Below are 144,179 nucleotides of genomic sequence, written 5' to 3'. Positions count from 1 at the left end.
TTCAAATCATAGAATGTTAGAGTGTCAGTCCTCTTGTACTTAAGGCGGCTTTGTGCCTTTTGAATTTAATTACGATGCAATTTCTGTGTTTCATCGTCAATAAGAAGGTCCAAGGTATACAGTGAACCTGAAGTGAAGCATCGGAATCTAAAACTGGACTCACAGGAGAGGTTCAAATCATGGAATGCTAGAGTGTCAGTTCTTTTGTACTTAAGTCGGCATTGTGCTTTTTGTATTAAATTCGGATGAAATCTCTGTGTTTCATCGTCAATAAGAAGGTCCAACGGATACAGTAAACCTAAAGCGAAGCATCTGAATCAAACACTGGACTCACAGGAGTGGTTCAAATCATAGAAAGTTAGAGTGTCAGTCCTCCTGTACTTAAGTCGGCATTGTGCCTTTTGTATTAAATTCCGATGCAATTTCTATGTTTCATCGCCAATAAGAAGGTCCAAGGTATACAGTAAACCTGAAGTGAAGCATCGGAATCCAAAACTGGACTCACAGGATAGTTTCAAATCATAGAAAGTGCGAGTGTCAGTCCTCTTGTACTTAAGTCGGCATTCTGCCTTTTGTATTAAATTTGGATGCAATTTCTGTGTTTCATCGTCAATAAGAAGGTCCAAGGTATACAGGAAACCTGAAGTGAAGCAACGATATCTAAAACTGGACTCACAGGAGAGGTGCAAATCATAGAAAGTTAGTGTGTCAGTCCTTTTGTACTAATTCTGCATTGGGCCTTTTATATTAAATTCGGATGCAATTTCTGTGTTTCATCGTCAATAAGCAGGTACAACTGATACAGTAAACCTGAAGTGAAGCATCGGAATCTAAAACTGGACTCACAGGATAGGTTCAAATCATAGAAAGTGAGGGTGTCATTCCTCTTGTACTTAAGTCGGCATTGTGCCTTTTGTATTAAATTCGGATGCAATTTCTGTGTTTCATCGTCAATAAGAAAGTCAAAGGGATATAGTAAACCGGAAGTGAAGCATCGGAATCTAAAACTGGACTCACAGGAGAGGTTCAAATCATAGAAAGTTAGAGTGTCAGTCCTCTTGTACTTAAGTCGGCATTGTGCCTTTTGTATTAAATTCTGATGCAATTTCTGTGTTTCATCGACAAAAAAAGGCCCAAGGTATACAGGAAACCTGAAGTGAAGCATCGGAATCAAAAACTGGACTCACAGGAGAGGTTCAAATCACAGAAAGTGAGAGTGTCAGTCCTCTTGTACTTAAGTCGGTATTGTGCCTTTTGTATTAAATTCGGATGCAATTTCTGTGTTTCATTGTCAATTAGAAGGTCCAAGGTATAAAGGAAACCTGAAGTGAAGCATCGGAATATAAAACTGGGCTCACTGGAGAGGTTTAAATCATAAAAAGTTAGAGTGTCAGACCTCTTGTACTTAAGTCATCGTTATGCCTTTTGTATTAAATTCGGTTGCAATTTCTTTGTTTCATCGTCAATAAGAAAGTACCAGTCATACAGAAAACCTGAAGTGAAGCATCGGAATCTAAAACTGGACTCACAGGAGAGGTTCAAATCATAGAAAGTGAGAGTGTCAGTCCTCTTGTACATAAGTCGGCATTGTGCCTTTTGTATCAAATTCGGATGCAATTTCTGTTTTTGGTCGTCAATAAGGTCCAAGGGATTCAGTAAACCTGAAGTGAAGTTCTGGAATCTAAAACTGGAGTCACAGAAGAGGTTCAAAACAAAGAATGTTAGAGTGTCAGTCCTCTTGTACATAAGTCGGCATTGTGCCTTTTGTATTAAAATCGGATGCAATTTCTGTGTATCATCGTCAATAAGAAGGTCCAAGGGATACTGTAAACCTGAAGTGAAGCATTGGAATCTAAAACTGGACTCACAGGAGAGGTTCAAATCATAGAAAGTGAGAGTGTCAGTCCTCTTGTACTTATTTAGGCATTGTGCCTTTTGTATTACATTTTGAGGCAATTTCTGTGTTTCATCGACAATAAGAAGGTCCAAGGGATACAGTAAAACTGAAGTGAAGCATCGGAATCTAAAACTGGACTCACAGGAGAAGTTCAAATCATAGAAAGTGAGAGTGTTAGTCCTCTTGTACTTAAGTCGGCATTGTGTCTTTTGTATTAAATTCGGATGCAATTTCTGTGTTTCATCGCCAATAAGATGGTCCAAGGTATACAGTAAACCTGAAGTGAAGCATCGTAGTCTAAAACTGGACTCACAGGATAGTTTCAAATCATAGTAAGTGAGAGTGTCAGTCCTCTTGTACTTAAGTCGGCATTCTGCCTTTTGTATTAAATTCGGATGCAATTTCTGTGTTTCATCGTCAATAAGAAGGTCCAAGGTATAAAGGAAACCTGAAGTGAAGCATCAGAATCTAAAACTAGACTCACTGGAGAGGTATAAATCATGGAAAGTTAGAGTGTCAGTCCTCTTGTACTTAAGTCGGCATTGTGCCATTTGTAATAAATTCGGATGCAATTTCTTTGTTTCATCGTCAATAAGAAGGTACAAGGGATACAGTAAACCTGAAGTGAAGCATCGGAATCTAAAACTGGACTCACAGGATAGGTTCAAATCATAGAAAGTGAGGGTGTCATTCCTCTTGTACTTAAGTCATCATTATGCCTTTTGTATTAAATTCGGTTGCAATTTCTTTGTTTCATCGTCAATAAGAAAGTACCAGGGATACAGAAAACCTGAAGTGAAGCATCGGAATCTAAAACTGGACTCACAGGAGTGGTTCAAATCATAGAAAGTGAGAGTGTCAGTCCTCTTGTACATAAGTCGGCATTGTGCCTCTTGTATTAAATTCTAATGCAATTTCTGTGTATCATCGTCAATAAGAAGGTCCAAGGGATACTGTAAACCTGAAGTGAAGCAGCGGAATCTAAAACTGGACTCAAAGGAGAGGTTCAAATCATAGAAAATTAGAGTGTCAGTCCTCTGGTCATTAAGTCGGCATTGTGCCTTTTGTATTAAATTCGGATGCAATTTCTGTTTTTGGTCATCAATAAGAAGGTCCAGGGGATTCAGTAAACCTGAAGTGAAGTTCCGGAATCTAAACCTGGAGTCACAGAAGAGGTTCAAAACAAAGAATGTTAGAGTGTCAGTCCTCTTGTACTTAAGTCGGAATTGTGCCTTTTGTATAAAACTCCAATGCAAATTCTGTGTTTCATCGTCAATAAGATGGTTCAAGGGATACAGTAAACCTGAAGTGAGGCATCGGAATCTAAAACTGGACTCACAGGAGAGGTTCAAATCATAGAAAGTGAGGGTGTCAGTCCTCTTGTACTTAAGTCGGCATTTAGCATTTTGTATTAAATTCGGATGCAATTTCTGTGTTTCATCGTCAATAAGAAGGTGCAAGGGATACAGTAAACCTGAAGTGAAGCATCGGAATCTAAAACTGGACTCACAGGAGAGGTTCAAATCATAGAAAGTGAGAGTGTCAGTCCTCTTGTACTTATTTAGGCATTGTGCCTTTTGTATTACATTTTGAGGCAATTTCTGTGTTTCATCGACAATAAGAAGGTCCAAGGGATACAGAAAAACTGAAGTGAAGCATCGGAATCTAAAACTGGACTCACAGGATAGTTTCAAATAATAGAAAGTGAGAGTGTCAGTCCTCTTGTACTTAAGTCGGCATTCTGCCTTTTGTATTAAATTCGGATGCAATTTCTGTGTTTGATCGCCAGTAAGAAGGTCCAAGGTATAAAGGAAACCTGAAGTGAAGCATCGGAATCTAAAACTGGACTCACTGGAAAGGTATAAATCATGGAAAGTTAGAGTGTCAGTCCTCTTGTACTTAAGTCGGCATTGTGCCATTTGTAATATATTCGGATACAATTTCTTTGTTTCATCGTCAATAAGAAGGTACCAGGGATACAGTAAACCTGAAGTGAAGCATCGGAATCTAATACTGGACTCACAGGAGAGTTTCAAATCATAGAAAGTCAGAATGTCAGTCCTCTTGTACTTATGTCGGCATTGTGCCTTTTATATTACATTCCGATGCAATTTCTGTGTTTCATCGTCAATACGAAACTCCAAGGTATGCAGTAAACCTGACGTGAAGCATCGGAATCTAAAACTGGACTCACAGGAGAGGTTCAAATCATAGAAAGTGAGAGTGTCAGTCCTCTTGTACTTAAGTCGGCATTGTGCCTTTTGTATTAAATTCGGATGCAATTTCTGTTTTCCATCGTCAATATGAAGGTCCAAGGTTTACAGTAAAAATGAAGTGAAGCATCGGAATTTAAAACTGGACTCACAGGAGAGGTTCAAATCATAGAAGGTTAGTGTGTCAGTCCTCTTGAACTAATTCTGCACTGGGCATTTTATATTAAATTCGGATGCAATTTCTGTGTTTCATCGTCAATAAGCAGGTACAAGGGATACAGTAAACCTGAAGTGAAGCATCGGAATCTAAAACTGGACTCACAGGATAGGTTCAAATCGTAGAAAGTGAGGGTGTCAGTCCCCTTGTACTTATGTCGGCATTGTGCCTTTTGTATTAAATTCGGATGCAATTTCTGTTTTTCGTCGTCAAGCAGGAGATCCAAGGGATACAGTAAACCTGAAGTGAAGCATCGGAATCTCAAACTGGACTCACAGGAGAGGTTCAAATCATAGAAAGTTAGAGTGTTAGTCCTCTTGTACTTAGGTCGGAATTGTTAATTTTGTATAAAATTCGGATGCAATTTCTGTGTTTCATCGCCAATAAGAAGGTCCATGGGATATAGTAAACCGGAAGTGAAGCATCGGAATCTAAAACTGAACTCACAGGACAGGTTCAAATCACAGAAAGTTAGAGTGTCAGTCCTCTTGTACTTAAGTCGGCATTGTGCCTTTTGTATTAAATTCGGTTGCAATTTCTGTCTTTCATCGTCAATAAGAAGGTCCAAGGTATTCAGGAAACCTGAAGTGAAGCATCTAAATCTAAAACTGGGCTCACAGGAGATGTTCAAATCATAGAAAGTGAGAGTGTCAGTCCTCTTGTTTTTAAGTCGGAATTGTGCCTCTTGTATTAAATTCGGATGCAATTTCTGTGTTTCATCGTCAATAAGATGGTTCAAGGTATAAAGGAAACCTGAAATGAAGCATCGGAATCTAAAACTGGACTCACAGGAGAGGTTTAAATCATAGAAAGTTAGAGTGTCAGTCCTCTTGTACTTAAGTCGGCATTCTGCCTTTTGTATTAAATTCGGATGCAATTTCTGTGTTTCATCGTCAATAAGAAGGTCCAAGGTATAAAGGAAACCTGAAGTGAAGCATCGGAATCTAAAACTGTACTCACTGGAGAGGTTTAAATCATAGAAAGTTAGTGAGTCAGTCCTCTTGTACTTATGTCGGCATTGTGCCTTTAGTATTAAATTCGGATACAATTTCTTTGTTTCATCGTCAATAAGAAGGTACCAGGGATACAGTAAACCTGAAGTGACGCATCGGAATCTAAAACTGGACTCACAGGAGAGGTTCAAATCATAGAGAGTCAGAGTGTCAGTCCTCTTGTACTTAAGTCGGCATTGTGCCTTTTATATTACATTCGGATGCAATTTCTTTGTTTCATCGTCAATAAGAAGGTCCAAGGCATACAGTAAACCTGAAGTGAAGCATCGGAATCTAAAACTGGACTCACAGGGGAGGTTCAAATCATAGAAAGTTAGAGTGTCAGTCCTCTTGTACCTAAGTCGGCATTGTACCTTTTGAATTTAATTCCGATGCAATTTCTGTGTTTCATCGTCAATACGAAGGTCCAAGGTATACAGTAAACCTGAAGTGAAGCATCGGAATCTAAAATTGGACTCACAGGAGAGGTTCAAATCATAGAAAGTGAGAGTGTCAGTCCTCTTGTACTTAAGTCGGCATTGTGCCTTTTGTATTAAATTCGGTCGCAATTTCTGTTGTTCACCGTCAATATGAGGGTCCAAGGGATACAGTAAACCTGAAGTGAGGCATCGGAATCTAAAACTGGACTCACATTAGAGGTTCAAATCATAGAAGGTTAGTGTGTCAGTCCTTTTGTACTAATTCTGCATTGGGCCTTTTATATCAAATTCGGATGCAATTTCTGTGTTTAATCGTCAATAAGCAGGTCCAAGGGATATAGAAAACCGGAAGTGAAGCATCGGAATCTAAAACTGGACTCACAGGAGAGGTTCAAATCATAGAAAGTGAGAGAGTCAGTCCTCTTGTACTTAAGTCGGCATTGTGCCTTTTGTATTAAACTCGGATGCAATTTCTGTGTTTCATCGTCAATTAGAAGGACCAAGGTATTCAGGAAACCTGAAGTGAAGCATCGGAATCTAAAACTGGACTCACAGGGGAGGTTCAAATCATAGAAAGTTAGAATGTCAGTCCTCTTGTACTTAAGTCGTAATTGTGTCTTTTGTATAAAATTCGGATGCAATTTCTGTGTTTCATCGTCAATATGAAGGTCCAAGGGATACAGTAAACCTGAAGTGAAGCATCGGAATCTAAAACTGGACTCACAGGAGAGGTTCAAATCATAGAAAGTTAGAGTGTCAGTCCTCTTGTACTTAGGTCGGCATTCTGCCTTTTGTATTAAATTCGGATGCAATTTCTGTGTTTGATCGCCAGTAAGAAGGTCCAAGGTATAAAGGAAACCTGAAGTGAAGCATCGGAATCTAAAACTGGACTCACTGGAGAGGTATAAATCATGGAAAGTTAGAGTGTCAGTCCTCTTGTACTTAAGTCGGCATTGTGCCATTTGTAATATATTCGGATACAATTTCTTTGTTTCATCGTCAATAAGAAGGTACCAGGGATACAGTAAACCTGAAGTGAAGCATCGGAATCTAATACTGGACTCACAGGAGAGGTTCAAATCATAGAAAGTCAGAATGTCAGTCCTCTTGTACTTATGTCGGCATTGTGCCTTTTATATTACATTCCGATGCAATTTCTGTGTTTCATCGTCAATACGAAACTCCAAGGTATGCAGTAAACCTGACGTGAAGCATCGGAATCTAAAACTGGACTCACAGGAGAGGTTCAAATCATAGAAAGTGAGAGTGTCAGTCCTCTTGTACTTAAGTCGGCATTGTGCCTTTTGTATTAAATTCGGATGCAATTTCTGTTTTCCATCGTCAATATGAAGGTCCAAGGTTTACAGTAAAAATGAAGTGAAGCATCGGAATTTAAAACTGGACTCACAGGAGAGGTTCAAATCATAGAAGGTTGGTGTGTCAGTCCTCTTGAACTAATTCTGCACTGGGCATTTTATATTAAATTCGGATGCAATTTCTGTGTTTCATCGTCAATAAGCAGGTACAAGGGATACAGTAAACCTGAAGTGAAGCATCGGAATCTAAAACTGGACTCACAGGATAGGTTCAAATCGTAGAAAGTGAGGGTGTCAGTCCCCTTGTACTTATGTCGGCATTGTGCCTTTTGTATTAAATTCGGATGCAATTTCTGTTTTTCGTCGTCAAGCAGGAGATCCAAGGGATACAGTAAACCTGAAGTGAAGCATCGGAATCTCAAACTGGACTCACAGGAGAGGTTCAAATCATAGAAAGTTAGAGTGTCAGTCCTCTTGTACTTAGGTCGGAATTGTTAATTTTGTATAAAATTCGGATGCAATTTCTGTGTTTCATCGCCAATAAGAAGGTCCAAGGGATATAGTAAACCGGAAGTGAAGCATCGGAATCTAAAACTGAACTCACAGGACAGGTTCAAATCACAGAAAGTTAGAGTGTCAGTCCTCTTGTACTTAAGTCGGCATTGTGCCTTTTGTATTAAATTCGGTTGCAATTTCTGTCTTTCATCGTCAATAAGAAGGTCCAAGGTATTCAGGAAACCTGAAGTGAAGCATCTAAATCTAAAACTGGGCTCACAGGAGAGGTTCAAATCATAGAAAGTGAGAGTGTCAGTCCTCTTGTTTTTAAGTCGGAATTGTGCCTCTTGTATTAAATTCGGATGCAATTTCTGTGTTTCATCGTCAATAAGATGGTTCAAGGTATAAAGGAAACCTGAAATGAAGCATCGGAATCTAAAACTGGACTCACAGGAGAGGTTTAAATCATAGAAAGTCAGAATGTCAGTCCTCTTGTACTTATGTCGGCATTGTGCCTTTTATATTACATTCCGATGCAATTTCTGTGTTTCATCGTCAATACGAAACTCCAAGGTATGCAGTAAACCTGACGTGAAGCATCGGAATCTAAAACTGGACTCACAGGAGAGGTTCAAATCATAGAAAGTGAGAGTGTCAGTCCTCTTGTACTTAAGTCGGCATTGTGCCTTTTGTATTAAATTCGGATGCAATTTCTGTTTTCCATCGTCAATATGAAGGTCCAAGGTTTACAGTAAAAATGAAGTGAAGCATCGGAATTTAAAACTGGACTCACAGGAGAGGTTCAAATCATAGAAGGTTAGTGTGTCAGTCCTCTTGAACTAATTCTGCACTGGGCATTTTATATTAAATTCGGATGCAATTTCTGTGTTTCATCGTCAATAAGCAGGTACAAGGGATACAGTAAACCTGAAGTGAAGCATCGGAATCTAAAACTGGACTCACAGGATAGGTTCAAATCGTAGAAAGTGAGGGTGTCAGTCCCCTTGTACTTATGTCGGCATTGTGCCTTTTGTATTAAATTCGGATGCAATTTCTGTTTTTCGTCGTCAAGCAGGAGATCCAAGGGATACAGTAAACCTGAAGTGAAGCATCGGAATCTCAAACTGGACTCACAGGAGAGGTTCAAATCATAGAAAGTTAGAGTGTCAGTCCTCTTGTACTTAGGTCGGAATTGTTAATTTTGTATAAAATTCGGATGCAATTTCTGTGTTTCATCGCCAATAAGAAGGTCCAAGGGATATAGTAAACCGGAAGTGAAGCATCGGAATCTAAAACTGAACTCACAGGACAGGTTCAAATCACAGAAAGTTAGAGTGTCAGTCCTCTTGTACTTAAGTCGGCATTGTGCCTTTTGTATTAAATTCGGTTGCAATTTCTGTCTTTCATCGTCAATAAGAAGGTCCAAGGTATTCAGGAAACCTGAAGTGAAGCATCTAAATCTAAAACTGGGCTCACAGGAGAGGTTCAAATCATAGAAAGTGAGAGTGTCAGTCCTCTTGTTTTTAAGTCGGAATTGTGCCTCTTGTATTAAATTCGGATGCAATTTCTGTGTTTCATCGTCAATAAGATGGTTCAAGGTATAAAGGAAACCTGAAATGAAGCATCGGAATCTAAAACTGGACTCACAGGAGAGGTTTAAATCATAGAAAGTTAGAGTGTCAGTCCTCTTGTACTTAAGTCGGCATTCTGCCTTTTGTATTAAATTCGGATGCAATTTCTGTGTTTCATCGTCAATAAGAAGGTCCAAGGTATAAAGGAAACCTGAAGTGAAGCATCGGAATCTAAAACTGTACTCACTGGAGAGGTTTAAATCATAGAAAGTTAGTGAGTCAGTCCTCTTGTACTTATGTCGGCATTGTGCCTTTAGTATTAAATTCGGATACAATTTCTTTGTTTCATCGTCAATAAGAAGGTACCAGGGATACAGTAAACCTGAAGTGACGCATCGGAATCTAAAACTGGACTCACAGGAGAGGTTCAAATCATAGAGAGTCAGAGTGTCAGTCCTCTTGTACTTAAGTCGGCATTGTGCCTTTTATATTACATTCGGATGCAATTTCTTTGTTTCATCGTCAATAAGAAGGTCCAAGGCATACAGTAAACCTGAAGTGAAGCATCGGAATCTAAAACTGGACTCACAGGGGAGGTTCAAATCATAGAAAGTTAGAGTGTCAGTCCTCTTGTACCTAAGTCGGCATTGTACCTTTTGAATTTAATTCCGATGCAATTTCTGTGTTTCATCGTCAATACGAAGGTCCAAGGTATACAGTAAACCTGAAGTGAAGCATCGGAATCTAAAATTGGACTCACAGGAGAGGTTCAAATCATAGAAAGTGAGAGTGTCAGTCCTCTTGTACTTAAGTCGGCATTGTGCCTTTTGTATTAAATTCGGTTGCAATTTCTGTTGTTCACCGTCAATATGAGGGTCCAAGGGATACAGTAAACCTGAAGTGAGGCATCGGAATCTAAAACTGGACTCACATTAGAGGTTCAAATCATAGAAGGTTAGTGTGTCAGTCCTTTTGTACTAATTCTGCATTGGGCCTTTTATATCAAATTCGGATGCAATTTCTGTGTTTAATCGTCAATAAGCAGGTACAAGGGATACAGTAAACCTGAAGTGAAGCATCGGAATCTAAAACTGGACTCACAGGATAGGTTCATATCATAGAAAGTGAGGGTGTCAGTCCTCTTGTACATAAGTCGGCATTGTGCCTTTTGTATTAAATTCGGATGCAATTTCTCTTTTTCATCGACAATAAGGAGGCCCAAGGGATACAGTAAACCTGAAGTGAAGCATCGGAATCTCAAACTGGACTCATAGGAGAGGTTCAAATCATAGAAAGTAAGAGTGTCAGTCCTCTTGTACTTAGGTCGGAATTGTGAATTTTGTATAAAATTCAGATGCAATTTCTGTGTCTCATCGTCGATAAGAAGGTCCACGGTATAAAGGAAACCTGATGTGAAGCATCGGAATCTAAAACCGGACTCACAGGAGAGGTTTAAACCATAGAAAGTTAGAGTGTAAGTCCTCTTGTACTTAAGTCGGTATTGTGCCTTTTGTATTAATTTAGAATGCAATTTCTTTGTTTCATCGTCAATAACAAGGTACCAGGGATACAGTAAACCTGAGGTGAAGCATCGAAATCTAAAACTGGACTCACAGGAGGGGTTCAAATCATAGATTGTGAGAGTGTCAGTCCTCTTGTACATAAGTCGGCATTGCGCCTTTTGTATTAAATTCGGATGCAATTTCTGTGTTTCATTGTCAATAAGAAGGTCCAAGGTATACAGTAAACCTGAAGTGATGCATCGGAATCTAAAACTGGACTCATGGGAGAGCTTCAAATCATAGAAAGTGAGAGTGTCAGTCCTCTTGTACTTTAGTCGGCATTGTGCCTTTTGTATTAAATTCGGATGCAATTTCTGTGTTTCATCGTCAATTAAAAGGTCCAAGGAATACAGTAACCCAGAAGTGAAGCATCGGAATCTGAAACTGGACTCACAGATGAGGTTCAAATCATAGAAAGTGAGAGTGTCGGTCATCTTGTACTTAAGTCGGCATTGTGCCTTTTGTATTAAATTCGGATGCAATATCTGTGTTTCATCGTCAATAAGAAGGTCCAAGGGATACAGTAAACCTGAAGTGAAGCATCGGAATCTAAAACTGGACTCACAGGAGAGGTTCAAATCATAGAAAGTGAAAGTGTCAGTCCTATTGTACTGAAGTCGGCATTGTGCCTTTTGTATTAACTTCGGATGCAATTTCTGTGTTTCATCGTCGATAAGAAGGTACAAGGGATACAGTTAACCAGAAGTGAAGCATCGGATTCTGAAACTGGACTCACAGGAGAGGTTCAAATCATAGAAAGTGAGAGTGTCAGTCCTCTTGTACTTAAGTCGGCATTGTGCCTTTTGTATTAAATTCGGATGCAATTTCTATTTTTCATCGTCAAAATGAAGGTCCATGGGATACAGTAAACCTCAAGTGAGGCATCGGAATCTAAAACTGGACTCACAGGAGAGGTTCAAATCATAGAAAGTGAGAGTGTCAGTCCACTTGTACTTAAGTCGGCATTGTGCCTTTGTATTACATTCGGATGCAATTTCTGTGTTTCATCGTCAATAAGAAGGTCCAAGGTATACAGCAAACCTGAAGTTAAGCATCGGAATCTAAAACTGGACTCTCAGTAGTGGTTCAAATCATAAAAAGTGAGAATGTCAGTCCTCTTTGTACTTAAGTTGGCATTGTGCCTTTTGTATTAAATTCAGATGCAATTTCTGTGTTTCATCGTCAATAAGAACGTCCAAGGTATACAGGAAACCTGAAGTGAAGCATCGGAAACGAAAACTGGACTCACAGGAGAGGTTCAAATCATAGATAGTTTGTGTGTCAGTCCTCTTGTACTTAAGTCGGCATTGGGCCTTTTATATTAACTTCGGATGCAATTTCTGTGTTTCATCGTCAATAAGAAGGTACAAGGGATTCAGTAAACCTGAAGTGAAGCATTGGAAACTAAAACAGGACACACAGGAGTGGTTCAAATCATAGAAAGTGAGAGTGTCATTCCCCTTGTACTTAAGTCGGCATTGTGCTTTTTGTATTAAAGTCGGATGTAATTTCTGTGTTTCATCGCCAATGAGAAAGTCCAAGGTATACAGTAAACCCGAAGTGAAGCATCGGAATCTAAAACTGGACTCACAGGATAGTTTCAAATCATAGAAAGTGAGAGTGTCAGTCCTCTTGTACTTACGTCGGCATTCTGCCTTTTGTATTAAATTCGGATGCAATTTCTGTGTTTCATCGTCAATAAGAAGGTCCAAGGTATACAGGAAACCTGTATTGAAGCATCGATATCTAAAACTGGACTCACAGGAGAGGTTCAAATCATAGAAAGTGAGAGTGTCAGTCCTCTTGTACTTAAGTCGGAATTGTGCCTTTTGTATAAAATTCGGATGTAATTTCTGTGTTTCATCGTCAATAAGAAGGTCCAAGGGATATAGTAAACCGGAAGTGAAGCATCGGAATCTAAAACTGGACTCACAGGAGAGGTTCAGATCATAGAAAGTTAGAGTGTCAGTCTTATTGTACTTAAGTCGGCATTGTGCCTCTTGTATTAAATTCGGATGCAATTTCTGTGTTTCATCGTCAGTACGAAGGTCCAAGGTATACAGGAAACCTGAAGGGAAGCATCGGAATCTAAAACTGGACTCACAGGAGAGGTTCAAATCATAGAAAGTGAGAGGGTCATTCCTCTTGTACTTAAGTCGGCATCGTGCCTTTTGTATTAAATTCGGATGCAATTTCTGTGTTTCATCGTCAATAAGAAGGTCCCAGGTATAAAACAAACTTGAAGTAAGGCATCGGAATCTAAAACTGGACTCACAGGAGAGGTTCAAAACATAGAAAGTTAGAGTGTCAGTCCTCTTGTACTTAAGTCGGCATTGTGCCTTTTGTATTAAATTCGGATGCAATTTCTGTGTTTCATCGTCAATAAGAAGGTCCAAAGGTATAAGGAAACCTGAAGTGAAGCATCGGAATCTAAAACTGGACTCACTGGAGAGGTTCAAATCATAGAAAGTTAGAGTGTCAGTCCTCTTGTACTTAAGTCGGCATTGTGCCTCTTGTATTAAATTCAGATGCAATATCGTTGTATCATCGTCAATAAGAAGGTACAAGGGATACAGTAAACCTCAAGTGAAGCATCGGAATCTAAAACTGGACCCACAGGAGAGGTTCAGATCATAGAAAGTGAGAGTGTCAGTCCACTTGTACTTAAGTCGGCATTGTGCCTTTGTATTAATTTCTAATGCAATTTCAGTGTTTCATCGTCAATAAGAAGGTCCAAGGTATACAGCAAATCTGAAGTTAAGCATCGGAATCTAAAACTGGACTCTCAGTAGTGGTTCAAATCATAGAAAGTGAGAGAGTCAGTCCTCTTTGTACTTAAGTTTGCATTGTGCCTTTTGTATTAAATTCGGATGCAATTTCTGTGTTTCATCGACAACAAGAAGGTCCAAGGGATACAGTAAAACTGAAGTGAAGCATCGGAATCTAAAACTATACTCATAGGAGAGCTTCAAATCATAGAAAGTGAGAGTGTCAGTCCTCTTGTACTTTAGTCGGCATTGTGCCTTTTGTATTAAATTCGGATGCAATTTCTGTGTTTCATCGTCAATTAAAAGGTCCAAGGGATACAGTAACCCTGAAGTGAAGCATCGGAATCTAAAACTGGACTCACAGCAGAGGTTCAAATCATAGAAAGTTAGAGTGTCAGTCCTCTTGTACTTATGTCGGCATTGTGCCTTTTGTATTAAATTCGGATGCAATTTCTGTTTTTCATCGTCAAATTGAAGGTCCATGGATACAGTAAACCTCAAGTGAGGCATCGGAATCTAAAACTGGACTCACAGGAGAGGTTCAAATCATAGACAGTTAGAGTGTCAGTCCTCTTGTACTTAAGTCGGCATTGTGCCTTTTGTATTAAATTCGGATGCAATTTCTGTAATTCATTGTCAATAAGAAGGTCCAAGGTATACTGTAAACCTTATGTTAAGCATCGGAATCCAAAACTCGACTCACAGGAGAGGTTCAAATGAAAGATAGTTAGGGTGTCAGTCCTCTTGTACTTAAGTCGGCATTGTGCCTCTTGTATTAAATTCAGATGCAATTTCGTTGTTTCATCGTCAATAAGAAGGTACAAGGGATACAGTAAACCTAGAGTGAAGCATCGGAATCTAAAACTGGACTTACAGGAGAGGTTCAGATCATAGAAAGTGAGAGTGTCAGTCCACTTGTACTTAAGTCGGCATTGTGCCTTTGTATTAAATTCGGATGCAATTTCTGTGTTTCATCGTCAATAAGAAGGTCCAAGGTATACAACAAACCTGAAGTTAAGCATCGGAATCTAAAACATGACTCTCAGTAGTGGTTCAAATCATAGAAAGTGAGAGTCTCAGTCCCCTTTGTACTTAAGTTGGCATTGCGCCTTTTGTATTAAATTCAGATGCAACTTCTGTGTTTCATCGTCAATAAGAACGCCCAAGGTATACAGGAAACCTGAAGTGAAGCATCGGAAACGAAAACTGGACTCACAGGAGAGGTTCAAATCATAGATAGTTTGTGTGTCAGTCCTCTTGTACTTAAGTCGGCATTGGGCCTTTTATATTAACTTCGGATGCAATTTCTGTGTTTCATCGTCAATAAGAAGGTACAAGGGATACAGTAAACCTGAAGTGAAGCATTGGAAACTAAAACAAGACTCACAGGAGAGGTTCAAATCATAGAAAGTGAGAGTGTCATTCCCCTTGTGCTTAAGTCGGCATTGTGCTTTTTGTATTAAAGTCGGATGTAATTTCTGTGTTTCATCGCTAATGAGAAAGTCCAAGGTATACAGTAAACCTGAAGTGAAGCATCGGAATCTAAAACTGGACTCACAGGAGAGGTTAAGATCATAGAAAGTTAGAGTGTCAGTCTTATTGTACTTAAGTCGGCATTGTGCCTCTTGTATTAAATTCGGATGCAATTTCTGTGTTTCATCGTCAGTACGAAGGTCCAAGTTATACAGGAAACCTGAAGTGAAGCATCGGAATCTAAAACTGGACTCACAGGAGAGGTTCAAATCATAGAAAGTGAGAGTGTCATTCCTCTTGTACTTAAGTCGGCATCGTGCCTTTTGTATTAAATTCGGATGCAATTTCTGTGTTTCATCGTCAATAAGAAGGTCCAAGGTATAAAACAAACCTGAAGTAAGGCATCGGAATCTAAAACTGGACTCACAGGAGAGGTTCAAATCATAGAAAGTTAGAGTATCAGTCGTCTTGTACATAAGTCGGCATTGTGCCTTTTGTCTTCAATTCGGATGCAATTTCTCTGTTTCATCGTCAATACGAAGGTCCAAGGTATACAGTAAACCTGAAGTGAAGCATCGGAATCTAAAACTAGACTCACAGGAGAGGTTCAAATCATAGAAAGTTAGAGTGTCAGTCCTCTTGTACTTAAGTCGGCATTGTGACTTTTGTATTCTATTCGGATGTTATTTCTGTGTTTCATCGTCAATAAGAAGGTCGAAGGGATACAGTAAACCTGAAGTGAGGCATCGGAATCTATACTGGACTCACAGGAGAGGTTCAAATCATAGAAATTTAGAGTGTCAGTCCTCTTGTACTTAAGTCGGCATTGTGCCTTTTGTATTAAATTCGGATGCAATTTCTGTGTTTCATCGTCAATAAGAAGGTCCAAGGTATTCAGTAAACCAGAAGTGAAGCATCGGAATCTAAAACTGGACTCACAGGAGAGGTTCAAATCATAGAAAGTTAGAGTGTCAGTCCTCTTGTACTTAAGTCGGCATTGTGACTTTTGTATTATATTCGGATGTAATTTCTGTGTTTCATCGTCAATAAGAAGATCCAAGGGATACAGTAAACCTGAAATGAGGCATCGGAATCCAAAACTGGACTCACAGGAGATGTTTAAATCATAGAAATTTAGAGTGTCAGTCCTCTTGTACTTAAGTCCTCATTGTGCCTTTTGTATTAAATTCGGATGCAATTTCTGTGTTTCATCGTCAATAAGAAGGTCCAAGGTATACAGTAAACTAGAAGTGAAGCATCGGAATCTAAAACTGGACTCACAGGAGAGGTTCAAATAATAGAAAGAGAGTGTGTCATTCCTCTTGTACTTAAGTCGGCATTGTGCCTCTTGTATTAAATTCGGATGCAATTTCTGTGTTTCATCGTCAATAAGAAGGTCCAAGGTATACAGCAAACCTGAAGTTAAGCATCTGAATCTAAAACTGGACTCTCAGTAGTGGTTCAAATCATAGAAAGTGAGAGAGTCAGTCCTCTTTGTACTTAAGATTGCATTGTGCCTTTTGTATTAAATTGGGATGCAATTTCTGTGTTACATCGTCAATAAGAACGTCCAAGGTATACAGGAAACCTGAAGTGAAGCATCGGAATCGAAAACTGGACTCACAGGAGAGGTTCAAATCATAGATAGTTTGTGTGTCAGTCCTCTTGTACTTAAGTCGGCATTGGGCCTTTTATATTAACTTCGGATGCAATTTCTGTGTTTCATCGTCAGTAAGAAAGTACAAGGGATACAGTAAATCTGAAGTGAAGCATTGGAAACTAAAACAGGACTCACAGGATAGGTTCAAATCATAGAGAGTGAGAGTGTCAGTCCTCTTGTACATAAGTCAGCATTGTGCGTTTTGTATTAAAGTCGGATGCAATTTCTGTGTTTCATCGTCAATAAGAACGTCCCAGGGATACAGTAAACCTGAAGTGAAGCATCGGAATCTAAAACCGGACTCACAGGAGAGGCTCAAATCATAGAAAGTTAGAGTGTCATTCTTCCTGTACTTAAGTCGGCATTGTGCCTTTTGTATTAAATTCCGATGCAATTTCTATGTTTCATCGCCAATAAGAAGGTCCAAGGTATACAGTATACCTAAAGTGAAGCATCGGAATCCCAAACTGGACTCACAGGTTAGGTTCAATTCATAGAAAGTGAGGGTGTCATTCCTCTTGTACTTAAGTCGGCATTGTGCATTTTTTATTAAATTCGGATGCAATTTCTGTGTTTCATCGTCAATAAGAAAGTCCAAGGGATATAGTAAACCGGAAGTGAAGCATCGGAATCTAAAACTGGACTCACAGGAGAGGTTCAAATCATAGAAAGGTGGAGTGTCAGTCCTCTTGTACTTAAGTCGGCATTGTGCCTTTTGTATTAAATTCGGATGCAATTTCTGTGTTTCATCGTCAATAAAAAGGCCCAAGGTATACAGGAAACCTGAAGTGAAGCATCGGAATCTAAAACTGGACTCACAGGAGAGGTTCAAATCATAAAAAGTGAGAGTGTCAGTCCTCTTGTACTTAAGTCGGTATTGTGCCTTTTGTATTAAATTCGGATGCAATTTCTGTGTTTCATTGTCAATTAGAAGGTCCAAGGTATGAAGGAAACCTGAAGTGAAGCATCGGAATATAAAACTGGGCTCACTGGAGAGGTTTAAATCATAGAAAGTTAGAGTGTCAGACCTCTTGTACTTAAGTCATCATTGTGCCTTTTTTATTAAATTCGGATGCAATTTCTTTGTTTCATCGTCAATAAGAAAGTACCAGAGATACAGAAAACCTGAATTGAAGCATCGGAATCTAAAACTGGACTCACAGGAGAGGTTCAAATCATAGGAAGTGAGAGTGTCAGTCCTCTTGTACATAAGTCGGCATTGTGCCATTTGTATTAAATTCGGATGCAATTTCTGTGTTTCATCGTCAATAAGAAGGTCCAAGGGATACTGTAAACCTGAAGTGAAGCAGCGGAATCTAAAACTGGACTCAAAGGAGAGGTTCAAATCATAGAAAATTACAGTGTCAATCCTCTGGTCATTAAGTCGGCATTGTGCCTTTTGTATTAAATTCGGATGCAATTTCTGTTTTTGGTCGTCAATAAGAAGGTCCAAGGGATTCAGTAAACCTGAAGTGAAGCTCCGGAATCTAAAACTGGAGTCACAGAAGAGGTTCAAATCAAAGAATGTTAGAGTGTCAGTCCTCTTGTACTTAAGTCGGAATTGTGCCTTTTGTATAAAACTCGGATGCAAATTATGTGTTTCAACGTCAATAAGAAGGTCCAAGGGATACAGTAAACCTGAAGTGAGGCATCGGAATCTAAAACTGGACTCACAGGAGAGGTTCAAATCATAGAAAGTGAGGGTGTCAGTCCTCTTGTACTTAAGTCGGCATTGTGCCTTTTGTATTAATATCGGATGCAATTTCTGTGTTTCATCGTCAATAAGAAGGTACAAGGGATACAGTAAACCTGAAGTGAAGCGTTGGAAACTAAAACAGGAATCACAGGATAGGTTCAAATCATAGAGAGTGAGAGTGTCAGTCCTCTTGTACATAAGTCAGCATTGTGCCTTTTGTATTAAATTCGGATGCAATTTCTGTGTTTCATCGTCAATAAGAAGGTCCCAGGGATACAGTAAACCTGAAGTGAAGCATCGGAATCTAAAACTGGACTCACAGGAGAGGTTCAAATCATAGAATGTGAGAGTGTCAGTCCTCTTGTACTTATTTAGGCATTGTGCCTTTTGTATTACATTTTGAGGCAATTTCTGTGTTTCATCGACAATAAGAAGGTCCAAGGGATACAGTAAAACTGAAGTGAAGCATCGGAATCTAAAACTGGACTCACAGGAGAGGTTCAAACCATAGAAAGTGAGAGTGTTAGTCCTCTTGTACTTAAGTCGGCATTGTGCATTTTGTATTAAATTCGGATGCAATTTCTGTGTTTCATCGCCAATAAGAAGGTCCAAGGTATACAGTAAACCTGAAGTGAAGCATCGGAATCTAAATCTGGACTGACAGGATAGTTTCAAATCATAGAAAGTGAGAGTGTCAGTCCTCTTGTACTTAAGTCGGCATTCTGCCTTTTGTATTAAATTCGGATGCAATTTCTGTGTTTCATCGTCAATAAGAAGGTCCAAGGTATAAAGGAAACCTGAAGTGAAGCATCGGAATGTAAAACTGGACTCACTGGAGAGGTATAAATCATAGAAAGTTAGAGTGTCAGTCCTCTTGTACTTAAGTCGGCATTGTACCATTTGTAATAAATTCGGATACAATTTCTTTGTTTCATCGTCAATAAGAAGGTACCAGGGATACAGTAAACCTGAAGTGAAGCATCGGAATCTAATACTGGACTCACAGGAGAGGTTCAAATCATAGAAAGTCAGAGTGTCAGTCCTTTTGTACTTAAGTCGGCATTGTGCCTTTTATATTACATTCCGATGCAATTTCTGTGTTTCATCGTCAATACGAAGCTCCAAGGTATGCAGTAAACCTGAAGTGAGGCATCGGAATCTAAAACTGGACTAACAGGAGAGGTTCAAATCATAGAAGTTTAGTGTGTCAGTCCGCTTGAACTAATTCTGCATTGGGCCTTTTATATTAAATTCGGATGCAATTTCTGTGTTTCATCGTCAATAAGCAGGTACAAGGGATACAGTAAACCTGAAGTGAAGCATCGGAATCTAAAACTGGTCTCACAGGTTAGGTTCAAATCATAGAAAGTGAGGGTGTCAGTCCTCTTGTACTTATGTCGGCATTGTGCCTTTTGTATTATATTCGGATGCAATTTCTGTTTTTCGCCGTCAATAAGGAGGTCCAAGGGATACAGTAAACCTGAAGTGAAGCATCGGAATCTCAAACTGGACTCACAGGAGAGGTTCAAATCATAGAAAGTTAGAGTGTCAGTCCTCTTGTACTTAGGCCGGAATTGTGAATTTTGTATAATATTCGGATGCAATTTCTGTGTTTCATCGCCAATAAGAAGGTCCAAGGGATATAGTAAACCGGAAGTCAAGCATCGGAATCTAAAACTTAACTCACAGGACAGGTTCAAATCATAGAAAGTTAGAGTGTCAGTCCTCTTGTACTTAAGTCGACATTGTGCCTTTTGTATTAAATTCGAATGCAATTTCTTTATTTCATCGACAATAAGAAGGTACCAGGGATACAGTAAACCTGAAGTGAAGCATCGGAATCTAAAACTGGACTCACAGGAGAGGTTCAAATCATAGAATGCGACAGTGTCAGTCCTCTTGTACTGAAGTCGGCATTGTGCCTTTTTTATTAAATTCGGTTGCAATTTCTGTCTTTCATCGTCAATAAGAAGGTCCAAGGGATACAGGAAACCTGAAGTGAAGCATCGGAATCTAAAACTGGGCTCACAGGAGAGGTTCAAATCATAGAAAGTGAGAGTGTCAGTCCTCTTGTACTTAAGTCGGAATTGTGCCTCTTGTATTAAATTCGGATGCAATTTCTGTGTTTCATCGTCAATAAGATGGTTCAAGGTATAAAGAAAACCTGAAGTGAAGCATCGGAATCTAAAACTGGACTCACAGGAGAGGTTCAAATCATAAAAAGTGAGAGTGTCAGTCCTCTTGTACTTAAGTCGGTATTGTGCCTTTTGTATTAAATTCGGATGCAATTTCTGTGTTTCATTGTCAATTAGAAGGTCCAAGGTATGAAGGAAACCTGAAGTGAAGCATCGGAATATAAAACTGGGCTCACTGGAGAGGTTTAAATCATAGAAAGTTAGAGTGTCAGACCTCTTGTACTTAAGTCATCATTGTGCCTTTTTTATTAAATTCGGATGCAATTTCTTTGTTTCATCGTCAATAAGAAAGTACCAGAGATACAGAAAACCTGAATTGAAGCATCGGAATCTAAAACTGGACTCACAGGAGAGGTTCAAATCATAGGAAGTGAGAGTGTCAGTCCTCTTGTACATAAGTCGGCATTGTGCCATTTGTATTAAATTCGGATGCAATTTCTGTGTTTCATCGTCAATAAGAAGGTCCAAGGGATACTGTAAACCTGAAGTGAAGCAGCGGAATCTAAAACTGGACTCAAAGGAGAGGTTCAAATCATAGAAAATTACAGTGTCAATCCTCTGGTCATTAAGTCGGCATTGTGCCTTTTGTATTAAATTCGGATGCAATTTCTGTTTTTGGTCGTCAATAAGAAGGTCCAAGGGATTCAGTAAACCTGAAGTGAAGCTCCGGAATCCAAAACTGGAGTCACAGAAGAGGTTCAAATCAAAGAATGTTAGAGTGTCAGTCCTCTTGTACTTAAGTCGGAATTGTGCCTTTTGTATAAAACTCGGATGCAAATTATGTGTTTCAACGTCAATAAGAAGGTCCAAGGGATACAGTAAACCTGAAGTGAGGCATCGGAATCTAAAACTGGACTCACAGGAGAGGTTCAAATCATAGAAAGTGAGGGTGTCAGTCCTCTTGTACTTAAGTCGGCATTGTGCCTTTTGTATTAATATCGGATGCAATTTCTGTGTTTCATCGTCAATAAGAAGGTACAAGGGATACAGTAAACCTGAAGTGAAGCGTTGGAAACTAAAACAGGAATCACAGGATAGGTTCAAATCATAGAGAGTGAGAGTGTCAGTCCTCTTGTACATAAGTCAGCATTGTGCCTTTTGTATTAAATTCGGATGCAATTTCTGTGTTTCATCGTCAATAAGAAGGTCCCAGGGATACAGTAAACCTGAAGTGAAGCATCGGAATCTAAAACTGGACTCACAGGAGAGGTTCAAATCATAGAATGTGAGAGTGTCAGTCCTCTTGTACTTATTTAGGCATTGTGCCTTTTGTATTACATTTTGAGGCAATTTCTGTGTTTCATCGACAATAAGAAGGTCCAAGGGATACAGTAAAACTGAAGTGAAGCATCGGAATCTAAAACTGGACTCACAGGAGAGGTTCAAACCATAGAAAGTGAGAGTGTTAGTCCTCTTGTACTTAAGTCGGCATTGTGCATTTTGTATTAAATTCGGATGCAATTTCTGTGTTTCATCGCCAATAAGAAGGTCCAAGGTATACAGTAAACCTGAAGTGAAGCATCGGAATCTAAATCTGGACTGACAGGATAGTTTCAAATCATAGAAAGTGAGAGTGTCAGTCCTCTTGTACTTAAGTCGGCATTCTGCCTTTTGTATTAAATTCGGATGCAATTTCTGTGTTTCATCGTCAATAAGAAGGTCCAAGGTATAAAGGAAACCTGAAGTGAAGCATCGGAATGTAAAACTGGACTCACTGGAGAGGTATAAATCATAGAAAGTTAGAGTGTCAGTCCTCTTGTACTTAAGTCGGCATTGTACCATTTGTAATAAATTCGGATACAATTTCTTTGTTTCATCGTCAATAAGAAGGTACCAGGGATACAGTAAACCTGAAGTGAAGCATCGGAATCTAATACTGGACTCACAGGAGAGGTTCAAATCATAGAAAGTCAGAGTGTCAGTCCTTTTGTACTTAAGTCGGCATTGTGCCTTTTATATTACATTCCGATGCAATTTCTGTGTTTCATCGTCAATACGAAGCTCCAAGGTATGCAGTAAACCTGAAGTGAGGCATCGGAATCTAAAACTGGACTCACAGGAGAGGTTCAAATCATAGAAGTTTAGTGTGTCAGTCCGCTTGAACTAATTCTGCATTGGGCCTTTTATATTAAATTCGGATGCAATTTCTGTGTTTCATCGTCAATAAGCAGGTACAAGGGATACAGTAAACCTGAAGTGAAGCATCGGAATCTAAAACTGGTCTCACAGGTTAGGTTCAAATCATAGAAAGTGAGGGTGTCAGTCCTCTTGTACTTATGTCGGCATTGTGCCTTTTGTATTATATTCGGATGCAATTTCTGTTTTTCGCCGTCAATAAGGAGGTCCAAGGGATACAGTAAACCTGAAGTGAAGCATCGGAATCTCAAACTGGACTCACAGGAGAGGTTCAAATCATAGAAAGTTAGAGTGTCAGTCCTCTTGTACTTAGGCCGGAATTGTGAATTTTGTATAATATTCGGATGCAATTTCTGTGTTTCATCGCCAATAAGAAGGTCCAAGGGATATAGTAAACCGGAAGTCAAGCATCGGAATCTAAAACTTAACTCACAGGACAGGTTCAAATCATAGAAAGTTAGAGTGTCAGTCCTCTTGTACTTAAGTCGACATTGTGCCTTTTGTATTAAATTCGAATGCAATTTCTTTATTTCATCGACAATAAGAAGGTACCAGGGATACAGTAAACCTGAAGTGAAGCATCGGAATCTAAAACTGGACTCACAGGAGAGGTTCAAATCATAGAATGCGACAGTGTCAGTCCTCTTGTACTGAAGTCGGCATTGTGCCTTTTTTATTAAATTCGGTTGCAATTTCTGTCTTTCATCGTCAATAAGAAGGTCCAAGGGATACAGGAAACCTGAAGTGAAGCATCGGAATCTAAAACTGGGCTCACAGGAGAGGTTCAAATCATAGAAAGTGAGAGTGTCAGTCCTCTTGTACTTAAGTCGGAATTGTGCCTCTTGTATTAAATTCGGATGCAATTTCTGTGTTTCATCGTCAATAAGATGGTTCAAGGTATAAAGAAAACCTGAAGTGAAGCATCGGAATCTAAAACTGGACTCACAGGAGAGGTTTAAATCATAGAAAGTTAGAGCGTCAGTCCTTTTGTACTTAAGTCGGCATTCTGCCTGCTGTATTAAATTCTAATGCAATTTCTGTGTTTCATCGTCAATAAGAACGTCCAAGGTATAAAGGAAACCTGAAGTGAAGCATCGGAATCTAAAACTGTACTCACTGGAGAGGTTTAAATCATAGAAAGTTAGAGTGTCAGTCCTCTTGTACTTAAGTCGGCATTGTCCCTTTAGTATTAAATTCGGATACAATTTCTTTGTTTCATCGTCAATAAGAAGGTACCAGGGATACAGTAAACCTGAAGTGACGCATCGGAATCTAAAACTGGACTCACAGGAGGGGTTCAAATCATAGATTGTGAGAGTGTCAGTCCTCTTGTACATAAATCGGCATTGCGCCTTTTGAATTAAATTCGGATGCAATTTCTGTGTTTCATTGTCAATAAGAAGGTCCAAGGTATACAGTAAACCTGAAGTGATGCATCGGAATCTAAAACTGGACTCATAGGAGAGCTTCGAATCATAGAAAGTGAGAGTGTCAGTCCTCTTGTACTTTAGTCGGCATTGTGCCTTTTGTATTAAATTCGGATGCAATTTCTGTGTTTCATCGTCAATTAAAAGGTCCAAGGGATACAGTAACCCTGAAGTGAAGCATCGGAATCTAAAACTGTACTCACAGGAGAGGTTCAAATCATATAAAGTGAGAGTGTCAGTCATCTTGTACTTAAGTCGGCATTGTGCCTTTTGTATTAAATTCGGATGCAATTTCTGTGTTTCATCGTCAATAAGAAGGTCCAAGGGATACAGGAAACCTGAAGTGAAGCATCGGAATCTAAAACTGGGCTCACAGGAGAGGTTCAAATCATAGAAAGTGAGAGTGTCAGTCCTCTTGTACTTAAGTCGGAATTGTGCCTCTTGAATTAAATTCGGATGCAATTTCTGTGTTTCATCGTCAATAAGATGGTTCAAGGTATAAAGGAAACCTGAAGTGAAGCATCGGAATCTAAAACTGGACTCACAGGAGAGGTTTAAATCATAGAAAGTTAGAGTGTCAGTCCTATTGTACTTAAGTCGGCATTATGCCTTCTGTATTAAATTCGGATGCAATTTCTGTGTTTCATCGTCAATAAGAAGGTCCAAGGTATAAAGGAAACCTAAAGTGAAGCATCGGAATCTAAACCTGTACTCAGTGGAGAGGTTTAAATCATAGAAAGTTAGAGTGTCAGTCCTCTTGTACTTAAGTCGGCATTGTGCCTTTAGTATTAAATTCGGATACAATTTCTTTGTTTCATCGTCAATAAGAAGGTACCAGGGATACAGTAAACCTGAAGTGACCCATCGGAATCTAAAACTGGACTCACAGGAGAGGTTCACATCATGGAGAGTCAGTGTGTCAGTCCTCTTGTACTTAAGTCGGCATTGTGCCCTTTATATTACATTCGGATGCAATTTCTTTGTTTCATCGTCAATAAGAAGGTCCAAGGCATACAGTAAACCTGAAGTGAAGCATCGGAATCTAAAACTGGACTCACAGGGGAGGTTCAAATCATAGAAAGTTAGAGTGTCAGTCCTCTTGTACTTAAGTCGGTATTGTGCCTTTTGTATTAAATTAGAATGCAATTTCTTTGTTTCATCGTCAATAAGAAGGTACCAGGGATACAGTAAACCTGAGGTGAAGCATCGGAATCTAAAACTGGACTCACAGGAGGGGTTCAAATCATAGATTGTGAGAGTGTCAGTCCTCTTGTACATAAGTCGGCATTGCGCCTTTTGTATTAAATTCGGATGCAATTACTGTGTTTCATTGTCAATAAGAAGGTCCAAGGTATACAGTAAACCTGAAGTGATGCATCGGAATCTAAAACTGGACTCATAGGAGAGCTTCAAATCATAGAAAGTGAGAGTGTCAGTCCTCTTGTACTTTAGTCGGCATTGTGCCTTTTGTATTAAATTCGGATGCAATTTCTGTGTTTCATCGTCAATTAAAAGGTCCAAGGGATACAGTAACCCTGAAGTGAAGCATCGGAATCTAAAACTGGACTCACAGAAGAGGTTCAAATCATAGAAAGTGAGAGTGTCAGTCATCTTGTACTTAAGTCGGCATTGTGCCTTTTGTATTAAATTCGGATGCAATTTCTGTGTTTCATCGTCAATAAGAATGTCCAAGGGATACAGTAAACCTGAAGTGAAGCATCGGAATCCAAAACTGGACTCATAGGAGAGGTTCACATCATAGAAAGTGAAAGTGTCAGTCCTCTTGTACTTAAGTCGGCATTGTGCCTTTTGTATTAACTTCGGATGCAATTTCTGTGTTTCATCGTCGATAAGAAGGTACAAGGGATACTGTTAACCAGAAGTGAAGCATCGGATTCTGAAACTGGACTCACAGGAGAGGTTCAAATCATAGAAAGTGAGAGTTTCACTCCTCTTGTACTTAAGTCGGCATTGTGCCTTTTGTATTAAATTCGGATGCAATATCTGTTTTTCATCGTCAAAACGAAAGTCCATGGAATACAGTAAACCTCAAGTGAGGCATCGGAATCTAAAACTGGACTCACAGGAGAGGTTCAAATCATAGACAGTTAGAGTGTCGGTCCTCTTGTACTTAAGTCGGCATTGTGCCTTTTGTATTAAATTCGGATGCAATTTCTGTGTTTCATCGTCGATAAGAAGGTACAAGGGATACAGTAAACCTGAGGTGAAGCATCGGAAACAAAAACTGTATTCACAGCAGAGGTTCAAATCATAGAAAGTTATAGTGTCAGTCCTCTTGTACTTAAGTCGGCATTGTGCCTTTTGTATTAAATTCGGATGGAATTTCTGTTTTTCATCGTCAAAATGAAGGTCGATGGGATACAGTAAACCTCAAGTGAGGCATCGGAATCTAAAACTGGACTCACAGGAGAGGTTCAAATCATAGACAGTTAGAGTGTCAGTCCTCTTGTACTTAAGTCGGCATTGTGCCTTTTGTATTAAATTCGGATGCAATTTCTGTGATTCATTGTCAATAAGAAGGTCCAAGGTATACTGTAAACCTGACGTTAAGCATCGGAATCCAAAACTCGACTCACAGGAGAGGTTCAAATGAAAGAAAGTTAGAGTGTCAGTCCTCTTGTACTTAAGTCGGCATTGTGAATTTTGTATTAAATTCGGATGCAATTTCTGTGTTTCATCGTCAATTAAAAGGTCGTAGGGATACAGTAACCCTGAAGTGAAGCATCGGAATCTAAAACTGGACTCACAGAAGAGGTTCATATCATAGAAAGTGAGAGGGTCAGTCATCTTGTACTTAAGTCGGCATTGTGCCTTTTGTACTAAATTCGGATGCAATTTCTGTGTTTCATTGTCAATAAGAATGTCCAAGGTATACTGTATACCTGAAGTAAAGCATCGGAATCCAAAACTGGACAAACATGAGAGGTTCAAATCAAAGAAAGTTAGAGTGTCAGTCGTCTTGTACTTAAGTCGGCATTGTGCCTTTTGTATTAACTTCGGATGCAATTTATGTGTTCCATCGACAATAAGAAGGCCCGAGGGGTACAGTTAACCTGACGTGAAGCATCGGATTCTGAATCTGGACTCACAGGAGAGGTTCCAATCATAGAAAGTGAGAGTGTCAGTCCTCTTGTACTAAAGTCGGCATTGTGCCTTTTGTAATAAATTGGGATGCAATTGCTTTGTTTCATCGTCAATAAGAAGGTACCAGGGATACAGTAAACCTAAAGTGATGCATCGGAATCTAAAACTGGACCCACAGGAGAGGTTCAATTCATTGAAAGTTAGAGTGTCAGTCCTCTTGTCCTTAAGTCGGCATTGTGCCATTTATATTAAATTCGGATGCAATTTCTGTGCCTCATCGTCAATAAGAAGGTCCAAGGTACACAGTAAATCTGAAGTGAAGCATCGGAAACTAAAACTGGGCTCACAGGAGAGGTTCAAGTCATAGAAAGTGAGAGTGTCAGTCCTCTTGTACATAAGTCGGCATTGTGCCTTTTGAATTTAATTCCGATGCAATTTCTGTGTTTCAACGTCATTAAGAAGGTCCAAGGTATACAGTAAACCTGAAGTAAAGCATCGTAATTTAAAACTGGACTCACAGGGGAGGTTCAAATCATCGAAAGTTAGAGTGTCAGTCCTCTTCTACCTAAGTCGGCATTGTGCCTTTTGAATTTAATTCCGATGCAATTTCTGTGTTTCACCGTCAACACGAAGGTCCAAGGTATACAGTAAACCTGAAAAGAAGCATCGGAATCAAAAACTGTATTCACAGCAGAGGTTCAAATCATAGAAAGTTAGAGTATCAGTCCTCTTGTACTTAAGTCGGCATTGTGCCTTTTGTATTAAATTCGGATGCAATTTTTGTTTTCCATCGTCAAAATGAAGGTCCATGGGCTACAGTAAACCTGAATTGAGGCATCGGAATCTAAAACTGGACTCACAGGAGAGGTTCAAATCACAGACAGTTAGAGTGTCGGTCCCCTTGTACTTAAGTCGGCATTGTGCCTTTTGTATTAAATTTGGATGCAATTTCTGTGTTACATCGTCAATTAAAAGGTCCAAGGGATACAGTAACCCTGAAGTGAAGCATCGGAATCTAAAAGTGGACTCACAGTAGAGGTTCATATCATAGAAAGTGAGAGTGTCAGTCATCTTGTACTTAAGTCGGCATTGTGCTTTTTGTACTAAATTCGGATGCAATTTCTGTATTTCATCGTCAATAAGAAGGTCCAAGGGATACAGTAAACCTGAAGTGAAGCATCGGAATCAAAAACTGGACTCTCAGGAGAGGTTTAAATTTTAGAAAGTTAGAGTGTCAGTCCTCTTGTACTTAAGTCGGCATTGTGCCTTTTGAATTTAATTACGATGCAATATCTGTGTTTCATCGTCAATAAGAAGTTCCAAGGTATACAGCGAACCTGAAGTGAAGCATCGGAATCTAAAACTGGTCTCACAGGAGAGGTTCAAATCATAGAAAGTTAGAGTGTCTGTCCTCTTGTACTTAAGACGGCATTGTGCCTTTTGTATTAAATTTGGATGCAATTTCTGTGCGTCATCGTCAATAAGAAGGTCCAAGGGATACAGTAAACCTGAAGTTAAGCATCGGAATCTAAAACTGGACTCACAGGAGAGGTTTAAATCATAGAAAGGGAATGTGTCAGTCCTCTTGTACTTAAGTCGGCATTGTGGCTTTTCTATTAAATTCGGATGCAATATCTGTATTTCGTCGTCAATAAGAAGGTCCAAGGGATACAGTAAACCTGAAGTGAAGCATCGGATTCTAAAACTGGACTCACAGGAGAGGTTCAAATCATAGAAAATTAGAGTGTCAGTCCTCATGTACTTAAGTCGGCATTGTACCTTTTGTATTAAATTCGGATGCAATTTCTGTTTTTCGTCGTCAGTAAGAAGGTCCAAGGGATACAGTAAACCTGAAGTGAAGCTTCGGAATCTAAAACTGTACTCCCAGGAGATGTTCGAATCATGGAAAATTCGAGTGTCAGTCCTCTTGTACTTATGTCGGCGTTGTGCCTTTTGAATTTAATTACGATGCAATATCTGTGTTTCATCGTCAATAAGAAGTTCCAAGGTATACAGCGAACCTGAAGTGAAGCATCGGAATCTAAAACTGGACTCACAGGAGAGGTTCAAATCATAGAAAGTTAGAGTGTCTGTCCTCTTGTGCTTAAGACGGCATTGTGCCTTTTGTATTAAATTTGGATGCAATTTCTGTGTTTCATCGTCAATAAGAAGGACCAAGGGATACAGTAAACCTGAAGTGAAGCAGCGGAATCTAAAACTGGACCCACAGGAGTGGTTCAAATCATAGAAAGTTAGAGTGCCAGTCCTCTTGTACTTAACTCGGCACTGTGCCTTTTGAATTTAATTCCGATGCAATTTCTGTGTTTCATCGTCAATAAGAAGGTCCAAGGTATACGGTAAACCTGAAGTGAAGCATCGGAATCTAAAACTGGACTCACAGGGGAGGTTCAAATCATAGAAAGTTAGAGTGTCAGTCCTCTTGTACTTATGTCGTAATTGTGTCTTTTGTATAATATTCGGATGCAATTTCTATGTTTCATCGTCAATATGAAGGTCCAAGGTATACAGTAAACCTGACGTGAAGCATCGGAATCTAAAACTGGACTCACAGGAGAGGTTCAAATCATAGAAAGTGAGAGTGTCAGTCCACTTGTACTTAAGTCGGCATTGTGCCTTTTGTATTAAATTCGGATGCAATTTCTGTGTTTCATCGTCAATAAGAAGGTCCAAGGTATAAAGGAAACCTGAAGTGAAGCATCGGAACCTAAAACTGGACTCACAGGAGAGGTTTATATCATAGAAAGTTAGAGTGACAGTCCTCTTGTACTTAACTCGGTATTGTGCCTTTTGTATTAAATTCGGATGCAATTACTTTGTTTCATCGTCAATAAGAAGGTACCAGGGATACAGTAAACCTGAAGTGAAGCATCGGAATCTAAAACTGGACTCACAGGAGGGGTTCAAATCATAGAATGTGAGAGTGTCAGTCCTCTTGTACTTAAGTCAGCATTGTGCCTTATGTATTAAATTAGGATGCAATTTCTGTGTTTCATCGTCAATAAGAAGGTACAAGGGATTCAGTGAACCTAAAGTGAAGCATCTGAATCTAAAACTGGACCCACAGGAGAGGTTCAAACCATAGAAAGTTAGAGTGTCAGTCCTCTTGTTCTTAAGTCGGCATTGTGCCTTTTATACTAATTTCGGATGCAATTTCTGTGTTTCATCGTCAATAAGAAGATCCAAGGGATACAGTAATCCTGAAGTGAAGCATCGGAATCCAAAACTAAACTCACATAAGAGGTTCAAATCATTGAAAGTTAGAGTGTCAGTCCTCTTGTACTTAACTCGGCATTGTGCATTTTGAATTTAATTCCGATGCAATTTCTGTGCCTCATCGTCAATAAGAAGGTCCAAGGTACACAGTAAATCTGAAGTGAAGCATCGGAAACTAAACTGGGCTCACAGGAGAGGTTCAAATCATAGAAATTGAGAGTGTCAGTCCTCTTGTACCTAAGTCGGCATTGTGACTTTTGAATTTAATTCCGATGCAATTTCTGTGTTTCAACGTCAATAAGAAGGTCCAAGGTATACAGTAAACCTGAAGTGATGCATCGTAATCTAAAACTGGACTCACAAGGGAGGTTCAAATCATCGACAGTTAGAGTGTCAGTCCTCTTGTACCTAAGTCGGCATTGTGCCTTTTGAATTTAATTCCGATGCAATTTCTGTGTTTCACCGTCAACACGAAGTTCCAAGGTATACAGTAAACCGGAAAAGAAGCATCGGAATCAAAAACTGTATTCACAGCAGAGGTTCTAGTCATAGAAAGTTAGAGTATCAGTCCTCTTGTACTTAAGTCGGCATTGTGAATTTGTATTAAATTCGGATGCAATTTTTGTTTTTCATCGTCAAAATGAAGGTCCATGGGATACTGTAAACCTGAATTTAGGCTTCGGAATCTAAAACTGGACTCACAGGAGAGGTTCAATTCATTGAAAGTTAGAGTGTCAGTTCTCTTGTCCTTAAGTCGGCATTGTGCCATTTATATTAAATTCGGATGCAATTTCTGTGCCTCATCGTCAATAAGAAGGTCCAAGGTACACAGTAAATCTGAAGTGAAGCATCGGAAACTAAAACTGGGCTCACAGGAGAGGTTCAAGTCATAGAAAGTGAGAGTGTCAGTCCTCTTGTACATAAGTCGGCATTGTGCCTTTTGAATTTAATTCCGATGCAATTTCTGTGTTTCAACGTCATTAAGAAGGTCCAAGGTATACAGTAAACCTGAAGTAAAGCATCGTAATTTAAAACTGGACTCACAGGGGAGGTTCAAATCATCGAAAGTTAGAGTGTCAGTCCTCTTCTACCTAAGTCGGCATTGTGCCTTTTGAATTTAATGCCGATGCAATTTCTGTGTTTCTCCGTCAACACGAAGGTCCAAGGTATACAGTAAACCTGAAAAGAAGCATCGGAATCAAATACTGTATTCACAGCAGAGGTTCAAATCATAGAAAGTTAGAGTATCAGTCCTCTTGTACTTAAGTCGGCATTGTGCCTTTTGTGTTAAATTCGGATGCAATTTTTGTTTTCCATCGTCAAAATGAAGGTCCATGGGATACAGTAAACCTGAATTGAGGCATCGGAATCTAAAACTGGACTCACAGGAGAGGTTCAAATCACAGACAGTTAGAGTGTCGGTCCTCTTGTACTTAAGTCGGCATTGTGCCTTTTGTATTTAATTCGGATGCAATTTCTGTGTTACATCGTCAATTAAAAGGTCCAAGGGATACAGTAACCCTGAAGTGAAGCATCGGAATCTAAAACTGGACTCACAGTAGAGGTTCATATCATAGAAAGTGAGAGTGTCAGTCATCTTGTACTTAAGTCGGCATTGTGCCTTTTGAATTTAATTACGATGCAATATCTGTGTTTCATCGTCAATAAGAAGTTCCAAGGTATACAGCGAACCTGAAGTGAAGCATCGGAATCTAAAACTGGACTCACAGGAGAGGTTCAAATCATAGAAAGTTAGAGTGTCTGTCCTCTTGTACTTAAGTCGGCATTGTGCCTTTTGTATTAAATTTGGATGCAATTTCTGTGCTTCATCGTCAATAAGAAGGTCCAAGGGATACAGTAAACCTGAAGTTAAGCATCGGAATCTAAAACTGGACTCACAGGAGAGGTTTAAATCATAGAAAGGGAATGTGTCAGTCCTCTTGTACTTAAGTCGGCATTGTGGCTTTTCTATTAAATTCGGATGCAATATCTGTGTTTCATCGTCAATAAGAAGGTCCAAGGGATACAGTAAACCTGAAGTGAAGCATCGGATTCTAAAACTGGACTCACAGGAGAGGTTCAAATCATAGAAAACTAGAGTGTCAGTCCTCTTGTACTTAATTCGGCATTGTGCCTTTTGTATTAAATTCGGATGCAATTTCTGTTTTTCGTCGTCAGTAAGAAGGTCCAAGGGATACAGTAAACCTGAAGTGAAGCTTCCGAATCTAAAACTGTACTCCCAGGAGATGTTCGAATCATGGAAAATTAGAGTGTCAGTCCTCTTGTACTTAAGTCGGCGTTGTGCCTTTTGAATTTAATTACGATGCAATATCTGTGTTTCATCGTCAATAAGAAGTTCCAAGGTATACAGCGAACCTGAAGTGAAGCATCGGAATCTAAAACTGGACTCATAGGAGAGGTTCAAATCATAGAAAGTTAGAGTGTCTGTCTTCTTGTACTTAAGACGGCATTGTGCCTTTTGTATTAAATTTGGATGCAATTTCTGTGTTTCATCGTCAATAAGAAGGACCAAGGGATACAGTAAACCTGAAGTGAAGCAGCGGAATCTAAAACGGGACCCACAGGAGTGGTTCAAATCATAGAAAGTTAGAGTGCCAGTCCTCTTGTACTTAACTCGGCATTATGCCTTTTGAATTTAATTCCGATGCAATTTCTGTGTTTCATCGTCAATAAGAAGGTCCAAGGTATACGGTAAACCTGAAGTGAAGCATCGGAATCTAAAACTGGACTCACAGGGGAGGTTTCAAATCATAGAAAGTTAGAGTGTCAGTCCTCTTGTACTTATGTCGTAATTGTGTCTTTTGTATAATATTCGGATGCAATTTCTATGTTTCATCGTCAATATGAAGGTCCAAGGTATACAGTAAACCTGACGTGAAGCATCGGAATCTAAAACTGGACTCACAGGAGAGGTTCAAATCATAGAAAGTGAGAGTGTCAGTCCACTTGTACTTAAGTCGGCATTGTGCCTTTTGTATTAAATTCGGATGCAATTTCTGTGTTTCATCGTCAATAAGAAGGTCCAAGGTATAAAGGAAACCTGAAGTGAAGCATCGGAACCTAAAACTGGACTCACAGGAGAGGTTTATATCATAGAAAGTTAGAGTGACAGTCCTCTTGTACTTAACTCGGTATTGTGCCTTTTGTATTAAATTCGGATGCAATTACTTTGTTTCATCGTCAATAAGAAGGTACCAGGGATACAGTAAACCTGAAGTGAAGCATCGGAATCTAAAACTGGACCCACAGGAGAAGTTCAAACCATAGAAAGTTAGAGTGTCAGTCCTCTTGTTCTTAAGTCGGCATTGTGCCTTTTATATTAATTTCGGATGCCATTTCTGTGTTTCATCGTCAATAAGAAGCTCCAAGGGATACAGTAATCCTGAAGTGAAGCATCGGAATCCAAAACTAAACTCACATAAGAGGTTCAAATCATTGAAAGTTAGAGTGTCAGTCCTCTTGTACTTAACTCGGCATTGTGCATTTTGAATTTAATTCCGATGCAATTTCTGTGCCTCATCGTCAATAAGAAGGTCCAAGGTACACAGTAAATCTGAAGTGAAGCATCGGAAACTAAACTGGGCTCACAGGAGAGGTTCAAATCATAGAAATTGAGAGTGTCAGTCCTCTTGTACCTAAGTCGGCATTGTGACTTTTGAATTTAATTCCGATGCAATTTCTGTGTTTCAACGTCAATATGAAGGTCCAAGGTATACAGTAAACCTGAAGTGATGCATCGTAATCTAAAACTGGACTCACAGGGGAGGTTCAAATCATCGACAGTTAGGGTGTCAGTCCTCTTGTACCTAAGTCGGCATTGTGCCTTTTGAATTTAATTCCGATGCAATTTCTGTGTTTCACCGTCAACACGAAGTTCCAAGGTATACAGTAAACCGGAAAAGAAGCATCGGAATCAAAAACTGTATTCACAGCAGAGGTTCTAATCATAGAAAGTTAGAGTATCAGTCCTCTTGTACTTAAGTCGGCATTGTGCCTTTTGTATTAAATTCGGATGCAATTTTTGTTTTTCATCGTCAAAATGAAGGTCCATGGGATACAGTAAACCTGAATTTAGGCTTCGGAATCTAAAACTGGACTCACAGGAGAGGTTCAAATCATAGACAGCCAGAGTGTCAGTCCTTTTGTACTTAAGTCGGCATTGTGCCTTTTGTATTAAATTCGGATGCAATTTCTGTGATTCATTGTCAATAAGAAGGTCCAAGGTATACTGTAAACCTGAAGTGAAGCATCGGAATCCAAAACTGAACTCATAGGAGAGTTTCAAATCAAAGAAAGTTAGAAAGGCATTCCTCTTGTACTTAAGTCGGCATTGTGCCTTTTGTATTATATTCGGATGCAATTTCTATGTTTCATCGTCAATTGAAAGGTCCAAGGTATACAGTAACCCTGAAGTGGAGCATCGGAATCTAAAACTGGACTCACAGATAAGGTTCATATCATAGAAAGTGAGAGTGTCAGTCATCTTGTACGTAAGTCGGCATTGTGCCTTTTGTACTAAATTCGGATGCAATTTCTGTTTTTCATCGTCAATTAAATGTTCCAAGGGATACAGTAACCCTGAAGTGAAGCATCGAAATCTAAAACTGGACTCACAGAAGAGGTTCATATCATAGAAAGTGAGAGTGTCAGTCATCTTGTACTTAAGTCGGCATTGTGCCTTTGGTACTAAATTCGGATGCAATTTCTGTGTTTCATCGTCAATAAGAAGGTCCATGGGATACAGTAAACCTGAATTGAGGCTTCGCAATCTAAAACTGGACTCTCAGGAGAGGTTCAAATCATAGAAAGTTAGAGTGTCAGTCCTCTTGTATTAAGACGGCATTGTGCCTTTTGTATTAAATTTGGATGCAATTTCTGTGCTTCATCGTCAATAAGAAGGTCCAAGGGATACAGTAAACCTGAAGTGAAGCATCGGAATCTAAAACTGGACTCACAGGAGAGGTTCAAATCATAGAAAGGGAATGTGTCAGTCCTCTTGTACTTAAGTCGGCATTGTGGCTATTCTATTAAGTTCGGATGCAATATCTGTGTTTCATCGTCAATAAGAAGGTCCAAGGGATACAGTTAACCTGAAGTGAAGCATCGGATTCTAAAACTGGACTCACAGGAGAGGTGCAAATCATAGAAAGTGAGAGTGTCAGTCCTCTTGTACTAAAGTCGGCATTGTGCCTTTTGTATTTAATTCGGATGCAATTTCTTTATTTCATCGTCAATAAGAAAGTACCAGGGATACAGTAAACCTGAAGTGAAGCATCGGAATCTAAAACTGGACCCACAGGAGAGGTTCAAGTCATAGAAATTTAGAGTGTCAGTCCTCTTGTTCTTAAGTCGGCATTGTGCCGTTTATATTAATTTCGGATGCAATTTCTGTGTTTCATCGTCAATAAGAAGCTCCAAGGGATACAGTAAACCTGAAGTGAAGCATCGGAATCAAAACTAAACTCATATAAGAGGTTCAAATCATCGACAGTTAGAGTGTCAGTCCTCTTGTACCTAAGTCGGCATTGTGCCTTTTGAATTTAATTCCGATGCAATTTCTGTGTTTCACCGTCAACACGAAGTTCCAAGGTATACAGTAAACCGGAAAAGAAGCATCGGAATCAAAGACTGTATTCACAGCAGAGGTTCAAATCATAGAAAGTTAGAGTATCAGTCCTCTTGTACTTAAGTCGGCATTGTGCCTTTTGTATTAAATTCGGATGCAATTTTTGTTTTTCATCTTCAAAATGAAGGTCCATGGGATACAGTAAACCTGAATTGAGGCTTCGGAATCTAAAACTGGACTCACAGGAGAGGTTCTAATCATAGACAGTTAGAGTGTCAGTCCTCTTGTACTTAAGTCGGCATTGTGACTTTTGTATTAAATTCGGATGCAATTTCTGTGTTTCATCCTCAATAAGAAGGTACAAGGGATACAGTGAACCTAAAGTGAAGCATCGGAATCTAAAACTGTAGTTCTTAAGTCGGCATTGTGCCTTTTATATTAATTTCGGATGCAATTTCTGTGCTTCATCGTCAATTAAAAGGTCCAAGGGATACAGTAACCCTGAAGTGAAGCATCGGAATCTAAAACTGGACTCACAGATAAGGTTCATATCATAGAAAGTGAGAATGTAAGTCATCTTGTACTTAAGTCGGCATTGTGCCTTTTGTACCAAATTCGGATGCAATTTCTGTGTTTCATCGTCAATTAAATGTTCCAAGGGATACAGTAAACCTGAAGTGAAGCATCGGAATCTAAAACTGGACTCACAGAAGAGGTTCATATCATAGAAAGTGAGAGTGTCAGTCATCTTGTACTTAAGTCGGCATTGTGCCTTTTGTACTAAATTCGGATGCAATTTCTGTGTTTCATCGTCAATAAGAAGGTCCAAGGGATACAGTAAACCTGAAGTGAAGCATCGGAATCAAAAACTGGACTCTTAGGAGAGGTTTAAATTTTAGAAAGTTAGAGTGTCAGTCCTCTTGTACTTAAGTCGGCATTGTGCCTTTTGAATTTAATTCCGATGCAATTTCTGTGTTTCACCGTCAACACGAAGTTCCAAGGTATACAGTAAACCGGAAAAGAAGCATCGGAATCAAAGACTGTATTCACAGCAGAGGTTCAAATCATAGAAAGTTAGAGTATCAGTCCTCTTGTACTTAAGTCGGCATTGTGCCTTTTGTATTAAATTCGGATGCAATTTTTGTTTTTCATCTTCAAAATGAAGGTCCATGGGATACAGTACACCTGAATTGAGGCTTCGGAATCTAAAACTGGACTCACAGGCGAGGTTCTAATCATAGACAGTTAGAGTGTCAGTCCTCTTGTACTTAAGTCGGCATTGTGACTTTTGTATTAAATTCGGATGCAATTTCTGTGTTTCATCCTCAATAAGAAGGTACAAGGGATACAGTGAAACTAAAGTGAAGCATCGGAATCTAAAACTGTTGTTCTTAAGTCGGCATTGTGCCTTTTATATTAATTTCGGATGCAATTTCTGTGCTTCATCGTCAATTAAAAGGTCCAAGGGATACAGTAACCCTGAAGTGAAGCATCGGAATCTAAAACTGGACTCACAGATAAGGTTCATATCATAGAAAGTGAGAATGTAAGTCATCTTGTACTTAAGTCGGCATTGTGCCTTTTGTACTAAATTCGGATGCGATTTCTGTGTTTCATCGTCAATTAAATGTTCCAAGGGATACAGTAAACCTGAAGTGAAGCATCGGAATCTAAAACTGGACTCACAGAAGAGGTTCATATCATAGAAAGTGAGAGTGTCAGTCATCTTGTACTTAAGTCGGCATTGTGCCTTTTGTACTAAATTCGGATGCAATTTCTGTGTTTCATCGTCAATAAGAAGGTCCAAGGGATACAGTAAACCTGAAGTGAAGCATCGGAATCAAAAACTGGACTCTTAGGAGAGGTTTAAATTTTAGAAAGTTAGAGTGTCAGTCCTCTTGTACTTACGTCGGCATTGTGCCTTTTGAATTTAATTCCGATGCTATTTCTGTGTTTCATCGTCAATAAGAAGTTCCAAGGTATACAGCAAACCTGAAGTGAAGCATCGGAATCTAAAACTGGACTCACAGGAGAGGTTCAAATCATAGAAAGTTAGAGTGTCTGTCCTCTTGTACTTAAGGCGGCATTGTGCCTTTTGTATTAAATTTGGATGCAATTGCTGTGTTTCATCGTCAATAAGAGGGTACAAGGGATACAGTAAACCTAAAGTGAAGCATCGGAATCTAAAACTGGACCCACAGGAGAGGTTCAAATCAAAGAAAGTTAGAGTGTCAGTCCTCTTGTTCTTACGTCGGCATTGTGCCTTTTATATTAAATTCGGATGCAATTTCTGTGTTTCATCGTCAATAAGAAGCTCCAAGGGATAAGGAAACCTGAAGTGAAGCATCGGAATCTAAAACTGGACTCTCAGGAGAGGTTCGAATCATAGAAAAATAGAGTGTCAGTCCTCTTGTACTTAAGTCGGAATTGTGCCTTTTGTATAAAATTCGGATGCAATATCTGTGTTTCATCGTCAATAAGAAGGTCCAAGGGATACAGTAAACCTGAAGTGAAGCAGCGGAATCTAAAACTGGACCCACAGGAGTGGTTCAAATCATAGAAAGTTAGAGTGTCAGTCCTCTTGTACTTAACTCGGCATTGTGCCTTTTGAATTTAATTCCGATGCAATTTCTGTGTTTCATCGTCAATTAGGAGGTCCAAGGTATACGGTAAACCTGAAGTGAAGCATCGGAATCTAAAACTGGACCCACAGGAGAGGTTCAAATCATAGAAAGTTAGAGTGTCAGTCCTCTTATTCTTAAGTCGGCATTGTGCCTTTTATATTAACTTCGGATGCAATTTCTGTGTTTCATCGGCAATAAGAAGCTCCAAGGGATACAGTAAACCTGAAGTGAAGCATCGGAATCCAAAACTAAACTCACAGGAGAGGTTCAAATCATTGAAAGTTAGAGTGTCAGTCCTCTTGTACTTAACTCGGCATTGTGCATTTTGAATTTAGTTCCGATGCAATTTCTGTGCCTCATAGTCAATAAGAAGGTCCAAGGTACACAGTAAATCTGAAGTGAAGCATCGGAAACTAAAACTGGGCTCACAGGAGAGGTTCAAATCATAGAAATTGAGAGTGTCAGTAATCTTGTACCTAAGTCGGCATTTTGACTTTTGAATTACATTCGGATGCAATTTCTGTGTTTCATCGTCAATAAGAAGGTCCAAGGTATAAAGGAAACCTGAAGTGAAGCATCGGAATCAAAAACTGTATTCACAGCAGAGGTTCAAATCATATAAAGTTAGAGGATCAGTCCTCTTGTACTTAAGTCGGTATTGTGCCTTTTGTATTAAATTCGGATGCAATTTTGTTTTTCATCGCCAAAATGAAGGTCCATGGGATACAGTGAACCTGAATTGAGGCTTCGGAATCTAAAACTGGACTCACAGGAGAGGTTCAAATCATAGACAGTTAGAGTGTCATTCCTTTTGTACTTAAGTCGGCATTGTGCCTTTTGTATTAAATTCGGATGCAATTTCTGTGATTCATTGTCAATAAGAAGGGCCAAGGTTTACTGTAAACCTGAAGTGAAGCGTCGGAATCCAAAACTGGACTCACAGGAGAGTTTCAAATCAAAGAAAGTTAGAAAGTCAGTCCTCTTGTACTTAAGTCGGCATTGTGCCTTTTGTATTAAATTCGGATGCAATTTCTGTGTTTCATCGTCAATTAAAAGGTCCAAGGGATACAGTAACCCTGAAGTGAAGCATCGGAATCTAAAACTGGACTCACAGAAGAGGTTCATATCATAGAAAGTGAGAGTGTCAGTCATCTTGTACTTAAGTCGGCATTGTGCCTTTTGTACTAAATTCGGATGCAATTTCTGTGTTTCATCGTCAATAAGAAGGTCCAAGGGATACAGTAAACCTGAAGTGAAGCATCGGAATCAAAATCTGGACTCTCAGGAGAGGTTTGAATTTTAGAAAGTTACAGGGTCAGTTTTCTTGTACTTAAGTCTGCATTGTGCCTTTTGAATTTAATTCCGATGCAATATCTGTGTTTCATCGTCAATAAGAAGTTCCAAGGTGTACAGCAAACCTGAAGTGAAGCATCGGAATCTATAACTGGACTCACAGGAGAGGTTCAAATCATAGAAAGTTAGAGTGTCTGTCCTCTTGTACTTAAGACGGCATTGTGCCTTTTGTATTAAATTTGGATGCAATTTCTGTAATTCATCGTCAATAAGAAGGTCCAAGGCATACAGTAAACCTGAAGTTAAGCATCGGAATCTAAAACTACACTCACAGGAGAGTTTCAAATCATAGAATGGGATTGTGTCAGTCCTCTTGTACTTAAGTCGGCATTGTGCCTTTTGTATAAAATTCGGATGCAATTTCTGTGTTTCATCGTCAATAAGAAGGTCCAAGGGATACAGTAAACCTGAAGTGAAGCAGCGGAATATAAAACTGGACTCAAAGGAGAGATTCAAATCATAGACAGTGAGAGTGTCAGTCCTCTTGTACCTAAGTCGCCATTGTGCCTTTTGAATGTAATTCCGAAGCAATTTCTGTGTTTCATTGTCAATAAGAAGGTCCAAGGTATACAGTAAACCTGAAGTGAAGCATCGGAATCTAAAACTGGACGCACAGGAGAGGTTCAAATCATAGAAAGTGAGAGTGTCAGTCCTCTTGTACTTAAGTCGGCATTGTGCCTTTTGTATTGAATTCGGATGAAATTTCTGTGTTTCATCGTCAATAAGAAGGTACAAGGGATACAGTAAACCTAAAGTGAAGCATCGAAATCTGAAACTGGACCCACAGGAGAGGTTCAAAGCATAGAAAGTTAGAGTGTCAGTCCTCTTGTTCATAAGTCGGCATTGTGCCTTTTATATTAAATTCGGATGCACTTTCTGTGTTTCGTCGTCAATAAGAAGCTCCAATGCATACAGTAAACCTGAAGTGAAGCATCGGAATCTAAAACTGGACTCCCAGGAGTGGTTCTAATCATAGAAAAATAGAGTGTCAGTCCTCTTCTACTTAAGTCGGAATTGTGCCATTTGTATAAAATTCGGATGCAATTTCTGTGTTTAATCGTCAATAAGAAAGTCCAAGGGATACAGTAAACCTGAAGTGAAGCAGCGGAATCTAAAACTGGACCCACAGGAGTGGTTCAAATCATAGAAAGTTAGAGTGTCAGTCCTCTTGTACTTAACTCGGCATTGTGCCTTTTGAATTTAATTCCGATGCAATTTCTGTGTTTCATCGTCAATAAGAAGTTCCAAGGTATACGGTAAACCTGAAGTGAAGCATCGGAATGTAAAACTGTACTCACAGGGGAGCTTCAAATCAAAGGAAGTTAGAGTGTCAGTCTCTTGTACTTAAGTCGTAATTGTGTCTTTTGTATAATATTGGGATGCAATTTCTATGTTTCATCGTCAATATGAAGGTCCAAGGGATACAGTAAACCTGAAGTGAAGCATCGGAATCTAAAACTGGACTCACAGGAGAGGTTTAAATCATAGAAAGTTAGAGTGTCAGTCCTCTTGTACTTAAGTCGGTATTGTGCCTTTTGTATTAAATTCGGATGCAATTTCTGTTTTTCGTCGTCAGTAAGAAGGTCCAAGGGATACAGTAAACCTGAAGTGAAGCTTCGGAATCTAAAACTGGACTCCCAGGAGAGGTTCGAATCATAGAAAAGTAGAGTGTCGGTCCTCTTGTACTTAAGTCGGAATTGTGCCTTTTGTATAAAATTCGGATGCAATTTCTGTGTTTCATCGTCAATAAGAAGGTCCAAGGGATACAGTAAACCTGAAGTGAAGCAGCGGAATCTAAAACTGGACTCAAAGGAGAGATTCAAATCATAGACAGTGAGAGTGTCAGTCCTCTTGTACCTAAGTCGCCATTGTGCCTTTTGAATGTAATTCCGAAGCAATTTCTGTGTTTCATTGTCAATAAGAAGGTCCAAGGTATACAGTAAACCTGAAGTGAAGCATCGGAATCTAAAACTGGACGCACAGGAGAGGTTCAAATCATAGAAAGTGAGAGTGTCAGTCCTCTTGTACTTAAGTCGGCATTGTGCCTTTTGTATTAAATTCGGATGAAATTTCTGTGTTTCATCGTCAATAAGAAGCTCCAATGCATACAGTAAACCTGAAGTGAAGCATCGGAATCTAAAACTGGACTCCCAGGAGAGGTTCGAATCATAGAAAAATAGAGTGTCAGTCCTCTTCTACTTAAGTCGGAATTGTGCCATTTGAATAAAATTCGGATGCAATTTCTGTGTTTAATCGTCAATAAGAAAGTCCAAGGGATACAGTAAACCTGAAGTGAAGCAGCGGAATCTAAAACTGGACCCACAGGAGTGGTTCAAATCATAGAAAGTTAGAGTGTCAGTCCTCTTGTACTTAACTCGGCATTGTGCCTTTTGAATTTAATTCCGATGCAATTTCTGTGTTTCATCGTCAATAAGAAGTTCCAAGGTATACGGTAAACCTGAAGTGAAGCATCGGAATCTACAACTGGACTCACAGGGGAGCTTCAAATCATAGGAAGTTAGAGTGTCAGTCTCTTGTACTTAAGTCGTAATTGTGTCTTTTGTATAATATTCGGATGCAATTTCTATGTTTCATCGTCAATATGAAGGTCCAAGGGATACAGTAAACCTGATGTGAAGCATCGGAATCTAAAACTGGACTCACAGGAGAGGTTCAAATCATAGAAAATGAGAGTGTCAGTCCTCTTGTACTTAAGTCGGCATTGTGCCTTTTGTTTTAAATTCGGATGCAATTTCTGTGTTTCATCGTCAATAAGAAGGTCCAAGGTATAAAGGAAACCTGAAGTGAAGCATCGGAATCTAAAACTGGACTCACAGGAGTGGTTTAAATCATAGAAAGTTAGAGTGTCAGTCCTCTTGGACTTAAGTCGGTATTGTGCCTTTTGTATTAAATTCGGATGCAATTTCTTTGTTTCATCGTCAATAAGAAGGTACCAAGGATACAGTAAACCTGAAGTGAAGCATCGGAATCTAAAACTGGACTCACAGGAGAGGTACAAATCATAGAAAATTAGAGTGTCAGTCCTCTTGTTCTTAAGTCGGCATTGTGCCTTTTATATTAAATTCAGATGCAATTTCTGTGTTTCATCGTCAATAAGAAGCTCCAAGGGATACAGTAAACCTGAAGTGAAGCATCGGAATCCAAAACTAAACTCACAGGAGAGGTTCAAATCATAGAAAGTTAGAGTGTCAGTCCTCTTGTACTTAACTGGGCATTGTGCATTTTGAATTTAATTCCGATGCAATTTCTGTGCCTCATCGTCAATAAGAAGGTCCAAGGTACACAATAAATCTGAAGTGAAGCATCGGAAACTAAAACTAGGCTCACAGGAGAGGTTCAAATCATAGAAAGTGAGAGTGTCAGTCCTCTTGTACCTAAGTCGGCATTGTGCCTTTTGCATTTAATTCCGATGCAATTTCTGTGTTTCAACGTCAATAAGAAGGTCTAAGGTATACAGTAAACCTGAAGTGATGCATCGTAATCTAAAACTGGACTCACAGGGGAGGTTCAAATCATCGAAAGTTAGAGTGTCAGTCCTCTTGTACCTAAGTCGGCATTGTGCCTTTTGAATGTAATTCCGATGCAATTTCTGTGTTTCACCGTCAACACGAGGGTCCAAGGTATACAGTAAACCTGAAAAGAAGCATCGGAATCAAAAACTGTATTCACAGCAGAGGTTCAAATCATATAAAGTTAGAGTATCAGTCCTCTTGTACCTAAGTCGGCATTGTGCCTTTTGAATTTAATTCCGATGCAATTTCTGTGTTTCAACGTCAATAAGAAAGTCCAAGGTATACAGTAAACCTGAAGTAAGGCATCGTAATCTAAAACTGGACTCACAGGGGAGGTTCAAATCATCGAAAGTTAGAGTGTCAGTCCACTTGTACCTATGTCGGCATTGTGCCTTTTGAATTTAATTCCGATGCAATTTCTGTGTTTCACCGTCAACACGAAGGTCCAAGGTATACAGTAACCCTGAAAAGAAGCATCAGAATCAAAAACTGTATTCACAGCAGAGGTTCAAATCATAGAAAGTTAGAGTATTAGTCCTTTTGTACCTAAGTCGGCATTGTGCCTTTTGAATTTAATTACGATGCAATTTCTGTGTTTCAGCGTCAATAAGAAAGTACAAGGTATACAGTAAACCTGAAGTAAGGCATCGTAATCTAAAACTGGACTCACAGGGGAGGTTCAAATCATCGAAAGTTAGAGTGTCAGTCCTCTTGTACCTAAGTCAGCATTGTGCCTTTTGTATTAAATTCGGATGCAATTTTTGTTTTTCATCGTCAAAATGAAGGTCCATGGGATACAGAAAACCTGAATTGAGGCATCGGAATCTAAAACTGGACTCACAGGAGAGGTTCAAATAATAGACAGTTAGAGTGTCAGTCCTCTTGTACTTAAGTCGGCATTGTGCCTTTTGTATTAAATTCGGATCCAATTTCTGTGTTTCATCGTCAATTAAAAGGTCCAAGGGATACAGTAACCCTGAAGTGAAGCATCGGAATCTAAAACTGGACTCACAGAAGAGGTTCATATCATAGAAAGTGAGAGTGTCAGTCATCTTGTACTTAAGTCGGCATTGTGCCTTTTGTACTAAATTCGGATGCAATTTCTGTGTTTCATCGTCAATAAGAAGGTCCAAGGGATACAGTAAACCTGGAGTGAAGCATCGGAATCAAAAACTGGACTCTTAGGAGAGGTTTAAATTTTAGAAAGATAGAGTGTCAGTCCTCTTGTACTTAAGTCGACATTGTGCCTTTTGAATTTAATTCCGATGCAATATCTGTGTTTCATCGTCAATAAGTAGTTCCAAGGTATACAGCAAACCTGATGTGAAGCATCGGAATCTAAAACTGGACTCACAGGAGAGGTTCAAATCGTAGTAAGTTAGAGTGTCTGTCCTCTTGTACTTAAGACGGCATTGTGCCTTTTGTATTAAATTTGGATGCAATTTCTGTGCTTCATCGTCAATAAGAAGGTCCAAGGGATACAGTAAACCTGAAGTTAAGCATCGGAATCTAATACTGGGCTCACAGGAGAGGTTCAAATCATAGAAAGGGAATGTGTCAGTCCTCTTGTACTTAAGTCGGCATTGTGGCTTTTCTATTAAATTCGGATGCAATTTCTGTGTTTCATCGTCAATAAGATGGTCCAACGGATACAGTTAACCTGAAGTGAAGCATCGGATTCCAAACCTGGACTCACAGGAGAGGTACAAATCATAGAAAGTGAGAGTGTCAGTCCTCTTGTACTAAAGTCGGCATTGTGCCATATGTATTAAATTCGGATGCAATTTCTGGGTTTCATCGTCAATAAGAAGGTCTAAGGGATACAGTAAACCTGAAGTGAAGTAGCGGAATCTAAAACTGGACTCACAGGAGAGGTTCAAATCATAGAAAATTAGAGTGTCAGTCCTCTTGTACTTAAGTCGGCATTGTGCCTTTTGTATTAAATTCGGATGCAATTTCTGTTTTTCATCGACAGAAAGAAGGTCCAAGGAATACAGTAAACCTGAAGTGAAGCTTCGGAATCTAAAACTGGACTCCCAGGAGAGATTCGAATCATAGAAAAATAGAGTGTCAGTCCTCTTGTACTGAAGTCGGAATTGTGCCTTTTGTATAAAATTCGGATGCAATTTCTGTGTTTCATCGTCAATAAGAAGGTCCAAGGGATACAGTAAACCTGAAGTGAAGCAGCGGAATCTAAAACTGGACTCACAGGAGAGGTTCAAATCATAGACAGTGAGAGAGTCAGTCCTCTTGTACCTAAGTCACCATTGTGCCTTTTGAATGTAATTCCGAAGCAATTTCTGTCTTTCATTGTCAATAAGAAGGTCCAAGGTATACAGTAAACCTGAAGTGAAGCATCGGAATCTAAAACTGGACTCACAGGAGAGTTTCAAATCATAGAAAGTGAGAGTGTCAGTCCTCATGTACTTATGTCGGCATTGTCCCTTTTGTATTAAATTCGGATGAAATTTCTGTGTTTCATCGTCAAGAAGAAGGTACAAGGATTACAGTAAACCTAAAGTGAAGCATCGAAATCTAAAACTGGACCCACAGGAGAGGTTCAAATCATAGAAAGTTAGAGTGTCAGTCCTCTTGTACTTAAGTCGGAATTGTGCCTTTTGTATAAAATTCGGTTGCAATTTCTGTGTTTCATCGTCAATAAGAAGGTCCAAGGGATACAGTAAACCTGAAGTGAAGCAGCGGAATCTAAAACTGGACTCAAAGGAGTGGTTCGAATCATAGACAGTGAGAGAGTCAGTCCTCTTGTACCTAAGTCACCATTGTGCCTTTTGAATGTAATTCCGAAGCAATTTCTGTGTTTCATTGTCAATAAGAAGGTCCAAGGTATACAGTAAACCTGAAGTGTAGCATCGGAATCTAAAACTGGTCTCACAGGAGAGGTTCAAATCATAGAATGTGAGAGTGTCAGTCCTCTTGTACTTAAGTCGGCATTGTGACTTTTGTATTAAATTCGGATGCTATTTCTGTGTTTCATCGTCAATAAGAAGGTACAAGGGATACAATAAACCTAAAGTGAAGCATCGGAATTTAAAACTGGACCCACAGCAGAGGTTCAAATCATAGAAAGTTAGAGTGTCAGTCCTCTTGTTCTTAAGTCGGCATTGTGCTTTTATATTAAATTCGAATGCAATTTCTGTGATTCATCGTCAAAAAGAAGCTCCAAGGGATACAGTAAACCTGAAGTGAAGCATGGGAATCCAAAACTAAACTCAAAGGATAGGTTTAAATCATAGACAGTTAGAGTGTCATTCCTCTTGTACTTAAGTCGGCATTGTGCCTTTTGTATTAATTTCGGATGCAATTTCTGTGATTCATTGTCAATAAGAAGGTCCAAGGTATACTGTAAACCTGAAGCGAAGCATCAGAATCCAAAACTGGACTCACAGGAGAGTTTCAAATCAAAGAAAGTTAGAAAGTCAGTCCTCTTGTACTTAAGTCGGCATTGTGCCTTTTGTATTAAATTCGGATGCAATTTCTGTGTTTCATCGTCAATTAAAAGGTCCAAGGGATACAGTAACCCTGAAGTGAAGCATCGGAATCCAAAACTGGACTCACAGAAGAGGTTCATATCATAGAAAGTGAGAGTGTCAGTCATCTTGTACTTAAGTCGGCATTGTGCCTTTTGTACTAAATTCGGATGCAATTTCTGTGTTTCATCGTCAATAAGAAGGTCCAAGGCATACAGTAAACCTGAAGTTAAGCATCGGAATCTAAAACTGGACTCACAGGAGAGGTTCAAATCATAGAAACTGAGAGTGTCAGTCCTCTTGTACTTAAGTCTGCATTGTGCCATTTGTATTAAATTTGGATGAAATTTCTGTGTTTCATCGTCAAAAAGAAGGTACAAGGGATACAGTAAACCTAAAGTGAAGCATCGAAATCTAAAACTGGACCCACAGGAGAGGTTCAAATCATAGAAAGTTAGAGTGTCAGTCCTCTTGTACTTAAGTCGGAATTGTGCCTTTTGTATAAAATTCGGATGCAATTTCTGTGTTTCATCGTCAATAAGAAGGTCCAAGGGATACAGTAAACCTGAAGTGAAGCAGCGGAATCTAAAACTGGACTCAAAGGAGAGATTCAAATCATAGACAGTGAGAGTGTCAGTCCTATTGTACCTAAGTCGCCATTGTGCCTTTTGAATGTAATTCCGAAGCAATTTCTGTGTTTCATTGTCAATAAGAAGGTCCAAGGTATACAGTAAACCTGAAGTGAAGCATCGGAATCTAAAACTGGACGCACAGGAGAGGTTCAAAACATAGAAAGTGAGAGTGTCAGTCCTCTTGTACTTAAGTCGGCATTGTGCCTTTTGTATTAAATTCGGATGAAATTTCTGTGTTTCATCGTCAATAAGAAGGTACAAGGGATACAGTAAACCTAAAGTAAAGCATCGAAATCTAAAACTGGACCCACAGGAGAGGTTCACATCATAGAAAGTTAGAGTGTCAGTCCTCTTGTTCATAAGTCGGCATTGTGCCTTTTACATTAAATTCGGATGCAATTTCTGTGTTTCATCGTCAATAAGAAGCTCCAATGCATAGAGTAAACCTGAAGTGAAGCATCGGAATCTAAAACTGGACTCCCAGGAGAGGTTCGAATCATAGAAATATAGAGTGTCAGTCCTCTTCTACTTAAGTCGGAATTGTGCCATTTGTATAAAATTCGGATGCAATTTCTGTGTTTAATCGTCAATAAGAAAGTCCAAGGGATACAGTAAACCTGAAGTGAAGCAGCGGAATCTAAAACTGGACCCACAGGAGTGGTTCAAATCATAGAAAGTTAGAGTGTCAGTCCTCTTGTACTTAACTCGGCATTGTGCCTTTTGAATTTAATTCCGATGCAATTTCTGTGTTTCATCGTCAATAAGAAGTTCCAAGGTATACGGTAAACCTGAAGTGAAGCATCGGAATGTAAAACTGGACTCACAGGGGAGCATCAAATCAAAGGAAGTTAGAGTGTCAGTCTCTTGTACCTAAACCGTAATTGTGTCTTTCGTATAATATTCGGATGCAATTTCTATGTTTCATCGTCAATATGAAGGTCCAAGGGATACAGTAAACCTGAAGTGAAGCATCGGAATCTAAAACTGGACTCACAGGAGAGGTTTAAATCATAGAAAGTTAGAGTGTCAGTCCTCTTGTACTTAAGTCGGTATTGTGCCTTTTGTATTAAATTCGGATGCAATTTCTGTTTTTCGTCGTCAGTAAGAAGGTCCAAGGGATACAGTAAACCTGGAGTGAAGCTTCGGAATCTAAAACTGGACTCCCAGGAGAGGTTCGAATCATAGAAAAATAGAGTGTCGGTCCTCTTGTACTTAAGTCGGAATTGTGCCTTTTGTATAAAATTCGGATGCAATTTCTGTGTTTCATCGTCAATAAGAAGGTCCAAGGGATACAGTAAACCTGAAGTGAAGCAGCGGAATCTAAAACTGGACTCAAAGGAGAGATTCAAATCATAGACAGTGAGAGTGTCAGTCCTCTTGTACCTAAGTCGCCATTGTGCCTTTTGAATGTAATTCCGAAGCAATTTCTGTGTTTCATTGTCAATAAGAAGGTCCAAGGTATACAGTAAACCTGAAGTGAAGCATCGGAATCTAAAACTGGACTCACAGGAGAGGTTCAAATCATAGAAAATGAGAGTGTCAGTCCTCTTGTACTTAAGTCGGCATTGTGCCTTTTGTTTTAAATTCGGATGCAATTTCTGTGTTTCATCGTCAATAAGAAGGTCCAAGGTATAAAGGAAACCTGAAGTGAAGCATCGGAATCTAAAACTGGACTCACAGGAGAGGTTTAAATCATAGAAAGTTAGAGTGTCAGTCCTCTTGGACTTAAGTCGGTATTGTGCCTTTTGTATTAAATTCGGATGCAATTTCTTTGTTTCATCGTCAATAAGAAGGTACCAAGGATACAGTAAACCTGAAGTGAAGCATCGGAATCTAAAACTGGACTCACAGGAGAGGTTCAAATCATAGAAAATTAGAGTGTCAGTCCTCTTGTTCTTAAGTCGGCATTGTGCCTTTTATATTAAATTCAGATGCAATTTCTGTGTTTCATCGTCAATAAGAAGCTCCAAGGGATACAGTAAACCTGAAGTGAAGCATCGGAATCCAAAACTAAACTCACAGGAGAGGTTCAAATCATAGAAAGTTAGAGTGTCAGTCCTCTTGTACTTAACTGGGCATTGTGCATTTTGAATTTAATTCCGATGCAATTTCTGTGCCTCATCGTCAATAAGAAGGTCCAAGGTACACAATTAATCTGAAGTGAAGCATCGGAAACTAAAACTGGGCTCACAGGAGAGGTTCAAATCATAGAAAGTGAGAGTGTCAGTCCTCTTGTACCTAAGTCGGCATTGTGCCTTTTGCATTTAATTCCGATGCAATTTCTGTGTTTCAACGTCAATAAGAAGGTCTAAGGTATACAGTAAACCTCTAGTGATGCATCGTAATCTAAAACTGGTCTCACAGGGGAGGTTCAAATCATCGAAAGTTAGAGTGTCAGTCCTCTTGTACCTAAGTCGGCATTGTGCCTTTTTAATGTAATTCCGATGCAATTTCTGTGTTTCACCGTCAACACGAGGGTCCAAGGTATACAGTAAACCTGAAAAGAAGCATCGGAATCAAAAACTGTATTCACAGCAGAGGTTCAAATCATAGAAAGTTAGAGTATCAGTCCTCTTGTACCTAAGTCGGCATTGTGCCTTTTGAATTTAATTCCGATGCAATTTCTGTGTTTCAACGTCAATAAGAAAGTCCAAGGTATACAGTAAACCTGAAGTAAGGCATCGTAATCTAAAACTGGACTCACAGGGGAGGTTCAAATCATCGAAAGTTAGAGTGTCAGTCCTCTTGTACCTATGTCGGCATTGTGCCTTTTGAATTTAATTCCGATGCAATTTCTGTGTTTCACCGTCAACACGAAGGTCCAAGGTATACAGTAACCCTGAAAAGAAGCATCAGAATCAAAAACTGTATTCACAGCAGAGGTTCAAATCATAGAAAGTTAGAGTATTAGTCCTTTTGTACCTAAGTCGGCATTGTGCCTTTTGAATTTAATTCCGATGCAATTTCTGTGTTTCAACGTCAATAAGAAAGTACAAGGTATACAGTAAACCTGAAGTAAGGCATCGTAATCTAAAACTGGACTCACAGGGGAGGTTCAAATCATCGAAAGTTAGAGTGTCAGTCCTCTTGTACCTAAGTCAGCATTGTGCCTTTTGTATTAAATTCGGATGCAATTTTTGTTTTTCATCGTCAAAATGAAGGTCCATGGGATACAGAAAACCTGAATTGAGGCATCGCAATCTAAAACTGGACTCACAGGAGAGGTTCAAATAATAGACAGTTAGAGTGTCAGTCCTCTTGTACTTAAGTCGGCATTGTGCCTTTTGTATTAAATTCGGATCCAATTTCTGTGTTTCATCGTCAATTAAAAGGTCCAAGGGATACAGTAACCCTGAAGTGAAGCATCGGAATCTAAAACTGGACTCACAGAAGAGGTTCATATCATAGAAAGTGAGAGTGTCAGTCATCTTGTACTTAAGTCGGCATTGTGCCTTTTGTACTAAATTCGGATGCAATTTCTGTGTTTCATCGTCAATAAGAAGGTCCAAGGGTTACAGTAAACCTGGAGTGAAGCATCGGAATCAAAAACTGGACTCTTAGGAGAGGTTTAAATTTTAGAAAGATAGAGTGTCAGTCCTCTTGTACTTAAGTCGACATTGTGCCTTTTGAATTTAATTCCGATGCAATATCTGTGTTTCATCGTCAATAAGTAGTTCCAAGGTATACAGCAAACCTGATGTGAAGCATCGGAATTTAAAACTGGACTCACAGGAGAGGTTCAAATCGTAGTAAGTTAGAGTGTCTGTCCTCTTGTACTTAAGACGGCATTGTGCCTTTTGTATTAAATTTGGATGCAATTTCTGTGCTTCATCGTCAATAAGAAGGTCCAAGGGATACAGTAAACCTTAAGTTAAGCATCGGAATCTAATACTGGGCTCACAGGAGAGGTTCAAATCATAGAAAGGGAATGTGTCAGTCCTCTTGTACTTAAGTCGGCATTGTGGCTTTTCTATTAAATTCGGATGCAATTTCTGTGTTTCATCGTCAATAAGATGGTCCAACGGATACAGTTAACCTGAAGTGAAGCATCGGATTCCAAACCTGGACTCACAGGAGAGGTACAAATCATAGAAAGTGAGAGTGTCAGTCCTCTTGTACTAAAGTCGGCATTGTGCCATATGTATTAAATTCGGATGCAATTTCTGGGTTTCATCGTCAATAAGAAGGTCTAAGGGATACAGTAAACCTGAAGTGAAGTAGCGGAATCTAAAACTGGACTCACAGGAGAGGTTCAAATCATAGAAAATTAGAGTGTCAGTCCTCTTGTACTTAAGTCGGCATTGTGCCTTTTGTATTAAATTCGGATGCAATTTCTGTTTTTCATCGACAGAAAGAAGGTCCAAGGAATACAGTAAACCTGAAGTGAAGCTTCGGAATCTAAAACTGGACTCCCAGGAGAGATTCGAATCATAGAAAAATAGAGTGTCAGTCCTCTTGTACTGAAGTCGGAATTGTGCCTTTTGTATAAAATTCGGATGCAATTTCTGTGTTTCATCGTCAATAAGAAGGTCCAAGGGATACAGTAAACCTGAAGTGAAGCAGCGGAATCTAAAACTGGACTCACAGGAGAGGTTCAAATCATAGACAGTGAGAGAGTCAGTCCTCTTGTACCTAAGTCACCATTGTGCCTTTTGAATGTAATTCCGAAGCAATTTCTGTCTTTCATTGTCAATAAGAAGGTCCAAGGTATACAGTAAACCTGAAGTGAAGCATCGGAATCTAAAACTGGACTCACAGGAGAGGTTCAAATCATAGAAAGTGAGAGTGTCAGTCCTCATGTACTTAAGTCGGCATTGTCCCTTTTGTATTAAATTCGGATGAAATTTCTGTGTTTCATCGTCAAGAAGAAGGTACAAGGATTACAGTAAACCTAAAGTGAAGCATCGAAATCTAAAACTGGACCCACAGGAGAGGTTCAAATCATAGAAAGTTAGAGTGTCAGTCCTCTTGTACTTAAGTCGGAATTGTGCCTTTTGTGTAAAATTCGGATGCAATTTCTGTGTTTCATCGTCAATAAGAAGGTCCAAGGGATACAGTAAACCTGAAGTGAAGCAGCGGAATCTAAAACTGGACTCAAAGGAGTGGTTCGAATCATAGGCAGTGAGAGAGTCAGTCCTCTTGTACCTAAGTCACCATTGTGCCTTTTGAATGTAATTCCGAAGCAATTTCTGTGTTTCATTGTCAATAAGAAGGTCCAAGGTATACAGTAAACCTGAAGTGTAGCATCGGAATCTAAAACTGGTCTCACAGGAGAGGTTCAAATCATAGAATGTGAGAGTGTCAGTCCTCTTGTACTTAAGTCGGCATTGTGACCTTTGTATTAAATTCGGATGCTATTTCTGTGTTTCATCGTCAATAAGAAGGTACAAGGGATACAATAAACCTAAAGTGAAGCATCGGAATCTAAAACTGGACCCACAGCAGAGGTTCAAATCATAGAAAGTTAGAGTGTCAGTCCTCTTGTTCTTAAGTCGGCATTGTGCTTTTATATTAAATTCGAATGCAATTTCTGTGATTCATCGTCAAAAAGAAGCTCCAAGGGATACAGTAAACCTGAAGTGAAGCATGGGAATCCAAAACTAAACTCAAAGGATAGGTTTAAATCATAGACAGTTAGAGTGTCATTCCTCTTGTACTTAAGTCGGCATTGTGCCTTTTGTATTAATTTCGGATGCAATTTCTGTGATTCATTGTCAATAAGAAGGTCCAAGGTATACTGTAAACCTGAAGCGAAGCATCAGAATCCAAAACTGGACTCACAGGAGAGTTTCAAATCAAAGAAAGTTAGAAAGTCAGTCCTCTTGTACTTAAGTCGGCATTGTGCCTTTTGTATTAAATTCGGATGCAATTTCTGTGTTTCATCGTCAATTAAAAGGTCCAAGGGATACAGTAACCCTGAAGTGAAGCATCGGAATCTAAAACTGGACTCACAGAAGAGGTTCATATCACAGAAAGTGAGAGTGTCAGTCATCTTGTACTTAAGTCGGCATTGTGCCTTTTGTACTAAATTCGGATGCAATTTCTGTGTTTCATCGTCAATAAGAAGGTCCAAGGCATACAGTAAACCTGAAGTTAAGCATCGGAATCTAAAACTGGACTCACAGGAGAGGTTCAAATCATAGAAACTGAGAGTGTCAGTCCTCTTGTACTTAAGTCTGCATTGTGCCATTTGTATTAAATTCGGATGAAATTTCTGTGTTTCATCGTCAAAAAGAAGGTACAAGGGATACAGTAAACCTAAAGTGAAGCATCGAAATCTAAAACTGGACCCACAGGAGAGGTTCAAATCATAGAAAGTTAGAGTGTCAGTCCTCTTGTACTTAAGTCGGAATTGTGCCTTTTGTATAAAATTCGGATGCAATTTCTGTGTTTCATCGTCAATAAGAAGGTCCAAGGGATACAGTAAACCTGAAGTGAAGCAGCGGAATCTAAAACTGGACTCAAAGGAGAGGTTCAAATCATAGACAGTGAGAGAGTCAGTCCTCTTTTACCTAAGTCACCATTGTGGCTTTTGAATGTAATTCCGAAGCAATTTCTGTGTTTCATTGTCAATAAGAAGGTCCAAGGTATACAGTAAACCTGAAGTGAAGCATCGGAATCTAAAACTGGACTCACTGGAGAGGTTCAAATCATAGAATGTGAGAGTGTCAGTCCTCTTGTACTTAAGTCGGCATTGTGCCTTTTGTATTAAATTCGGATGCTATTTCTGTGTTTCATCGTCAATAAGAAGGTACAAGGGATACAGTAAACCTAAAGTGAAGCATCGGAATCTAAAACTGGACCCACAGCAGAGGTTCAAATCATAGAAAGTTTGAGTGTCAGTCCTCTTGTTCTTAAGTCGGCATTGTGCTTTTATATTAAATTCGAATGCAATTTCTGTGTTTCATCGTCAATAAGAAGCTCCAAGGGATACAGTAAACCTGAAGTGAAGCATGGGAATATAAAACTAAACTCAAAGGATAGGTTCAAATCATAGACAGTTAGAGTGTCATTCCTCTTGTACTTAAGTCGGCATTGTGCCTTTTGTATTAAATTCGGATGCAATTTCTGTGATTCATTGTCAATATGAAGGGCCAAGGTATACTGTAAACCTGAAGCGAAGCATCGGAATTCAAAACTGGACTCACAGGAGAGTTTCAAATCAAAGAAACTTAGAAAGTCAGTCCTCTTGTACTTAAGTCGGCATTGTGCCTTTTGTATTAAATTCGGATGCAATTTCTGTGTTTCACCGTCAATTAAAAGGTCCAAGGCATACAGTAAACCTGAAGTTAAGCATCGGAATCTAAAACTGGACTCACAGGAGAGGTTCAAATCATAGAATGGGAATGTGTCAGTCCTCTTGCACTTCAGTCGGCATTGTGGTTTTTCTATTAAATTCGGATGCAATTTCTGTGTTTCATCGTCAATAAGAAGGTCCATGGGATACAGTAAACCTGAAGTGAAGCATCGGAATCAAAATCTGGACTCTCAGGAGAGGTTTAAATTTTAGAAAGTTAGAGTGTCAGTCCTCTTGTACTTAAGTCTGCATTGTGCCTTTTGAATTTAATTCCGATGCAATATCTGTGTTTCATCGTCAACAAGAAGTTCCAAGGTATACAGCAAACCTGAAGTGAAGCATCGGAATCTAAAACTGGACTCACAGGAGAGGTTCAAATCATAGAATGGGAATGTGTCAGTCCTCTTGTACTTAAGTCGGCATTGTGGCTTTTCTATTAAATTCGGATGCAATTTCTGTGTTTCATCGTCAATAAGAAGGTCCAAGGGCTACAGTTAACCTGAAGTGAAGCATCGGAATCAAAATCTGGACTCTCAGGAGAGGTTTAAATTTTAGAAAGTTAGAGTGTCAGTCCTCTTGTACTTAAGTCGGCATTGTGCCTTTTGTATTTAATTCGGATGCAATTTCTGTTTTTCGTCGTCAGTAAGAAGGTCCAAGGGATACAGTAAACCTGAAGTGAAGCTTCGGAATCTAAAACTGGACTCCCAGGAGAGGTTCGAATCATAGAAAAATAGAGTGTCAGTCCTATTGTACTTAAGTCGGAATTGTGCCTTTTGTATAAAATTCGGATGCAATTTCTGTGTTTCATCGTCAATAAGAAGGTCCAAGGGATACAGTAAACCTGAAGTGAAGCAGCAAAAACTAAAACTGGACTCAAAGGAGAGGTTCAAATCATAGACAGTGAGAGTGTCAGTCCTCTTGTACCTAAGTCGCCATTGTGCCTTTTGAATGTTATTCCGAAGCAATTTCTGTGTTTCATTGTCAATAAGAAGGTCCAAGGTATACAGTAAGCCTGAAGTGAAGAATCGGAATCTAAACTGGACTCATAGGAGAGGTTCAAATCATAGAAAGTGAGAGTGTCAGTCCTCTTGTACTTAAGTCGGCATTGTGCGTTTTGTATTAAATTCGGATGAAATTTCTGTGTTTCATCGTCAATAAGAAGGTACAAGGGATACAGTAAACCTAAAGTGAAGCATCGAAATCTAAAACTGGACCCACAGGAGCGGTTCAAATCATAGAAAGTTAGAATGTCAGTCCTCTTGTCATAAGTCGGCATTGTGCCTTTTATATTAAATTCGGATGCAATTTCTGTGTTTCATCGTCAATAAGAAGCTCCAAGGGATACAGTAAACCTGAAGTGAAGCATCGGAATCTAAAACTGGACTCCCAGGAGAGGTTCGAATTATAGAAAAATAGAGTGTCAGTCCTCTTCTACTTAAGTCGGAATTGTGCCATTTGTATAAAATTCAGATGCAATTTCCGTGTTAATCGTCAATAAGAACGTCCAAGGGATACAGTAAACCTGAGGTGAAGCAGCGGAATCTAAATCTGGACCCACAGGAGTGGTTCAAATCATAGAAAGTTAGAGTGTCAGTCCTCTTGTACTTAACTCGGCATTGTGCCTTTCGAATTTAATTCCGATGCAATTTCTGTGTTTCATCGTCAATAAGAAGGTCCAAGGTATACGGTAAACCTGAAATGAAGCATTGGAATCTAAAACTGGACTCACAGGGGAGCTTCAAATCATAGAAAGTTAGAGTGTCAGTCCTCTTGTTCTTAAGTCGGCATTGTGCTTTTATATTAAATTCGAATGCAATTTCTGTGTTTCATCGTCAATAAGAAGCTCCAAGGGATACAGTAAACCTGAAGGGAAGCATGGGAATCCAAAACTAAACTCAAAGGATAGGTTCAAATCATAGACAGTTAGAGTGTCATTCCTCTTGTACTTAAGTCGGCATTGTGCCTTTTGTATTAAATTCGGATGCAATTTCTGTGATTCATTGTCAATAAGAAGGGCCAAGGTATACTGTAAACCTGAAGCGAAGCATCGGAATTCAAAACTGGACTCACAGGAGAGTTTCAAATCAAAGAAACTTAGAAAGTCAGTCCTCTTGTACTTAAGTCGGCATTGTGCCTTTTGTATTAAATTCGGATGCAATTTCTGTGTTTCACCGTCAATTAAAAGGTCCAAGGCATACAGTAAACCTGAAGTTAAGCATCGGAATCTAAAACTGGACTCACAGGAGAGGTTCAAATCATAGAATGGGAATGTGTCAGTCCTCTTGCACTTCAGTCGGCATTGTGGTTTTTCTATTAAATTCGGATGCAATTTCTGTGTTTCATCGTCAATAAGAAGGTCCATGGGATACAGTAAACCTGAAGTGAAGCATCGGAATCAAAATCTGGACTCTCAGGAGAGGTTTAAATTTTAGAAAGTTAGAGTGTCAGTCCTCTTGTACTTAAGTCTGCATTGTGCCTTTTGAATTTAATTCCGATGCAATATCTGTGTTTCATCGTCAACAAGAAGTTCCAAGGTATACAGCAAACCTGAAGTGAAGCATCGGAATCTAAAACTGGACTCACAGGAGAGGTTCAAATCATAGAATGGGAATGTGTCAGTCCTCTTGTACTTAAGTCGGCATTGTGGCTTTTCTATTAAATTCGGATGCAATTTCTGTGTTTCATCGTCAATAAGAAGGTCCAAGGGCTACAGTTAACCTGAAGTGAGGCATCGGATTCTAAAACTGGACTCACAGGAGAGGTACAAATCATAGAAAGTAGAGTGTCAGTCCTCTTGCACTAAAATCGGCATTGTGCCTTATGTATTAAATTCGGATGCAATTTCTGGGTTTCATCGTCAATAAGAAGGTCTAAGGGATACAGTAAACCTGAAGTGAAGTAGCGGAATCTAAAACTGGACTCACAGGAGAGGTTCAAATCATAGAAAATTAGAGTGTCAGTCCTCTTGTACTTAAGTCGGCATTGTGCCTTTTGTATTTAATTCGGATGCAATTTCTGTTTTTCGTCGTCAGTAAGATGGTCCAAGGGATACAGTAAACCTGAAGTGAAGCTTCGGAATCTAAAACTGGACTCCCAGGAGAGGTTCGAATCATAGAAAAATAGAGTGTCAGTCCTATTGTACTTAAGTCGGAATTGTGCCTTTTGTATAAAATTCGGATGCAATTTCTGTGTTTCATCGTCAATAAGAAGGTCCAAGGGATACAGTAAACCTGAAGTGAAGCAGCGGAAACTAAAACTGGACTCAAAGGAGAGGTTCAAATCATAGACAGTGAGAGTGTCAGTCCTCTTGTACCTAAGTCGCCATTGTGCCTTTTGAATGTTATTCCGAAACAATTTCTGTGTTTCATTGTCAATAAGAAGGTCCAAGGTATACAGTAAGCCTGAAGTGAAGAATCGGAATCTAAACTGGACTCATAGGAGAGGTTCAAATCATAGAAAGTGAGAGTGTCAGTCCTCTTGTACTTAAGTCGGCATTGTGCGTTTTGTATTAAATTCGGATGAAATTTCTGTGTTTCATCGTCAATAAGAAGGTACAAGGGATACAGTAAACCTAAAGTGAAGCATCGAAATCTAAAACTGGACCCACAGGAGAGGTTCAAATCATAGAAAGTTAGAATGTCAGTCCTCTTGTCATAAGTCGGCATTGTGCCTTTTATATTAAATTCGGATGCAATTTCTGTGTTTCATCGTCAATAAGAAGCTCCAAGGGATACAGTAAACCTGAAGTGAAGCATCGGAATCTAAAACTGGACTCCCAGGAGAGGTTCGAATTATAGAAAAATAGAGTGTCAGTCCTCTTCTACTTAAGTCGGAATTGTGCCATTTGTATAAAATTCAGATGCAATTTCCGTGTTTAATCGTCAATAAGAACGTCCAAGGGATACAGTAAACCTGAGGTGAAGCAGCGGAATCTAAATCTGGACCCACAGGAGTGGTTCAAATCATAGAAAGTTAGAGTGTCAGTCCTCTTGTACTTAACTCGGCATTGTGCCTTTCGAATTTAATTCCGATGCAATTTCTGTGTTTCATCGTCAATAAGAAGGTCCAAGGTATACGGTAAACCTGAAGTGAAGCATTGGAATCTAAAACTGGACTCACAGGGGAGCTTCAAATCATAGAAAGTTAGAGTGTCAGTCCTCTTGTACTTAAGTCATAATTGTGTCTTTTGTATAATATTCGGATGCAATTTCTATGTTTCATCGTCAATATGAAGGTCCAAGGGATACAGTAAACCTGAAGTGAAGCATCGGAATCTAGAACTGGACTCACAGGAGAGGTTCAAATAATAGAAAGTGAGAGTGTCAGTCCTCTTGTACTTAAGTCAGCCTTGTGCCTTTTGTATTAAATTCGGATGCAATTTCTGTGTTTCAATGTCAATAAGAAGGTCCAAGGTATAAAGGAAACCTGAAGTGAAGCATCGGAATCTAAAACTGGACTCACAGGAGAGGTTTAAATCATAGAAAGTTAGAGTGTCAGTCCTCTTTTACTAAAGTCGGTATTGTGCCTTTTCTATTAAATTCGGATGCAATTTCTTTGTTTCATCGTCAATAAGAAGGTACCAGGGATACAGTAAACCTGATGTGAAGCATCGGAATCTAAAACTGGACTCACAGGAGAGGTTCAAATCATAGAAAGTTAGAGTGTCAGTCCTCTTGTTTTTAAGTCGGCATTGTGACTTTTATATTAAATTCAGATGCAATTTCTGTGTTTCATCGTCAATAAGAAGCTCCAAGGGATACAGTAAACCTGAAGTGAAGCATCGGAATCCAAAACTAAACTCACAGGAGAGGTTCAAATCATAGAAAGTTAGAGTGTCAGTCCTCTTGTACTTAACTCGGCATTGTGCATTTTGAATTTAATTCCGATGCAATTTCTGTGCCTCATCGTCAATAAGAAGGTCCAAGGTACACAGTAAATCTGAAGTGAAGCATCGGAAACTAAAACTGGGCTCACAGGAGAGGTTCAAATCATAGGAAGTGAGAGTGTCAGTCCTCTTGTACCTAAGTCGGCATTGTGCCTTTTGAATTTAATTCCAATGCAATTTCTGTGTTTCAACGTCAATAAGAAGGTCCAAGGTATACAGTAAACCTGAAGTGATGCATCGTAATCTAAAACTGGACTCACAGGGGAGGTTCAAATCATCGAAAGTTAGAGTGTCAGTCCTCTTGTACCTTAGTCGGCATTGTGCCATTTGAATTTCATTCCGATGCAATTTCTGTGTTACACCGTCAACACGAAGGTCCAAGGTATACAGTAATCCTGAACAGAAGCATCAGAATCAAAAACTGTATTCACAGCAGAGGTTCAAATCATAGAAAGTTAGAGTATTAGTCCTCTTGTACTTAAGTCGGCATTGTGCCTTTTGTATTAAATTCAGATGCAATTTCTGTTTTTCGTCGTCAGAAAGAAGGTCCAAGGGATACAGTAAACCTGAATTGAGGCATCGGAATCTAAAACTGGACTCACAGGAGAGGTTCAAATCATAGACAGTTAGAGTGTCAGTCCTCTTGTACTTAAGTCGACATTGTGCCTTTTGAATTTAGTTCCGATGCAATATCTGTGTTTCATCGTCAATAAGTAGTTCCAAGGTATACAGCAAACCTGAAGTGAAGCATCGGAATCTAAAACTGGACTCACAGGAGAGGTTCAAATCGTAGAAAGTTAGAGTGTCTGTCCTCTTGTACTTATGACGGCATTGTGCCTTTTGTATTAAATTTGGATGCAATTTCTGTGCTTCATCGTCAATAAGGAGGTCCAAGGGATACAGCAAACCTGAAGTTAAGCATCGGAATCTAAAACTGGGCTCACAGGAGAGGTTCAAATCATAGAAAGGGAATGTGTCAGTCCTCTTGTACTTAAGTCGGCATTGTGGCTTTTCTATTAAATTCGGATGCAATTTCTGTGTTTCATCGTCAATAAGAAGGTCCAAGGGATACAGTTTACCTGAAGTGAAGCATCGGATTCTAAACCTGGACTCACAGGAGAGGTACAAATCATAGAAAGTGAGAGTGTCAGTCCTCTTGTACTAAAGTCGGCACTGTGTCTTATGTATTAAATTCGGATGCAATTTCTGGGTTTCATCGTCAATAAGAAGGTCTAAGGGATACAGTAAACCTGAAGTGAAGTAGCGGAATCTAAAACTGGACTCACAGGAGAGGTTCAAATCATAGAAAATTAGAGTGTCAGTCCTCTTGTACTTAAGTCGGCATTGTGCCTTTTGTATTAAATTCAGATGCAATTTCTGGTTTTCATCGTCAATTAAAAGGTCCAAGGGATACAGTAACCCTGAAGTGAAGCTTCGGAATCTAAAACTGGACTCCCAGGAGAGGTTCGAATCATAGAAAAATAGAGTGTCGGTCCTCTAGTACTTAAGTCGGAATTGTGCCTTTTGTATTAAATTCGGATGCAATTTCTGTGTTTCATCGTCAATTAAAAGGTCCAAGGGATACAGTGACCCTGAAGTGAAGCATCGGAATGTAAAACTGGACTCACAGAAGAGGTTCATATCATAGAATGTGAGAGCGTCAGTCATCTTGTACTTAAGTCGGCATTGTGCCTTTTGTACTAAATTCGGATGCAATTTCTGTGTTTCATCGTCAATAAGAAGGTCCAAGGCATACAGTAAACCTGAAGTTAAGCATCGGAATCTAAATCTGGAGTCACAGGAGAGGTTGAAATCATAGAATGGGAATGTGTCAGTCCTCTTGTACTTAAGTCGGCATTGTGGGTTTTCTATTAAATTCGGATGCAATTTCTGTGTTTCATCGTCAATAAGAAGGTCCAAGGGATACAGTAAACCTGAAGTGAAGCATCGGAATCAAAATCTGGACCCTCAGGAGAGGTTTAAAAATTAGAAAGTTAGAGTGTCGGTCCTCTTGTACTTAAGTCGGCATTGTGCCTTTTGAATATAATTCCGATGCAATATCTGTGTTTCATCGTCAATATGAAGTTCCAAGGTATACAGCAACCTGAAGTGAAGCATCGGAATCTAAAACTGGACTCACAGGAGAGGTTCAAATCATAGAAAGTTAGAGTGTCTGTCCTCTTGTACTTAAGACGGCATTGTGCCTTTTGTATTAAATTTGGATGCAATTTCTGTGCTTCATCGTCAATAAGAAAGTCCAAGGCATACAGTAAACCTGAAGTTAAGCACCGGAATCTAAAACTGGACTCACAGGAGAGGTTCAAATCATAGAATGGGAATGTGTCAGTCCTCTTGTACTTAAGTCGGCATTGTGGCTTTTCTTCTAAATTCGGATGCAATTTCTGTGTTTCATCGTCAATAAGAAGGTCCAAGGGATACAGTTAACCTGAAGTGAGGCATCGGATTCTAAAACTGGACTCACAGGAGAGGTACAAATCATAGAAAGTAGAGTGTCAGTCCTCTTGCACTAAAGTCGGCATTGTGCCTTTTGTATTAAATTCGGATGCAATTTCTGGGTTTCATCGTCAATAAGAATGTCTAAGGGATACTGTAAACCTGAAGTGAAGTAGCTGAATCTAAAACTGGACTCACAGGAGAGGTTCAAATCATAGAAAATTAGAGTGTCAGTCCTCTTGTACTTAAGTCGGCATTGTGCCTTTTGTATTACATTCGGATGCAATTTCTGTTTTTCGTCGTCAGTAAGAAGGTCCAAGGGATACAGTAAACCTGAAGTGAAGCTTCGGAATCTAAAACTGGACTCCCAGGAGAGGTTCGAATCATAGAAAAATAGAGTGTCAGTCCTCTTGTACTTAAGTCGGAATTGTGCCTTTTGTATAAAATTCGGATGCAATTTCTGTGTTTCTTCGTCAACAAGAAGGTCCAAGGGATACAGTAAACCTGAAGTGAATCAGCGGAATCTAAAACTGGACTCAAAGGAGAGGTTCAAATCATAGACAGTGAGAGTGTCAGTCCTCTTGTACCTAAGTCGCCATTGTGCCTTTTGAATGTAATTCCGAAGCAATTTCTGTGTTTCATTGTCAATAAGAAGGTCCAAGGTATACAGTAAACCTGAAGTGAAGCATCGGAATTTAAAACTGGACTCACAGGAGAGGTTCAAATCATAGAAAGTGAGAGTGTCAGTCCTCTTGTACTTAAGTCGGCATTGTGACTTTTGTATTAAATTCGGATGAAATTTCTGTGTTTCATCGTCAATAAGAAGGTACAAGGGATACAGTAAACCTAAAGTGAAGCATCGAAATCTAAAACTGGACCCACAGGAGAGGTTCAAATCATAGAAAGTTAGAATGTCAGTCCTCTTGTCATAAGTCGGCATTGTGCCTTTTATATTAAATTCGGATGCAATTTCTGTGTTTCATCGTCAATAAGAAGCTCCAAGGGATACAGTAAACCTGAAGTGAAGCATCGGAATCTAAAACTGGACTCCCAGGAGAGGTTCGAATCATAGAAAAATTAGAGTGTCAGTCCTCATCTACTTAAGTCGGAATTGTGCCATTTGTGTAAAATTCGGATGCAATTTCTGTGTTTAATCGTCCATAAGAAAGTCCAAGGGAAACAGTAAACCTGAAGTGAAGCAGCGGAATCTAAAACTGGACCCCAGGAGTGGTTCAAATCACAGAAAGTTAGAGTGTCAGTCCTCTTGTACTTAACTCGGCATTGTGCCTTTTGAATTTAATTCCGATGCAATTTCTGTGTTTCATCGTCAATAAGAAGGTCCAAGGTATACGGTAAACCTGAAGTGAAGCATCGGAATCTAAAACTGGACTCACAGGGGAGCTTCAAATCTTAGAAAGTTAGAATGTCAGTCCTCTTGTATTTAAGTCGTAATTGTGTCTTTTGTATAATATTCGGATGCAATTTCTATGTTTCATCGTCAATATGAAGGTCCAAGGGATACAGTAAACCTGAAGTGAAGCATCGGAATCTAAAACTGGACTCAAAGGAGAGGTTCATATCATAGAGAGTGAGAGTGTCAGTCCTCTTGTACTTAAGTCGGCCATGTGCCTTTTGTATTAAATACGGATGCAATTTCTGTGTTTCATCGTCAATAAGAAGGTCCAAGGTATAAAGGAAACCTGAAGTGAAGCATCGGAATCTAAAACTGGACTCGCAGGAGAGGTTTAAATCATAGAAAGTTAGAGTGTCAGTCCTCTTGTACTTAAGTCGGTATTGTGCCTTTTGTATTAAATTCGGATGCAATTTCTTTGTTTCATCGTCAATAAGAAGGTACCAGGGATACAGTAAACCTGAAGTGAAGCATCGGAATCTAAAACTGGACTCACAGGAGAGGTTCAAATCATAGAAAGTTAGAGTGTCAGTCCTCTTCTTCTTAAGTCGGCATTGTGCCTTTTATATTAAATTCGGATGCAATTTCTGTGTTTCATCGTCAATAAGAAGCTCCATGGGATACAGTAAACCTGAAGTGAAGCATCGGAATCCAAAACTAAACTCACAGGAGAGGTTCAAATCATAGAATGTTAGAGTGTCAGTCCTCTTGTACTTAACTCGGCATTGTGCATTTTGAATTTAATTCCGATGCAATTTCTGTGCCTCATCGTCAATAAGAAGGTTCAAGGTACACAGTAAATCTGAAGTGAAGCATCGGAAACTAAAACTGGGCTCACAGGAGAGGTTCAAATCATAGAAAGTGAGAGTGTCAGTCCTCTTGTACCTAAGTCGGCATTGTGCCCTTTGATTTTAATTCCGATGCAATTTCTGTGTTTCAACGTCAATAAGAGGGTCCAAGGTATACAGTAAACCTGAAGTGATGCATCGTAATCTAAAACCGGACTCACAGGGGAGGTTCAAATCATCGAAAGTTAGAGTGTCAGTCCTCTTGTACCTAAGTCGGCATTGTGCCTTTTGAATGTAATTCCGATGCAATTTCTGTGTTTCACCGTCAACACGAAGGTCCAAGGTATACAGTAACCCTGAAAAGAAGCATCAGAATCAAAAACTGTATTCACAGCAGAGGTTCAAATCATAGACAGTTAGATTGTGAGTCCTCTTGTTCTTAAGTCGGCATTGTGCCTTTCGTATTAAATTGGGATGCAATTTCTGTGTTTCATCGTCAATTAGAAGCTCCAAGGGATACAGTCAACCTGAAGTGAAGCATCGGAATCTAAAACTGGACTCACAGGAGAGGTTCAAATCATAGAAAGTGAGAGTGTCAGTCCTCTTGTACCTAAGTCGGCATTGTGCCTTTTGATTTTAATTCCGATGCAATTTCTGTGTTTCAACGTCAATAAGAGGGTCCAAGGTATACAGTAAACCTGAAGTGATGCATCGTAATCTAAAACCGGACTCACAGGGGAGGTTCATATCATAGAGAGTGAGAGTGTCAGTCCTCTTGTACCTAAGTCGGCATTGTGCCTTTTGTATTAAATTCGGATGCAATTTCTGTTTTTCGTCGTCAGAAAGAAGGTCCAAGGGATACAGTAAACCTGAAGTGAAGCTTCGGAATCTAAAACTGGACTCCCAGGAGAGGTTCGAATCATAGAAAATTAGGGTGTCAGTCTTCTTGTACTTAAGTCGGCATTGTGCCTTTTGTATTAAATTCGGATGCAATTTCTGTGTTTCATCGTCAATAAGAAGGTCCAAGGGATACAGTAAACCTGAAGTGAAGCAGCGGAATCTAAAACTGGACTCAAAGGAGAGGTTCAAATCATAGACAGTGAGAGAGACAGTCCTCTTGTACCTAAGTCACCATTGTGCCTTTTGAATGTAATTCCGAAGCAATTTCTGTGTTTCATTGTCAATAAGAAGGTCCAAGGTATACAGTAAACCTGAAGTGAAGCATCGGAATCTAAAACTGGACTCACAGGAGAGGTTCAAATCATAGAAAGTGAGAGTGTCAGTCCTCTTGTACTTAAGTCGGCATTGTGCCTTTTGTATTAAATTCGGATGCAATTTTTGTTTTTCATCGTCAAAATGAAAGTCCATGGGATACAGTAACCCTGAATTGAGGCATCGGAATCTAAAACTGGACTCACAGGAGAGGTTCAAATCATAGACAGTTAGAGTGTCAGTCCTCTTGTACTTAAGTCGGCATTGTGCCTTTTGTATTAAATTCGGATGCAATTTCTGTGATTCATTGTCAATAAGAAGGTCCAAGGTATACTGTAAACCTGAAGTGAAGCATCGGAATCCAAAACTGGACTCACAGGAGAGGTTCAAATCAAAGAAAGTTAGAAAGTCAGTCCTCTTGTACTTAAGTCGGCATTGTGCCTTTTGTATTAAATTCGGAAGCAATTTCTGTGTTTCATCGTCAATTAAAAGGTCAAAAGGATTCAGTAACCCTGAAGTGAAGCATCGGAATCTAAAACTGGACTCACAGAAGAGGTTCATATCATAGAAAGTGAGAGTGTCAGTCATCTTGTACTTAAGTCGGCATTGTGTCTTTTGTACTAAATTCGGATGCAATTTCTGTGTTTCATCGTCAATAAGAAGGTCCAAGTGATACAGTAAACCTGACGTTAAGCATCGGAATCAAAAACTGGACTCACAAGAGAGGTTCAAATCATAGATAGGGAATGTGTCAGCCCTCTTGTACTTAAGTCGGCATTGTGGCTTTTCTATTAAATTCTGATGCAATTTCTGTGTTTCATCGTCAATAAGAAGGTCCAAGGGATTCAGTTAACCTGAAGTGAAGCATCGGATTCCAAAACTGGACTCACAGGAGAGGTACAAATCAGAGAAAGTGAGAGTGCAGTCCTCCTGTACTAAAGTCGGCATTGTGCATTATGTATTAAATTCGGATGCAATTTCTGGGTTTCATCGTCAATAATAAGGTCTAAGGGATACAGTAAACCTGAAGTGAAGCAGCGGAATCTAAAACTGGACTCAAAGGAGAGGTTCAAGTCATGGACACTGTGAGTATCAGTCCTCTTGTACCTAAGTCGCCATTGTGCCTTTTGAATGTAATTGCGAAGCAATTTCTCTGTTTCATCGCCAATAAGAAGTTCCAAGGTATACAGCAAACCTGAAGTGAAGCATCGGAATGTAAAACTGGACACACAGGAGAGGTTCAAATCATAGAAAGTTAGAGTGTCAGTCCTCTAGTACTTAAGTCGGCATTGTGCCTTTTGTATTAAATTTGGATGCAATGTCTGTATTTCATCGTCACTAAGAAGGTCCAAGGGATACAGTAAACCTGAAGTCAAGCATCGGAATCTAAATCTGGACTCACAGGAGAGGTTCAAATCATAGAAAGTGAAAGTGTCAGTCCTCTTGTAGTTAAGTCGGCATTGTGCCTTTTGTATTACATTCGGACGCCATTTCTGTGTTTCATCGTCAATAAGCAGGTCCAAGGTATATAGGAAACCTGAAGTGAAGCATCAGAATCTAAAACTGGACTCACAGGAGAGGTTCAAATCATAGAAAGTTAGAGTGTGAGTCATCTTGTACTTAAGTCGGCATTGTGCCTTTTGTATTAATTTCGCATGCAATTTCTGTGTTTCATCGTCAATAAGAAGGTCTAAGGGATACAGTAAACCTGAAGTGAAGCAGCGGAATCTAAAACTGGACTCACAGGAGAGGTTCAAACCATAGAAAGTGAGAATGTCAGTCCTCTTGTACTAAAGTCGGCATTGTGCCTTTTGTATTATATTCGGATGCAATTTCTGTGTTTCATCGTCAATAAGAAGGTCTAAGGGATACAGTAAACCTGAAGTGAAACAGCGGAATCTAAAACTGGACTCACAGGAGAGGTTCAAATCATAGAAAGTAAGAGTGTCAGTCATCTTGTACTAAGGTCGGCATTGAGCCTTTTGTATTAAATTCGGATGCAATTTCTGTTTTTCGTCGTCAATAAGAAGGTCCAAGGTATACAGTAAACCTGAAGTGAACCATCAGAATCTAAAACTGGACTCACAGGAGAGGTTCAAATCATAGAAAGTGAGAGTGTCAGTCCTCTTGTACTTAAGTCGGCATTGTGCCTTTTGTATTAAATTCGGATGCTATTTCTGTGTTTCATCGTCAATATGAAGGTACAAGGCATACAGTAAACCTAAAGTAAAGCATCGGAATCTAAAACTGGACCCACAGCAGAGGTTCAAATCATAGAAAGTTAGAGTGTCAGTCCTCTTGTAGTTAAGTCGGCATTGTGCCTTTTGTATTACATTCGGACGCCATTTCTGTGTTTCATCGTCAATAAGCAGGTCCAAGGTATATAGGAAACCTGAAGTGAAGCATCAGAATCTAAAACTGGACTCACAGGAGAGGTTCAAATCATAGAAAATTAGAGTGTGAGTCATCTTGTACTTAAGTCGGCATTGTGCTTTTTGTATTAATTTCGCATGCAATTTCTGTGTTTCATCGTCAATAAAAAGGTCCAAGGGATACAGTAACCCTGAAGTGAAGCTTCGGAATCTAAAACTGGACTCAAAGAAGGGGTTCAAATCATAGAAAGTAAGAGTGTCAGTCATCTTGTACTTAAGTCGGCATTGTGCCTTTTGTATTAAATTCGGATGCAATTTCTGTGTGTAATCGTCAATAAGATGGTCCAAGGGATACAGTAAACCTGAAGTGAAGCATCGGAATCTAAAACTGGACTCACAGGAGAGGTTTTTATCATAGAAAGTTAGAGTGTCAGTCCTCTTGTACTTAAGTCGGCATTGTGCCTTCTGAATTTAATTCCGATGCAATATCTGTGTTTCATCGTCAATAAGAAGTTCCAAGGTATACGGCAAACCTGAAGTGAAGCATCGGAATCTAAAACTGGACTCACAGGAGAGGTTCAAATCATAGAAAGTTAGAGTCTCAGTCCTCTTGTACTTAAGTCGGCATTGTGCCTTTTGTATTAGCTTTCGATGCAATTTCTGTGTTTCATCGTCAATAAGAAGGTCCAAGGGATGGAGTAAACCTGAATTTAAGCATCGGAATCTAAATCTGGGCTCACAGGAGAGGTTCAAATCATAGAAAGTGAAAGTGTCAGTCCTCTTGTACTTAAGTCGGCATTGTGCCTTTTGTATTAAATTCGGATGCAATATCTGTGTTTCATCGTCAATAAGAAGGTCCAAGGGATACAGTTAACCTGAAGTGAAGCATCGGATTCCATAACTGGACTCAAAGGAGAGGTTCAAATCATAGAAAGTTAGAGTGTCAGTCCTCTAGTACTGAAGTCGGCATTGTGCCTTTTGTATTAAATTCGGATGCAATTTCTGTGTTTCATCGTCAATAAAAAGGTCCAAGGGATACAGTAACCCTGATGTGAAGCAGCGGAATGTAAAACTGGACTCAAAGGAGAGGTTCAAATCATAGACAGTGAGAGTGTCTGTCCTCTTGTACCTAAGTCGGCATTGTGCCTTTTGAATGTAATTCCGATGCAATTTCTGTGTTTCATTGTCAATATGAAGGTCCAAGGTATACAGTAAAACCTGAAGTGAAGCATCTGAATCCAAAACTGGACTCACAGGAGAGGTTGAAATCATAGAAAGTGAGAGTGTCAGTCGTCTTGTACTTAAGACGGCATTGTGCCTTTTGTATTAAATTTGGATGCAATTTCTGTGCTTCATCGTCAATAAGAAAGTCCAAGGCATACAGTAAACCTGAAGTTAAGCACCGGAATCTAAAACTGGACTCACAGGAGAGGTTCAAATCATAGAATGGGAATGTGTCAGGCCTCTTGTACTTAAGTCGGCATTGTGGCTTTTCTATTAAATTCGGATGCAATTTCTGTGTTTCATCGTCAATAAGAAGGTCCAAGGGATACAGTTAACCTGAAGTGAGGCATCGGATTCTAAAACTGGATTCACAGGAGAGGTACAAATCATAGAAAGTAGAGTGTCAGTCCTCTTGCACTAAAGTCGGCATTGTGCCTTTTGTATTAAATTCGGATGCAATTTCTGGGTTTCATCGTCAATAAGAAGGTCTAAGGGATACAGTAAACCTGAAGTGAAGTAGCGGAATCTAAAACTGGACTCACAGGAGAGGTTCAAATCATAGAAAATTAGAGTGTCAGTCCTCTTGTACTTAAGTCGGCATTGTGCCTTTTGTATTACATTCGGATGCAATTTCTGTTTTTCGTCGTCAGTAAGAAGGTCCAAGGGATACAGTAAACCTGAAGTGAAGCTTCGGAATCTAAAACTGGACTTCCAGGAGAGGTTCGAATCATAGAAAAATAGAGTGTCAGTCCTCTTGTACTTAAGTCGGAATTGTGCCTTTTGTATAAAATTCGGATGCAATTTCTGTGTTTCTTCGTCAACAAGAAGGTCCAAGGGATACAGTAAACCTGAAGTGAAGCAGCGGAATCTAAAACTGGACTCAAAGGAGAGGTTCAAATCATAGACAGTGAGAGTGTCAGTCCTCTTGTACCTAAGTCGCCATTGTGCCTTTTGAATGTAATTCCGAAGCAATTTCTGTGTTTCATTGTCAATAAGAAGGTCCAAGGTATACAGTAAACCTGAAGTGAAGCATCGGAATCTAAAACTGGACTCACAGGAGTGGTTCAAATCATAGAAAGTGAGAGTGTCAGTCCTCTTGTACTTAAGTCGGCATTGTGACTTTTGTATTAAATTCGGATGAAATTTCTGTGTTTCATCGTCAATAAGAAGGTACAAGGGATACAGTAAACCTAAAGTGAAGCATCGAAATCTAAAACTGGACCCACAGGAGAGGTTCAAATCATAGAAAGTTAGAATGTCAGTCCTCTTGTCATAAGTCGGCATTGTGCCTTTTATATTAAATTCAGATGCAATTTCTGTGTTTCATCGTCAATAAGAAGCTCCAAGGGATACAGTAAACCTGAAGTGAAGCAGCGGAATCTAAAACTGGACCCACAGGAGTGGTTCAAATCACAGAAAGTTAGAGTGTCAGTCGTCTTGTACTTAACTCGGCATTGTGCCTTTTGAATTTAATTCCGATGCAATTTCTGTGTTTCATCGTCAATAAGAAGGTCCAAGGTATACGGTAAACCTGAAGTGAAGCATCGGAATCTAAAACTGGACTCACAGGGGAGCTTCAAATCTTAGAAAGTTAGAATGTCAGTCCTCTTGTACTTAAGTCGTAATTGTGTCTTTTGTATAATATTCGGATGCAATTTCTATGTTTCATCGTCAATATGAAGGTCCAAGGGATACAGTAAACCTGAAGTGAAGCATCGGAATCTAAAACTGGACTCAAAGGAGAGGTTCATATCATAGAGAGTGAGAGTGTCAGTCCTCTTGTACTTAAGTCGGCCTTGTGCCTTTTGTATTAAATACGGATGCAATTTCTGTGTTTCATCGTCAATAAGAAGGTCCAAGGTATAAAGGAAACCTGAAGTGAAGCATCGGAATCTAAAACTGGACTCGCAGGAGAGGTTTAAATCATAGAAAGTTAGAGTGTCAGTCCTCTTGTACTTAAGTCGGTATTGTGCCTTTTGTATTAAATTCGGATGCAATTTCTTTGTTTCATCGTCAATAAGAAGGTACCAGGGATACAGTAAACCTGAAGTGAAGCATCGGAATCTAAAACTGGACTCACAGGAGAGGTTCAAATCATAGAAAGTTAGAGTGTCAGTCCTATTGTTCTTAAGTCGGCATTGTGCCTTTTATATTAAATTCGGATGCAATTTCTGTGTTTCATCGTCAATAAGAAGCTCCATGGGATACAGTAAACCTGAAGTGAAGCATTGGAATCCAAAACTAAACTCACAGGAGAGGTTCAAATCATAGAATGTTAGAGTGTCAGTCCTCTTGTACCTAAGTCGGCATTGTGCCTTTTGATTTTAATTCCGATGCAATTTCTGTGTTTCAACGTCAATAAGAGGGTCCAAGGTATACAGTAAACCTGAAGTGATGCATCGTAATCTAAAACCGGACTCACAGGGGAGGTTCAAATCATCGAAAGTTAGAGTGTCAGTCCTCTTGTACCTAAGTCGGCATTGTGCCTTTTGAATGTAATTCCGATGCAATTTCTGTGTTTCACCGTCAACACGAAGGTCCAAGGTATACAGTAACCCTGAAAAGAAGCATCAGAATCAAAAACTGTATTCACAGCAGAGGTTCAAATCATAGACAGTTAGAGTGTCAGTCCTCTTGTACTTAAGTCTGCATTGTGCCTTTTGTATTAAATTCGGATGCAATTTCTGTGTTTCATCGTCAATTAAAAGGTCCAAGGGATACAGTAACCCTGAAGTGAAGCATCGGACTCTAAAACTGGACTCACAGAAGAGGTTCATATCATAGAAAGTGAGAGTGTCAGTCATCTTGTACTTAAGTCGGCATTGTGCCTTTTGTACGAAATTCGGATGCAATTTCTGTGTTTCATCGTCAATAAGAAGGTCCAAGGGATACAGTTAACCTGAAGTGAAGCATCGGAATCAAAAACTGGACTCTTAGGAGAGGTTTAAACTTTAGAAAGTTAGAGTGTCAGTCCTCTTGTACTTAAGTCGACATTGTGCCTTTTGAATTTAGTTCCGATGCAATATCTGTGTTTCATCGTCAATAAGTAGTTCCAAGGTATACAGCAAACCTGAAGTTAAGCATCGGAATCTAAAACTGGGCTCACAGGAGAGGTTCAAATCATAGAAAGGGAATGTGTCAGTCCTCTTGTACTTAAGTCGGCATTGTGGCTTTTCTATTAAATTCGGATGCAACTTCTGTGTTTCATCGTCACTAAGAAGGACCAAGGGATACAGTTAACCTGAAGTGAAGCATCGGATTCTAAACCTGGACTCACAGGAGAGGTACAAATCATAGAAAGTGAGAGTGTCAGTCCTCTTGTACTAAAGTCGGCATTGTGCCTTATGTATTAAATTCGGATGCAATTTCTGGGTTTCATCGCCAATAAGAAGGTCTAAGGGATACAGTAAACCTGAAGTGAAGTAGCGGAATCTAAAACTGGACTCACAGGAGAGGTTCAAATCATAGAAAATTAGAGTGTCTGTCCTCTTGTACTTAAGTCGGCATTGTGCCTTTTGTATTAAATTCGGATGCAATTTCTGTTTTTCGTCGTCAGAAAGAAGGTCCAAGGGATACAGTAAACCTGAAGTGAAGCTTCGGAATCTAAAACTGGACTCCCAGGAGAGGTTCGAATCATAGAAAAATAGTGTGTCAGTCCTCTTGTACTTAAGTCGGAATTGTGCCTTTTGTATAAAAGTCGGATGCAATTTCTGAGTTTCATCGTCAATAAGAAGGTCCAAGGGATACAGTAAACCTGAAGTGAAGCTTCGGAATCTAAAACTGGACTCCCAGGAGAGGTTCGAATCATAGAAAAATAGGGTGTCAGTCCTTTTGTACTTAAGTCGGAATTGTGCCTTTTGTATAAAAGTCGGATGCAATTTCTGTGTTTCATCGTCAATAAGAAGGTCCAAGGGATACAGTAAACCTGAAGTGAAGCAGCGGAATCTAAAACTGGACTCAAAGGAGAGGTTCAAATCATAGACAGTGAGAGAGTCAGTCCTCTTGTACCTAAGTCACCATTGTGCCTTTTGAATGTAATTCCGAAGCAATTTCTGTGTTTCATTGTCAATAAGAAGGTCCAAGGTATACAGTAAACCTGAAGTGAAGCATCGGAATCTAAAACTGGACTCACAGGAGAGGTTCAAATCATAGAAAGTGAGAGTGTCAGTCCTCTTGTACTTAAGTCGGCATTGTGCCTTTTGTATTAAATTCGGATGCAATTTCTGTGATTTATTGTCAATAAGAAGGTCCAAGGTATACTGTAAACCTGAAGTGAAGCATCGGAATCCAAAACTGGACTCACAGGAGAGGTTCAAATCAAAAAAAGTTAGAAAGTCAGTCCTCTTGTACTTAAGTCGGCATTGTGTCTTTTGTACTAAATTCAGATGCAATTTCTGTGTTTCATCGTCAATAAGAAGGTCCAAGTGATACAGTAAACCTGACGTTAAGCATCGGAATCAAAAACTGGACTCACAGGAGAGGTTCAAATCATAGAAAGGGAATGTGTCAGCCCTCTTGTACTTAAGTCGGCATTGTGGCTTTTCTATTAAATTCGGATGCAATTTCTGTGTTTCATCGTCAATAAGAAGGTCCAAGGGATACAGTTAACCTGAAGTGAAGCATCGGATTCCAAAACTGGACTCACAGGAGAGGTACAAATCTGAGAAAGTGAGAGTGCAGTCCTCCTGTACTAAAGTCGGCATTGTGCATTATGTATTAAATTCGGATGCAATTTCTGGGTTTCAACGTCAATAATAAGGTCTAAGGGATACTGTAAACCTGAAGTGAAGCAGCGGAATCTAAAACTGGACTCAAAGGAGAGGTTCAAGTCATGGACACTGTGAGTATCAGTCCTCTTGTACCTAAGTCGCCATTGTGCCTTTTGAATGTAATTGCGAAGCAATTTCTGTGTTTCATCGCCAATAAGAAGTTCCAAGGTATACAGCAAACCTGAAGTGAAACATCGGAATGTAAAACTGGACACACAGGAGAGGTTCAAATCATAGAAAGTTAGAGTGTCAGTCCTCTTGTACTTAAGTCGGCATTGTGCCTTTTGTATTAAATTTGGATGCAATGTCTGTATTTCATCGTCACTAAGAAGGTCCAAGGGATACAGTAAACCTGAAGTCAAGCATCGGAATCTAAATCTGGACTCACAGGAGAGGTTCAAATCATAGAAAGTGAAAGTGTCAGTCCTCTTGTAGTTAAGTCGGCATTGTGCCTTTTCTATTACATTCGGACGCCATTTCTGTGTTTCATCGTCAATAAGCAGGTCCAAGGTATATAGGAAACCTGAAGTGAAGCATCAGAATCTAAAACTGGACTCACAGGAGAGGTTCAAATCATAGAAAGTAAGAATGTCAGTCCTCTTGTACTAAAGTCGGCATTGTGCCTTTTGTATTATATTCGGATGCAATTTCTGTGTTTCATCGTCAATAAGAAGGTCTAAGGGATACAGTAAACCTGAAGTGAAGCAGCGGAATCTAATACTGGACTCACAGGAGAGGTTCAAATCATAGAAAGTAAGAGTGTCAGTCATCTTGTACTAAGGTCGGCATTGAGCCTTTTGTATTAAATTCGGATGCAATTTCTGTTTTTCGTCGTCAATAAGAAGGTCCAAGGTATACAGTAAACCTGAAGTGAAGCATCAGAATCTAAAACTGGACTCACAGGAGAGGTTCAAATCATAGAAAGTGAGAGTGTCAGTCCTCTTGTACTTAAGTCGGCATTGTGCCTTTTGTATTAAATTCGGATGCTATTTCTGTGTTTCATCGTCAATATGAAGGTACAAGGCATACAGTAAACCTAAAGTAAAGCATCGGAATCTAAAACTGGACCCACAGCAGAGGTTCAAATCATAGAAAGTTAGAGTGTCAGTCCTCTTGTTCTTAAGTCGGCATTGTGCATTTTGTATTAAATTCGGATGCAATTTTTGTTTTTCATCGTCAAAATGAAAGTCCATGGGATACAGTAACCCTGAATTGAGGCATCGGAATCTAAAACTGGACTCACAGGAGAGGTTCAAATCATAGACAGTTAGAGTGTCAGTCCTCTTGTACTTAAGTCGGCATTGTGCCTTTTGTATTAAATTCGGAAGCAATTTCTGTGTTTCATCGTCAATTAAAAGGTCAAAAGGATTCAGTAACCCTGAAGTGAAGCATCGGAATCTAAAACTGGACTCACAGAAGAGGTTCATATCATAGAAAGTGAGAGTGTCAGTCATCTTGTACTTAAGTCGGCATTGTGTCTTTTGTACTAAATTCGGATGCAATTTCTGTGTTTCATCGTCAATAAGAAGGTCCAAGTGATACAGTAAACCTGACGTTAAGCATCGGAATCAAAAACTGGACTCACAGGATAGGTTCAAATCATAGGAAGGGAATGTGTCAGCCCTCTTGTACTTAAGTCGGCATTGTGGCTTTTCTATTAAATTCGGATGCAATATCTGTGTTTCATCGTCAATAAGAAGGTCCAAGGGATACAGTTAACCTGAAGTGAAGCATCGGATTCCATAACTGGACTCAAAGGAGAGGTTCAAATCATAGAAAGTTTGAGTGTCAGTCCTCTTGTACTTAAGTCGGCATTGTGCCTTTTGTATTAAATTCGGATGCTATTTCTGTGTTTCATCGTCAATATGAAGGTACAAGGCATACAGTAAACCTAAAGTAAAGCATCTGAATCCAAAACTGGACTCACAGGAGAGGTTGAAATCATAGAAAGTGAGAGTGTCAGTCCTCTTGTACTTAAGTCGCCATTGTGCCTTTTGTATTAAATTCGGATGTCATTTCTGTGTTTAATCGTCAATAAGAAGGTCCAAGGGATAATGTAAACCTGAAGTGAAGCATCGGAATCAAAAACTGGACTCACAGGAGAGGTTTAAATCATAGAAAGTTAGAGTGTCAGTCCTCTTGTACTTAAGTCGGCATTGTGCCTTCTGAATTTAATTCCGATGCAATTTCTGTGTTTCATCGTCAATAAGAAGTTCCAAGGTATACAGCAAACCTGAAGTGAAGCATCGGAATCTAAAACTGGACTCACAGGAGGGGTACAAATCATAGAAAGTTAGAGTGTCAGTCCTCTTGTACTTAAGTCGGCATTGTGCCATTTGTATTAAATTTGGATGCAATGTCTGTATTTCATCGTCACTAAGAAGGTCCAAGGGATACAGTAAACCTGAAGTTAAGCATCGGAATCTAAAACTGGACTCACAGGAGAGGTTCAAATCATAGAAAGTGAAGGTGTCAGTCCTCTTATACTTAAGTCGGCATTGTGCCTTTTGTATTAAATTCGGACGCCATTTCTGTGTTTCATCGTCAATAAGAAGGTCCAAGGGATACAGTTAACCTGAAGTGAAGCATCGGATTCTAAAACTGGACTCACAGGAGAGGTTCAAATCATAGAAAGTGAGAGTGTCAGTCCTCTTGTACTAAAGTCGGCATTGTGCCTTTTGTATTAATTTCGCATGCAATTTCTGTGTTTCATCGTCAATAAAAAGGTCCAAGGGATACAGTAACCCTGAAGTGAAGCTTCGGAATCTAAAACTGGACTCAAAGAAGGGGTTCAAATCATAGAAAGTAAGAGTGTCAGTCATCTTGTACTTAAGTCGGCATTGTGCCTTTTGTATTAAATTCGGATGCAATTTCTGTGTGTAATCGTCAATAAGAAGGTCCAAGGGATACAGTAAACCTGAAGTGAAGCATCGGAATCTAAAACTGTACTCACAGGAGAGGTTTTTATCATAGAAACTTAGAGTGTCAGTCCTCTTGTACTTAAGTCGGCATTGTGCCTTCTGAATTTAATTCCGATGCAATATCTGTGTTTCATCGTCAATAAGAAGTTCCAAGGTATACAGCAAACCTGAAGTGAAGCATCGGAATCTAAAACTGGACTCACAGGAGAGGTTCAAATCATAGAAAGTTAGAGTGTCAGTCCTCTTGTACTTAAGTCGGCATTGTGCCTTTTGTATTAACTTTGGATGCAATTTCTGTGTTTCATCGTCAATAAGAAGGTCCAAGGGATGGAGTAAACCTGAATTTAAGCATCGGAATCTAAATCTGGGCTCACAGGAGAGGTTCAAATCATAGAAAGTGAAAGTGTCAGTCCTCTTGTACTTAAGTCGGCATTGTGCCTTTTGTATTAAATTCGGATGCAATAACTGTGTTTCATCGTCAATAAGAAGGTCCAAGGGATACAGTTAACCTGAAGTGAAGCATCGGATTCCATAACTGGACTCAAAGGAGAGGTTCAAATCATAGAAAGTTAGAGTGTCAGTCCTCTTGTACTGAAGTCGGCATTGTGCCTTTTGTATTAAATTCGGATGCAATTTCTGTGTTTCATCGTCAATAAAAACGTCCAAGGGATACAGTAACTCTGATGTGAAGCAGCGGAATGTAAAACTGGACTCAAAGGAGAGGTTCAAATCATAGACAGTGAGAGTGTCAGTCCTCTTGTACCTAAGTCGGCATTGTGCCTTTTGAATGTAATTCCGATGCAATTTTGTGTTTCATTGTCAATATGAAGGTCCAAGGTATACAGTAAAACCTGAAGTGAAGCATCTGAATCCAAAACTGGACTCACAGGAGAAGTTGAAATCATAGAAAGTGAGAGTGTCAGTCCTCTTGTACTTAAGTCGGCATTGTGCCTTTTGTATTAAATTCGGATGCAATTTCTGTGTGTCATCGTCAATAAGAAGGTCCAAGGGGTACAGAACCCTGATGAGAAGCATCGAAATCTAAAACTGGACTCACAGAAGAGGTTCAAATCATAGAAAGTAAGAGTGTCAGTCATCTTGTACTTATGTCGGCATTGTGCCTTTGTATTAAATTCAGATGCAATTTCTGTGTTTAATCGTCAATAAGAAGGTCCAAGGGATAATGTAAACCTGAAGTGAAGCATCGGAATAAAAAACTGGACTCACAGGAGAGGTTTAAATCATAGAAAGTTAGAGTGTCAGTCCTCTTGTACTTAAGTCGGCATTGTGCCTTCTGAATTTAATTCCGATGCAATTTCTGTGTTTCATCGTCAATAAGAAGTTCCAAGGTATACAGCAAACCTGAAGTGAAGCATCGGAATCTAAAACTGGACTCACAGGAGGGGTACAAATCATAGAAAGTTAGAGTGTCAGTCCTCTTGTACTTAAGTCGGCATTGTGCCATTTGTATTAAATTTGGATGCAATGTCTGTATTTCATCGTCACTAAGAAGGTCCAAGGGATACAGTAAACCTGAAGTTAAGCATCGGAATCTAAAACTGGACTCACAGGAGAGGTTCAAATCATAGAAAGTGAAGGTGTCAGTCCTCTTGTACTTAAGTCGGCATTGTGCCTTTTGTATTAAATTCGGACGCCATTTCTGTGTTTCATCGTCAATAAGAAGGTCCAAGGGATACAGTTAACTTGAAGTGAAGCATCGGATTCTAAAACTGGACTCACAGGAGAAGTTCAAATCATAGATAGTGAGAGTGTCAGTCCTCTTGTACTAAAGTCGGCATTGTGCCTTTTGTATTATATTCGGATGCAATTTCTGTGTTTCATCGTCAATAAGAAGGTCTAAGGGACACAGTAAACCTGAAGTGAAGCAGCGGAATCTAAAACTGGAGTCACAGGAGAGGTTCAAATCATAGAAAGTAAGAGTGTCAGTCATCTTGTACTAAGGTCGGCATTGTGCCTTTTGTATTAAATTCGGATGCAATTTCTGTTTTTCGTCGTCAATAAGAAGGTCAAAGGGATACAGTAAACCTGAAGTGATGCTTCGGAATCTAAAACTCGACTCAAAGGAGAGGTTCAAATCATAGAAAAATAGAGTGTCAGTCCTCTTGTACTTAAGTCGGAATTGTGCCTATTGTATAAAATTCGGATGCAATTTCTGTGTTTCGTCGTCAATAAGAAGGTCCAAGGGATACAGTGAACCTGAAGTGAAGCATCGAAATCTAAAACTGGACTCACAGGAGAGGTTCAAATCATAGAAATTTAGAGTGTCAGTCCTCTTGTACTTAAGTCGGCATTGTGCCTTTTGTATTAAATTCGGATGCAATTTCTGTGTTTCATCGTCAATAAGAAGGTCCATGGGATACAGTAAACCTGAAGTGAAGCAGCGGATTCTAAAACTATACTCAAAGGAGAGGTTCAAATCATAGACAGTGAGAGTATCAGTCCTCTTGTATCTAAGTCGGCATTGTGCTTTTTGAATTTAATTCCGATGCAATTTCTGTGTTTCGTTGTCAATAAGAAGGTCCAAGGTATACAGTAAACCTGAAGTGAAGCATCGGAATCCAAAACTGGACTCACAGGAGAGGTTCAAATCATAAGAAGTGAGAGTGTGAGTCATCTTCTACTTAAGTCGGCATTGTGCCTTTTGTATTAATTTCGCATGCAATTTCTGTGTTTCATCGTCAATAAAAAGGTCCAAGGGATACAGTAACCCTGAAGTGAAGCATCGGAATCTAAAACTGGACTCACAGAAGAGGTTCAAATCATAGAAAGTAAGAGTGTCTGTCATCTTGTACTAAGGTCGGCATTGTGCCTTTTGTATTAAATTCGGATGCAATTTCTGTGTTTAATCGTCAATAAGAAGGGCCAAGGGATACAGTAAACCTGAAGTTAAGCATCGGAATCTAAAACTGGACTCACAATAGAGGTTCAAATCATAGAAAGTGAAAGTGTCGGTCCTCTTGTACTTAAGTCGGCATTGTGCCTTTTGTATTAAATTCGGATGCAATTTCTGTGTTTCATCGTCAATACGAAGGTCCAAGGGATACAGTAAACCTGAAGTGTAGCAGCGGAATCTAATACTGGACTCACAGGAGAGGTTCAAATCATAGAAAATTAGAGTGTCAGTCCTCTTGTACCTAAGTCGGCATTGTGCCTTTTGTATTAAATTCGGATGCAATTTCTGTTTTTCGTCGTCAATAAGAACACCCAAGTGATACAGTAAATCTGAAGTGAAGCTTCGGAAACTAAAACTGGACTCACAGGAGAGGTTCAAATCATAGAAAAGTAGAGTGTCAGTCCTCTTGTACTTAAGTCAGAATTGTGCCTTTTGTATAAAATTCGGATGCAACTTCTGTGTTCATCGTCAATCAGAAGGTCCAAGGGATACAGTCAACCTGAAGTGAAGCATCGGAATCTAAAACTGGACTCACAGGAGAGGTTCAAATCATACAAAATGAGAGTGTCAGTCCTCTTGTACTTAAGTCGGCATTGAGCCTTTTGTATTAAATTCGGATGCAATTTCTTTGTTTCATCGTCAATAAGAAGGTACCAGGGATACAGATAACCTGAAGTGAAGCATCGGAATCTAAAACTGGACTCATAGGAGAGGTTCAAATCATAGAAAGTGAGAGTGTCAGTCCTCTTGTACTTAGGTCGGCATTGGGCGTTTTGTATTAAATTCGGATGCAATTTCTGTGTTTCATCGTCAATAAGAAGATCCAAAGGATACAGTAAACCTGAGGTGAAGCATCGGAATATAAAACTGGACTCACAGGAGAGGTTGAAATTATAGAAAGTTAGTGTGTCACTCCTCTTGTACTTAAGTCGGCATTGTGAATTTTATATTAAATTTGGAAGCAGTTTGTGTGTTTCATCGTCAATAAGAAGGTCCAAGGGATACAGTAAACCAGAAGTGAAGCATCGGAATCTAAAACTGGACTCAGAGGGGAGGTTCAAATCATAGAAAGTTAGAATGTCAGTCCTCTTGTACCTAAGTCGGCATTGTGCTTTTGAATTTAATTCCGATGCAATTTCTGTGTTTCATCGTCATTACGAAGGTCCAAGGTGTACAGTAAACCTGATGTGAAGGATCGGAATCTAAAACTGGACTCACAGGAGAGGTTCAAATCATAGAAAGTTAGAGTGTCAGTCCTCTTGTACTTAAGTCGGCATTGTGCCTTTTGTATTAAATTCGTATGCAATATCTGTTTTTCATCGTCAATACGAAGGTCCAAGGGATACAGTAAACCTGAAGTGAGGCATCGGAATCTAAAACTGGACTCACAGGAGAGGTTCAAATCATAGAATGTTAGAGTGTCAGTCCACTTGTACTTAGGTCGGCATTGTGCCGTTTGTATTAAATTCGGATGCAATTTCTGTGTTTTATTGCCAATAAGAAGGTCCAAGGTATACTGTTAACCTGAAGTGAAGCATCGGAATCTGAAACTGGACTCACAGGAGAGGTTCAAATCATAGAAAGTGAGAGTGTCAGTGCTCTTGTACTTAAGTCGGCATTGTGCCTTTTGTATTAAATTCGGTTTCAATTTCTGTGTTTCATCGTCAATAAGAAGGTACAAGGTATAAAGAAAACCTGAAGTGAAGCATCAGAATCAAAAACTGCACTCACAGGAGAGGTTCATATCATAGAAAGTTTGAGTGTCAGTCCACTTGTACTTAAGTCGGCATTGTGCCTTTTGTATTAAATTCGGATGCAATTTCTGTGTTTCATCGTCAATAAAAAGTCCAAGGGATACAGTAACCCTGAAGTGAAGCATCGGAATCTAAAACTGGACTCACAGAAGAAGATCAAATCATAGAAAGTGAGAGTGTCAGTCCACTTGTACTTAAGTCGGCATTGTGACTTTTGTATTAAATTCGGATGCAATTTCTGTGTTTCATCGTCAATAAGAAGGTCCTAGGCATAAAGTAAACCTGAAGTCAAGCAGCGGAATCTAAAACTTCACTCCCCGGAGAGGTTCAAATCATAGAAAGTTAGAGTGTCGGTCCTCTTGTACTTAAGTTGGAATTGTGCCTTTTGTATAAAATTCGGATGCAATGTCTGTGTTTCATCGTCAATAAGAAGGCCCAAGGGATACAGTAACCCTGAAGTGAAGCATCGGAATCTAAAACTGGACTCACAGGAGAGATTCAAAACATAGAAAGTTAGAGTGTCAGTCCTCTTGTACTTAAGTCGGCATTGTGCCTTTTGTATTAAATTCAGATGCAATTTCTGTGTTTCATCATCAATAAGAAGGTCCAAGGTATACAGAAAACCTGAAGTCAAGCATCGGAATCTAAAACCGGACTCACAGGAGAGGTTCAAATCATAGATAGTAAGAGTGTCAGTCCTCTTATACTTAAGTCGGCATTGTGCCTTTTGTATTAAATTCGGATGGAATTTCTGTGTTTCATCGTCAATAAGAAGGTCCAAGGTATAAAGGAAACCTGAAGTGAAGCATCGGAATCTAAAACTGGACTCACAGGAGAGGTTCAAATCATAGAAAGTTAATGTGTCAGTCCTCTTGTACTTAAGTCGGCATTGTGCCTTCTGAATTTAATTCCGATGCAATTTCTGTGTTTCATCGTCAATAAGAAGTTCCAAGGTATACAGCAAACCTGAAGTGAAGCATCGGAATCTAAAACTGGACTCACAGGAGAGGTTCAAATCATAGAAAGTTAAAGTGTCAGTCCTCTTGTACTTAAGTCGGCATTGTGCCTTTTGTATTAAATTTGGATGCAATGTCTGTATTTCATCGTCACTAATAAGGTCCAAGGGATACAGGAAACATGAAGTTAAGCATCGGAATCTAAAACTGGACTCACAGGAGAGGTTCAAATCATAGAAAGTGAAAGTGTCAGTCCTCTTGTACTTAAGTCGGCATTGTGCGTTTTGTATTAAATTCGGACGCCATTTCTGTGTTTCATCGTCAATAAGAAGGTCCAAGGGATACAGTTAACCTGAGGTGAAGCATCGGATTCTAAAACTGGACTCACAGGAGAGGTTCAAATCATAGAAAGTGAGAGTGTCAGTCCTCTTGTACTAAAGTCGGCATTGTGCCTTTTGTATTATATTCGGAGGCAATATCTGTGTTTCATCGACTATAAGAAGGTCTAAGGATACAGTAAACCTGAAGTGAAGCAGCGGAATCTAAAACTGGATTCACAGGAGAGGTTCAAATCGTAGAAAATTAGAGTGTCAGTCCTCTTGTACTTAAGTCGGCTGTGTGCCTTTTGTATTAACTTCGGATGCAATTTCTGTTTTTCGTCGTCAATAAGAAGGTCAAAGGGATACAGTAAACCTGAAGTGAAGCTTCGGAATCTAAAACTGGACTCGAAGGAGAGGTTCAAATCATAGAAATATAGAGTGTCAGGCATCTTGTACTTAAGTCGGAAATTTGCCTTTTGTATTAAATTCGGATGCAATTTCTGTGTTTCATCGTCAATAAGAAGGTCCAAGGGATACAGTAAACCTGAAGTGAAGCAGCGGATTCTAAAACTGGACTCAAAGGAGAGGTTCAAATCATAGACAGTGAGAGTGTCAGTTCTCTTGTACCTAAGTCGGCATTGTGCTTTTTGAATTAAATCCGATGCAATATCTGTGTTTCGTTGTCATTGAGAAGGTCCAAGGTATACAGTAAACCTGAAGTGAAGCATCGGAATCCAAAACTGGACTCACAGGAGAGGTTCAAATCATAGGAAGTGTGAGTGTGAGTCATCTTGTGCTAAAGTCGGCATTGTGCCTTATGTATTAATTTCGCATGCAATTTCTGTGTTTCATCGTCAATAAGAAGGTCCAAGGGATACAGTAACCCTGACGTGAAGCATCGGAATCTAAAACTGGACTCACAGAAGAGGTTCAAATCATAGAAAGTAAGAGTGTCAGTCATCTTGTACTTAAGTCGGCATTGTGCCTTTTGTATTAAATTCGGATGCAATTTCTGTGTTTAATCGTCAATACGAAGGTCCAAGGGATATAGTAAACCTGAAGTTAAGCACCGGAATCTAAAACTGGACTCACAGGAGAGGTTCAAATCATAGAAAGTGAAAGTGTCAGTCCTCTTGTACCTAAGTCGGCATTGTGCCTTTTCTATTAAAGTCGGATGCCATATCTGTGTTTCGTCGTCAATAAGAAGGTCCAAGACATACAGTTAAACTGAAGTGAAGCATCGGATTCTAAAACTGGACTCACAGGAGAGGTTCAAATCATAGAAAGTTAGAGTGACAGTACTCTTGTACTAAAGTCGGCATTGTGCCTTTTGTATTTAATTCGGATGCAATTTCTTTGTTTAATCGTCAATAAGAAGGTACCAGGGATACAGAAAACCTGAAGTGAAGCATCGGAATCTAAAACTGGACACATAGGAGAGGTTCAAATCATAGAAAGTGAGAGTGTCAGTCCACTTGTACTTAGGTCGGCATTGGGCCTGTTGTATTAGGTTCGGATGCAATTTCTGTGTTTCATCGTCAATAAGAAGATCCAAAGGATACAGTAACCCTGAGGTGAAGCATCGGAATATAAAACTGGACTCACAGGAGAGGTTGAAATTATAGAAAGTTAGTGTGTCACTCCTCTTGTACTTAAGTCGACATTGGGCCTTTTATATTAAATTCGGAAGCAGTTTGTGTGTTTCATCGTCAATAAGAAGGTCCAAGGGATACAGTAAACCAGAAGTGAAACATCGGAATCTAAAACTGGACTCACAGGAGAGGGTTATTTCATAGAAAGTTAGAGTGTCAGTCCTCTTTTATATAAGTCGGTATTGTGCCTTTTGTATTAAATTCGGATGCTATTTCTGTGTTACTTCGTCAATAAGAAGGTCCAAGTTATACAGAAAACCTGAAGTTTAGCATCGGAATCTAAAACTGGACTCACAGGGGAGGTTCAAATCATAGCAAGTTGGAATGTCAGTCCTCTTGTACCTATGTCGGCATTGTGCTTTTGAATTTAATTCCGATGCAATTTCTGTGTTTCATCGTCATTACGAAGGTCCAAGGTGTACAGTAAACCTGATGTGAAGCATCGGAATCTAAAACTGGACTCACAGGAGAGGTTCACATCATAGAAAGTTAGAGTGTCAGTCCTCTTGTACTTAAGTCGGCATTGTGCCTTTTGTATTAAATTCGTATGCAATATCTGTTTTTAATCGTCAATATGAAAGTCCAAGGGATACAGTAAACCTGAAGTGAGGCATCGGAATCTAAAACTGGACTCACAGGAGAGGTTCAAATCATAGAATGTTAGAGTGTCAGTCCACTTGTACTTAAGTCGGCATTGTGCCGTTTGTTTTAAATTCGGATGCAATTTCTGTGTTTCATTGCCAATAAGAAGGTCCAAGGTATACTGTAAACCTGAATTGAAGCATCGGAATCTAAAACTGGACTCACAGGAGAGGTTCAAATCATAGAAAGTTAGAGTGTCTGTCCACTTGTACTTAAGTCTGCATTGTGCCTTTTGTATTAAATTCGGATGCAATTTCTGTGTTTCATCGTCAATAAAACGGTCCAAGGGATTCAGTAACCCTGAAGTGAAGCATCGGAAACTAAAACTGGACTCACAGAAGAGGATCAAATCATAGAAAGTGAGAGTGTCAGTCCACTTGTACTTAAGTCGGCATTGTGACTTTTGTATTAAATTCAGATGCAATTTATGTGTTTCATCGTCAATAAGAAGGTCCAGGGTACACAGTAAATCTGAAGTGAAGCATCGGAATCTAAAACTGGACTCACAGGAGTGGTTCAAATCATAGAAATTTATAGTGTCAGTCCTCTTGTACCTAAGTCCGCATTGTGCTTTTTGAATTTAATTCCGATGCTCTTTCTGTGTTCCATCGTCAATAAGAAGGTCCAAGTGATACAGTAAAACTGAAGTGACGCATCGGAACCTGAAACTGGACTCACGGGAGAGGTTCAAATAATAGAATGTTGGAGTGTCAGTCCTCTTGTACTTAAGTCGGCATTGTGCCTTTTGTATTAAATTCAGATGCAGTTTATGTGTTTCATCGTCAATAAGAAGAACCAAGGGATACAGTAAACTTGAAGTGAAGCATCGGAATCAAAAACTGGACTCACAGGAGAGGTTCAAATCATAGAAAGTTAGAGTGTCAGTCCTCTTGTACTTAAGGCGACATTGCGCCTTTTGTATTAAATTGGGATGCAATTTCTGTGTTTCATCGTCAATAAGATGGTCCAAGGTATAAAGGAAACGCGAAGTGAGGCATCGGAATCTAAAACTGGACTCACAGGACAGGTTCAAATCATAGAAAGTTAGAGTGTCAGTCCTCTCGCACTTAAGTCGGCATTGAGCCTTTTGTATTAAATTCGGATGCAATTTCTGTGTTTCATCGTCAATAAGAAAGTCCAGGGGATACAGTAAACCGGAAGGGAAACATCCGATCTAAAACTGGACTCACAGGAGAGGTTTAAATCATAGGAAGTTAGAGTGCCAGTCCTCTTGTACTTAAGTCGGCATTGTGCCTTTTGTATTAAATTCAGATGCAATTTCTGTGTTTCATCGTCAATAAGAAGGTCCAAGGTATACAGTAACCTGAAGTGAAGCATCGGAATCTAAAAGTGGACTCACAGGAGAGGTTCTAATAATAGAAAGTTAGAGTGTCAGTCCTCTTGTACTTAAGTCGGCATTGTGCCTTTTGTCTTAATTTCGGATGCAATTTCTGTGTTTCATCGTCAATAAGACGGTCCAAGGGATACAGTAAACAGTAAGTGAAGCACCGGAATCTAAAACTGGACTCACAGGAGAGGTTCAAATCATAGAAAGTGTGAGTGTCATTCGTCTTGTACTTAAGTCGGCATTGTGCCTTATGTATTAAATTCGGATGCAATTTCTGTGTTTCATCGTCAATAGGAATGTCGAAGGTATTCAGTAAACCTGAAGTGAAGCAGCGGAATCTAAAAGTAGACTCACAGGAGAGGTCCAAATCATAGAAAGTTAGAGTGACAGTCCTCTTGTACTTAAGTCGGAATTGTCCTTTTTTGTATTAATTTCATTTGCAATTTCTGTGTTTCATCGTCAATATGAAGGTCCAAAGGAAACAGTAACCCTGAAGTGAGACATGGGAATCTAAAACTGGACTCACAGGAGAGATTCAAATCATAGAAAGTTAGAGTGACAGTCCTCTTGTACTTAAGTCGGAATTGTCCTTTTTTGTATTAAATTCGGATGCAATTTCTGTGTTTCATCGTTAATAAGAAGGTCCACGGTAAACAGTAAACTTGAAGTGAAGCATCGGAATCTAAACCTGGACTCACATTAGAGGTTCAAATCATAGAAAGTTAAAGTGTCAGTCCTCTTGTACTTAAGTCAGCATTGTGCGTTTTGTATTAAATTCGGATGCAATTTCTGTGTTTCATCGTCAATAAGAAGGCCCAAGGGATACAGTAAACTTGAAGTGAAGCGTCGGAATCAAAAACTGGACTCACAAGAGAGGTTCAAATCATAGAAATTTAGAGTGTCAGTCCTCTTCTACTTAAGTCGGCATTGTGCCTTTTGTATTAAATTCAGCTTCAATTTCTGTGTTTCATCGTCAATAAGAAGGTCCAAGGTATACAGTAAACCTGAAGTGAAGCATCGGAATGTAAAACTGGACTCTTAAAAGAGGTTCTAATCATAGAAAGCTTGAGTGTCTGTCCTCTCGTACTTAAGTCGGCATTGTGCCTTCTGTATTAAATTCAGATGCAATTTCTGTGTTTCATCGTCAATAAGAAGGTCCAAGGTATACAGTAACCTGAAGTGAAGCATCGGAATCTAAAACTTGACTCACAGGAGAGGTTCAAATCATAGAAAATTAGTGTCAGTCCTCTTGTACTTAAGTCGGTATTGTGCCTTTTGTATTAAATTTGGATTTAATTTCTGTTTTTCGTCGTCAATAAGAAGGTGAAAGGGATACAGTAAACCTGAAGTGAAACTTCGGAATCTAAAACTGGACTCAAAGGAGAGGTTCAAAACATAAAAAAATAGAGTGTCAGTCCTCTTGTACTTAAGTCGGAATTGTGCCTTTTGTATAAAATTCGGATGCAATTTCTGTGTTTTATCGTCAATAAGAAGGTCCAAGGGATACAGTAAACCTGAAGTGAAGCATCGGAATCTAAGACTGGACTCACAGAAGAGGTTCAAATCATAGAATGTAAGAGTGTCAGTCATCTTGTACTTAAGTCGGCATTGTGCCTTTTGTATTAAATTCGGATGCAATTTCTGTGTTTAATCGTCAATAAGAAGGTCCAAGGGATACAGTAAACCTGAAATTAAGCACCGGAATCTAAAACTGGACTCACAGGAGAGGGTCAAATCATAGAAAGTGAAAGTGTCAGTACTCTTGTACTTAAGTCGGCATTGTGCCTTTTCTATTAAATTCGCATGCCATATCTGTGTTTCATCGTCAATAAGAAGGTCCAAGGGATACAGTAAACCTGAAGTGAAGCATCGAATTCTAAAACTGGACTCACAGGAGAGGTTCAAATCATAGAAAGTTAGAGTGTCAGTACTCTTGTACTAAAGTCGGCAGTGTGTCTTTTGTATTAAATTCGGATGCAATTTCTGTGTTTCATCGTCAATAAGAAGGTCCAAGGGATACAGTAAACCTGAAGTGAAGCAGCGGAATCTATTACTGGACTCACAGGAGTGGTTCAAATCATAGAAATTTAGAGTGTCAGTCCTCTTGTACTTAAGTCGGCATTGTGCCTTTTGTATTAAATTCGGATGCAATTTCTGTTTTTCGTCGTCAATAAGAACACCCAAGGGATACAGTAAATCTGAAGTGAAGCTTCGGAAACTAAAACTGGACTCACAGGAAAATCAAAGAAAGGTAGAGTGTCAGTCCTCTTCTACTTAAGTCGGAATTGTGCCTTTTGTATAAAATTCGGACGCAACTTCTGTGTTCATCGTCAATAAGAAGGTCCAAGGGATACAGTAAACCTGAAGTGAAGCATCGGAATCTAAAACTGGACTCACAGGAGAGGTTCAAATCATAGAAAATTAGAGTGTCAGTCCTCTTTTACTTAAGTCGGTATTGTGCCTTTTGTATTAAATTCGGATGCTATTTCTGTGTTTCATCATCAATAAGAAGGTCCAAGGTATACAGAAAAGCTAAAGTGAAGCATCGGTATCTAAAACTGGACTTACAGGAGAGGTTCAAATCAAAGAAAGTGAGAGTTTCAGTGCTCATGTACTTAAGTCGGCATTGTGCCTTTTGTATTAAATTCGGATGCAATTTCTGTGTTTCATCGTCAATAAGAAGGTACCAGGAATACAGAAAACCTGAAGTGAAGCATCGAAATCTGAAACTGGACTCATAGGAGAGGTTCAAATCATAGAAAGTGAGAGTGTCAGTCCTCTTGTACTTAGGTCGGCATTGGGCCTGTTGTATTAAATTCGAATGCAATTTCTGTGTTTCATCGTCAATAAGAAGATCCAAAGGATACAGTAAACCTGAGGTGAAGCATCGGAATATGAAACTGGACTCACAGGAGAGGTTGAAATTATAGAAAGTTAGCGTGTCACTCCTCTTGTACTTAAGTCGGCATTGTGCCTTTTATATTAAATTCGGAAGCAGTTTGTGTGTTTCATCGTCAATAAGTAGGTCCAAGGGATACAGTAAACCAGAAGTGAAGCATCGGAATCTAAAACTGTGCTCACAGGAGAGGTTCATATCATAGAATGTTAGAGTGTCAGTCCTCTTTTACATAAGTCGGCATTGTGCTGTTTGTATTAAATTCGGATGCAGTTTCTCTGTTTCATTGCGAATAAGAAGGTCCAAGGTATACTGTAAACCTGAAGTGAAGCATCGGAATCTAAAACTGGACTCACAGGAGAGGTTCAAATCATAGCAAGTTAGAATGTCAGTCCTCTTGTACCTACGTCGGCATTGTGCTTTTGAATGTAATTCCGATGCAATTTCTGTGTTTCATCGTCATTACGAAGGTCCAAGGTATAAAGGAAACCTGAAGTGAAGCATCAGAGTCTAAAACTGGACTCACAGGAGAGGTTCAAATCATAGAAAGTAGGAGTGTCAGTCCACTTGTACTTAAGTCGGCATTGTGCCTTTTGTATTAAATTCGGATGCAATTTCTGTGTTTCATCGTCAGTAAGAAGGTCCAAGGTATTCAGGAAACCTGAAGTGATGCATCGGAGTCTAAAACCGGACTCACAGGAGAGGTTCAAATCATAGATAGTGAGAGTGTCAGTCCTCTTATACTTAAGTCGGCATTGTGCCATTTGTATTAAATTCGGATGGCATTTCTGTGTTTCATCGTCAATAAGAAGGTCCAAGGTATAAAGGAAACCTGAAGTGAAGCATCGGAATCTAAAACTGGACTCACAGGAGAGGTTCAAATCATAGAAAGTGAGAGTATCAGTCCTCTTGTACTTAAATCGGCATTGGGCCTTTTGTATTAAATTCGGATGCAATTTCTGTGTTTCATCGTCAATAAGAAGGTCTAAGGGATACAGTAACCCTGATGTGAAGCATCGAAATCTAAAACTGGACTCAAAGAGGAGGTTCAAATCATAGAAAGTAAGAGTGTCAGACATCGTGTTCTTAAGTCGGCATTGTGCCTTTGTATTAAATTCAGATGCAATTTCTGTGTTTCATCGTCTATAAGAAGGTCCAAGCGATACAGTAAACCTGAAGTGAAACATCGGAATCTAAAACTGGACACACAGGAGAGGTTCAAATCATAGGAAGTTAAAGTGTCAGTCCTCTTGTACTTAAGTCGGCATTGTGCCTTTTGTATTAAATTCGGAAGCAATTTCTTTGTTTCATCGTCAATAAGAAGGTACCAGGGATACAGTAAACCTGAAGTGAAGCATCGGAATCTAAAACTGGACTCACAGGAGAGGTTCAAATCATAGAAAGTGAGAGTGACAGTCCTCTTGTACTTATGTCGGCATTGGGCCTTTTATATTGAATTCGGATGCAATTTCTGTGTTTCATCGTCAATAAGAAGGTCCCAGGGATACAGTAAACCTGAAGTGAAGCATCGGGATCTAAAACTGGACTCACAGGAGAGGTTCAAATCATAGAAAGTTAGAGTCTCAGTCCTCTTGTACTTAACTCGTCATTGTGCCTTTTGAATTTAATTCCGATGCAATTTCTGTGCCTCATAGTCAATAAGAAGGTCGAGGATACACAGTAAATCTGAAGTGAAGCATCGGAAACTAAAACTGGACTCACAGGAGTGGTTCAAATCATAAAAAGTTAGAGTGTCAGTCCTCTTGTACCTAAGTCCGCATTGTGCCTTTTGAATTTAATTCCGATGCACTTTCTGTGTTTCAACGTCAATAAGAAGGTCCAAGTGATACAGTAAAACTGAAGTGACGCATCGGAACCTAAAACTGGACTCACGGGAGAGGTTCAAATCATTGAATGTTGGAGTGTCAGTCCTCTTGTACTTAAGTCGGCACTGTGCCTTTTGTATTAAATTCAGATGCAATTTATGTGTTTCATCGTCAATAAGAAGAACCAAGGGATACAGTAAACTTGAAGTGAAGCATCGGAATCAATAACAGGACTCACAGGAGAGGTTCAAATCATAGAAAGTTAGAGTGTCAGTCCTCTTGTACTTTAGGCGCCATTGCGCCTTTTGTATTAAATTGGGATGCAATTTCTGTGTTTCATCGTCAATAAGAAGGTCCAAGGTATACAGTAAACCTGAAGTGAAACATCGGAATGTAAAACTGGACTCACAGGAGAGGTTCAAATCATAGAAAGTTAGAGTGTCAGTCCTCTCGCACTTAAGTCGGCATTGTGCCTTTTGTATAATATTCGGATGCAATTTCTGTGTTTCATCGTCAATAAGAAGGTCCAGGCGATACAGTAAACCGGAAGTGAAACATCCGACTCTAAAACTGGACTCACAGGAGAGGTTTAAATCATAGGAAGTTAGAGTGTCAGTCCTCTTGTACTTAAGTCGGCATTGTGCCTATTGTATTAAATTCAGATGCAATTTCTGAGTGTCATCGCCAATAAGAAGGTCCAAGGTATACAGTAACCTGAAGTGAAGCATCGGAATCTAAAAGTGGACTCACAGGAGAGGTTCTAATAATAGAAAGTTAGAGTAACAGTCCTCTTGTACTTAAGTCGGCATTGTGCCTTTTGTATTAATTTCGGATGCAATTTCTGTGTTTCATCGTCAATAAGACGGTCCAAGGGATACAGTAAACCTTAAGTGAAGCATCGGAATCTAAAACTGGACTCACAGGAAAGGTTCAAATCATAGAAAGTGAGAGTGTCATTCGTCTTGTACTTAAGTCGGCATTGTGCCTTTTGTATTAAATTCGAATGCAAGTTCTGTGTTTCATCGTCAATAAGAATGTCGAAGGTATTCAGTAAACCTCAAGTGCAGCATCGGAATCTAAAAGTAGACTCACAGAAGAGGTTCAAAACATAGAAAGTGAGAGTGTCAGTCATCTTGTACTTAATTCGGCATTGTGGCTTTTGTATTAAATTCGGATGCAATTTCTGTGTTTCATCGTCAATAAGAAGGTCCAAGGTATACAGTAAACATGAAATGAAGCATCCGAATCAAAAAGTGGACTCACAGGAGAGGTTCAAATCATAGAAATTTCGAGTGTCAGTCCTATTGTACTTAAGTCGGCATTGTGCCTTTTGTATTAAATTCATTTGCAATTTCTGTGTTTCAGCGTCAATATGAAGGTCCAAAGGATACAGTAATCCTGAAGTAAGACATGGGAATCTAAAACTGGACTCACAGGAGAGCTTCAAATCAAAGAAAGTTAGAGTGACAGTCCTCGTGTACTTAAGTCGGCATTGTCCTTTTTTGTATTAAATTCGGATGCAATTTCTGTGTTTCATCGTTAGTAAGAAGGTCCACGGTAAACAGTAAACATGAAGTGAAGCATCGGACTCAAAAACTGGACTCACATTAGAGGTTCAAATCATAGAAAGTTAGAGTGTCAGTCCTCTTGTACTTAAGTCAGCATTGTGCCTTTTGTATTAAATTCGGATGCAATTTCTGTGTTTCATCGTCAATAAGAAGGCCCAAGGGATACAGTAAACTTGAAGTGAAGCGTCGGAATCAAAAACTGGACTCACAGGAGAGGATCAAATCATAGAAAGTGAGAGTGTCAGTCCACTTGTACTTAAATCGGCCTTGTGACTTTTGTATTAATTTCGGATGCAATTTCTGTGTTTCATCGTCAATAAGAAGGTCCAAGGGATACAGTAAACCTGAAGTGAAGCAGCGGAATCAAAAACTGCACTCACCGGAGAAGTTCAAATCTTAGAAAGTTAGAGTGTCAGTCCTCTTGTACTTAAGTTGGAATTGTGCCTTTTGTATAAAAATCGGTTGCAATTTCTGTGTTTCATCATCAATAAGAAGGTCCAAGGTATACAGGAAACCTGAAGTGAAGCATCAGAATCTAAAACCGGACTCACAGGAGAGGTTCAAATCATAGATAGTGAGAGTGTCAGTCCTCTTGTTCTTAAATCGGCATTGGGATTTTTGTATTAAATTCGGATGCAATTTCTGTGTTTCATCGTCAATAAGTAGGTCCAAGGGATACAGTAAACCTGAAGTGCAGCATTGGAATCTAAAACTGGACTCACAGGAGAGGTTGAAATTATAGAAAGTTAAAGTGTCAGTCCTCTTGTACTTAAGTCAGCATTGTGCCTTTTATTTTAAATTCGGATGCAATTTCTGTGTTTCATCGTCTATAAGAAGGTCCAAGGGATACAGTAAACCTGAAGTGAAGCATCGGAATCTAAAACTGGACACACAGGAGAGGTTCAAATCATAGAAAGTTAGAGTGTCAGTCCTCTTGTACTTAAGTCGGCATTGTGCCTTTTGTATTAAATTCGGATGCAATTTCTTTGTTTCATCGTCAATAAGAAAGTACCAGGGATACAGTAAACCTGAAGTGAAGCATCGGAATCTAAAACTGGACTCACAGGAGAGGTTCAAATCATAGAAAGTGAGAGTGTCAGTCCTCTTGTACTTAAGTCGGCAATGGGCCTTTTATATTGAATTCGGATGCAATTTCTGTGTTTCATCGTCAAGAAGAAGGTCCCAGGGATACAGTAAACCTGAAGTGAAGCATCGGAATCTAAAACTGGACTAACAGGAGAGGTTCAAATCATAGAAAGTTAGAGTCTCAGTCCTCTTGTACTTAACTCGTCATTGTGCCTTTTGAATTTAATTCCGATGCAATTTCTGTGCCTCATAGTCAATAAGAAGGTCCAGGGTACACAGTAAATCTGAAATGAAGCATCGGAAACTAAAACTGGACTCACAGGAGTGGTTCAAATCATAGAAAGTTAGAGTGTCAGTCCTCTTGTACCTAAGTCCGCATTGTGCCTTTTGAATTTAATTCCGATGCACTTTCTGTGTTTCAACGTCAATAAGAAGGTCCAAGTGATACAGTAAAACTGAATTGACGCATCGGAACCTAAAACTGGACTCACGGGAGAGGTTCAAATCATAGAATGTTGGAGTGTCAGTCCGCTTGTACTTAAGTCGGCATTGTGCATTTTGTATTAAATTCAGATGCAATTTATGTGTTTCATCGTCAATAAGAAGAACCAAGGTATACAGTAAACTTGAAGTGAAGCATCGGAATCAATAACAGGACTCACAGGAGAGGTTCAAATCATAGAAAGTTAGAGTGTCAGTCCTCTTGTACTTAAGGCGGCATTGCGCCTTTTGTATTAAATTGGGATGCAATTTCTGTATTTCATCGTCAATAAGAAGGTCCAAGGTATACAGTTAACCTGAAGTGAAGCATAGGAATCTAAAACTGGACTCACAGGAGAGGTTCAAATCATAGAAAGTTAGAGTGCCAGTCCTCTCGCAATTAAGTCGGCATTGTGCCTTTTGTATTAAATTCGGATGCAATTTCTGTGTTTCATCGTCAATAAGAAGGTCCAGGGGATACAGTAAACCGGAAGTGAAACATCCGAATCTAAAACTGGACTCACAGGAGAGGTTTAAATCATAGGAAGTTAGAGTGTCAGTCCTCTTGTACTTAAGTCGGCATTGTGCCTTTTGTACTAAATTCAGATGCAATTTCTGTGTTTCATCGTCGATAAGAAGGTCGAAGGTATACAGTAACCTGAAGTGAAGCATCGGAATCTAAAAGTGGACTCACAGGAGAGGTTCTAATAATAGAAAGTTAGAGTGTCAGTCCTCTTGTACTTAAGTCGGCATTGTGCCTTTTGTATTAATTTCGGATGCAATTTCTGTGTTTCATCGTCAATAAGACGGTCCAAGGGATACAGTAAACCTTAAGTGAAGGATCGGAATCTAAAACTGGACTCACAGGAAAGGTTCAAATCATAGAAAGTGAGAGTGTCATTCGTCTTGCACTTAAGTCGGCATTGTGCCTTTTGTACTTAATTCGGATGCAAGTTCTGTGTTTCATCGTCAATAGGAATGTCGAAGGTATTCAGTAAACCTGAAGTGAAGCATCGGAATCTAAAAGTAGACTCACAGGAGAGGTTTAGAACATAGAAAGTGAAAGTGTCAGTCATCTTGTACTTAATTCGGCATTGTTGCTTTTGTATTAAATTCGGATGCAATTTATGTGTTTCAACGTCAATAAGATGGTCCAAGGGATACAGTAAACATGAAGTGAAGCATCGGAATCAAAAAGTGGACTCACAGGAGAGGTTCAAATCATAGAAAGTTAGAGTGTCAGTCCTATTGTACTTAAGTCGGCATTGTGCCTCTTGTATTAAATTCATTTGCAATTTCTGTGTTTTAGCGTCAATATGAAGGTCCAAAAGATACAGTAATCCTGAAGTGAGACATGGGAATCTAAAACTGGACTCACAGGAGAGGTTTAAATCATAGGAAGTTAGAGTGACAGTCCTCGTGTACTTAAGTCAGCATTGTGCCTTTTGTATTAAATTCGGATGCAATTTCTGTGTTTCATCGTCAATAAGAAGGCCCAAGGGATACAGTAAACTTGAAGTGAAGCGTCGGCATCAAAAACTGGACTCACAGGAGAGGTTCAAATCATAGAAAGTTTGAGTGTCAGTCCTCTTGTACTTAAGTCGACATTGTGCTTTTTTGTATTAAATTCGGATGTAATTTCTGTGTTTCATCGTCAATAAGGAGGTCCAAGGGGTACAGTAAACCTGAAGTGTAGCATCGGAATCCAAATCTGGACTCACAGGAGAGGTTCAAATCATAGAAAGTTAGAGTGTCAGTCCTCTTGTACTAAAGTCGGCATTGTGCCTTTTGTATTAAATTCGGACGCAATTTCTGTGTTTCATCGTCAATAAGAAGGTCCAAAGTATACAGTAAACCTGAAGTGAAGCATCGGAATCTAAAACTGGACTCACGGGAGGGGTTCAAATCGTAGAAAGTTAGAGAGTCTGTCCTCTTGGACTTAAGTCGGCATTGTGCCTTTTGTATTAAATTCGGATGCAATATCTGTGTTTCATCGTCAATAAGAAGGTCCAAGGGATACAGTAAAACTGAAGTGAAGCATCGGAACCTAAAACTGGACTTACACGAGAGGTTCAAATCATAGAAATTTAGAGTGTCAGTCCTCTTCTACTTAAGTCGTCATTGTGCCTTTTGTATTAAATTCAGCTTCAATTTCTGTGTTTCATCGTCAATAAGAAGGTCCAAGGTATACAGTAAACCTGAAGTGAAGCATCGGAATGTAAAACTGGACTCTTAAAAGAGGTTCTAATCATAGAAAGTTTGAGTGTCAGTCCACTTGTACTTAAGTCGGCATTGTGCCTTTTGTATTAAATTCAGATGCAATTTCTGTGTTTCATCGTCAAAAAGAAGGTCCAAGGTATACAGTAACCTGAAGTGAAGGATCGGAATCTATAAGTGGACTAACAGGAAAGGTTCTAATAGTAGAAAGTTAGAGTGTCAGACCTCTTGTACTTTAGTCGGCATTGTGCCTTTGGTGTTAAATTCGGATGCAATTTCTTTGCTTCATCGTCAATAAGAAGGTCCAAGGTATACAGTAAACCCGAAGTGAAGCATCGGAATCTAAAACTGGACTCACAGGAGAGGTTCAAATCATAGAAAATTAGAGTGTCAGTCCCCTTGTACTTAAGTGGCGCATTGTGAATTTGTATTAAATTCGGATGAAATTTCTGTGTTTCATCATCAATAGGAAGGTCCAAGGGATACAGTAAACTTGAAGTGAAGCATCGGAATCAAAAACTGGACTCACAGGAGTGCTTCAAATCATAGAAAGTTAGAGTGTCAGTCCTCTTGTACTTGAGGCGCCATTGCGCCTTTTGTATTAAATTGGGATGCAATTTCTGTGTTTCATCGTCAATAAGAAGGTCCAAGGTATACAGTAAACCTGAAGTGAAACATCGGAATGTAAAACTGGACTCACAGGAGAGGTTCAAATCATAGAAAGTTAGAGTGTCAGTCCTCTCGCACTTAAGTCGGCATTGTGCCTTTTGTATAATATTCGGATGCAATTTCTGTGTTTCATCGTCAATAAGAAGGTCCAGGCGATACAGTAAACCGGAAGTGAAACATCCGACTCTAAAACTGGACTCACAGGAGAGGTTTAAATCATAGGAAGTTAGAGTGTCAGTCCTCTTGTACTTAAGTCGGCATTGTGCCTATTGTATTAAATTCAGATGCAATTTCTGTGTGTCATCGCCAATAAGAAGGTCCAAGGTATACAGTAACCTGAAGTGAAGCATCGGAATCTAAAAGTGGACTCACAGGAGAGGTTCTAATAATAGAAAGTTAGAGTAACAGTCCTCTTGTACTTAAGTCGGCATTGTGCCTTTTGTATTAATTTCGGATGCAATTTCTGTGTTTCATCGTCAATAAGACGGTCCAAGGGATACAGTAAACCTTAAGTGAAGCATCGGAATCTAAAACTGGACTCACAGGAGAGGTTCAAATCATAGAAAGTGAGAGTGTCATTCGTCTTGTACTTAAGTCGGCATTGTGCCTTTTGTATTAAATTCGGATGCAATTTCTGTGTTTCATCGTCAATAGGAATGTCGAAGGTATTCAGTAAACCTGAAGTATAGCATCGGAATCTAAAAGTAGACTCACAGGAGAGGTTCAAAACATTGAAAGTGAGAGTGTCAGTCATCTCGTACTTAATTCGGCATTGTGCCTTTTGTATTAAATTCGGATGCAATTTCTGTCTTTCATCGTCAATAAGAAGGTCCAAGGGATACAGTAAACATGAAGTGAAGCATCGGAATCAAAAAGTGGACTCAGAGGAGAGGTTCAAATCATAGAAATTTAAAGTGTCAGTCCTCTTGTACTTAAGTCAGCATTGTGCCTTTTGTATTAAATTCGGATGCAATTTCTGTGTTTAATCGTCAAAAAGAAGGCCCAAGGGATACAGTAAACTTGAAGTGAAGCGTCGGAATCCAAAACTGGACTCACAGGAGAGGTTCAAATCATTGAAAGTTAGAGTGTCTGTCCTCTTGTACTTAAGTCGGCATTGTGCTTGTTTGTATTAAATTCGGATGCAATTTCTGTGTTTCATCGTCAATAAGGAGGTCCAAGGGATACAGTAAACCTGAAGTGTAGCATCGGAATCCAAATCTGGACTCACAGGAGCGGTTCAAATCATAGTCAGTTAGAGTGTTAGTCCTCTTGTACTTAAGTCGGCATTGTGCCTTTTGTATTAAATTCGGATGCAATTTCTGTGTTTCATCGTCAGTAAGAAGGTCCAAAGTATACAGTGAACCTGAAGTGAAGCATCGGAATCTAAAACTGGACTCACGGAAGGGGTTCAAATCATAGAAAGTTAGAGAGTCTGTCCTCTTGTACTTAAGTCGGCATTGTGCTTTTTTGTATTAAATTCAGATGCAATTTCTGTGTTTCATCGTCAATAAGAAGGTCTAAGGTATACAATAACCTGAAGTGAAGCATCGTAATCCAAAACTGGACTTACAGGAGAGGTTCAAATCATAGAAAATTAGAGCGTCAGTCCCCTTGTACTTAAGTCGCGCATTGTGCCTTTTGTATTAAATTCGAATGAAATTTCTGTGTTTCATCGTCAATAGGAAGGTCCAAGGGATACAGTAAACATGAAGTGAAGCATCTGAATTAAAAAATTGGGCTCACAGGAGAGGTTCAAATCATAGAAAGTTAGAGTGTCAGTCCTCTTGTACTTAAGTCGGCATTGTGCTTTTGTACTAAATTCATTTGCAATTTCTGTGTTTCATCGTCAATATGAAGGTCCAAAGGATACAGTAATCCTGAAGTGAGACATGGGAATCTAAAACTGGACTCACAGGAGAGGTTCAGATCATAGAAAGTTAGAGTGACAGTCCGCTTGTACTTAAGTCGGCATTGTCCTTTTTTGTATTAAATTCGGATGCAATTTCTGTGTTTCATCGTTGATAAGAAGGTCCACGGTAAACAGTAAACCTGAAGTGAAGCATCGGAATCTAAAACTGGACTCACAGGAGAGGTTCAAATCATAGAAAGTTAGAGTGTCAGTCCTCTTTTACTTAAGTCGGCATTGTGCCCTTTGTACTAAATTCAGAAGCAATTTCTGTGTTTCATCGTCAGTAAGAAGGTCCAAGGGATACAGTAAACCTGATGTGAAGCAACAGAATCTAAAACTGGACTCACAGGAGAGGTTCAAATCATAGAAAGTTAGAGTGTCAATCCTCTTGTACTTAAGTCGGCATTGTGCTATTGTATTAAATTCAGATGCAATTTCTGTGTTTCTTCGTCAATAAGAAGGTTTAAGGGATACAGTAAACCGGAAGTGAGTCATCGGAATCTAAAACTGGACTCACAGGACAGGTTCAAATCATAGGAAGTTAGAGTGTCAGTCCTCTTGTACTTAAGTTGGCATTGTGCCTTTTGTATTAAATTCGTATGCAATTTCTGTGTTTCATCGTCAATAAGAAGGTCCAAGGGATACAGTAAACCTGAAGTGAAGCATCGGATTCTAAAACTGGACTCACAGGAGAGGTTCAAATCATAGAAAGTTAAAGTGTCACACCGCTTGTACTTAAGTCGGCATTGCGCCTTTTGTTTTGAATTCGGATGCAATGTCTGTAATTCATCGTCAATAAGAAGGTCCAAGGGATACAGTAAACCTGCAGTGAAGCATCGGAAACTAAAACTGGACTCACAGGAGAGGTTCACATCATAGAAAGTAAGAGTGTCAGTCCTCTTGTACTTAAGTCGGCATTGTGCCATTTGTATTAAATTCGGATGCAATTTCTGTGTATCATCGTCAATAAGAAGGTCCAAGGTATACAGTAAACCTGAAGTGAAGCATCGGAATCTAAAACTGGACTCACAGGAGAGGTTCAAATCATAGAAAGTTAGAGTGTCAGTCCTCTTGTACTTAAGTCGGCATTATGCCATTTGTATTAAATTCGGATGCAATTTCTGTGTTTCATCGTCAATAAGAAGGTCAAGGTATACAGTAAACCTGAAGTGAAGCATCGGAATTTAAAACAGGACTCACAGGAGAGGTTCAAATCATAGAAAGTTAGAGTGTCAGTCCTCTTGTACTTAAGTCGGCATTGTGCCTTTTGTATTAAAGTCGGATGCAATTTCTGTCTTCCATCGTCAATAAGAAAGTCCAAGGTATACAGTAAACCTTAAGTGAAGCATCGGAATCTAAAACTGGACTCACAGGAGTGGTTCAAATCATAGAAAGTTAGAGTGTCAGTCCTCTTGTACTTAAGTCGGCATTGTGCTATTGTATTAAATTCAGATGCAATTTCTGTGTTTCTTCGTCAATAAGAAGGTTTAAGGGGTACAGTAAACCGGAAGTGAGTCGTCGGAATCTAAAACTGGACTCACAGGAGAGGTTCAAATCATAGAAAGTTAGAGTGTCAGTCCTCTTGTACATAAGTCGGCATTGTGCCTTTTGTATTTAATTCGGATGCAATTTCTGTGTTTCATCGTCAATAAGGAGGTCCAAGGTATCCAGTAAACCTGAAGTGAAGCATCGGAATCTAAAACTGGACTCACAGGAGAGGTTCAAATCATAGAAAGTTAAAGTGTCAGTCCGCTTCTACTTAAGTCGGCATTGTGCCTTTTGTATTGAATTCGGATGCAATTTTTGTGTTTCATCGTCAATAAGAAGGTCCACGGGACACAGTAAACCTGCAGTGAAGCATCGGAATTTAAAACTGGACTCACAGGGGAGGTTGAAATCATAGAAAGTTAGAGTGTCAGTCCTCTTGTACTTAAGTCGGCATTGTGCCTTTTGTATTAAATTCGGACGCAATTTCTGTGTTTCATCGTCAATAAGAAGGTCCAAAGTATACAGTAAACCTGAAGTGAAGCATCGGAATCTAAAACTGGACTCACGGGAGGGGTTCAAATCGTAGAAAGTTAGAGAGTCTGTCCTCTTGGACTTAAGTCGGCATTGTGCCTTTTGTATTAAATTCGGATGCAATATCTGTGTTTCATCGTCAATAAGAAGGTCCAAGGGATACAGTAAAACTGAAGTGAAGCATCGGAACCTAAAACTGGACTTACACGAGAGGTTCAAATCATAGAAATTTAGAGTGTCAGTCCTCTTCTACTTAAGTCGTCATTGTGCCTTTTGTATTAAATTCAGCTTCAATTTCTGTGTTTCATCGTCAATAAGAAGGTCCAAGGTATACAGTAAACCTGAAGTGAAGCATCGGAATGTAAAACTGGACTCTTAAAAGAGGTTCTAATCATAGAAAGTTTGAGTGTCAGTCCACTTGTACTTAAGTCGGCATTGTGCCTTTTGTATTAAATTCAGATGCAATTTCTGTGTTTCATCGTCAAAAAGAAGGTCCAAGGTATACAGTAACCTGAAGTGAAGGATCGGAATCTATAAGTGGACTAACAGGAAAGGTTCTAATAGTAGAAAGTTAGAGTGTCAGACCTCTTGTACTTTAGTCGGCATTGTGCCTTTGGTGTTAAATTCGGATGCAATTTCTTTGCTTCATCGTCAATAAGAAGGTCCAAGGTATACAGTAAACCCGAAGTGAAGCATCGGAATCTAAAACTGGACTCACAGGAGAGGTTCAAATCATAGAAAATTAGAGTGTCAGTCCCCTTGTACTTAAGTGGCGCATTGTGAATTTGTATTAAATTCGGATGAAATTTCTGTGTTTCATCATCAATAGGAAGGTCCAAGGGATACAGTAAACTTGAAGTGAAGCATCGGAATCAAAAACTGGACTCACAGGAGTGCTTCAAATCATAGAAAGTTAGAGTGTCAGTCCTCTTGTACTTGAGGCGCCATTGCGCCTTTTGTATTAAATTGGGATGCAATTTCTGTGTTTCATCGTCAATAAGAAGGTCCAAGGTATACAGTAAACCTGAAGTGAAACTTCGGAATGTAAAACTGGACTCACAGGAGAGGTTCAAATCATAGAAAGTTAGAGTGTCAGTCCTCTCGCACTTAAGTCGGCATTGTGCCTTTTGTATAATATTCGGATGCAATTTCTGTGTTTCATCGTCAATAAGAAGGTCCAGGCGATACAGTAAACCGGAAGTGAAACATCCGACTCTAAAACTGGACTCACAGGAGAGGTTTAAATCATAGGAAGTTAGAGTGTCAGTCCTCTTGTACTTAAGTCGGCATTGTGCCTATTGTATTAAATTCAGATGCAATTTCTGTGTGTCATCGCCAATAAGAAGGTCCAAGGTATACAGTAACCTGAAGTGAAGCATCGGAATCTAAAAGTGGACTCACAGGAGAGGTTCTAATAATAGAAAGTTAGAGTAACAGTCCTCTTGTACTTAAGTCGGCATTGTGCCTTTTGTATTAATTTCGGATGCAATTTCTGTGTTTCATCGTCAATAAGACGGTCCAAGGGATACAGTAAACCTTAAGTGAAGCATCGGAATCTAAAACTGGACTCACAGGAGAGGTTCAAATCATAGAAAGTGAGAGTGTCATTCGTCTTGTACTTAAGTCGGCATTGTGCCTTTTGTATTAAATTCGGATGCAATTTCTGTGTTTCATCGTCAATAGGAATGTCGAAGGTATTCAGTAAACCTGAAGTATAGCATCGGAATCTAAAAGTAGACTCACAGGAGAGGTTCAAAACATTGAAAGTGAGAGTGTCAGTCATCTCGTACTTAATTCGGCATTGTGCCTTTTGTATTAAATTCGGATGCAATTTCTGTCTTTCATCGTCAATAAGAAGGTCCAAGGGATACAGTAAACATGAAGTGAAGCATCGGAATCAAAAAGTGGACTCAGAGGAGAGGTTCAAATCATAGAAATTTAAAGTGTCAGTCCTCTTGTACTTAAGTCAGCATTGTGCCTTTTGTATTAAATTCGGATGCAATTTCTGTGTTTAATCGTCAAAAAGAAGGCCCAAGGGATACAGTAAACTTGAAGTGAAGCGTCGGAATCCAAAACTGGACTCACAGGAGAGGTTCAAATCATTGAAAGTTAGAGTGTCTGTCCTCTTGTACTTAAGTCGGCATTGTGCTTGTTTGTATTAAATTCGGATGCAATTTCTGTGTTTCATCGTCAATAAGGAGGTCCAAGGGATACAGTAAACCTGAAGTGTAGCATCGGAATCCAAATCTGGACTCACAGGAGCGGTTCAAATCATAGTCAGTTAGAGTGTTAGTCCTCTTGTACTTAAGTCGGCATTGTGCCTTTTGTATTAAATTCGGATGCAATTTCTGTGTTTCATCGTCAGTAAGAAGGTCCAAAGTATACAGTGAACCTGAAGTGAAGCATCGGAATCTAAAACTGGACTCACGGAAGGGGTTCAAATCATAGAAAGTTAGAGAGTCTGTCCTCTTGTACTTAAGTCGGCATTGTGCTTTTTTGTATTAAATTCAGATGCAATTTCTGTGTTTCATCGTCAATAGGAAGGTCCAAGGGATACAGTAAACATGAAGTGAAGCATCTGAATTAAAAAATTGGGCTCACAGGAGAGGTTCAAATCATAGAAAGTTAGAGTGTCAGTCCTCTTGTACTTAAGTCGGCATTGTGCTTTTGTACTAAATTCATTTGCAATTTCTGTGTTTCATCGTCAATATGAAGGTCCAAAGGATACAGTAATCCTGAAGTGAGACATGGGAATCTAAAACTGGACTCACAGGAGAGGTTCAGATCATAGAAAGTTAGAGTGACAGTCCTCTTGTACTTAAGTCGGCATTGTCCTTTTTTGTATTAAATTCGGATGCAATTTCTGTGTTTCATCGTTGATAAGAAGGTCCACGGTAAACAGTAAACCTGAAGTGAAGCATCGGAATCTAAAACTGGACTCACAGGAGAGGTTCAAATCATAGAAAGTTAGAGTGTCAGTCCTCTTTTACTTAAGTCGGCATTGTGCCCTTTGTACTAAATTCAGAAGCAATTTCTGTGTTTCATCGTCAGTAAGAAGGTCCAAGGGATACAGTAAACCTGATGTGAAGCAACAGAATCTAAAACTGGACTCACAGGAGAGGTTCAAATCATAGAAAGTTAGAGTGTCAATCCTCTTGTACTTAAGTCGGCATTGTGCTATTGTATTAAATTCAGATGCAATTTCTGTGTTTCTTCGTCAATAAGAAGGTTTAAGGGATACAGTAAACCGGAAGTGAGTCATCGGAATCTAAAACTGGACTCACAGGACAGGTTCAAATCATAGGAAGTTAGAGTGTCAGTCCTCTTGTACTTAAGTTGGCATTGTGCCTTTTGTATTAAATTCGTATGCAATTTCTGTGTTTCATCGTCAATAAGAAGGTCCAAGGGATACAGTAAACCTGAAGTGAAGCATCGGATTCTAAAACTGGACTCACAGGAGAGGTTCAAATCATAGAAAGTTAAAGTGTCACACCGCTTGTACTTAAGTCGGCATTGCGCCTTTTGTTTTGAATTCGGATGCAATGTCTGTAATTCATCGTCAATAAGAAGGTCCAAGGGATACAGTAAACCTGCAGTGAAGCATCGGAAACTAAAACTGGACTCACAGGAGAGGTTCAAATCATAGAAAGTAAGAGTGTCAGTCCTCTTGTACTTAAGTCGGCATTGTGCCATTTGTATTAAATTCGGATGCAATTTCTGTGTATCATCGTCAATAAGAAGGTCCAAGGTATACAGTAAACCTGAAGTGAAGCATCGGAATCTAAAACTGGACTCACAGGAGAGGTTCAAATCATAGAAAGTTAGAGTGTCAGTCCTCTTGTACTTAAGTCGGCATTATGCCATTTGTATTAAATTCGGATGCAATTTCTGTGTTTCATCGTCAATAAGAAGGTCAAGGTATACAGTAAACCTGAAGTGAAGCATCGGAATTTAAAACAGGACTCACAGGAGAGGTTCAAATCATAGAAAGTTAGAGTGTCAGTCCTCTTGTACTTAAGTCGGCATTGTGCCTTTTGTATTAAAGTCGGATGCAATTTCTGTCTTCCATCGTCAATAAGAAAGTCCAAGGTATACAGTAAACCTTAAGTGAAGCATCGGAATCTAAAACTGGACTCACAGGAGTGGTTCAAATCATAGAAAGTTAGAGTGTCAGTCCTCTTGTACTTAAGTCGGCATTGTGCTATTGTATTAAATTCAGATGCAATTTCTGTGTTTCTTCGTCAATAAGAAGGTTTAAGGGGTACAGTAAACCGGAAGTGAGTCGTCGGAATCTAAAACTGGACTCACAGGAGAGGTTCAAATCATAGAAAGTTAGAGTGTCAGTCCTCTTGTACATAAGTCGGCATTGTGCCTTTTGTATTTAATTCGGATGCAATTTCTGTGTTTCATCGTCAATAAGGAGGTCCAAGGTATCCAGTAAACCTGAAGTGAAGCATCGGAATCTAAAACTGGACTCACAGGAGAGGTTCAAATCATAGAAAGTTAAAGTGTCAGTCCGCTTCTACTTAAGTCGGCATTGTGCCTTTTGTATTGAATTCGGATGCAATTTTTGTGTTTCATCGTCAATAAGAAGGTCCACGGGACACAGTAAACCTGCAGTGAAGCATCGGAATTTAAAACTGGACTCACAGGGGAGGTTGAAATCATAGAAAGTTAGAGTGTCAGTCCTCTTGTACTTAAGTCGGCATTGTACCTTTTGTATTAAATTCGGATGCAATTTCTGTGTTTCATCGTCAATAAGAATGTCCAAGGGATACAGTAAACCTGCAGTGAAGCATCGTAATCTAAAACTGGACTCACAGGAGAGGTTCAAATCATAGAAGGGTAGAGTGTCAGTCCTCTTGTACTTAAGTCGGCATTGTGCCATTTGTATTAAATTCGGATGCAATTTCTGTGTTTCATCGTCAATAAGAAGGTCCAAGGTATACAGTAAACCTGAAGTGAAGCATCGGAATTTAAAACAGGACTCACAGGAGAGGTTCAAATCATAGAAAGTTAGAGTGTCAGTTCTGTTGTACTTAAGGCGGCATTGTGCTATTGTATTAAATTCAGATGGAATTTCTGTGTTTCTTCGTCAGTAATAAGTTTTAAGGGATACAGTAAACCGGAAGTGATTCATCGGAATCTAAAGCTGGACTCACAGGAGAGGTTCAAATCACAGAAAGTTAGAGTGTCAGTCCTCTTGTACATAAGTCGGCATTGTGCCTTTTGTATTAAATTCGGATGCAATTTCTGTGTTTCATCGTCAATTAGAAGGTCCAAGGTATACAGTAAACCTAAAGTGAAGCATCGGAATCAAAAACAGGACTCACAGGAGAGGTTCAAATCATAGAATGTTAAATTGTCAGTCCTCTTGTACTTATGTCGGCATTGTGCATTTTGTATTCGATTCGGATGCAATTTCTGTGTTTCATCTTCAGTAAGAAGGACCAAGGGAGAGAGTAAACCTGAAGTGAAGCATCGGAATCTAAAACAGGACTCACAGGAGAGGTTGAAATCATAGAAAGTTAGAGTGTCTGTGCTCTTGTACTTAAGTCGGCATTGTGCCATTTGTATTGATTTCGGATGCAATATCTGTGTTTCATCGTCAATAAGAAGGTCCATGGCATACAGTAAACCTGAAGTGAAGCATCGGAATCTAGAACTGGACTCACAGGAGAGGTACACTTCTTAGAAAGTTAGAGTGTCAGTCCTCTTGTACTTATGTCGGCATTGTGCCATTTGTATTAAATTCGGATGCAATTTCTGTGTTTCATCGTCAATAAGAAGGACCAAGGTATACAGTAAACCAGAAGTGAAGCATCGGAATCTAAAACAGGACTCGCAGGAGAGGTTCAAATCATAGAAAGATAGAGTGACAGTCCTCTTGTACTTAAGTCGGCATTGTGCCATTTGTATTAAATTCGGATTCAATTTCTGTGTTTCATCGTCAATAAGAAGGTCCAAGGTATACAGTAAACCTGAAGTGAAGCTTCGGAATCTAAAACAGGACTCACAGGAGAGGTTCAAATCATAGAAGGTTAGTGTGTCAGTCCTCTTGTACTTAAGTCGGCATTGTGCTTTTGTATTAAATTTGGATGCAATTTCTGTGATTCACCATCAATAAGCAGGTTTAAGGGATACCGTAAACCGGAAGTGAGTCATCGGAATCTAATACTGGACTCACAGGGGAGGTTCAAATCATAGAAAGTTAGAGTGTCAGTCCCCTTGTACTTAAGTCGGCATTGTGCCATTTGTATTAAATTCGGATGCAATTTCTGTGTTTTATCGTCTATACGAAGGTCCAAAGGTTACAGTAAACCTGAAGTGAAGCATTGGAATCTAAAACTGGACTCACAGGAGTGGTTCAAATCATAGAAAGTTAGAGTGTCCAACCTCTTGTTCTTAAGTCGGCATTGTGCCATTAGTATTCATTTCGGATGCAATTTCTGTGTTTCATCGTCAATATGAAGGTCAAAGGTATACAGTAAACCTGAAGTGAAGCATCGGAATATAAAACTGGACACATCAGTAGAGGTTCAAATCATAGAAAGTTAGAGTGTCAGTCCTCTTGTACCTAAGTCGGCATTGTGCCTTTTGTATTAAATTCGGATGCAATTTCTGTGTTTCATCGTCAATAAGAAGGTCCAAGGTATACAGTAAACCTGAAGTGAAGCATCGGACTCAAAAACAGGATTCACAGGAGAGGTTCAAATCATAGAATGTTAGAGTGTCAGTCCTCATGTACCTAAGTCGGCATTGTGCCTTTTGTATTAAATTCGGATGCAATTTCTGTGTTTCATCGTCAATAAGAAGGACCAAGGGATACAGTAAAACTGAAGTGAAGCATCGGAAACTAAAACTGGACTCACGGGATAGGTTGAAATCATATAAATTTTGAGTGTCACTCCTCTTGTACTTATGTCGGCATTGTGCCTTTGTAATAAATTCGGATGCAATTTCTGTGCTTCATCGTCAATAAGAAGGTTCAAGGTACACAGTAAACCTCAAGTGAAGCATCGGAATCTAAAACTGGGCTCAAAGGAGAGGTCCAAATCATTGAAAGTTAGAGTGTCAGTCCTCTTGTACTTAAGTCGGCATTGTGCCTCTTGTTTTAAATTCGGATGCAATTTCTGTGTTTCATCGTCAATAAGAACGTCCAAGGGAAACAGTAAACCTGAAGTGAAGCATCGGAATCTAAAACTGGACTCACAGGAGGGGTTCAAATCATAGAAAGTTAGAGTGTCAGTCCTGTTGTACTTAAGTCGGCATTGTGCCATTTGTATTAAATTCGGATGCAATTTCTGTGTTTCATCGTCAATAAGAAGGTCCAAGGTATACAGTAAACCTGAAGTGAAGCATCGGAATTTAAAACAGGACTCACAGGAGAGGTTCAAATCATAGAAAGTTAGAGTGTCAGTCCTATTGTACTTAAGTCGGCATTGTGCCTTTTGTATTAAATTCGGATGCAATTTCTGTCTTTCATCGTCAATAAGAAAGTCCAAGGTATACAGTAAACCTGTAGTGAAGCATCGGAATCTAAAACTGGACTCACAGGAGAGGTTCAAATCATAGAAAGTTAGAGTGTCAGTTATGTTGTACTTAAGGCGGCATTGTGCTATTGTATTAAATTCAGATGCAATTTCTGTGTTTCTTCGTCAGTAATAAGTTTTAAGGGATACAGTAAACCGGAAGTGATTCATCGGAATCTAAAGCTGGACACACAGGAGAGGTTCAAATCACAGAAAGTTTGAGTGTCAGTCCTCTTGTACATAAGTCGGCATTGTGCCTTTTGTATTAAATTCGGATGCAATTTCTGTGTTTCATCGTCAATTAGAAGGTCCAAGGTATACAGTAAACCTACAGTGAAGCATCGGAATCAAAAACAGGACTCACAGGAGAGGTTCAAATCATAGAATGTTAAATTGTCAGTCCTCTTGTACTTATGTCGGCATTGTGCATTTTGTATTCGATTCGGATGCAGTTTCTGTGTTTCATCTTCAGTAAGAAGGACCAAGGGAGACAGTAAACCTGAAGTGAAGCATCGGAATCTAAAACAGGACTCACAGGAGAGGTTGAAATCATAGAAAGTTAGAGTGTCTGTGCTCTTGTACTTAAGTCGGCATTGTGCCATTTGTATTGATTTCGGATGCAATATCTGGGTTTCATCGTCAATAAGAAGGTCCATGGCATACAGTAAACCTGAAGTGAAGCATCGGAATCTAGAACTGGACTCACAGGAGAGGTCCACTTCTTAGAAAGTTAGAGTGTCAGTCCTCTTGTACTTATGTCGGCATTGTGCCATTTGTATTAAATTCGGATGCAATTTCTGTGTTTCATCGTCAATAAGAAGGACCAAGGTATACAGTAAACCAGAAGTGAAGCATCGGAATCTAAAACAGGACTCGCAGGAGAGGTTCAAATCATAGAAAGATAGAGTGACAGTCCTCTTGTACTTAAGTCGGCATTGTGCTATTTGTATTAAATTCGGATGAAATTTCTGAGTTTCATCGGCAATAAGAAGGTCCAAAGTTTACAGTAAACCTGAAGTGAAGCATCGGAATCTAAAACTGGACTCACAGGAGGGGTTCAAATCATAGAAAGTTAGACTGTCAGTCCTCTTCTACTTAAGTCGGCATTGTGCGTTTTGTATTAAATTCTGATGCAATTTCTATGTTTCATCGTCAATAAGAAGGTCCAAGGGATACAGTAAACCTGCAGTGAAGCATCGGAATCTAAAACTGGACTCACAGGAGAGGTTCAAATCATAGAAAGTTAGAGTATCAGTCCTCCTGTACGTAAGTCGGCATTGTGCTATTTGTATTAAATACGGATGCAATTTCTGTGTTGCATCGTCAATAGGAAGGTCCAAGGTATACAGTAAACCTGAAGTGAAGCATCGGAATCTAAAAGTGGACTCACAGGAGAGGTTCAAATCATAGAAAGCTAGAGTGTCAGTCCTCTTGTACTTAAGTCGGCATTGTGCCATTTGTATTAAATTCGGATTCAATTTCTGTGTTTCATCGTCAATAAGAAGGTCCAAGGTATACAGTAAACCTGAAGTGAAGCTTCGGAATCTAAAACAGGACTCACAGGAGAGGTTCAAATCATAGAAGGTTAGTGTGTCAGTCCTCTTGTACTTAAGTCGGCATTGTGCTTTTGTATTAAATTTGGATGCAATTTCTGTGATTCACCGTCAATAAGCAGGTTTAAGGGATACCGTGAACCGGAAGTGAGTCATCGGAATCTAATACTGGACTCACAGGGGAGGTTCAAATCATAGAAAGTTAGAGTGTCAGTCCCCTTGTACTTAAGTCGGCATTGTGCCATTTGTATTAAATTCGGATGCAATTTCTGTGTTTTATCGTCTATACGAAGGTCCAAAGGTTACAGTAAACCTGAAGTGAAGCATTGGAATCTAAAACTGGACTCACAGGAGTGGTTCAAATCATAGAAAGTTAGAGTGTCCAACCTCTTGTTCTTAAGTCGGCATTGTGCCATTAGTATTCATTTCGGTTGCAATTTCTGTGTTTCATCGTCAATATGAAGGTCAAAGGTATACAGTAAACCTGAAGTGAAGCATCGGAATCTAAAACTGGGCTCAAAGGAGAGGTCCAAATCATTGAAAGTTAGAGTGTCAGTCCTCTTGTACTTAAGTCGGCATTGTGCCTCTTGTTTTAAATTCGGATGCAATTTCTGTGTTTCATCGTCAATAAGAACGTCCAAGGGAAACAGTAAACCTGAAGTGAAGCATCGGAATCTAAAACTGGACTCACAGGAGGGGTTCAAAACATAGAAAGTTAGAGTGTCAGTCCTGTTGTACTTAAGTCGGCATAGTGATTTTTGTATTAAATTCGCATGCAATTTCTGTGTTACATCGTCAATAAGAAGGTCCAAGGGATACAGTAAACCAGAAGTGAAGCATCGGAATCTAAATCTGGACTCACAGGACAGGTTCAAATCATAGAAAGTCAGAGTGTTAGTCCTCATGTACTTAAGTCGGCATTGTGCCTTTTGTATTAAATTAGGATGCAATATCTGTGTTTCATCGTCAATAAGAAGGTTTAAGGGATACTGTAAACCGGAAGTGAGTCATCGGAATCTAAAACTGGACTCACAGGAGAGGTTCAAATCATAGAAAGTTAGAGTGTCAGTCCTCTTGTACTTAAGTCGGCATTGTGCCTTTTGTATTAAATTCGGATGCAATTTCTGTGTTTCATCGTCAATATGAAGGTCCAAGGTATACAGTAAACCTGAAGTGAAGCATCGGAATATAAAACTGGACACATCAGTAGAGGTTCAAATCATAGAAAGTTAGAGTGTCAGTCCTCTTGTACCTAAGTCGGCATTGTGCTTTTTGTATTAAATTCGGATGCAATTTCTGTGTTTCATCGTCAATAAGAAGGTCCAAGGTATACAGTAAACCTGAAGTGAAGCATCGGACTCTAAAACAGGATTTACAGGAGAGGTTCAAATCATAGAATGTTAGAGTGTCAGTCCTCATGTACCTAAGTCGGCATTGTGCCTTTTGTATTAAATTCGGATGCAATTTCTGTGTTTCATCGTCAATAAGAAGGACCAAGGGATACAGTAAATCTGAAGTGAAGCATCGGAAACTAAAACTGGACTCACGGGATAGGTTGAAATCATATAAATTTTGAGTGTCACTCCTCTTGTACTTAAGTCGGCATTGTGCCTTTTGTAATAAATTCGGATGCAATTTCTGTGCTTCATCGTCAATAAGAAGGTTCAAGGTACACAGTAAACCTCAAGTGAAGCATCGGAATCTAAAACTGGGCTCAAAGGAGAGGTCCAAATCATTGAAAGTTAGAGTGTCAGTCCTCTTGTACTTAAGTCGGCATTGTGCCTTTTGTTTTAAATTCGGATGCAATTTCTGTGTTTCATCGTCAATAAGAAGGTCCAAGGGAAACAGTAAACCTGAAGTGAGGCATCGGAATCTAAAACTGGACTCACAGGAGAGGTTCAAATCATAGAAAGTTAGAGTGTCAGTCCTGTTGTACTTAAGTCGGTATTGTGATTTTTGTATTAAATTCGCATGCAATTTCTGTGTTACATCGTCAATAAGAAGGTCCAAGGGATACAGTAAACCTGAAGTGAAGCATCTGAATCTAAAACTGGACTCACAGGACAGGATCAAACCATAGAAAGTCAGAGTGTTAGTCCTCTCGTACTTGGGTCGGCATTGTGCCTTTTGTATTAAATTCGGATGCAATTTCTGTGTTTCATCGTCAATAAGAAGGTACAACGGATACAGTAAACCTGAAGTGAAGCATCGGAATCTAAAACTGGACTCACAGGCGAGGTTCAAATCATAGAAAGTTAGAGTTTCATTCCTCTTGTACTTAAGTCGGCATTGTGCCATTTGTATTAAATTCGGATGCAATTTCTGTGTTTCATCGTCAATAAGAAGGTCCAAGGTATACAGTAAACCTGAAGTGAAGCATCGGAATTTAAAACAGGACTCACAGGAGAGGTTCAAATCATAGAAAGTTAGGGTGTCAGTCCTCTTGTACTTAAGTCGGCATTGTGCCTTTTGTATTAAGTTCGGATGCAATTTCTGTCTTTCATCGTCAATAAGAAAGTCCATGGTATACAGTAAACCTGAAGTGAAGCATCGGAATCTAAAACTGGACTAACGGGATAGGTTGGAATCATAGAAATTTTGAGTGTCACTCCTCTTGTACTTAAGTCGGCATTGTGCCTTTTGTAATAACTTCGGATGCAATTTCTGTGCTTCGTCGTCAATAAGAAGTTTCAAGGTATACAGTAAACCTCAAGTGAAGCATCGGAATCTAAAACTGGGCTCAAAGGAGAGGTCCAAATCATTGAAAGTTAGAGTGTCAGTCCTCTTGTACTTATGTCGGCATTGTGCCTTTTGTTTTAAATTCGGATGCAATTTCTGTGTTTCATCGTCAATAAGCAGGTCCAAGGGAAAAAGTAAACCTGAAGTGAAGCATCGGAATCTAAAACTGGACTCACAGGAGAGGTTCAAATCATAGAATGTTAGAGTGTCAGTCCTCTTGTACTTAAGTCGGCATTGTGCCTTTTGTATTAAATTCGGATGCAATTTCTGTGTTTCATAGCCAATAAGAAGGTCCAAGGGATACAGTAAACCTACAGTGAAGCATCGGAATCTAACTGGACTCACAGGAGAGGTTCTAATCATAGAAAGTTAGAGTCTCAGTCCTGTTGTACTTAAGGCGGCATTTGATTTTTGTATTAAATTCGGATGCAATTTCTGTGTTTCATCGTCAATAAGATGGTCCAAGGGATACAGTAAACCTGAAGTGAAGCATCGGAATCTAAAACTGGACTCACAGGAGAGGTTCAAATCATAGAAAGCTAGAGTGTCAGTCCTCCTGTACGTTAGTCGGCATTGTGCTATTTGTATTAAATTCGGATGCAATTTCTGTGTTGCATCGTCAATAGGAAGGTCCAAGTTATACAGTAAACCTGAAGTGAAGCATCAGAATCTAAAACTGGACTCACAGGAGAGGTTCAAATCATAGAAAGTAAGAGTGTCAGTCCTCTTGTACTTAAGTCGGCATTGTGCCATTTGGATTAAATTCGGATGCTATTTCTGTGTATCATCGTCAATAAGAAGGTCCAAGGTATACAGTAAACCTGAAGTGAAGCATCGGAATCTAAAACTGGACTCACAGGAGAGGTTCAAATCATAGAAAGTTAGAGTGTCAGTCCTCTTGTACTTAAGTCGGCATTGTGCCATTTGTATTAAATTCGGATGCAATTTCTGTGTTTCATCGTCAATAAGAAGGTCCAAGGTATACAGTAAACCTGAAGTGAAGCATCGGAATCTAAAACTGGACTCACAGGACAGGATCAAATCATAGAAAGTCAGAGTGTTAGTCCTCTCGTACTTGGGTCGGCATTGTGCCTTTTGTATTAAATTCGGATGCAATTTCTGTGTTTCATCGTCAATAAGAAGGTACAACGGATACAGTAAACCTTAAGTGAAGCATCGGAATCTAAAACTGGACTCACAGGCGAGGTTCAAATCATAGAATGTTAGAGTGTCAGTCCTCTTGTACTTAAGTCGGCATTGTGCTTTTTGTATTAAATTCGGATGCAATTTCTGTGTTTCATCGCCAATAAGAAGGTCCAAGGGATACAGTAAACCTACAGTGAAGCATTGGAATCTAACTGGACTCACAGGAGAGGTTCAAATCATAGAAAGTTAGAGTCTCAGTCCTGTTGTACTTAAGGCGGCATTGTGATTTTTGTATTAAATTCGGATGCAATTTCTGTGTTTCATCGTCAATAAGATGGTCCAAGGGATACAGTAAACCTGAAGTGAAGCATCGGAATCTAAAACTGGACTCACAGGAGAGGTTCAAATCATAGAAAGCTAGAGTGTCAGTCCTCCTGTACGTTAGTCGGCATTGTGCTATTTGTATTAAATTCGGATGCAATTTCTGTGTTGCATCGTCAATAGGAAGGTCCAAGTTATACAGTAAACCTGAAGTGAAGCATCAGAATCTAAAACTGGACTCACAGGAAAGGTTCAAATCATAGAAAGTAAGAGTGTCAGTCCTCTTGTACTTAAGTCGGCATTGTGCCATTTGTATTAAATTCGGATGCAATTTCTGTGCATCATCGTCAATAAGAAGGTCCAAGGTATACAGTAAACCTGAAGTGAAGCATCGGAATCTAAAACTGGACTCACAGGAGAGGTTCAAATCATAGAAAGTTAAAGTGTCAGTCCGCTTCTACTTAAGTCGGCATTGTGCCTTTTGTATTGAATTCGGATGCAATTTTTGTGTTTCATCGTCAATAAGAAGGTCCAGGGGACACAGTAAACCTGCAGTGAAGCATCGGAATTTAAAACTGGACACACAGGGGAGGTTGAAATCATAGAAAGTTAGAGTGTCAGTCCTCTTGTACTTAAGTCGGCATTGTACCTTTTGTATTAAATTTGGATGCAATTTCTGTGTTTCATCGTCAATAAGAATGTCCAAGGGATACAGTAAACCTGCAGTGAAGCATCGTAATCTAAAACTGGACTCACAGGAGAGGTTCAAATCATAGAAGGGTAGAGTGTCAGTCCTCTTGTACTTAAGTCGGCATTGTGTCATTTGTATTAAATACGGATGCAATTTCTGTGTTTCATCGTCAATAAGAAGGTCCAAGGTATACAGTAAACCTGAAGTGAAGCATCGGAATTTAAAACAGGACCTACAGGAGAGGTTCAAATCATAGAAAGTTAGAGTGTCAGTCCTATTGTACTTAAGTCGGCATTGTGCCTTTTGTATTAAATTCGGATGCAATTTCTGTCTTTCATCGTCAATAAGAAAGTCCAAGGTATACAGTAAACCTGTAGTGAAGCATCGGAATCTAAAACTGGACTCACAGGAGAGGTTCAAATCATAGAAAGTTAGAGTGTCAGTCCTGTTGTACTTAAGGCGGCATTGTGCTATTGTATTAAATTCAGATGCAATTTCTGTGTTTCTTCGTCAGTAATAAGGTTTAAGGGATACAGTAAACCAGAAGTGATTCATCGGAATCTAAAGCTGGACTCACAGGAGGGGTTCAAATCATAGAAAGTTAGAGTGTCAGTCCTATTGTACTTAAGTCGGCATTGTGCCTTTTGTATTAAATTCGGATGCAATTTCTGTCTTTCATCGTCAATAAGAAAGTCCAAGGTATACAGTAAACCTGTAGTGAAGCATCGGAATCTAAAACTGGACTCACAGGAGAGGTTCAAATCATAGAGAGTTAGAGTGTCAGTCCTATTGTACCTAAGTCGGCATTGTGCCTTTTGTATTAAATTCGGATGCAATTTCTGTGTTTCATCGTCAATAAGAAGGTCCAAGGGATACAGTAAACCTGAAGTGAAGCATCGGAATCTAAATCTGGACTCACAGGACAGGTTCAAATCATAGAAAGTCAGAGTGTTAGTCCTCATGTACTTAAGTCGGCATTGTGCCTTTTGTATTAAATTAGGATGCAATATCTGTGTTTCATCGTCAATAAGAAGGACCAAGGGATACAGTAAAACTGAAGTGAAGCATCGGAAACTAAAACTGGACTCACGGGATAGGTTGAAATCATATAAATTTTGAGTGTCACTCCTCTTGTACTTATGTCGGCATTGTGCCTTTTGTAATAAATTCGGATGCAATTTCTGTGCTTCATCGTCAATAAGAAGGTTCAAGGTACACAGTAAACCTCAAGTGAAGCATCGGAATCTAAAACTGGGCTCAAAGGAGAGGTCCAAATCATTGAAAGTTAGAGTGTCAGTCCTCTTGTACTTAAGTCGGCATTGTGCCTCTTGTTTTAAATTCGGATGCAATTTCTGTGTTTCATCGTCAATAAGAACGTCCAAGGGAAACAGTAAACCTGAAGTGAAGCATCGGAATCTAAAACTGGACTCACAGGAGAGGTTCAAATCATAGAAAGTTAGAGTGTCAGTCCTGTTGTACTTAAGTCGGCTTAGTGATTTTTGTATTAAATTCGCATGCAATTTCTGTGTTACATCGTCAATAAGAAGGTCCAAGGGATACAGTAAACCTGAAGTGAAGCATCGGAATCTAAATCTGGACTCACAGGACAGGTTCAAATCATAGAAAGTCAGAGTGTTAGTCCTCATGTACTTAAGTCGGCATTGTGCCTTTTGTATTAAATTAGGATGCAATATCTGTGTTTCATCGTCAATAAGAAGGTTTAAGGGATACTGTAAACCGGAAGTGAGTCATCGGAATCTAAAACTGGACTCACAGGAGAGGTTCAAATCATAGAAAGTTAGAGTGTCAGTCCTCTTGTACTTAAGTCGGCATTGTGCCTTTTGTATTAAATTCGGATGCAATTTCTGTGTTTCATCGTCAATATGAAGGTCCAAAGTATACAGTAAACCTGAAGTGAAGCATCGGAATATAAAACTGGACACATCAGTAGAGGTTCAAATCATAGAAAGTTAGAGTGTCAGTCCTCTTGTACCTAAGTCGGCATTGTGCTTTTTGTATTAAATTCGGATGCAATTTCTGTGTTTCATCGTCAATAAGAAGGTCCAAGGTATACAGTAAACCTGAAGTGAAGCATCGGACTCTAAAACAGGATTTACAGGAGAGGTTCAAATCATAGAATGTTAGAGTGACAGTCCTCATGTACCTAAGTCGGCATTGTGCCTTTTGTATTAAATTCCGATGCAATTTCTGTGTTTTGTACGTCAATAAGAAGGACCAAGGGATACAGTAAATCTGAAGTGAAGCATCGGAAACTAAAACTGGACTCACGGGATAGGTTGAAATCATATAAATTTTGAGTGTCACTCCTCTTGTACTTAAGTCGGCATTGTGCCTTTTGTAATAAATTCGGATGCAATTTCTGTGCTTCATCGTCAATAAGAAGGTTCAAGGTACACAGTAAACCTCAAGTGAAGCATCGGAATCTAAAACTGGGCTCAAAGGAGAGGTCCAAATCATTGAAAGTTAGAGTGTCAGTCCTCTTGTACTTAAGTCGGCATTGTGCCTTTTGTTTTAAATTCGGATGCAATTTCTGTGTTTCATCGTCAATAAGAAGGTCCAAGGGAAACAGTAAACCTGAAGTGAGGCATCGGAATCTGAAACTGGACTCACAGGAGAGGTTCAAATCATAGAAAGTTAGAGTGTCAGTCCTGTTGTACTTAAGTCGGCATTGTGATTTTTGTATTAAATTCGCATGCAATTTCTGTGTTACATCGTCAATAAGAAGGTCCAAGGGATACAGTAAAAATGAAGTGAAGCATCGGAATCTAAAACTGGACTCACAGGACAGGATCAAATCATAGAAAGTCAGAGTGTTAGTCCTCTCGTACTTGGGTCGGCATTGTGCCTTTTGTATTAAATTCGGATGCAATTTCTGTGTTTCATCGTCAATAAGAAGGTACAACGGATACAGTAAACCTGAAGTGAAGCATCGGAATCTAAAACTGGACTCACAGGCGAGGTTCAAATCACAGAAAGTTAGAGTGTCATTCCTCTTGTACTTAAGTCGGCATTGTGCCTTTTGTATTAAATTCGGATGCAATTTCTGTGTTTCATCGTCAATAAGAAGGTCCAAGGTATACAGTAAACCTGAAGTGAAGCATCGGAACTTAAAACAGGACTCACAGGAGAGGTTCAAATCATAGAAAGTTAGGGTGTCAGTCCTCTTGTACTTAAGTCGGCATTGTGCCTTTTGTATTAAGTTCGGATGCAATTTCTGTCTTTCATCGTCAATAAGAAAGTCCATGGTATACAGTAAACCTGAAGTGAAGCATCGGAATCTAAAACTGGACTAACGGGATAGGTTGAAATCATAGAAATTTTGAGTGTCACTCCTCTTGTACTTAAGTCGGCATTGTGCCTTTTGTAATAAATTCGGATGCAATTTCTGTGCTTCGTCGTCAATAAGAAGTTTCAAGGTATACAGTAAACCTCAAGTGAAGCATCGGAATTTAAAACTGGGCTCAAAGGAGAGGTCCAAATCATAGAGAGTTAGAGTGTCAGTCCTATTGTACCTAAGTCGGCATTGTGCCTTTTGTATTAAATTCGGATGCAATTTCTGTGTTTCATCGTCAATAAGAAGGTCCAAGGGATACAGTAAACCTGAAGTGAAGCATCGGAATCTAAATCTGGACTCACAGGACAGGTTCAAATCATAGAAAGTCAGAGTGTTAGTCCTCATGTACTTAAGTCGGCATTGTGCCTTTTGTATTAAATTAGGATGCAATATCTGTGTTTCATCGTCAATAAGAAGGACCAAGGGATACAGTAAAACTGAAGTGAAGCATCGGAAACTAAAACTGGACTCACGGGATAGGTTGAAATCATATAAATTTTGAGTGTCACTCCTCTTGTACTTATGTCGGCATTGTGCCTTTTGTAATAAATTCGGATGCAATTTCTGTGCTTCATCGTCAATAAGAAGGTTCAAGGTACACAGTAAACCCCAAGTGAAGCATCGGAATCTAAAACTGGGCTCAAAGGAGAGGTCCAAATCATTGAAAGTTAGAGTGTCAGTCCTCTTGTACTTAAGTCGGCATTGTGCCTCTTGTTTTAAATTCGGATGCAATTTCTGTGTTTCATCGTCAATAAGAACGTCCAAGGGAAACAGTAAACCTGAAGTGAAGCATCGGAATCTAAAACTGGACTCACAGGAGAGGTTCAAATCATAGAAAGTTAGAGTGTCAGTCCTGTTGTACTTAAGTCGGCATAGTGATTTTTGTATTAAATTCGCATGCAATTTCTGTGTTACATCGTCAATAAGAAGGTCCAAGGGATACTGTAAACCTGAAGTGAAGCATCGGAATCTAAATCTGGACTCACAGGACAGGTTCAAATCATAGAAAGTCAGAGTGTTAGTCCTCATGTACTTAAGTCGGCATTGTGCCTTTTGTATTAAATTAGGATGCAATATCTGTGTTTCATCGTCAATAGGAAGGTTTAAGGGATACTGTAAACCGGAAGTGAGTCATCGGAATCTAAAACTGGACTCACAGGAGAGGTTCAAATCATAGAAAGTTAGAGTGTCAGTCCTCTTGTACTTAAGTCGGCATTGTGCCTTTTGTATTAAATTCGGATGCAATTTCTGTGTTTCATCGTCAATATGAAGGTCCAAGGTATACTGTAAACCTGAAGTGAAGAATCGGAATATAAAACTGGACACATCAGTAGAGGTTCAAATCATAGAAAGTTAGAGTGTCAGTCCTCTTGTACCTAAGTCGGCATTGTGCTTTTTGTATTAAATTCGGATGCAATTTCTGTGTTTCATCGTCAATAAGAAGGTCCAAGGTATACAGTAAACCTGAAGTGAAGCATCGGAACTTAAAACAGGACTCACAGGAGAGGTTCAAATCATAGAAAGTTAGGGTGTCAGTCCTCTTGTACTTAAGTCGGCATTGTGCCTTTTGTATTAAGTTCGGATGCAATTTCTGTCTTTCATCGTCAATAAGAAAGTCCATGGTATACAGTAAACCTGAAGTGAAGCATCGGAATCTAAAACTGGACTAACGGGATAGGTTGAAATCATAGAAATTTTGAGTGTCACTCCTCTTGTACTTAAGTCGGCATTGTGCCTTTTGTAATAAATTCGGATGCAATTTCTGTGCTTCGTCGTCAATAAGAAGTTTCAAGGTATACAGTAAACCTCAAGTGAAGCATCGGAATCTAAAACTGGGCTCAAAGGAGAGGTCCAAATCATTGAAAGTTAGAGTGTCAGTCCTCTTGTACTTAAGTCGGCATTGTGCCTTTTGTTTTAAATTCGGATGCAATTTCTGTGTTTCATCGTCAATAAGCAGGTCCAAGGGAAAAAGTAAACCTGAAGTGAAGCATCGGAATCTAAAACTGGACTGACAGGAGAGGTTCAAATCATAGAATGTTAGAGTGTCAGTCCTCTTGTTCTTAAGTCGGCATTGTGCCTTTTGTATTAAATTCGGATGCAATGTCTGTCTTTCATAGCCAATAAGAAGGTCCAAGGGATACAGTAAACCTACAGTGAAGCATCGGAATCTAACTGGACTCACAGGAGAGGTTCAAATCATAGAAAGTTAGAGTCTCAGTCCTGATGTACTTAAGGCGGCATTGTGATTTTTGTATTAAATTCGGATGCAATTTCTGTGTTTCATCGTCAATAAGATGGTCCAAGGGATACAGTAAACCTGAAGTGAAGCATCGGAATCTAAAACTGGACTCACAGGAGAGGTTCAAATCATAGAAAGCTAGAGTGTCAGTCCTCCTGTACGTTAGTCGGCATTGTGCTATTTGTTTTAAAATCGGATGCAATTTCTGTGTTGCATCGTCAATAGGAAGGTCCAAGTTATACAGTAAACCTGAAGTGAAGCATCAGAATCTAAAACTGGACTCACAGGAGAGGTTCAAATCATAGAAAGTAAGAGTGTCAGTCCTCTTGTACTTAAGTCGGCATTGTGCCATTTGGATTAAATTCGGATGCAATTTCTGTGTATCATCGTCAATAAGAAGGTCCAAGGTATACAGTAAACCTGAAGTGAAGCATCGGAATCTAAAACTGGACTCACAGGAGAGGTTCAAATCATAGAAATTTAGAGTGTCAGTCCTCTTGTACTTAAGTCGGCATTGTGCCATTTGTATTAAATTCGGATGCAATTTCTGTGTTTCATCGTCAATAAGAAGGTCCAAGGTATACAGTAAACCTGAAGTGAAGCATCGGAATCTAAAACTGGACTCACAGGACAGGATCAAATCATAGAAAGTCAGAGTGTTAGTCCTCTCGTACTTGGGTCGGCATTGTGCCTTTTGTATTAAATTCGGATGCAATTTCTGTGTTTCATCGTCAATAAGAAGGTACAACGGATACAGTAAACCTGAAGTGAAGCATCGGAATCTAAAACTGGACTCACAGGCGAGGTTCAAATCATAGAAAGTTAGAGTGTCATTCCTCTTGTACTTAAGTCGGCATTGTGCCATTTGTATTAAATTCGGATGCAATTTCAGTGTTTCATCGTCAATAAGAAGGTCCAAGGTATACAGTAAACCTGAAGTGAAGCATCGGAATTTAAAACAGGACACACAGAGGAGGTTCAAATCATAGAAAGTTAGGGTGTCAGTCCTCTTGTACTTAAGTCGGCATTGTGCCTTTTGTATTAAGTTCGGATGCAATTTCTGTCTTTCATCGTCAATAAGAAAGTCCAAGGTATACAGTAGACCTGAAGTGAAGCATCGGAATCTAAAACTGGACTAACGGGATAGGTTGAAATCATAGAAATTTTGAGTGTCACTCCTCTTGTACTTAAGTCGGCATTGTGCTTTTGTAAAAAATTCGGATGCAATTTCTGTGCTTCGTCGTCAATAAGAAGTTTCAAGGTATACAGTAAACCACAAGTGAAGCAGCGGAATCTAAAACTGGGCTCAAAGGAGAGGTCCAAATCATTGAAAGTTAGAGTGTCAGTCCTCTTGTACTTAAGTCGGCATTGTGAATTTTGTTTTAAATTCGGATGCAATTTCTGTGTTTCATCGTCAATAAGCAGGTCCAAGGGAAAAAGTAAACCTGAAGTGGAGCATCGGAATCTAAAACTGGACTCACAGGAGAGGTTCAAATCATAGAATGTTAGAGTGTCAGTCCTCTTGTACTTAAGTCGGCATTGTGAAATTTGTTTTAAATTCGGATGCAATTTCTGTGTTTCATCGTCAATAAGCAGGTCCAAGGGAAAAAGTAAACCTGTAGTGAAGCATCGCAATCTAAAACTGGACTCACAGGAGAGGTTCAAATCATAGAAAGTTAGAGTGTCAGTCCTCTTGTACTTAAGTCGGCATTGTGCCATTTGTATTAAATTCGGATGCAATATCTGTGTTTCATCGTCAATAAGAAGGTCCAAGGTATACAGTAAACCTGAAGTGAAGCATCGGAATTTAAAACAGGACACACAGGAGGGGTTCAAATCATAGAAAGCTAGAGTGTCAGTCCTCCTGTACGTTAGTCGGCATTGTGCTATTTGTATTAAATTCGGATGCAATTTCTGTGTTGCATCGTCAATAGGAAGGTCCAAGTTATACAGTAAACCTGAAGTGAAGCATCAGAATCTAAAACTGGACTCACAGGAGAGGTTCAAATCATAGAAAGTAAGAGTGTCAGTCCTCTTGTACTTAAGTCGGCGTTGTGCCATTTGTATTAAATTCGGATGCAATTTCTGTGTATCATCGTCAATAAGAAGGTCCAAGGTATACAGTAAACCTGAAGTGAAGCATCGGAATCTAAAACTGGACTCACAGGAGAGGTTCAAATCATAGAAAGTTAGAGTGTCAGTCCTCTTGTACTTAAGTCGGCATTGTGCCATTTGTATTAAATTCGGATGCAATTTCTGTCTTTCATCGTCAATAAGAAGGTCCAAGGTATACAGTAAACCTGAAGTGAAGCATCGGAATTTAAAACAGGACTCACAGGAGAGGTTCAAATCATAGAAAGTTAGAGTGTCAGTCCTCTTGTACTTAAGTCGGCATTGTGCCTTTTGTATTAAAGTCGGATGCAATTTCTGTCTTCCATCGCCAATATGAAAGTCCAAGGTGTACAGTAAACCTTAAGTGAAGCATCGGAATCTAAAACTGGACTCACAGGAGTGGTTCAAATCATAGAAAGTTAGAGTGTCAGTCCTCTTGTACTTAAGTCGGCATTGTGCTATTGTATTAAATTCAGATGCAATTTCTGTGTTTCTTCGTCAATAAGAAGGTTTAAGGGGTACAGTAAACCGGAAGTGAGTCGTCGGAATCTAAAACTGGACTCACAGGAGAGGTTCATATCATAGAAAGTTAGAGTGTCAGTCCTCTTGTACATAAGTCGGCATTGTGCCTTTTGTATTTAATTCGGATGCAATTTCTGTGTTTCATCGTCAATAAGGAGGTCCAAGGTATCCAGTAAACCTGAAGTGAAGCATCGGAATCTAAAACTGGACTCACAGGAGAGGTTCAAATCATAGAAAGTTAAAGTGTCAGTCCGCTTCTACTTAAGTCGGCATTGTGCCTTTTGTATTGAATTCGGATGCAATTTTTGTGTTTCATCGTCAATAAGAAGGTCCAGGGGACACAGTAAACCTGCAGTGAAGCATCGGAATTTAAAACTGGACTCACAGGGGAGGTTGAAATCATAGAAAGTTAGAGTGTCAGTCCTCTTGTACTTAAGTCGGCATTGTACCTTTTGTATTAAATTCGGATGCAATTTCTGTGTTTCATGGTCAATAAGAATGTCCAAGGGATACAGTAAACCTGCAGTGAAGCATCGTAATCTAAAACTGGACTCACAGGAGAGGCTCAAATCATAGAAGGGTAGAGTATCAGTCCTCTTGTACTTAAGTCGGCATTGTGCCATTTGTATTAAATTCGGATGCAATTTCTGTGTTTCATCGTCAATAAGAAGGTCCAAGGTATACAGTAAACCTGAAGTGAAGCATCGGAATTTAAAACAGGACTCACAGGAGAGGTTCAAATCATAGAAAGTTAGAGTGTCAGTCCTATTGTACTTAAGTCGGCATTGTGCCTTTTGTATTAAATTCGGATGATATTTCTGTCTTTCTTCGTCAATAAGAAAGTCCAAGGTATACAGTAAACCTGTAGTGAAGCATCGGAATCTAAAACTGGACTCACAGGAGAGGTTCAAATCATAGAAAGTTAGAGTGTCAGTCCTCTTGTACATTAGTCGGCATTGTGCCTTTTGTATTAAATTCGGATGCAATTTCTGTGTTTCATCGTCAATAAGAAGGACCAAGGGATACAGTAAACCTGAAGTGAAGCATCGGAATCTAAAACAGGACTCACAGGAGAGGTTGAAATCATAGAAAGTTAGAGTGTCTGTGCTCTTGTACGTAAGTCGGCATTGTGCCATTTGTATTGATTTCGGATGCAATATCTGTGTTTCATCGTCAATAAGAAGGTCCATGGCATACAGTAAACCTGAAGTGAAGCATCGGAATCTAGAACTGGACTCACAGGAGAGGTACACTTCTTAGAAAGTTAGAGTGTCAGTCCTCTTGTACTTATGTCGGCATTGTGCCATTTGTATTAAATTCGGATGCAATTTCTGTGTTTCATCGTCAATAAGAAGGACCAAGGTATACAGTAAACCAGAAGTGAAGCATCGGAATCTAAAACAGGACTCGCAGGAGAGGTTCAAATCATAGAAAGATAGAGTGACAGTCCTCTTGTACTTAAGTCGGCATTGTGCTATTTGTATAAAATTCGGATGAAATTTCTGTGTTTCATCAGCAATAAGAAGGTCCAAAGTTTACAGTAAACCTGAAGTGAAGCATCGGAATCTAAAACTGGACTCACAGGAGGGGTTCAAATCATAGAAAGTTAGACTGTCAGTCCTCTTGTACTTAAGTCGGCATTGTGCGTTTTGTATTAAATTCTGATGCAATTTCTATGTTTCATCGTCAATAAGAAGGTCCAAGGGATACAGTAAACCTGCAGTGAAGCATCGGAATCTAAAACTGGACTCACAGGAGAGGTTCAAATCATAGAAAGTTAGAGTATCAGTCCTCCTGTACGTGAGTCGGCATTGTGCTATTTGTATTAAATTCGGATGAAATTTCTGTGTTGCATCGTCAATAGGAAGGTCCAAGGTATACAGTAAACCTGAAGTGAAGCATCGGAATCTAAAAGTGGACACACAGGAGAGGTTCAAATCATAGAAAGTTAGAGTGTCATTCCTCTTGTACTTAAGTCGGCATTGTGCCATTTGTATTAAATTCGGATGCAATTTCTGTGTTTCATCGTCAATAAGAAGGTCCAAGGTATACAGTAAACCTGAAGTGAAGCATCGGAATTTAAAACAGGACACACAGAAGAGGTTCAAATCATAGAAAGTTAGGGTGTCAGTCCTCTTGTACTTAAGTCGGCATTGTGCCTTTTGTATTAAGTTCGGATGCAATTTCTGTCTTTCATCGTCAATAAGAAAGTCCAAGGTATACAGTAGACCTGAAGTGAAGCATCGGAATCTAAAACTGGACTAACGGGATAGGTTGAAATCATAGAAATTTTGAGTGTCACTCCTCTTGTACTTAAGTCGGCATTGTGCCTTTTGTAAAAAATTCGGATGCAATTTCTGTGCTTCGTCGTCAATAAGAAGTTTCAAGGTATACAGTAAACCACAAGTGAAGCATCGGAATCTAAAACTGGGCTCAAAGGAGAGGTCCAAATCATTGAAAGTTAGAGTGTCAGTCCACTTGTACTTAAGTCGGCATTGTGAATTTTGTTTTAAATTCGGATGCAATTTCTGTGTTTCATCGTCAATAAGCAGGTCCAAGGGAAAAAGTAAACCTGAAGTGAAGCATCGGAATCTAAAACTGGACTCACAGGAGAGGTTCAAATCATAGAATGTTAGAGTGTCAGTCCTCTTGTACTTAAGTCGGCATTGTGAATTTTGTTTTAAATTCGGATGCAATTTCTGTGTTTCATCGTCAATTAGCAGGTCCAAGGGAAAAAGTAAACCTGAAGTGAAGCATCGGAATCTAAAACTGGACTCACAGGAGAGGTTCAAATCATAGAAAGTTAGAGTGTCAGTCCTCTTGTACTTAAGTCGGCATTGTGCCATTTGTATTAAATTCGGATGCAATATCTGTGTTTCATCGTCAATAAGAAGGTCCAAGGTATACAGTAAACCTGAAGTGAAGCATCGGAATTTAAAACAGGACTCACAGGAGGGGTTCAAATCATAGAAAGCTAGAGTGTCAGTCCTCCTGTACGTTAGTCGGCATTGTGCTATTTGTATTAAATTCGGATGCAATTTCTGGATTGCATCGTCAATAGGAAGGTCCAAGTTATACAGTAAACCTGAAGTGAAGCATCAGAATCTAAAACTGGACTCACAGGAGAGGTTCAAATCATAGAAAGTAAGAGTGTCAGTCCTCTTGTACTTAAGTCGGCATTGTGCCATTTGTATTAAATTCGGATGCAATTTCTGTGTATCATCGTCAATAAGAAGGTCCAAGGTATACAGTAAACCTGAAGTGAAGCATCGGAATCTAAAACTGGACTCACAGGAGAGGTTCAAATCATAGAAAGTTAGAGTGTCAGTCCTCTTGTACTGAAGTCGGCATTGTGCCATTTGTATTAAATTCGGATGCAATTTCTGTGTTTCATCGTCAATAAGAAGGTCCAAGGTATACAGTAAACCTGAAGTGAAGCATCGGAATTTAAAACAGGACTCACAGGAGAGGTTCAAATCATAGAAAGTTAGAGTGTCAGTCCTCTTGTACTTAAGTCGGCATTGTGCCTTTTGTATTAAAGTCGGATGCAATTTCTGTCTTCCATCGCCAATATGAAAGTCCAAGGTGTACAGTAAACCTTAAGTGAAGCATCGGAATCTAAAACTGGACTCACAGGAGTGGTTCAAATCATAGAAAGTTAGAGTGTCTGTCCTCTTGTACTTAAGTCGGCATTGTGCTATTGTATTAAATTCAGATGCAATTTCTGTGTTTCTTCGTCAATAAGAAGGTTTAAGGGGTACAGTAAACCGGAAGTGAGTCGTCGGAATCTAAAACTGGACTCACAGGAGAGGTTCATATCATAGAAAGTTAGAGTGTCAGTCCTCTTGTACATAAGTCGGCATTGTGCCTTTTGTATTTAATTCGGATGCAATTTCTGTGTTTCATCGTCAATAAGGAGGTCCAAGGTATCCAGTAAACCTGAAGTGAAGCATCGGAATCTAAAACTGGACTCACAGGAGAGGTTCAAATCATAGAAAGTTAAAGTGTCAGTCCGCTTCTACTTAAGTCGGCATTGTGCCTTTTGTATTGAATTCGGATGCAATTTTTGTGTTTCATCGTCAATAAGACGGTCCAGGGGACACAGTAAACCTGCAGTGAAGCATCGGAATTTAAAACTGGACTCACAGGGGAGGTTGAAATCATAGAAAGTTAGAGTGTCAGTCCTCTTGTACTTAAGTCGGCATTGTACCTTTTGTATTAAATTCGGATGCAATTTCTGTGTTTCATGGTCAATAAGAATGTCCAAGGGATACAGTAAACCTGCAGTGAAGCATCGTAATCTAAAACTGGACTCACAGGAGAGGCTCAAATCATAGAAGGGTAGAGTGTCAGTCCTCTTGTACTTAAGTCGGCATTGTGCCATTTGTATTAAATTCGGATGCAATTTCTGTGTTTCATCGTCAATAAGAAGGTCCAAGGTATACAGTAAACCTGAAGTGAAGCATCGGAATTTAAAACAGGACTCACAGGAGAGGTTCAAATCATAGAAAGTTAGAGTGTCAGTCCTATTGTACTTAAGTCGGCATTGTGCCCTTTGTATTAAATTCGGATGATATTTCTGTCTTTCTTCGTCAATAAGAAAGTCCAAGGTATACAGTAAACCTGTAGTGAAGCATCGGAATCTAAAACTGGACTCACAGGAGAGGTTCAAATCATAGAAAGTTAGAGTGTCAGTCCTGTTGTACTTAAGGCGGCAATGTGCTATTGTATTAAATTCGGATGCAATTTCTGTGTTTCTTCGTCAGTAATAAGGTTTAAGGGATACAGTAAACCGGAAGTGATTCATCGGAATCTAAAGCTGGACTCACAGGAGAGGTTCAAATCATAGAAAGTTAGAGTGTCAGTCCTCTTGTACATTAGTCGGCATTGTGCCTTTTGTATTAAATTCGGATGCAATTTCTGTGTTTCATCGTCAATAAGAAGGACCAAGGGATACAGTAAACCTGAAGTGAAGCATCGGAATCTAAAACAGGACTCACAGGAGAGGTTGAAATCATAGAAAGTTAGAGTGTCTGTGCTCTTGTACTTAAGTCGGCATTGTGCCATTTGTATTGATTTCGGATGCAATATCTGTGTTTCATCGTCAATAAGAAGGTCCATGGCATACAGTAAACCTGAAGTGAAGCATCGGAATCTAGAACTGGACTCACAGGAGAGGTACACTTCTTAGAAAGTTAGAGTGTCAGTCCTCTTGTACTTATGTCGGCATTGTGCCATTTGTATTAAATTCGGATGCAATTTCTGTGTTTCATCGTCAATAAGAAGGACCAAGGTATACAGTAAACCAGAAGTGAAGCATCGGAATCTAAAACAGGACTCGCAGGAGAGGTTCAAATCATAGAAAGATAGAGTGACAGTCCTCTTGTACTTAAGTCGGCATTGTGCTATTTGTATTAAATTCGGATGAAATTTCTGTGTTTCATCAGCAATAAGAAGGTCCAAAGTTTACAGTAAACCTGAAGTGAAGCATCGGAATCTAAAACCGGATTCACAGGAGGGGTTCAAATCATAGAAAGTTAGACTGTCAGTCCTCTTGTACTTAAGTCGGCATTGTGCGTTTTGTATTAAATTCTGATGCAATTTCTATGTTTCATCGTCAATAAGAAGGTCCAAGGGATACAGTAAACCTGCAGTGAAGCATCGGAATGTAAAACTGGACTCACAGGAGAGGTTCAAATCATAGAAAGTTAGAGGATCAGTCCTCCTGTACGTGAGTCGGCATTGTGCTATTTGTATTAAATTCGGATGAAATTTCTGTGTTGCATCGTCAATAGGAAGGTCCAAGGTATACAGTAAACCTGAAGTGAAGCATCGGAATCTAAAAGTGGACACACAGGAGAGGTTCAAATCATAGAAAGCTAGAGTGTCAGTCCTCTTGTACTTAAGTCGGCATTGTGCCATTTGTATTAAATTCGGATTCAATTTCTGTGTTTCATCGTCAATAAGAAGGTCCAAAGTATACAGTAAACCTGAAGTGAAGCTTCGGAATCTAAAACAGGACTCACAGGAGAGGTTCAAATCATAGAAGGTTAGTGTGTCAGTCCTCTTGTACTGAAGTCGGCATTGTGCTTTTGTATTAAATTTGGATGCAATTTCTGTGTTTCACCGTCAATAAGCAGGTTTAAGGGATACCGTAAACCGGAAGTGAGTCATCGGAATCTAATACTGGACTCACAGGGGAGGTTCAAACATTAGAAAGTTAGAGTGTCAGTCCCCTTGTACTTAAGTCGGCATTGTGCCATTTGTATTAAATTCGGATGCGATTTCTGTGTTTTGTCGTCTATACGAAGGTCCAAAGGTTACAGTAAACCTGAAGTGAAGCATTGGAATCTAAAACTGGACTCACAGGAGTGCTTCAAATCATAGAAAGTTAGAGTGTCCAACCTCTTGTTCTTAAGTCGGCATTGTGCCATTAGTATTCATTTCGGATGCAATTTCTGTGTTTCATCGTCAATATGAAGGACAGAGGTATACAGTAAACCTGAAGTGAAGCATCGGAATCTAAAACTGGACTCACAGGAGAGGTTCAAATCATAGAAAGTTAGAGTGTCAGTCCTGTTGTACTTAAGTCGGCATAGTGATTTTTGTATTAAATTCGCATGCAATTTCTGTGTTACATCGTCAATAAGAAGTTCCAAGGGATACAGTAAACCTGAAGTGAAGCATCGGAATCTAAATCTGGACTCACAGGACAGGTTCAAATCATAGAAAGTCAGAGTGTTAGTCCTCATGTACTTAAGTCGGCATTGTACCTTTTGTATTAAATTAGGATGCAATATCTGTGTTTCATCGTCAATAAGAAGGTTTAAGGGATACTGTAAACCGGAAGTGAGTCATCGGAATCTAAAACTGGACTCACAGGAGAGGTCCAAATCATAGAAAGTTAGAGGATCAGTCCTCCTGTACGTGAGTCGGCATTGTGCTATTTGTATTAAATTCGGATGAAATTTCTGTGTTGCATCGTCAATAGGAAGGTCCAAGGTATACAGTAAACCTGAAGTGAAGCATCGGAATCTAAAAGTGGACACACAGGAGAGGTTCAAATCATAGAAAGCTAGAGTGTCAGTCCTCTTGTACTTAAGTCGGCATTGTGCCATTTGTATTAAATTCGGATTCAATTTCTGTGTTTCATCGTCAATAAGAAGGTCCAAAGTATACAGTAAACCTGAAGTGAAGCTTCGGAATCTAAAACAGGACTCACAGGAGAGGTTCAAATCATAGAAGGTTAGTGTGTCAGTCCTCTTGTACTTAAGTCGGCATTGTGCCTTTTGTATAAAATTCGGATGCAATTTCTGTGTTTTATCGTCAATAAGAAGGTCCAAAGGTTACAGTAAACCTGAAGTGAAGCATCGGAATCTAAAACTGGACTCACAGGAGAGGTTAAAATCATAGAAAGTTCGAGTGTCCAACCTCTTGTTCTTAAGTCGGCATTGTGCCACTAGTATTAATTTCGGATGCAATTTCTGTGTTTCATCGTCAATATGAAGGTCCAAGGTATACAGTAAACCTGAAGTGAAGCATCGGAATATAAAACTGGACACATCAGTAGAGGTTCAAATCATAGAAAGTTAGAGTGTCAGTCCTCTTGTACCTAAGTCGGCATTGTGCTTTTTGTATTAAATTCGGATGCAATTTCTGTGTTTCATCGTCAATAAGAAGGTCCACGGTATACAGTAAACCTGAAGTGAAGCATCGGACTCTAAAACAGGATTTACAGGAGAGGTACAAATCATAGAATGTTAGAGTGTCAGTCCTCATGTAGCTAAGTCGGCATTGTGCCTTTTGTATTAAATTCGGATGCAATTTCTGTGTTTCATCGTCAATAAGAAGGACCAAGGGATACAGTAAATCTGAAGTGAAGCATCGGAAACAAAAACTGGACTCACGGGATAGGTTGAAATCATATAAATATTGAGTGTCACTCCTCTTGTACTTAAGTCGGCACTGTGCCTTTTGTAATAAATTCGGATGCAATTTCTGTGCCTCATCGTCAATACGAAGGTTCAAGGTACACAGTAAACCTCAAGTGAAGCATCGGAATCTAAAACTGGGCTCAAAGGAGAGGTCCAAATCATTGAAAGTTAGAGTATCAGTCCTCTTGTACTTAAGTCGGCATTGTGCCTTTTGTTTTAAATTCGGATGCAATTTCTGTGTTTCATCGTCAATAAGAAGGTCCAAGGGAAACAGTAAACCTGAAGTGAGGCATCGGAATCTAAAACTGGACTCACAGGAGAGGTTCAAATCATAGAAAGTTAGAGTGTCAGTCCTGTTGTACTTAAGTCGTCATTGTGATTTTTGTATTAAATTCGCATGCAATTTCTGTGTTACATCGTCAATAAGAAGGTCCAAGGGATACAGTAAACCTGAAGTGAAGCATCGGAATCTAAATCTGGACTCACAGGACAGGATCAAATCATAGAAAGTCAGAGTGTTAGTCCTCTCGTACTTGAGTCGGCATTGTGCCTTTTGTCTTAAATTCGGATGCAATTTCTGTGTTTCATCGTCAATAAGAAGGTACAACGGATACAGTAAACCTGAAGTGAAGCATCGGAATCTAAAACTGGGCTCAAAGGAGAGGTCCAAATCATTGAAAGTTAGAGTGTCAGTCCTCTTGTACTTAAGTCGGCATTGTGCCTTTTGTTTTAAATTCGGATGCAAGTTCTGTGTTTCATCGTCAATAAGCAGGTCCAAGGGAAAAAGTAAACCTGAAGTGAAGCATCGGAATCTAAAACTTTACTCACAGGAGAGGTTCAAATCATAGAATGTTAGAGTGTCAGTCCTCTTGTACTTAAGTCGGCATTGTGCCTTTTGTATTAAATTCGGATGCAATTTCTGTGTTTCATCGCCAATAAGAAGGTCCAAGGGATACAGTAAACCTACAGTGAAGCATCGGAATCTAACTGGACTCACAGGAGAGGTTCAAATCATAGAAAGTTAGAGTCTCAGTCCTGTTGTACTTAAGGCGGCATTGTGATTTTTGTATTAAATTCGGATGCAATTTCTGTGTTTCATCGTCAATAAGATGGTCCAAGGGATACAGTAAACCTGAAGTGAAGCATCGGAATCTAAAACTGGACTCACAGGAGAGGTTCAAATCATAGAAAGCTAGAGTGTCAGTCCTCCTGTACGTTAGTCGGCATTGTGCTATTTGTATTAAATTCGGATGCAATTTCTGTGTTGCATCGTCAATAGGAAGGTCCAAGTTATACAGTAAACCTGAAGTGAAGCATTAGAATCTAAAACTGGACTCACAAGAGAGGTTCAAATCATAGAAAGCTAGAGTGTCAGTCCTCTTGTACTTAAGTCGGCATTGTGCAATTTGTATTAAATTCGGATTCAATTTCTGTGTTTCATCGTCAATAAGAAGGTCCAAGGTATACAGTAAACCTGAAGTGAAGCTTAGGAATCTAAAACAGGACTCACAGGAGAGGTTCAAATCATAGAAAGTTAGAGTGTGAGTCCTCTTGTACTTAAGTCGGCATTGTGCATTTGTATCAAATTCGGATGCAATTTCTGTGTTTCACCGTCAATAAGAAGGTTTAAGGGATACTGTAAACCGGAAGTGAGTCATCGGAATGTAAAACTGGACTCACAGGAGAGGTTCAAATCATAGAAAGTTAGAGTGTCAGTCCTCTTGTACCTAAGTCGGCATTGTGCCTTTTGTAATAAATTCGGATGCAATTTCTGTGTTTCATCGCCAATAAGAAGGTCCAAGGGATACAGTAAACCTACAGTGAAGCATCGGAATCTAACTGGACTCACAGGAGAGGTTCAAATCATAGAAAGTTAGAGTCTCAGTCCTGTTGTACTTAAGGCGGCATTGTGATTTTTGTATTAAATTCGGATGCAATTTCTGTGCTTCGTCGTCAATAAGAAGGTTCAAGGTACACAGTAAACCTCAAGTGAAGCAACGGAATCTAAAACTGGGCTCAAAGGAGAGGTCCAAATCATTGAAAGTTAGAGTGTCAGTCCTCTTGTACTAAAGTCGGCATTGTGCCTTTTGTTTTAAATTCCGATGCAATTTCTGTGTTTCATCGTCAATAAGAAGGTCCAAGGGAAAAAGTAAACCTGAAGTGAAGCATCGGAATCTAAAACTGGACTCACAGGAGATGTTCAATTCATAGAATGTTAGAGTGTCAGTCCTCTTGTACTTAAATCGGCATTGTGCCTTTTGTATTAAATTCGGATGCAATTTCTGTGTTGCATCGTCAATAAGAAGGTCCAAGGGATACAGTAAACCTGAAGTGAAGCATCGGAATCTAAAACTGGACTCACAGGAGAGGTTCAAATCATAGAAAGCTAGAGTGTCAGTCCTCCTGTACGTAAGTCGGCATTGTGCCATTTGTATTAAATTCGGATTCAATTTCTGTGTTTCATCGTCAATAAGAAGGTCCAAGGTATACAGTAAACCTGAAGTGAAGCTTCGGAATCTGAAACAGGACTCACAGGGGAGGTTCAAATCATAGAAAGTTAGAGTGTCAGTCCTCTCGTACTTAAGTCGGCATTGTGCTTTTGTATTAAATTCGGATGCAATTTCTGTGTTTCATCGTCAATAAGAAGGTACAAGGGATACAGTAAACCTGAAGTGAAGCATCGGAATCTAAAACTGGACTCGCAGGAGAGGTTCAAATCATAGAAAGTTAGAGTGTAATTCCTCTTCTACTTAAGTCGGCAAGGTGCCATTTGTATTAAATTCGGATGCAATTTCTGTGTTTCATCGTCAATAAGAAGGTCCAAGGTATACAGTAAACCTGAAGTGAAGCATCGGAATTGAAAACAGGACTCACAAGAGAGGTTCAAATCATAGTAAGTTAGAGTGTCAGTCCTCTTGTACTTAAGTCGGCATTGTGCCTTTTGTATTAAATTCGGATGCAATTTCTGTCATTCATCGTCAATAAGAAAGTCCAAGGTATACAGTAAACCTCAAGTGAAGCATCGGAATCTAAAACTGGATTCACGGGATAGGTTGAAATCATAGATATTTTGAGTGTCACTCCTCTTGTTCTTAAGTCGACATTGTGCCTTTTGTAATAAATTCGGATGCAATTTCTGTTCTTCATCGTCAATAAGAAGGTTCAAGGTATACAGTAAACCTAAAGTGAAGCATCGGAATCTAAAACTGGGCTCAAAGGAGAGGTCAAAATCATTGAAAGTTAGAGTGTCAGTCCTCTTGTACTTAAGTCGGCATTGTGCCTTTTGTTTTAAATTCGGGTGCAATTTCTGTGTTTCATCGTCAATAAGAAGGTCCAAGGGAAAAAGTAAACATGAAGTGAAGCATCGGAATTTAAAACTGGACTCACAGGAGGGGTTTAAATCATAGAATGTTAGAGTGTCAGTCCTCTTGTACTTAAGTCGGCATTGTGCCTTTTGTATTAAATTCGGATGCAATTTCTGTGTTTCATCGCCAATAAGAACGTCCCAGGGATACAGTAAACCTGCAGTGAAGCATCGGAATCTAACTGGACTCAGAGAGGTTCAAATCATAGAAAGTTAGAGTGTCAGTCCTGTTGTACTTAAGTCGGCATTGTGATTTTTGTATTAAATTCGCATGCAATTTCTGTGTTACATCGTCAATAAGAAGGTCCAATTGATACAGTAAACGTGAAGTGAAGCATCGGAATCTAAAACTGGACTCACAGGACAGGTTCAAATCATAGAATGTCAGAGTGTTAGTCCTCTTGTACTTAAGTCGGCATTGTGCCTTTTGTATTAAATTAGGATGCAATATCTGTGTTTCATCGTCAATAAGAAGGTCCAAGGGAAACAGTAAACCTGAAGTGAAGCATCGGAATCTAAAACTGGACTCACAGGGGAGGTTCAAATCATAGAAAGTTAGAGTGTCAGTCCTCTTGTACTTGAGTCGGCTTTGTGCTTTTTGTATTAAATTCGGACGCAATTTCTGTGTTTCATCGTCAATAAGAAGGTACAAGGGATACAGTAAACCTGAAGTGAAGCATCGGAATCTAAAACTGGACTCACAGGAGAGGTGCAAAGCATAGAAAGTTAGAGTGTCATTCCTCTTGTACTTAAGTCGGCATTGTGCCATTTGTATTATATTCGGATGCACTTTCTGTGTTTCATCGTTAATAAGAAGGTCCAAGGTATACAGTTAACCTGAAGTGAAGCATCGGAATTTAAAACAGGACTCACAGGAGAGGTTCAAATCATAGAAAGTTAGAGTGTAAGACCTCTTGTAGTTAAGTCGGCATTGTGCCTTTCGTATTAAATTCGGATGCACTTTCTGTGCTTCAACGTCAAGAAGAAGGTTCAACGTATACCGTAAACCTCAAGTGAAGCATCGGAATCTAAAACTGGGCTCAAAGGAGAGGTCCAAATCATTGAAAGTTAGAGTGTCAGTCGTCTTGTACTTAAGTCGGCATTGTGCCTTTTGTTTTAAATTCGGATGCAATTTCTGTGTTTCATGGTCAATAAGAAGGTCCAAGGGAAACAGTAAACCTGAAGTGAAGCATCGGAATCTAAAACTGGACTCACAGGAGAGGATCAAATCATAGAATGTTAGAGTGTCAGTCCTCTTGTACTTAAGTCGGCATTGTGCCTTTTGTATTAAATTCGGATGCAATTTCTGTGTTTCAACGCCATTAAGATGGTCCAAGGGATGCAGTAAACCTGCAGTGAAGCATCGGAATCTAACTGGACTCACAGGAGAGGTTCAAATCATAGAAAGTTAGAGTGTCATTCCTGTTGTACTTAAGTCGGCATTGTGATTTTTGTATTAAATTCGCATGCAATATCTGTCTTACACTGTCAATAAGAAGGTCCAAGGGATACAGTAAACCTGAAGTGAAGCATCGGAATCTAAAACTGGACTCACAGGACAGGTTCAAATCATAGAAAATCAGAGTGTTAGTCGTCTTGTACTTAAGTCGGCATTGTGCCTTTTGTATTAAATTAGGATGCAATATCTGTGTTTCATCGTCAATAAGGAGGTCCAAGGGAAACAGTAAACCTGAAGTGAAGCATCGGAATCTAAAACTGGACTCACAGGGGAGGTTCAAATCATAGACAGTTAGAGTGTCAGTCCTCTTGCACTTGAGTCGGCATTGTGCCATTTGTATTATATTCGGATGCAATTTCTGTGTTTCATCGTCAATAAGAAGGTCCAAGGTATACAGTAAACCTGAAGTGAAGCATCGGAATCTATAACTGGACTCACAGGAGAGGTTCAAATCATAGAAAGTTAGAGTGTCAGTCCTCTTGTATTTAAGACGGCATTGTGCCTTTTGTATTAAATTCGGATGCAATTTCTGTGTTTTATCGTCAATAAGAAGGTCCAAAGGATACAGTAAACCTGAAATGAAGCATCGGAATCTAAAACTGGACTCACAGGAGAAGTTCAACTCATAGAAAGTTAGAGTGTCCGTCCTCTTGTACTTAAGTCGGCATTATGCCATTAGTATTAAATTCGGATGCAATTTCTGTGTTTCATCGTCAATAAGAAGGTCCAAGTTATACAGTAAACCTGAAGTGAAGCTTCGGAATATAAAACTGGACTCACAGTAGAGGTTCAAATCATAGAAAGTTAGAGGGTCAGTCCTCTTGTACCTAAGTCGGCATTGTGCCTTTTGTATTTTATTCGGATGCAATTTCTGTGTTTCATCGTCAATAAGAAGGTCCAAAGTATACAGTAAACATGAAGTGAAGCATCGGAAAGTAAAACAGGATTCATAGGAGAGGTTCAAATCATAGAAAGCTAGAGTGTCAGTCCTCATGTAACTCAGTCGGCATTGTGCCTTTTGTATTAAATTCGAATGCAATATCTGTGTTTCATCGTCAATAAGAAGGTCCAAGGTATACAGTAAACCTGAATTGAAGCATCGGAATGTAAAACTGGACTCGCAGGAGAGGTTCAAATCATAGAACGTTAGAGTGTCATTCCTCTTGTTTTTAAGTCGGCATTGTGCCTTTTGTATTCAATTAGGATGCAACTTCTTTGTTTCGTCGTCAACAAGAAGGACCAAGAGATACAGTAAATCTGAAGTGAAGCATCAGAAACTAAAACTGGACTCACGGGATGGATATAAATCATAGAAATTTAGAGTGTCAGTGCTCTTGTACTTAAGTCGGCATTGTGCCTTTTGTAATAAATTCGGATGCAATTTCTGTGCTTCATCGTCAATAAGAAGGTCCAAGGTATACAGTAAACCTCGAGTGAAGCACCGGAAACTAAAACTGGGCTCAAACGAGAGGTCCATATCATAGAAAGTTAGAGTGTCAGTAATCTTGTACTTACGTCGGCATTAAGCCTTTTGTATTAAATTCGGATGCAATTTCTGTGTTTCATCGTCAGTAAGAAGGACCAAGGGATACAGTAAACCTGAAGTGAAGCATCGGAATCTAAAACTGGACTCGCAGGAGAGGTTCAAATCATAGAGCGTTAGAGTGTCATTCCTCTTGTTTTTAAGTCGGCATTGTGCCTTTTGTATTCAATTAGGATGCAATTTCTGTGTTTAATCGTCAATAAGAAGGTCCAAGGGATACAGTAAACCTGCAGTGAAGCATCGGAATCTAAAACTGGACTCACAGGAGAGGTTCTAGTCATAGAAAGTTAGAGTGTCAGTCCTGTTGTACTTAAGTCGGCATTGTGCCTTTTGTATTACATTCGCATTCAATTTCCGTGTTTCATCGTCAATAAGAAGGTCCAAGGGATACACTAAACCTGCAGTGAAGCATCGGAATCTAACTGGACTCACAGGAGAGGTTCAAATCATAGAAAGTTAGAGTGTCATTCCTGTTGTACTTAAGTCGGCATTGTGATTTTTGTATTAAATTCGCATGCAATTTCTGTCTTACACCGTCAATAAGAAGGTCCAAGGGATACAGTAAACCTGAAGTGAAGCATCGGAATCTAAAACTGGACTCACAGGACAGGTTCAAATCATAGAAAGTCAGAGTGTTAGTCCTCTTGTACTTAAGTTGGCATTGTGCCTTTTGTATTAAATTAGGATGCAATATCTGTGTTTCATCGTCAATAAGGAGGTCCAAGGGGTACAGTAATCCTGAAGTGAAGCATCGGAATCTAAAACTGGACTCACAGGGGAGGTTCAAATCATAGAAAGTTAGAGTGTCAGTCCTCTCGCACTTGAGACGGCATTGTGCCTTTTGTATTAAATTCGGATGCAATTTCTGTGTTTCATCGTCAATAAGAAGGTCCAAGGTATACAGTAAACCTGAAGTGAACCATCGGAATTTAAAACAGGACTCACAGGAGACGTCCAAATCATAGAAAGTTAGAGTATCATTCCTCTTGTACTTAAGTCGGCATTGTGCCATTTGTATTAAATTCGGATGCAATTTCTGTGTTTCATCGTTAATAAGAAGGTCCAAGGTATACAGTAAACCTGAAGTGAAGCATCGGAATCTAAAACAGGATTCACAGGAGAGGTTCAAATCATAGAAAGTTAGAGTGTCAGTCCTCATGTACCTAAGTCGGCATTGTGCCTTTTGTATTAAATTAGGATGCAATATCTGTGTTTCATCGTCAATAAGAAGGTCCAAGGGAAACAGTAAACCTGAAGTGAAGCATCGGAATCTAAAACTGGACTCACAGGGGAGGTTCAAATCATAGAAAGTTAGAGTGTCTGTCCTCTTGTACTTAACTCGGCATTGTGCCTTTTGTATTAATTTCGGATGCAATTTCTGTGTTTCACCGCCAATAAGAAGGTGCAAGGGATACAGTAAACCTGCAGTGAAGCATCGGAATCTAACTAGACTGACAGGAGAGGTTCAAATCATAGAAAGTTAGAGTGTCAGTCCTCTTGTACTTAAGTCGGCATTGTGCCTTTTGTATTAAATTCGGATGCAATTTCTGTGTTTCATCGTCAATAAGAAGGTCCAAGGTATACAGTAAACCTGAAGTGAAGCAATGGAATTTAAAACAGGACTCACAGGAGAGGTTCAAATCGTAGAAAGTTAGAGTGTCACTCCTCTTGTACTTAAGTCGGCATTGTGCCTTTTGTATTAAATTCGGATGCAATTTCTGTCTTTCATCGTCACTAAGAAAGTCCAAGGTATACAGTATACCTGAAGTGAAGCATCGGAATCTAAAACTGGGCTCACAGGAGAGGTTCAAATCATAGAAAGTTAGAGTGTCAGTCCTCTTGTACTTAAGTCGGCACTGTGCTATTGTATTAAATTCAGATGCAATTTCTGTGTTTCTTCGTCAATAAGAAGGTTTAAGGGATACAGTAAACCGGAAGTGAGTCATCGGAATCTAAAACTGGACTCACAGGAGAGGTTCAAATCATAGAAAGTTAGAGTGTCAGTCCTCTTGTACATAAGTCGGCATTGTGCCTTTTGTATTAAATTCGGATGCAATTTCAGTGTTTCATCGTCAATAAGAAGGTCCAAGGTATACAGTAAACCTGAAGTGAAGCATCGGAATCTGAAACTGGACTCACAGGAGAGGTTCAAATCATAGAAAGTTAAAGTGTCAGTCCGCTTCTACTTAGGTTGGCATTATGACTTTTGTATTGAAATCGGATGCAATTTCGGTGTTTCATCGTCAATAAGAAGGTCCAAGGGATACAGTAAACCTGCAGTGAAGCATCGGAATCTAAAACTGGACTCACAGGAGAGGTTCAAATCATAGAAAGTTAGAGTGTCAGGCCTCCTGTACTTAAGTCGGCATTGTGCCATTGGTATTAAATTCGGATGCAATTTCTGTGTTTCATCGTCAATAAGAAGGTCCAAGGTATACAGTAAACCTAAAGTGAAGCATCGGAATCTAAAACAGGACTCACAGGAGATGTTCAAATCATAGAAAGTTAGAGTGTCAGTCCTCTTGTACTTAAGTCGGCATTGTGCCTTTTGTATTAAATTAGGATGCAATATCTGTGTTTCATCGTCAATAAGGAGGTCCAAGGGAAACAGTAAACCTGAAGTGAAGCATCGGAATCTAAAACTGGACTCACAGGGGAGGTTCAAATCATAGAAAGTTAGAGTGTCAGTCCTCTCGCACTTGAGTCGGCATTGTGCCTTTTGTATTAAATTCGGATGCAATTTCTGTGTTTCATCGTCAATAAGAAGGTCCAAGGTATACAGTAAACCTGAAGTGAACCATCGGAATTTAAAACAGGACTCACAGGAGACGTCCAAATCATAGAAAGTTAGAGTATCATTCCTCTTGTACTGAAGTCGGCATTGTGCCATTTGTATTAAATTCGGATGCAATTTCTGTGTTTCATCGTTAATAAGAAGGTCCAAGGTATACAGTAAACCTGAAGTGAAGCATCGGAATCTAAAACAGGATTCACAGGAGAGGTTCAAATCATAGAAAGTTAGAGTGTCAGTCCTCATGTACCTAAGTCGGCATTGTGCCTTTTGTATTAAATTAGGATGCAATATCTGTGTTTCATCGTCAATAAGAAGGTCCAAGGGAAACAGTAAACCTGAAGTGAAGCATCGGAATCTAAAACTGGACTCACAGGGGAGGTTCAAATCATAGAAAGTTAGAGTGTCTGTCCTCTTGTACTTAACTCGGCATTGTGCCTTTTGTATTAGTTTCGGATGCAGTTTCTGTGTTTCACCGCCAATAAGAAGGTGCAAGGGATACAGTAAACCTGCAGTGAAGCATCGGAATCTAACTAGACTGACAGGAGAGGTTCAAATCATAGAAAGTTAGAGTGTCATTCCTGTTGTACTTAAGTCGGCATTGTGATTTTTGTATTAAATTCGCATGCAATTTCTGTTTTACACCGTCAATAAGAAGGTCCAAGGGATACAGTAAACCTGAAGAGAAGCATCGGAATGTAAAACTGGACTCACAGGACAGGTTCAAATCATAGAAGTCAGAGTGTTAGTCCTCTTGTACTTAAGTCGGCATTGTGCCTTTTGTATTAAATTAGGATGCAATATCTGTGTTTCATCGTCAATAAGGAGGTCCAAGGGAAACAGTAAACCTGAAATGAAGCATCGGAATCTAAAACTGGACTCACAGGGGAGGTTCAATCCATATAAAGTTAGGGTGTCAGTCCTCTTGCACTTGAGTCGGCATTGTGCCTTTTGTATTAATTTCGGATTCAATTTCTGTGTTTCATCGTCAATAAGAAGGTCCAAGGTATACAGTAAACCTGAAGTGAAGCAATGGAATTTAAAACAGGACTCACAGGAGAGGTTCAAATCGTAGAAAGTTAGAGTGTCAGTCCTCTTGTACTTAAGTCGGCATTGTGCCTTTTGTATTAAATTCGGATGCAATTTCTGTCTTTCATCGTCACTAAGAAAGTCCAAGGTATACAGTATACCTGAAGTGAAGCATCGGAATCTAAAACTGGGCTCACAGGAGAGGTTCAAATCATAGAAAGGTAGAGTGTCAGTCCTCTTGTACTTAAGTCGGCACTGTGCTATTGCATTAAATTCAGATGCAATTTCTGTGTTTCTTCGTCAATAAGAAGGTTTAAGGGATACAGTAAACCGGAAGTGAGTCATCGGAATCTAAAACTGGACTCACAGGAGAGGTTCAAATCATAGAAAGTTAGAGTGTCAGTCCTCTTGTACATAAGTCGGCATTGTGCCTTTTGTATTAAATTCGGATGCAATTTCAGTGTTTCATCGTCAATAAGAAGGTCCAAGGTATACAGTAAACCTGAAGTGAAGCATCGGAATCTGAAACTGGACTCGCAGGAGAGGTTCAAATCATAGAAAGTTAAAGTGTCAGTCCGCTTCTACTTAGGTTGGCATTATGACTTTTGTATTGAAATCGGATGCAATTTCGGTGTTTCATCGTCAATAAGAAGGTCCAAGGGATACAGTAAACCTGCAGTGAAGCATCGGAATCTAAAACTGGACTCACAGGAGAGGTTCAAATCATAGAAAGTTAGAGTGTCAGGCCTCCTGTACTTAAGTCGGCATTGTGCCATTGGTATTAAATTCGGATGCAATTTCTGTGTTTCATCGTCAATAAGAAGGTCCAAGGTATACAGTAAACCTAAAGTGAAGCATCGGAATCTAAAACAGGACTCACAGGAGATGTTCAAATCATAGAAAGTTAGAGTGTCAGTCCTCTTGTACTTAAGTCGGCATTGTGCCTTTTGTATTAAATTCGGATGTAATTTCGGTGTTTCATCGGCAATAAGAATGTCCAAGGTATACAGTAAACCTGAAGTGAAGCATCGGAATCCAACACTGGACTGATATGAGAGGTTCAAATCATAGAAAGTTAGAGTGTCTGTCCTCTTGTACCTAAGTCGGCATTGTGCCTCTTGTATTAAATTCGGATGCAATTTATTTGTTTCATCGTCAATAAGAAGGTCCAAGGTATACAGTAAACCTGAAGTGAAGCATCGGAATCTAAAACTGGACTCACAGGAGGGGTTCAGATCGTAGAAAGTTAGAGTGTCAGTCCTCGTGTACTTAAGGCGGCATTGTGCCTTTTGTATTAAATTCGGATGCAATTTCTGTGTTTTATCGTCAATAAGAAGGTCCAAAGGATACAGTAAACCTGAAGTGAAGCATCGGAATCTAAAACTGGACTCACAGGAGAGGTTCAAATCATTGAAAGTTAGTGTGTCCGTCCTCTTGTTCTTAAGTCGGCATTGTGCCATTAGTATTTATTTCGGATGCAATTTCTGTGTTCTATCGTCAATAAGAAGGTCCAAGGTATACAGTATACCTGAAGTGAAGCATCGGAATATAAAACTGGACACATCAGTAGAGGTTCAAATCATAGAAAGTTAGAGTGTCAGTCCTCTTGTACCTAAGTCGGCATTGTGCCTTTTGTATTAAATTCGGATGCAATTTCTGTGTTTCATCGTCAATAAGAAGGTCCAAGGTATACAGTAAACCTGAAGTGAAGCGTCGGAATCTAAAATAGGATTCACAGGATTGGTTCAAATCATAGTAAGTTAGAGTGTCAGTCCTCATGTACCTAAGTCGGCATTGTGCCTTATGTATTAAATTCGGATGCAATTTCTGTGTTTCATCGTCAATAAGAAGGACCAAGGGATACAGTAAATCTGAAGTGAAGCATCGGAATCTAAAACTGGACTCACGGGATAGGTTAAAATCATAGAAATTTAGAGTGTCACTCCTCATGTACTTAAGTCGGCATTGTGCCGTTTGTAATAAAATCGGATGCAATTTCTGTGCTTCATCGTCAATAAGAAGGTCCAAGGTATACAGTAAATCTCAAGTGAAGCATCGAAATCTAAAACTGGGCTCAAAGGAGAGGTCGAAATCATTGAAAGTTAGAGTGTCAGTCCTCTTGTACTTAAGTCGTCATTGTGTCTTTTGTATTAAATTCGGATGCAATTTCTGAGTTTTATCGTCATTACGAAGGTCCAAGGAATACAGTAAACCTGAAGTGATGCATCGGAACCTAAAACTGGACTCACAGGAGAGGTTCAAATCATAGAAAGTTAGAGTGTCAGTCCTCTTGTACTTAAGTCGGCATTGTGCCTTTTGTATTAAATTCGGATGCAATATCTGTGTTTCATCGTCAATAAGAAGGTCCAAAGTATACAGTAAACCTGAAGTGAAGCATCGGAATCTAAAACTGGACTCACAGGGGGGGTTCTAATAATGGGAAGTTATAGTGTCAGTCCTCTTGTACTTAAGTCGGCTATGTGCGTTTTGTATTAAATTCGGATGCAATTTCTGTGTTTCATCGTCAATAAGATGGTCCAAAGGATACAGTAAACCTGCAGTGAAGCATCGGAATCTAAAACTGGACTCACAGGAGAGGTTCAAATCATAGAATGTTAGAGTGTCAGTCCTCGTGTACTTAAGTCG

The sequence above is a fragment of the Schistocerca americana genome, chromosome 3 (genome assembly GCF_021461395.2).
Source record: "Schistocerca americana isolate TAMUIC-IGC-003095 chromosome 3, iqSchAmer2.1, whole genome shotgun sequence".
Taxonomy (NCBI): Eukaryota; Metazoa; Arthropoda; class Insecta; order Orthoptera; family Acrididae; genus Schistocerca; species Schistocerca americana.
This window is presented reverse-complemented; position numbering follows the sequence as displayed.